Genomic DNA, 144179 nt, shown 5'->3' on the forward strand with positions numbered 1-144179 from the left:
TTTTTGAGTGGAGACAGCACGTCTAAAGATTTGTTTGTGGAACTGCATTTCCAATTAGTTTTATGAGCCTTGAAGTGGAGATCTATGTTTCAATCCAGGGGGTGGTGGTTTAGGAAAGCTAAGACAAGTGTAAGAAAATAACTATGGTGTAGCCGAGCAACAGGAGGCCCACAGAGATAGAAGGGTAGTTTCAGTTCAGTAGAAAGCAGTTTGAGTTTTTTTGGATGCAGTTACAGCATAGGAGGGACAGAGAGCAAGCCCCAAACTAAAGTTGAAGTCAGCTGCTAGGGGAAGCTGAAAGGAGAGGAAACTGCAGAAGCAGGTTCCAGAACCTAAAGAAGAAAGTCCCCAAATCGAGGGGAGCGGAATATGAAAGGCCCCAAGATGACAGTTAAATCAAAGGAAAATGACGAATCTGGAAAAGATCCTGTTAAGTGAAGTTAAGAGTGAGGAGCCAGGAGATCTAAAGGACTGTAACTCTTTATTATAGGCATGTGAAGCAGTGGTCTGTTGGTACTGCTAAGTCAGTGAGAGTACGTGGAAGAAAGCTTAAATGCACATGTTGATGCAGGGGAAAGGAACATCAGAAGGGAAGTTCAAAACAGTGGAGGTGGTCCCTTGTGGAAGGGGCCTGAGAGAAAGTGTCGGTTTGGGAGAAGATTCCAAAGCGAGTTCTTTGAGAGTGGAGATTGGAAACCCCCATGTGACATATAGAGTTCAGTGAGACTAGTTAGCTCACGGTGTGACAGACAAGCGTCTCGGGAGAGTTGAGGAGAGATCTATAGCATCTGTTTGGGGTGGTACCTGTCACTTGGTTTCAGAGAGTAGTGTGTGTGACCACAGGTTGCCTATTGGTTTACATGGACTACGTTCTCACTGTGAACATTAGAGTTTAAGATAGCTTTTGTAACTTGTGTTATCCTTACAAATATGTATATATCTGTAAAGCTATAGTTGTGGTGAAGGAGTATTGTAATATAGTTCACTTTTTCTTGTTTAATAAATGTTTTATTGTTTTGTAAAAAGCTCATCAGCTGACTCCTATGACTTTGTTCAGTAGACACTCTCCACATATCTAAAACAAATAAAAGTTAGGATCTATCAAGCTGGGTTCCACCCTGAGATCAGGCTTGTAGTAACATTAGCTGGGATCATAACAATACTTACCCTGAAAATGTTGAACAGTTTAATACTTGGACTAACTCAGTGATTAGCCAGCGTCACTCAACTGAAAATCGCAACCAATTCCTCTCGCAAACATACACCAATCAGCCATCCAAGCTGACCTGATTACCGATTTGATCCAAATAACGCACCCCCCAGACCACCCGATCATCCCTCAACCCGACGAGACCTCTCAACCTCCCACCAAACGCCCTCTACCCCCGCGACTACACCCCACTACCACTAGACTCCGCCAATGACCTGACTACCCCTCGGAGCAGCTGAATAACCCCCAAAACACCTCCTGACTGCCCACCCCCATTCACTTACTCAGTTATTGAAAGACTTAGGCCTTTAAAAACTGAACTGAAAATGGCAGCTACTGTTTTGAAAAAGGTCCTCCTTTCAATTTCTTCTTAGACCAAATGACTTTCCCCTCGAGAGGCTTCAGTTGGATCAGAACTCTCGGCTGAAAAGCTGTAAAAGTGTTGAGGTGCAGAAATCTTCACTGGCAGTGTCAATGTGCTCAGCAGTGACACTTATTGGAAGATGTGGGCCAATGTATTTAATGCAGATCCTGCCCTGTTTATATTCCTTTCACTTGCACACTGAAGAGGGATTTTTTAAACCGCTGGAACGACATGTGGACTGGAGAGTATTGAATAAAGACGTTGATATGTGAAATTCTTCTGCCTTCTTTAAAAGTGACAAGTAATGAAAGTGAACCATGGAAACTACACTGTAATAAATGGATAGAAGCTGCATAGGGAGCTGCAATCTGAACCACTGCAGGTCTAGTGAATAGATTGTGAGCAGGATTGTCAGCGTTTAAGCAGAAGGAAGATCGATTGTTGTTTCGTTTACTTTGCTTGTGATTCAACTATCTTGTATTGAAGCTATTTTATAGATATTGCTGGACCTGGGTATATGTTTACATTGCTTCTGTTTTATTTTGCATTCATTCTGCCTCCTTTTCTTCACAGTTTGGTATAATAAGCAGCAAAGTTTCACTATTGGACATTAAACATTGAGGAATGTGTACCAAGAACCCATTGCAGTGTTAGCCATGGCTCAGTTGGTAGCCCTCTGGCTTTGAGTCAGAAAGTTTCGAGTTCAAGTCCCATTCCAGGGCTTTAGCACAAAAATCAAGGCTGGCACTCAAAGCTGATTCAAGAAGGCTGGTAGGGATAAAAGAGGGAAGTATTGGCCATTGAGTCTAACATCAGTGGTAGGAAACAATTCTGAGAGACAGAATTAATCTCCACTTGGAGAGGCAAGTATTAATCAAGGATAGTCAGCATGGTTTTGTCAGAGGGAAGATCATGTCTAACAAATTGGATTGAATTTTCCAAAGAGGTGACTAGGTGTGTAGATGAGGGTAGTGCAGTTGATGTAGTTTACATGCACTTCAGTAAGGCATTTGACAAGGTCTTGTATGGGAGACTGGTCAAGAAGCTAAGAGCCCATGGGAACCAGGGCAATTTGGCAAATTGTATGCAAAATTGGCTTAGCGGCAGGTGGCAGAGGGGGATGTCGTAACGTTGTTTTTGTGACTGGAAGCCTGTGTCCACTGGCATACCGCAGGGTTCAGTGCTGGGTTCTTTCATGTTTGTAGTGTACATTAATGATCTAGACATGAATGTAGGAGGTATGATCCGTCAGTTCACAGATGACATGGAAATTGGTGGTGTGGTAAATAGCGAGTGATAAAGCCCTAGACTACAGGACGATGTAGACGGCTGGTCAGATGGGCAGAACAGTGACAAATGGAATTTAATCCTGAAAATTGTGAGATGCTGCATTTTGGGAGGATTAATAAGCAAAGGGAGTACACGATGAATGGTAGGATCCTAGGAAGCATAGAGGATCAGAGGGACTTTGGTGTGCATGTCCATAGATCCATGAAGGCAGCAGAACAGGTAGATGAGGTCATTAAGAAGGCATATGGGATACTGGCCTTTATTAGTCGAGGCATTGAATACAGGAGCAGGAATGTTATGATGGAGCTGTGTAAAACGTTAGTTAGGCTACATCTGGAGTACTGTGTGCAGTTCAGGTCTCTGTACTGTAGGAAGGATGTGATTGCAGAAGAGAAGGTGCAGTGGAGATTCACCAGGATGTTGCCTGGGCTGGGGCGTTTCAACTATGAAGAGAGACTGTATAGGCAAAGGCTGTTTTCCTTCAAGCAGAGAAGACTGAGGGGGGACCTGTTCAAAATTATGAGGGGCGTAGATAGTGTCGATAGGAAGAAACTTTTCCCTTTAGCGGAGGGGTCAGTAACCATAGGCGCATAGATTTAAGTTAAGGGGCAGGAGATTTAGAGGGTTTTTAAAAAATACTTCATTCATAAAATATCTGGAAGAACATTACAAAACATTTCTAAATCGCCATCACAAAAAGTACTATCAGATTCAACTTTTACACAAGGATCACCAGGTGCTTCAATATATTCAATGACACACCCACTCTAACCCGGCAGCGGGGACAGTTCGTGTTCACGTGATTCGACAGTTAAAACGACTTTGCACGCGACGAGGCGTTAAAGCCCGTCCACAGCTCGTGTCGGCGCCACCTGACCGCATAGAAGAGCCAGAAAAGAGCAACATTTTCTCCCAGTGCGCCTGCGCCAATCTCCGATTCGTTCCCATGACCACAAGGGCCGCACTGTTACCGACTTCACACGCTGCGCAGGCGCGGTGCTGATCCCTGCTGTTAATCAGTGCATTTTCAGTGACGTCCACCCAGTGCTTCTGAATAAGAATGAGAAAGTCAGATCTTCAATATTTAGTATTAAAATCAATATAGATAACTTACAATATTCTTATGGTATGAATATATTGTATTTTTCTGATATATTAATCGAGAGGTTGATCCGGGTTCAATCTGCAATTCGGAAAGAAAATGGCTAACTTTAGCTTTCAGTAGTGAAAATGGAGAAAACAGCCCGGGGGAGGAGGGCACCATCGGGACGTCGAGTGCACAACCCGGGGGAGAGCGGGGCCAGCGGGACCGGGCAGCAAGCAACCCGGGGGAGGGCGATGAGCAGAGAGCATTCCACCGATGGATTTATGAAAGAGAAATCATGTTTGACAAACCTGCTGGAGTTTTGTTGAAGACGTTACTATCAGAATAGACAAGGAAAATCCAGTGGATGTGGTGTATTTGGATTTTCAGAATGCTTTTGATGAAGTCCCATGTAAGAGGTTAGTGTGCAAAATTAAAGCAGATTGGACTGGGGGTAAAATATTGGCATGGATTGAGGATTGGTTAACAGAGAGTAGGAATAAATTGGCCTTTTTCAGAATGGCAGGCCGTGACTAGTGGGGCACTGCTGGGATCGGTGCTTGGGCCCCAGCTATGCACACTATATATAAATGATTTGAATGAGGGAACCAAACCTACCATTTCCAAGTTTGCTGACGACACTAAACTAGGAGGGAATGTGAGTAGTGAGGAGGATGTTAAGAGGCTTCAAGACGATTTATACAAGTTGAGTGAGTGGACAAGTACATGACAGGTGCAATATACTGTGGCTAAGTGTGAAGTTATCCACGTAGGGAAAACAGAATAGCAGAGTATTATATAAATGGTGATAGATTGGAAGTGCTGATGTACAAGGGAACCTGGGTGTCCTTGTACACCAAGCAAGAATGCAGGTGCAGCAAGCAGTTCAGGCAGCAAATGGTATGTGGACCTTCATTGCAAGAAGACTTCCGTACAGGAGCAAGGGTGTCTTAATGCAGCTATATAGGGCCTTGGTGAGACCACACCTGGAGCATTGTGTACAGTTTTGCTCTCCTTACCTAAGAAAACATATACTTGCAACAGAGGGAGTGCAACAGAAGTTCACCAGACTGATTTCTGGGATAGCAGGATTGTAGTATGAGGAAAGATTGGGTTGACAAGGCTTGTATTCACTGGAGTTTAGAAGAATGAGAGGGCATGTCATTGAAACGTATAAAACTCTGACAGGGCTGGACAGACTGCATGCAGGGATGATGTTTCCTCTAGCTGCGATGTCTAGAACAAAGGGTCACAATCTCAGGCTATTTAGGACTGAGATGAGGAGAAACTTCTTCAATCAGAGGGTGGTGAACCTGTGGAATTCTCTACCACAGAGGGGGTGGAGGCCAAGTGACTGAATATAGTGAAGAAGGAAATAGATAGATTTCTAGACTCTAAAAGCCTCAAGGGGCCAGGGGAGAGAGGGGGATTATGGCGTTAAGATAGAGGATCATCCATAATCATATTCAATAATGGAGCAGGTTCGAAGGGCTGAATCATGACCTACTCCTCCTATTTTCTGTTTTTAATAGATGGGGCCACTGAAGCAGCCCTTTCTTGTGTGTTGAAACTAATTATTTTATCTGTGTCAATGTTTATGAGTCTTTTCCACTGGTAGTGCATCAGTAAATCACTGTATTTAGTTTCCGAGGTTAATGGTCAGAAAACCCCGGGGCTGAGAATCCACCCATCCATTTGCAGTGTCTACGTTGGCTGCAGCAACTCAAATTAACAGCCTTTACAATCCAGATTTGGCGAGGCGGTGGCATTGTGGCATTGTCACTGTATTTGGATTCTAGAGACCCAGGATCATGCTCTGGGGAACCAATTCGAATCCTACCATGGCAGATGGTGAAATTTGAATTCAAGAAAAATCTGGAATGTCTGATGATGACGACCGAAACCATTGCCAATTGTTCTAAAAATCCACCTGGTTCACTAATGTCCTTTAGGGAAGGAAATCTTCCATCCTTACATGGTCTGGCCTACATGTGGTAGAGACTTAAATGCCCTCTGAACATGGGCAATTGGGGATGGGCAATAAATCCTGGCCTAGGCAGTGATGCACACATCCCATGAACGAATAAAAAAAAACAAGTTATTGTCTTTATTATGCTGCTATTTTAGCGCCAGCCATTGTCACTGAATTAATTAATACCTTTTTCATATTCAACCATTAAAAATTAAGGTTCTGACAGGTCTGAGCCAAAATCTAGATTTTCTTATTAATTTCACATTGTTGTTCACATTTAACATTTGCAGTTGGATTCAAAGGTTATTTATTATTTTAACACTCGTTTTTATTTAATGACAAATTATGTTACATTTTCAAAATGGCTTTTAAACACGAGTAAAGTTTTTCTTTAACGGAGTATCAGAATAAAGGTTCTTGGTGATCACCTGATCCAGTTCCCTGACTCAGCCGAGAGTTGTTCTTATTAAACTGAGGGGTGTATTTGTCCCAAGACATTCTAGGCACCCTTGTTTAACACAATCACCTGATTATGGTGGTGCTTGTTTACAGCAGGAAATAAAAAGAGCATGTTACAGCCCTTTGAATACTTAGATTGCTTAAGTCAGATTTTGGATGTGACAATGTCTGTTTCTAAAATTGTGACTATTTTTTGATGTACTTCTGTAGATGTTTTGCTGCCTACTGTCTTGTACAGTGGGTACTGACAGTACATTCAATCAATCTACAGGGTCAGGTCTTGGAGTAAAATATCAATTATTGGAATCGCAGCTTCATTGTAATATAAAAATAATTGGCTGAATTTCCAGGGTTAATCTTCTTCTTCTTAACTGGACACAACACAAGGACAGCATGGTTTTGTTGTTTCTGTTTTCAGCCATTTTCACTGAATGGTTTCCTCTGTTGAGAGGCTAACAGTCTAATAGATCTCATTACCTGAGGTGGGGAGACCAACTGGTGAAAGGAAATCCAGGAGGTGGGGCTGGTTTACAATAGTCTTACAAAGACAAATGGGCACATAGATGGGGAACGTAGAAAGAGTACAGGGGCAAGCCAAGGAGAGACAGGAGCAAACTGACAAGCAGACAGATGGGGGTGAGACAGAGAAGGGAAAAACAAAAATAAGAGGTACACAGAATGTGTAGGCATGCAGGACAATTAGAATATAAGATGGGGTGGACAGAGCAGCGGAAATAAATGGTGGGGAGATAATACGCAGTAGTAAGGGAGGGAGACAGAGAGAGAGAGAGAGAACGGGGAATCAGGAGGGGAAGACAGAAGGAGACACACATATGGGATTAAATAGAAAAGTGAGAAACAGAAAGAGGCAGAAACATGGAGACAGACTGGGTAGACAAAAATGGAAAACTGCCAGAGAGACAGGCATGGGTAGACAGATGGCAGGATAATAGATGGGGACAAAGAGAGAAGCAGACTCGGAGTCAACTGGGGAGAGCAGACTGGAGGTGAAATCAGATTGGGGAGACAAAATGAGGTATGTGGAGATGTGGTGAGACATAACCAAGGTGGGAGCATGCAGGTGGAGAGACAGAGAGGCGAGAGCTGCTGAATAGAGAAATATATAAGGTTAGGCATATAATAAGGGGACAGATGTAGGGGGTGGTGAGGGAGCTGAGAGATGGAGACAAGGGCCGAGAGCGAGGGATGAATGGGGGTTTAAGCAAGGAGTGACAGATTGGGAAAGGGCAGAGAGAGCTGCATGGGTACAGAGAAAGGCAGATGTGGACAGACCCCTCCTCCTTTTCCCCCTACCTGCAATGATAACAAATGAAAAAAGGATGTCAATGTATTTTTTTTTTGAAAAGTATATTTTATTCATAAAATATCTAAAAGAACATTACAAAACATTTCTAAATCACCATCATAAAAAATACTATCATTTTCAACTTAAACACATGGATCACCAGGTGCTTCAATATAATCAATGAATACTACAGTCATTTCAATATGGTCATTACAGACAGTGCAATGGTATTGGAGTTATCGACACAGATCATGTTGCACTCTGAGGTGCTTCAATACAATTATAATGCAATTAGTATTAAATGCATACATTCATTGTGAGCTGTACAGCTCGAAAGGTCTCTAAAATTACCAGCCCCTCGGTTCATAATGGCAAAATGGTCTTAGACAGTGACCTTTCCCCATTGCGCCTTTGCGGTGGCAGCCCCAAGCTTTAGTGCATCCCTCAGTACATAGCCCTGGACATTGGAATGTGCCAGCCTGCAACACTCGGTCGGGGACAACTCTTTGCTCTGGAAGACCAACAAGTTTCGGGCAGACCAAAGGGCGTCTTTCACCGAGTTGATGATCCTCCAGCTACAGTTGATGTTTGTTTCGGTGTGTGTTCGTGGGAACAGCCGGTAGAGCACAGAGTCCTGTGTCACTGCACTGCTCGGGATGAACCTCGACAAAAACCACTGCATCTCTCTCCAGACCTTCTTTGCAAAGGGACATTCCACAAGGAGGTGAACAAGGCTCTCATCCCCACCACAGCCACCTCGAAGGCAACGTACGGAGGGAATGAGACTCCTGGTGTGTTGGAAAGATCTGACGCGGAAGGCCTTTCTCACCACCAGTCAAGCTACATCTTGGTGCTTGTTGGAAAGTACTGGCGATGAGGCATTCTGCCAAATGACTTTGACAGTCTGCTTGGGGAACCACCTGACAGGATCCACCATCTCTTTTTCCAGCAGGGCCTCTAAGACGTTACATGCCGACCATGGCCTGATGGACTTGTGGTCAAAGGTGTTTCTCTACATAAATTTTTCCATGAGGGGCAGGTGGCACAGCATGGTCTAACTACGAGGAGCATTCTGCGGCAGCATGGCCAGACCCATTCTTTGCAACCCTGGGGAGAGGTAGAACCTCAGCACATAGTGACACTTGGTGCTTGTGTACCGAGGATCGAAACAAAGCTTTATGCAGCCGCACACAAGAGTGGCCATCAGGATCAGGGCGATGTTTGGCACGTTTTTTCCCCCTTTATCTTGAGGCTTGTACATCGCATCCCTGCGGACATGATTCATTTACGACCTCCAGATAACGCGAAAGATGGCTCGGGTGATCGCCATCACGCAGGAGTGAGGAATGGGCCAGACCTGGGTACAGCAGCAGCGAGAGGGCCTCACATCTGATGACCAGGTTCTTACCCGCAATGATGACATTTTTGAGGATCAGCAAATACTTTTATGCCAGATTGTATGACATGAAGCCCACAGATAGTGCGGCCTCCCAGTCCTTCCTGTCCTCTATAATGGAGGTCTTATATGACAGTACATGGGAGATTCTGGACAAACCGCTAACTCCTGATGAACTGACTAAGGCCCTGGAGTCCTTCGAGAAGAGTAAGACTCCCAGAAGCGATGGCATTCTGGCTGAGTTGAATTTGGCTCTGTGGGACTGAATCAGCCCATTCCTGCTAGAAGTGCACGAGAGTATGCTTCTTGCCGGCAGAATGGCAGAATCCATGAGTAAAGGCATCATGACCCTCATCTACCAGCAACAGGTAGAAAGGGAGGAAATTAGAAGTAGAATGTGGTCTTTAAGATTCTGTCCATGCCATCGCCAATTGGGTCAAGTCTGCTCTGAAGTTGGTAATCCACCCTGACCAGACCTGTGCTGCACCCGGCATCGCTGACAGCCTTGCACTACTCAAGGATAAGATTGCCTATGTGCAGGACAGCAGTGTGGACACCTGCCTCTTCAGCCTGTATCAGGAAAAGGTCTTTGACAGAATATCGCACACCTACATGGTGGATGTGCTCTCCAAAATGGGGTTTGAGGAGGTAATCTGCAAGTGGATCCAACTGCTCTATAGTAACATAAGTAGTGCAGTCTCAGAATACATTGACTTCCTTTTTTCCCGCAATGGCGAGGTAGTGTCGGTCCCAAATGCCCAGTTTTCATTCTACATAGCCTCACGCTCCATCTAGCTTCTAACTCATGCCCCCGTCCCTCCGAATGGTATCCCCAGCACCTTCAGGCTCTCTGGCCTGACGATGAAGGGGACAAAGATCGGTCAGCTCAGTTCCCAAAGAACATGGCCTCGCTCTTACCACGATTTACTTTGGCACCCGAGGCCAGTTCGAACTGGTTGCAGATCTTGATCAGTCTGCGCACCGACAGTGGATCCGAGCAGAAGACAGCGACATCGTCCATGTATCGGGAGGCTTTGACCTGAGTGCCTCCACTGCCTGGGATCATCACTCCTCTTATGCCCGGATCCTTCCTGATGGACTCAGCAAAATGTTCTACGCAACACCCAAACTGAACAGGGGAGAGAGGGCAGCCCTGCCTGACTCTAGATTTAATAGGAAAGCGATCTGATTCCAACCCATTGATTGAGACTGCTCTACTGATGGAGGCAGAAAGCAGGAAACCATAATGTAACCTCAATATTTGTCATTGGGAAAATGCTACAATCCATTATGGAGGAGGCAATAGCAGGACATTTGAAAAATCATAATACAATGGGGCAGAGTCAACATGGTTTTACGAAAGTGAAATCATATCTGACAAATTTATGAGAGGTCTTTGAGGATGTAACAAGCAGACTGGTTAAAGGGGAACTAGTAGATGTAGTGCATTTGGATTTCCAAAGGCAACCAATATGATGACACATAAAAGGCTCTTGCAGAACATAAGAGCCCATGGTTTTCGGGGTGATATTTTAGCATGGAAAGAGGATTGACTAACTAACAGGAAATAGAGTCGGGATAAATGGATCAGAATTAGGTTGGCCAATAGTATCTAGAGGAGTGCCACAGGGATTAGTGCTGTGGCTGCAACTATTTACAATCTATATTAATTACTTGGATGACGGGGCTAACTGTGCTGTTGCCAAATTTGCTGACAATACGAAGGTAGTTGGGAAAGCACGTTACAAAGGAGGTTACAAGGAGTCTGCAAAGAGTTATAGATAGGAAAAGTGGGTGGGAAAAAATTTTCGAGGATGGTGTATAATGTGGGAATGTGTGTGGAGGTCCACTTTGGCAGGAAGAATAGAAAAGCAGAGTGTTATTTAAATGAAGGGAGACTGAAGAATGCTGTGATATAGAGGAATATGGATGTCTCTGTAAATGAATGACAAAAACTCAACATGTAGGTACAGCAATTAATTTGGAAGGCAGGTGGAATGTTGGCTTTTATTGCAAAGGGATGGACTATAAAAGTAGGGAAGCCTTGCTACAACTACAGGACATTGGTCAAATCACAGCTGCAGTTTTGCTCTCCTTACCTACGAAATGATAACTTGCATTAGAAGCAGTTCAGAGAAGGTTCACTAGGCGAATTCGTGGGATGAAAAGCTAAGCCTTATGAGGAAAGGTTGAGTAGCTTGGGTCAATGCTCATTGGAGTTTAGAAGAATGATAGGTGATCTTATAGAAGCTTAAAAGTTCCTGAGGGAGCTTGATAGGGTAGATATTGAGTGGATGGTTACCTGATTTGGAACAAATCTAGCAACTCAAGACTGGGCACCCATGATGAGCTATCAGCAGCAGAATTTTACTCAGTCACAACCTGTAAGCTCATGGCCAGGCATATCTCCCACTCTACCATTACCACCAAGCCAAGGGATCAACCCTGGTTCAATGAAAAGTGCAGGAGGGCATGCCAGGAGCAAAACTAGGCATATCTAAAAATGAGGTGTCAACCTGGTGAAGCTACAACACAGGATCACTTGCATGCCAAACAGCATAAACAACAAGTGGTAGACAAAGCTAAGCGATCCCACAACCAACGGATCAGATCTCAGTTCTGAAGTTCTGCCACATCCAGTCGTGAATGGTGGTCAACAAACAAACAACTCACTGGAGGAGGAGGCTCCACAAATATCCCCATCTTATATCATGGAGGAGCCCAGCACATCGGTGCAAAAGATAAGGCTGAAGTATTCACAACAATCTTCAGCCAGAATTGCAGAGTGGATGATCCAACTCAGCCTCCTCCAGAGGTCTCCAGCATCACAGGTACCTGCCTTCAGCCAATTCAAATCAGTCCTCATCGCATCAAGAAATGGTTGAAGGCACTGGATACTGCAAAGGATATGGACTCTGACAATATTTAAGCAATGGCACTGAAGACTTGTGCTCCAGAATTTGCTTCGTCCCGAGGCAAGCTGTTCCAGCACAGCTACAACATTGGCATCTATCCAGCAATGTGGAAAATTGCGCAGTTATATCATGTACTCAAAAAGCAGGACAAAACCAACATGGCCAAATACCGCCCCAATATCTACTCTCAATCATCAGTACAATGTTGGAAGAGGTCATCAACAGTGCTATAAAGTGGCACTTGCTTAGCAATAATGTGCTCCCTGACGCTCAATTTGGCTTCCGCCAGGGTCATTCAGCTCCTGACCTCATTACAGCCTTGGTTGAAACATGGGTAAAAGAGCTGAATTGCCGAGGTGAAGTAAGAATGACTGCCCTTGACATCAAGGCCACATTTGACTGAGTGTGGCATCAAGGACCCCTGCAAAACTGGAGTCAGTGGGAATCAGGCGAAAAACTCTCCGCTGGTTGGAGTCATGCCTAGCACAAAGGAAGATGGTTCTGGTTGTTGGAGGTCAATTATTGCATTTCCGGGATTTCACTGCAAGAATTCCTCAGGATAGTGTCCTAGGCCCAAACATCTTCAGCTGCTTCATCAATGACCTTCCTTGCATCATATATTCAGAAGTGGGGATATTTCTGATGATTGCACATGTCCAGCACCTTCGTAACTTCTCAGGCGCTGAAGCAAATGCAGCAAGCAAATGTCCAAATACTGCAACACCTGGACAATATTGAGGCTTGGGCTGACAAGTGGCAAGTAACATTTGCGCCACACAAGTGTCAAGCAATGACCATCCCCAACAAGAGCGAATCTAACCGCCGCCCCTTGATATACAATGACATTACCATCGCTGAACCCCCCACTGTCTACATCCTGGGTTAAAGATTGACCAGAAACTGAACTGGACTAGACATATAAATACTGTGGTTACAAGAACAGGTCAGGCTAAGAATCCTGCGGCGAGTAACTCACTTCCTGACTCCCGAAAGACTGTCCACCATATACAAGGCACAAGTTAGGAGTGTGATGGAATACTCTCCACTTGCCTGGATGAATGCAGCTCCAACAAAACTCAGGAAGCTTGACAGCATCCTGGACAAAGCAGACCATTTGTTTGGCACCCTATCTACAAACAATCACTACATCCACCACCGACACACAGTAGCAGCAGTGTGTAACATCCTCAAGATGCACTGCAGACAAACACCAAGGCTCCTTAGGCAGCACCTTCCAAACCCACGACTGCTGCCATCTAGAAGGACAAGAGCAGCAGATAGTGGGAAGACCACCACCTGGAAGTTGCCCTCCAAGCCACTCACCACTCTGACTTGGAAATATATCACCTTCCCTTGACTGTCACTGGATCAATATCCTGTAACTCCCTCCCTAACAGCACTGTGGCTGTACCTACACCACAGGGGCTTCAGAAATTCTGGAAGGCAGCTCACCACCACCTGCTCAATGACAAATAGGGATGGACAATAAATGTTGGCCCAGCCAGCGATGCCCGGGTCCCGTAAAGGAAGAATTAAAAAAAACCTCTCATGGGTGAACCTGGAATTATGCTCCTGGAATTAGGGGGGCACCGTTTAAAAAATAATGGGTCTCCCATTTCAGATCCAGATGAGGAGGAATTTCTTCTCTTAGAGTAATGTTAGTATTTGGACTTCTCTTCCCAGCAAGCAGTGGAGGCTGAATCTTCGAATATATTCAAGGCTGAGTTAGACAGACTTTTGATTGACAAGGGAATCAAGGATTATGGGGAACAGGGAGGTAAATCGAGTTAAGGCCACAATCAGGTCAGCCATCACTTCATTGAACGGTGGAGCAGGCTCAGTTGGCTGAATGGCCTTCTCCTGTTCCTATTTATTATCTGATGATTGCTCAGTGTTCCTTTCGCAACTCCTCAAAAATAATGAAAGTCCATTCCTACATGATGGTAGACCTGGACACAGAAAGCATAGAAGGAGGCCATTCGACTCCATTGTGTCTGCACCGGCTCTCTGAGCATTTTAACTTCGTGCCAATCTCCTGCCTTTTCCCTATAACCCTGCGCATTGTTTCTATTTAGATATTCATCCAATGCCCTTTTTAATGCCTCAATTAAACCTGCAACCACACTTCCAGGCAGTGTATTGCAAACCCTAACTGCTCGCTGTGTTTAAAAAAAATGTTTTCTCACCTCGCATTTGCTTATTTAGCAAAACACTTCAAAACTGTGCCCTCTGGTTCCCGATCTGTTTATGAGTGGGCACAGTTTGTTCCTATCTACTCTGTCCAGACCCCTCATGATTTTGAAAACTTCTATCAAGCCTCCTCTTAGCCTTCTCTCCAAGGAAAACAGTCCCAACGTCTTCAACCTTTCCTCCTAACCTGGAGTGTCTCATCCCTGAAACCATCCTTGTAAACCTCTTCTGTACCCTCTCCAATGCGTTCACATCCTTCCTATAGTGTGGCGCCCAGAAATGTACACAATACTCCAGGTGATGTCTAACTAGTGTCTTACATAAGTTCATCGTAACCTCCCTGCTCTTATACACTACACCCTATTAATGAAGCCTAGAATACTGTATGCTTTAGAAACAGCTCTCTCTCCCTGTCCTGCCACCTTTAATGACTTATGTACATATGCACCCAGGCCTGTCTGCTCCTGCAAACCCTTTTGAATATTATCCTTTATTTTATACTGTTTCTCCATGTCCTTTGTACCAAAGTGTATCATCTTGCACTTCTCCGCATTGAACTTCATCTGCCACCTATCTGCCCACTCGAAAAATTTGTCAATGTCCTTCTGAAGTTCTACACTGTCCTCCTCACAGTTTACAATTCTCTTAAGTTTTGTGTCATCTGCATATTTTGAAATTGTCCCCTGCACACCAAGATCTAGATCATTTATATATATATATCAGGAAAAGCAAGGGTTACCAATACCTACCCCTGGGGAACTCCTCCACAAGGCTTCACAAACCGAAAAATACCCAAAAACTATTACTCTCTGTTTCCTATCCCTCAGCCAATTTTGTAGCCAAGTTACTACCGTCATTTTTATTCCACGACCTATAACTTTCCTCGCAGGTCTGTTGTGTGGCATTGTATCGAACAGCTTTTGAAAGCCCATATATACCACATCAATGGCCTAGCCCTCATCAACCATCTCTGCTACCTCTTCAACAAACTGCAGCAAATTAGTTAGAAATGATTTAACAAGTCAATGCTGACGCTTCCGAATGAATCCACATTTGTACATGTAACTATTCGCCCTATGCGAATAATGGTTCCTAGAAGTTTCTCGACCACTGAAGTTAAACTGACTAGTCTTTAATTGCAAGGCAGACATTTACAACCTTTTTTGAACAAGGGCTTAATGTTTGCAATTCTTCAGTCCTCTGGCACCTCTCCCGAATCCAGCGAAAATTGAAAGATTATTGCCAGTGCCTCTGCAATTTCCACTATCACTTCCTTCAATGTTATTGGATGCATCTCATCCGGTCCCCGGTGCCTTATCAATTTTGTACCGACAGCTTATCGAATACTTCCTCCTTATCAATTTTAAACCCTTCTAGTGACTGAGTTTCATCTTCTGTCATTATGGCCTGGGCAGCATCTGCCTTGTAAGTGAAGACAGATGCAAAGTATTCATTTAACACCTCAGCCATGCCTCTTGCCTCTTGTGTGACCCCTCTTTTTGGCCCCGAATGGCCCTACTCCTCCTTTGGCCACCTTTTTTCTATTTATATGCTTATAGAATACTTTGGAATTTCCTTTTCTGTTAGCTGCCAGTCTTTTTTTCATAATCCTTCTTTGCTTCTCGTATTTGCTTTTTCATATCCCTTCTGAAACTTCTGTATTCAACTTGGTTCACAATTGTAATTGCTACCTGACACTTTTTCTTCTTTAACCCAATTTGTATCTCTGCCACATTCATGCCTACAAGAGCCAAGCAATGACCATCTTCAAGAAGAAAAAGTCTAACCACCTCCCATTGACATTGAATAGCAATGCCATTGCTGAATCATCAATCAGCCACACCCTGCGGCTTAGCAAGAACTAGAAACTTACCTGGACCAGCTACCTTATTAATGTAGCTACAGCAGCCAGTTTAAGGCTGGTCATTCAGCATTGACTATATCACCTCGTGTCTCCAGGAATCTTGCCATCATCTAGAAAGCACAAGTCAGCAGTGTGCTGAGGGACTTGCCTGGCCAAATGAAGCTTCAACAACACTGGAGAAACTCAGCACACTCCCGGATAAAGTAACTTCCTTGATCGGCAACTGATCCCTGACAACTTGACTCTTTCCACCTCCAGTGCACTGTGGCCTTAGTGTGTACCACTTGCAAAAACAACCGCAGCAGACACTTGGGATCACTCTCACCTGCAATTTCCTTTCTCAGTCACACACATTCCTGACTTGGAAATATTTGTTGTTCCTTCACAGTCGCTGTGTCAAATACCTGGAATTCCCTCCCGAACAGCATTGTGGGTATTTCCTCAGCACAGGGACTTCACCTATGGCTCATTTGTCCATCCCAAGTTGCCCTTGAAAAGGTGATGCCGACATGTCTTTCATGCTGCCGGATGATGAAAGCAATCCAAAAACGCTGATAGTCAGTTCTAGGATTGATGATAAGGAATGGTGATCTATGTCTAAGTCAGGATAGTTTGTGTCTTGGATATGGTAATGTACGTGTGCATCTGCTGCAGTTACCCACATGGATGCTGTAGGTGTGGGTTTGCATGGTGCTGTCAAAGATTCTGTGGAATTTTACTGCAGTTCATTCTGTAGATGCACACGATGGCTGCACTCTGTGGTGGAGACAATGAATGGTTAAGCTGGTGGATAGGCTGTTCATGAAGTGGATTTGTTTTGTCATGGGTGATGTAGATTTTCTTCAGTGTCACTGCTGCAAGCTTCTATGCTACTAGAGAATATTCCATCACACACTGGGCAATGCTGTGGAGAAGCTTTGGGGAGTCAGGAGATGAGCCCTGAGCCCACAGAATACCCAGCCTCTGGTCTGCTCTTGTAACTCCAGCATTTATGCGGTTGCAGCAGCTAACTTTCTGGCTAATGATGGCTCCAAGAAGTTGATAGAAGGTGATATCATTGGAAGGAATTGCATTGAATTAAAAATGGAGCTGCAAAGACTCTTATTGGAGAAGATCATTGCCCAACATTTATGTGACTTGTGTGGTACGAGTATTAGATGGTGTCTGGGTCTTGTTGTAAGCTGGCCTGAATTGCTTCATTATCTGAGGATTTGTGGATGGAGCTGAAAACTGTGTAACAATCAGCAAATATCCCCACTTCTGACTTTATGGCGAAGGGAAAGTCATTGAAGAATCACGTGAAGATGGTTAGGCCTAAGTCACTGTCCTTGAGGAACTCCTGCAGCAATGTCCTGGAGCTGAGATTGCACACAGTGAAACCCATGCTGGATCTGATACACTGTGAAACCCTGTACACATCTGGCAGGATCCTGATGCACAGTGAAGGCACGTACACACCTGACAGGATCCTGATATATTGTGAAGCCAAGTACATACCTGGCATTATAGGGTTCAGGATCCTGTTTAATCTCCAGCAGACCTCTTAGGAGCTTTAAGCCAATAAAACTTGTTTGTGGAGCATGTTTGCTGGCCTAGGATTTCTGACAATATCTGTGTTGATTATTGAACTGCTGGAGTGTAATGATAATGTGAGGCTAGAAGTGAAGGAAACAAAATTTCAGAATTGAGCTTTGAGGTTTTAGTACTCTCCCGCATGATCAGATTAATGCAGAAGAAAAATTCTAGGCTTGGTTCTAAACAGTTGGATTTTTAACACTGCACAGCTAAAATGGTTGGAGCAGGAAGCCCATATCTTTTTTTTTGCGGTGGTTAAAGTTGCTCAGCTAGAATGACTGAACGGTGTCTGCTCACACACAGAATAACAACATTCCAAGCAAGTATTGTCTTGCCTACCAGCTAGGTGTGGGTAAATTGCTGTAAGTCACCTGACAGCGGAAGAGGTTCCGAAATGATGCCAGAAAGCACATTGCTCTGGCCTGTCTCCATATTCATTACAAAAAAACAACATAATTATTTCACCTCATAGATTCATTGGTACAACTTCTGGGAAGATCATAAATGCACGATTTCAGAATCTTTATGATTAAAATCTCCCAATGGAGAACCTTTTATTTAGAGTGTTTGATCAATTCTGAATTAAAACCACCATTTATTTTCAGAGATTTACTGTTTAACGTGACTAAACACAGGGTGGCGAATTTGGTGTGCTTTTACTAAACTATATTTTAGAAAGTTTTCTCCCTTGAAGTGATTAACTGACCTTCACTGTCCTGGAAGTCTGTGCAGTTCACAAAAGTTATTCCTCAGCCTTAAGTAAAAAACACCAATGACACCTGGTTAAAGGGTATTTTCATAACATACAGTGCTGAAGTGATTCTCCAGAAACTCCAGTTAAACTTCAGATATTCAAAATGCTGCAATTCATTATTTATTCCATGTTTAAAAGTAGGAACATATGAACAAGAAGTAGCCATTCAGGCCCTCAATACCATTCCTCCATTTAATAAAATTTTGCCTAATCTGTATATTCTCTCCAGCCACCAGCTACGTGACATAGAAAGGGAAACAGTTGACTCCCTGTAATCAAAGTTCAGGAGATTGGAGGTAAGTTAGAAAGCAGGGACTCAACACATTAATCTCTGCATTACTTACCGGGGTGGGGAGGTGGGGACATCGTGGTAATGTAACTGGACAAGTCATCTGCCCAAGTTAATGCTGTGGGAACAGGGGGTCAAATCCCACCACAACAGCTGGTGGAATGTAAGTTCACTCAATAAAATCTGGAATTAAAGGCTAGCTTAATGGAACCAATCTGGTACACAACTGCCCTTTAGATAATTAAATCTGCTGTCCTGACCCTACATGTCACTCACAGGCCCACTGCAATGCCCTTTGAAACAGCCCAGCAGCCACTCAGTTATTAAAAACCGCTACGAAGTCTATAAAGGAATGAAAATTGACGGACCACCCGGCATCTGCCTGAGTACTGGAAAGGACAATGGCAAACTCAGCCCTGTCGGTCCTACAAAGTTCTCCTTCGTAATATCTGGGGGCTTGGGCCAAAATTAGGAGAGCTGTTTCACAGACTAATCAAGCAACAGCCTGATGTAGTTTTACTGATGGAGTCAGACCATACAGACAATACACCAGGCACCACCATCACCGTCCTTGGGCCTGCTCTGATGGTGGGACAGAAGTGGCGGCACATTCAAACATACATATGGGGTATATAGTCGGGAGGGAATTACCTGGGCATCCGCAATATTACCTGGACCCCATGAAGGCTCATGGCATCAGGTAAAACGTGAGCAAGGAAACTTCGTGCTGATTACCACGCCCCCAACCACCCCCTCCCCACTTCCGCTGATGAATCACCTCTCCTATATCTTGAACGCCACTTGGAGGAAGTACTGAGGGTGGCAAGGGCACAGAATGCACTCTTGGTGGGGGACTTCAATGTTCCTCACCGAGAGTGGCTTGGTAGCTCAACTACAGACCGAGCTGCTTGAGTCCTAAAGAACACAGCTGTTAAACTGGTGCTAAATGGGATAGATTTCGAACACATCCAGCAACACAAGAGTGGGCAACCATGAGGCGCTGTGATCCATCACCAGCAGCAGAACTGTACTCAACTACAATCTGTAACTTCATGGCATGGCATATCTCCACTCTCACATTACTATTAAGCCAGGGGATCAACCCTGGTTCAATGAAGGGTGCAGGAGGGCATTCCAGGAGCACCACCAAGCATACCTAAAAATGAGGTGTCACCCTAGTGAAGGTACAACACAGGACTACTTGTCTAACAGCAGAAGTAGCATGTGATAGAGCTAAATGATCCAACAACCAATGGGTCAGCTCTAACCTCTGCAGTCCTGCCACATCCAGTCATGAATGGTGGACAATTAAACTAATAACTGAAGGAGCAAGCTCCACAAATATCCCCATTCTCAATGATGGGGGAGCCCAGCACAAAAAACAAGGCTAAAACATTTGCAGCCATCTTCAGCCAGAAGTGCTGAGTGGATGACCCATCCTGGCCTCTTCCAGAGGTCCTCAGCATCAGAGGTGCCAGTCCTAAGCAAATTTGATTCACTCCACTGATTTCAGGAAACAGCTAAAAGCACTGGATACTGCAAAGGCTTTAGGCCCTGACAACATTCCAGCAATAGTAACTGAAGACTTGTACTCCAGAACTAGCCACACCCCAAGCCAAGCTGTACCAGTGCTGTTACAACACTGATATCTACCTGGCAATGTGGAAAATTCCCCAGATATGGCCTGTTCACAAAAATCACAGTGTATCAGGATCCTGCCAGGCGTGTAAGGGGTTTCACAGTGTATCAGGATTGCGACAGGTGTGTATGCAGCTTTGCAGTGTGTCAGGATCCTGCCAGATATGCACGTGTTTCACAGCGTATCAGGACCCTACCAGATGTGTAGAGGGTTTAACAGAGTTTCAGGGTCCTTCCAGGTGTGCACGGGTTTCACAGTGCATAACTTCAGCCGCAGGAAATTGCTGCAGGAGTTCCTCAAGACCTAGGCCCATCTTCAGCTGCTACTTCAATGACATTCCCTTCCCTGTAAAGTGAGAAGTGGGTATGTTTGCTGATAGTTGCGCAGTGTTAATTTCTATCCACAAATCCTTAGTTTTTGAAGTTATTCATGTCAGCTTACAGCAAGACCCAGACAACATTTGTTACTCATACCACACAAGTCATGCACATGTTGGGCAATGATCTTGGCCAACAAGAGTCTTCACAGCTCCCTTTGTAATACAGTGGCATTACGGCCACAGATCTCCTCTTCCATCAGCATCCTGGAGGCTACCATTGGCCAGAAATTCAGCTGCTCCAGCCACATAAATCCTGTGGTTATGAGAGCAGGCCAGAGGAAGGACATTCTGTGGCTTTCATGGCTAATCTCCTGACTCCCCAAAGCCTCTACACTGCAAAGCCCAGTGTGTGATAGAATACTCTCCAGTATCATGGAAGCTTTCAGCAGTGACACTGTTGGAAATGTACATCATTCAGCACAAAACAAATCTACTTCTTCAACAGCCATCCACCAAATTAATAATTCATTCCCTCCATTACAGGTACACCATGACTGCAGTGTGTCCTTTCTACAGAATGCACTGCAGTAATATGCCACAGATTCTTTGACAGCACCACCCAAACCTGAAATCTCCGGCATCTTGAAGAATAATGGTAACGGACACACAGCTACATCACCAGGTCAGATGAGAGTGACTGCTCTTGACATCAAGGCAGCATTTAACCGCGTTTGACATCAAGGAGCCCTAGCAAAACGGAAGTCAACGGGAATTAGAGGAAATGTCTCCACTCCTTGGAGTCATGTCTAGCCCAAAGAAAAATGTGGTTGTTCGAGGTCAATCATCTCAGTCCCCATCATTGTTGCAGGAGTTCCTCAAGATATTGTCCTAGATCCAATCATCATCAGCTGTTTCATCAATGACCTTCCCGCCTCATAAAGTCAGAAGTGGGGATGTTTGTGGATGATTTTACAATGTTCAGCACCATTCGTAACTCCTGGATTGGAGGTCCGGGGTGGGGGTTCGGTGGTCGGGGGGTGGGACGGGTGGTGGGGTTGGGGGGTCGGAGGTTTAGGTGTGTTGGAGTTTAGGGTGGGGGTTTATATAGGTCGGCGCTGAGAGGGCTGGAGGGATCAGAGGCTAAGGGAGTGGGGGGCGTGTAGTGTTGCAGGCTGGTGGTTGTTGGAAGGCGGGGTCTGGGGGATCGGAGGTTAGGGAAGGTTTGGGGTGGGGTTATACGAGATCGGGGGAGTGGGGGCGTAACTGGATCCTGATACACTGTGAACCTCCATACATCCCTGGCAAGATCGTGATACGCTGTGAAACCCTGTACACACCTGGCAGGATCCTGATATACTGTGAAACCCCGTACACACCTGGCAAGATCCTGATACACTGTGAAACCCCGTGCACACCTGGCAGGACCATGATACACTGAAACCCCACACACACCTTTTGGGATCCTGATACACTGTGAAACACCGTATACACCTGACAAGATCCTGATACACTGTGAAACCATGTGCACATCTGGCGAGATCCTGATACACTTTGAAACTCAAAACATTTGGCAGGATCCTGATGCACTGTGAATCCCGACACACACCTTGTGGGATCCTGATACACTGGGAAATCCATATATCTGACAGGATCCCGATACACTGTGAAACCCAATACGCACCTGGAAAGACCCTGATACATTGTGAAACCCCATACAAACATTGCAGGAACAATCCTGTTTTAACATAATGGAGTTCCTGTATGGAACATATTTATACAGTTAATATTACCGATTGAGTTTTTGTTGATTATGAGCTTCAAAAGTGAATTATAAATTACAAACATAGGAATTTGGGACAGAAATACGCCATTTTGAAAGGTGCAGCACAACCCACTGAGAAAATAAATTCCTCCTCATTCCTGTCCTAAGAAAGCAACACTTAATTCTAATACAGTGGCCCTTAGTTCTGGACTCACCCACAAGAGGAAACAATCTTTTCCACATCCACTTGTGAAGACCATTCAGGATCTCCTATACCTAAATCAAGTCACCCCTCACTCTTCTAAACTCCAGTGGGAACTTGCCAAGCCTGCCAAACCTATCCTCGTAAGATGACCTGCTCATTTGATGTATCAATCCAGTAAATCTCCTCTGAAACACCTCCAATGCATTTACATGCTTCCTTAAATTAGAAGATCAAAAGTGCACAAAGTATTTTAGATGTGGTCTCACCAATAAGCATATCATCCTTACTTTTTTGTTCCCCTCATAATAAAGGATGGCATTCCATTAGCCTTCTTGATTATGAGCTGTACCTGCAGACTAACTTTTTGTGACTCATGTACAAGAACACCTAGATCTCTCTGCGATCCAGAATTCTGCAGTTGTTCTTCATTTAAGTAATATCCTGCTTTTGTATCCTTTCTGTCAAAGTGAACAACTTCACATTTTGCCACATTATTCTCCATCTGACAGATTTTTGCTGACTGATTCAACTTATCTATATCTGTCTTTGCACACTCCTTATATCTTTTTCACAACATAATTTCCTACCTATATTTGTGACATCTGCAAATTTAGCTACCATGCCTTCACTCCCCTCAACTAAGTCATTGATGTAAATTGTCAAAGTGAGAGGTCCGAGCACAGATTCTTGGAGGACTCCACTCATCACATCTGGCTAGACAAAGACCCATTTATGTACACGTTCTGTTTTCTGCCAGCTAGCCAGCCAATCTTCTGTCCATGCTAACATGTTACCATGTATACTATTAGTTTTTATGTTTTGCAATATCCTTTGATGTAGCACCTTATCAAATGCCTTCTAGAAATCCAAGTACAGCTCCCCTTTATCCACAGCACATGTTACTCCTTGAAAGAACTCTATGGTAAATTTGTTGAACATGATTTTACTTTCACAAAACCATGCTGACTCTCTCCGATTACCTTTACCTTTTCTAAGTGCCCAGCTATAAGCTCTTTAATGATTGATTCTAACACCTTCCCCAGGACAGACATCAAGCAACCTTCCCTATAGTTTCCTATTTTCTGCCTCCCTCCCTTCATGAATAGAGGTGTTATATTTGCTACTTTCCAGTCTGATGGAACCTTCCCACCAATACATCTACTACCTCATTAGCCATCTCTTTTAAGACTTTATGGTGAAGTCCATCAGGACCTGGGGACTTGTCAGCTCATGGCTCCATCAGTTTGTTCAGTACCACTTCCCTAGTAATTGTAATATCACCAGGTTCTCTTCTCCCTTCCACCTCCTGATTTACAGCTATTACTGGAATGTTATTTTTGTATCCTCTAAAGTGAAGACAAGCAAAATGTTTGCTCATTTCATCCGCCATTTCCTCACTAACTACTATTAACTCCCCATCCTCACTCGCTCTACGACAAACACTCACTACTTATTCTTTTCCTTTTAAAATATCTGTAGAAACTCTTCCCATCCGATTTTACATTTCTAGCTAGCAATTGATAAAGTGAAGTGAGAAATGAGAAATGTCAAGCAGAACACCTAGGTCGTGAAACTCTCCTGTAGAATCAAATTAATGTGCAGAAAATCTAGGCACAGGTTTGATAATCTCTGAAGAAGAGTCATACAGACTCGAAATAGTAACAGTTTCTCTCTCCACAGATGCTGCCGACCTGCTGAGTTTTTCCAGCATTTTCTGATTTCATTATTGATAATCTCCATCCCGAACACTACACAAATGAAATGGTTGGAGTGGCCTGGCCATATTTGTACATTGTGGTGAAAACGCAGATCAATAGAAAAGACTGAACCGTGTGTCTCACTCACACATAGAACAACATTCCATGTAAGCGTTGTCTTGCCCAGCAGGCGGGTGCAGGAGAACCGCTGAGACGTGCCTGAATCGATTTAACAGCAAGATTGTTATTTGTGTTTCCATGCTTCACTGTTTAACTCCAACTAAACAAATTACAGAGCGTTTTATATGTTTTTACTTAGCTATATTTTGCAAAATTCAGCCTCTCGAACGGATCACCTGATCTTTACCATCCTAGAATCCTGCAACTCAGCCTTCAATGTTTTAAAAAAACATCACCATCCTGTTTTGAAACAAGTGAGGAATGTTTTTTTACCTGAAATTTGAAACTGATTTCCATTCAAGTAGATGTTCTCAGTCCATTTTTGTCATGTCACATCTCAGCTGAGTAAAAATTGGCCTTACTTTTGGTTTGTCTTCATCCTTTTCCACAACTACGCTGAATCTAACCGAATTCTGATTGTTACCACTAAAATGTTCTCCTACATACCCCTTCCCAGCCTTGATCCCTGAAACTGAGCCGAGAACAGCTCAATCTCTTGTTGGGCTTGCTACAACATGAAAATATTTCTCTTGAATACATTTTAAGAATTCTCGGCACGCCCTTTACCTTTTACACTGAGTTAATGGTTAAAAGTGTTCATCTGTAAAGCTTCATTGAAACATCAGACATTGGCTGCTAGCTGTTTGTCTGAAAGTCCAAACATCAGTGAATTGGTGCAGTTTTTAACATAGTTTCAGATAAAAATGTAGCGATTCACTTGAAGAGATTTCCTCCAATTGAACTGGCTGTGAGACAGTAATTAATAACAAATCGTTATTAACTGTGTTCAAGGAGTTGTTAAACCGGTTTAATTTTGTGTTATTTAACAATGTCTTCCACTCAGCGGGTGGAGACTGAGCCAGAGTCATTTCGGCACAGCAAGATCTATCGAGGGGTGACACAAATCTCACATTACAAAGATCAGCTTCAATTACTAAACTGTGATTCGCTGAAAGGAAACCAGGAACAACTTCGGGATTCGGGGCAATGAGTTTACAAGGACAGCACTGACACGTTCCACACGAAAACAGAGAACCTGCAGATCAAGGTAAGGTTAATGTAACTCCTGTGTCTGTATTCTGTTTCTTTCCTTAATTTTAATTTTTAAAGGCATTTTCCCAGTAAGATTATGTTGCACAGTCTGTTGTAACCACATTTTCCCTGTGGTTATACCCAGCCACTGTCTGCACTGAGAGAGTAATGAAGTGTGATCTGTTTAACAGTGAAGTCCCAGAATCAGCCCACTCCTGTTCGACACCATTCTTGTCATTGTTAAGACAGATGGAGTGTGATGAATGAGAGTTTTCCCACATCCCAGACAGTTCAGACAGGGATGGCCCCTGGACCTTCCTCGATATGGGTTTTACCACAACACATACTGTGTCTTTTGGGGATATTTTCATTTTTGAAATTACAGGGAACCAGGTTGAAGAACTTTGGTGACCTCGACCTACAGAGTTTAGCTGCACGCAACCCCTGCCCCAGTCAATACTCAGCTAATGAAAGCATTCTCAGGTTTTGGCTAAAGGTCAAAACATCAGATGATCACTGTGACTTTTCGTGATCCAAATAGAAATCATATTCAACATTGTACCCGCATGGGCCCAGTTATGCCTGTCTCTTTATGGGGTATGTAGAACATTCCTTGTTCCAGTCCTACTCAGCCCCCTCCCATAACTCTTTCTCCGGTACAGGGATGACTGCTTTGGTGCCGCTTCATTCTCTCATCTGGACCTGGAAAAATTGATTAATTATGCTTCCAATTTCCACTGCTCCATCATTTTCACATGGCCCATCACTGACAATTCCCTCCCCTTCCTTGACCTCTGTCTCAATTTCTGGTGATAGACTGTCCACCAATAGTCATTACAAGCCGACCGACTCAGACAACTACCTCGACTACAGCTCCTCACACCCTGCTTCCTGTAAGGACTCAATGCTATTTTCTCAGTTCCTTCGCCTCCGTCACATCTGTTCTGATGATACCACTTTCTAAAACAGTTCCACAGACGTGTCTTCCTTCTTCCTTAACTGAGGTTTTCCACCCACGGTGGTTGACAGGGCCCTCAACCGTGTCCGGCCCATCTGCTGCGCATCCGCCCTCACACCTTCCTTTCCCTCCCAGAACCATGATAGTGTTCCCTTGTCCTCACTTATCACCCTACCAGCCTCCACATTCAAAGGATCTTCCTCCGCCATTTCTGCCAACTCCATCATGATGACACCACCAAACACAGCTTCCCTTCAACCCCGCCCCCCCTCCCCCCGGTGGTATTCTGCAGGGATCGTTCCCTCCGGGACACCCTGATCCACTCTTCCATTACTCCACACACATCAACCCCCTCCCAGCGTACCTTCCCATGCAACCGCAGAAGGTGCAACACCTGCCCCATTACTTACCCCCTCCTCACTATCCAAGGGCCAAAACACTCCTTTCAAGTGAAGCAGCATTTCACTTGCACTTCCCTCAATTTAGTCTACTGCATTCGCTGGTCCCAATGCAGTCTCCTCCACATTGGAGAGACCAAACACAGACTGGATGACCGCTTTGTGGAACACCTTCGGTCTGTCCACAAGCATGATCCAGACCTCCTTGTCGCTTGCCATTTCAATACACACCCCGGCTCTCATGCCCACATGTCTTTGGCCAGCTGCAATGTTCTAGTGAAGCTCAATGCAAACTGGTGGAACAGCACCTCATCTTCCGATTAGGCATCTTACAGCCTGCCAGACTTAATATTGAGCTCAACAACTTCAGATCCTGAACTCTCTCCTCCGTCCACACCCCCTTTCTGATCCAACCTTTTTCTAATTATTTATATTTTTAAAATATATTTTTTTATTTTCCCAAATATTTCCATTATTTTTAAATGTTTTCCAATCCATTGTTTTATCTCCACCATTTAGCCTATTTTGATCCCTTCCCCCCACCCCACCGCCACTACGGCTACCTGTCACTTGCTCGTCCTGCTTTCTACCCTTCATGTCACCACTAGCACATTTCTTAGCTAATATCACTACCCTCAACACCCCTTTGTCCATTTGTCTATGATATCTTTGGCAATCCATTCTTTGCATCCACCTATCACTGGCCCTCTATCCATCTCTACATTTCCCACCCCCCTCAAACAGCTTATATTTCACATCATTTCTATTTTTGCTCAGTCCTGATGAAGAGTCATACGGACTTGAAACGTTGACTTTATTCCTCTCCGCGGATGCTGTCAGACCTGCTGAGTCTTTCCAGCTACTTCTATTGTGGTTCAACATTGTCTCATTTACTGCATTTACTGAACAGGAAATTATAACCTTCCTCACTAGCCTTAAACTTTCTTTCCAGCTGAATGAGATAAGGACATGTCAAACTGATTCAATCAGTTTTACTGGAAACGCCATTTTTGGATGCAAAAAAATCTGAGCAAAAACCGTCTTTCGACAGATGGTGAAACTCAACCATATGTGTTATAAACAGGCTCAGCTCAGATGATCAGATTGTTATTTTCTCCAAGAAAACCAGGAATTAGCTGAAGTAAATTGACAAAGACAGAATGTTCACTGAGACAGTAAACAAGGGAAGGTGAAGGTAATGTGAATGTGGTTTCTGAACCTGATTATGAGTCTGCATTGATTTTCCCTGCTCCCACTTGAAGCTGTCTTCTCCCCGAGAATTATGTTCCTCAGGTTTCCTGTGGTAAATCCATCCTTTGCTGCTATAACCATTTTGTTTTTTTTTTGCTTTATTCATAAAATAGCTAAAAAAAATTACAAAATATGAAAATGGCCATTACAGAAGGTACAATTATGTTAAAAGTTTCTAAATGGACCATGTTGCGCTCTGAGATGCTTTAATACAATTGTGATACATGTAATATTTACTCTATGCATTTACTGTGAGCCATACAGCCCGAAGAGTTCTATATAATTGCCAGCCCTTTGCTGAACTGTGGCATAAAGGCCTTTGACAGTGCCATTTCCCTATTGCTCCTCCGCCGCGGCTGCGCCAAGCGTCAGTATAACCTGAGCCTTGGAATGCGGTAGTCTGCAACACTCGGTTCAGGACAATTCTTTGCACTGGAAAACCAGCAAGTTTCAGGCAGACAGAAGAGCATCTTTCACTGAGCTGATGATCCTCCAGCTGCAGTTGATGATGGTCTTGGTGTGCGTCACTGGGAACAGCCCGAAAAGCGCAGAGTCCTGTGGCACAGAGCTGCTCGAGGTGAACCTCGAGAGAAGCGACTACATCTCTCTACAAACCTTTTTTTTCCAAATAAACATTCCAGAAGGAGGTGAACAACGGTCTCTTCTCCAAAACAGCCACCCCAAAGACAATGTGCAGAGCGGTTCAGATTCCCAAGCGTATAGAAAAAATCTGAGGATATGGCCTTTCTCAACAGCAGCCTGCTTGTTCGAAAGTCCTGGCGATGAGGCATTCTGCCAAATGACTTTGATAGTCTGCTGAGCAAACCATTGACAGGATCCAACATCTGCTTTTTCCCCACGGCCTCAAAGACATTGCGTGCAGATCACTGCCTCATGAACTTATGGTCAAAGGTGTTTCTTAGCACTACTTTTTTTCTAAGAAGGTTAGGTGGTACAACATGGCCCAACTACTTGGAGTGTTGCGCAGCAGCGTGGCCAGAACCATCTTTCTTAACGCCAGGGACAGGTAGACTCTCAGCACGCAGTGACATTTGACACTGGCATTCTGAGGGTCTATGCGCAGCTTGATAAAGCCGCACAGAAAGGTGGCCATCAGGGTGTGGACGGCGTTGGGAAGGTTTATTCGCGGCTTATCTCGAGGTCTGTACATCATGTCAGTGTGAACACAGTCCATTTTCGATCTTCAGGTGAATTGGAAGATGGCTCAGGTGATCGCCATAGCGCAGTAGTGAGGAATGGGCCAGACTAGTGCCATGTACAGCAACACCGAGAGTGCTTCACCCCTGATGATCAGGTTCTTACACTCAGTGGAGAGGGAGCGTTGCTCCCACATGACCAGTTTTTTTTTGACCATAGCGACTCACTCCCCCTAGTTTCTAGTGCATGCCCCATCCCTCCGAACCATATCCTCAGCATCTTCAAGCAATCTGACCTGACTGTGAAGGGGGTCAAAGGATCGGCTGGCCCAATTCCCAATGAGCATGGTCACATCATTTCTATGATTTACCTTGGCTCCTAAGCCAGTTCGAACTGGTCTCAGACGTTCATCAGCATGCACACCAACAGCGGTTCCAAGCAGAAGGCGGCAACATCATCCATGTACACGGAGGCTTTGACATGAGTTTCTCCACTACCTGGGATTGTCACCCCTCTTATGCCTACATCCTTTCTGATGGATTCAGCAAAAGGTTCTTTGCAACATTCAAGCAGGACGGGGGAGAGGGGGTAGCTCGGCCTGACTCCAGATTTAATTGAAAAGCTTTCCTATTCCCATTCATTGATTGAAACTGTACTATTGATGTTTCTATAGAGCAGTTGGATCCTGTTGAAAATTCCCTCCCCAAACCCCATTTTGGGGAGCATATCCATCATAGCCATTGTCTAACTGTACTCTCGGATTGTGAGCGAGAAATGGTCTGTCCTGGGACACCACCCAGCTCAGCCTGTTTCTGTTCTCCACCATTCCTCTCATTTTGAATAAGAGGTAACAGATTAACCAAGGACAGGAATGCAGATTTCCACTAATCGTAGACAGTTTAGGCAGACAGTGATGAGATTGTCGAAGTAGTTTCGTGGAGCACAATGTGAGATAATACACTTTGGATTTAAAAGTTACAGGTTGGAATACAGTGAGTCGGGAATTAGTGGTAGACGGTCAAGCTGAGATTGATTGTTGAAACAGAATCAGTAAATGTTAGATTCAAGTTTGAAAAAGTTCTCACAGGCCGACTGCAATTAATTTAGTTGGAACTCAATGTGTGCAGCTTTGCATTCCTGTTCCAGGTACCCTAGTGGCTCCCGGAGGAGTCGAGCTGTAATTTATTAGGTGAACGGCTGAGCTGAAGGGACTGAGCCATGACACAAGACTAGCTTAACGTGTTATATTTCTGAGGATAAATCAGTATGGGGTCTAATTTAACATTCTCCCCCTTTTTCCCGATCTACTGTGATTGTTAATGCATTCTTTGTAAAATCCTATCAATTACGTTCATTAAAATGATAAAAACCCCGATTAAAATATGATGGAAACAAAGCTCTGTCAGTGTTATAAAGGATTGTGCGATTATAGAATTACTGCTCGCGCAGGATACATGACGCATTAATTCAGGTGTCGGAAAGAGGGAAAATTTTTTGGGTTCAGCAGCTCATGACACCGGGATGGGATGGGTGGGAGAGCTGCTTGAGAAAATACCCAGCAACTTCTAAGGGAAACTAGATAAACACTGGAAGATAAGGCTTGATGAGAGGAAAAGACAAAGTGAAATAATGCTAACCTTATTGATGCAAAGAATAAGTCCAGATATGATCGCCTGATGGTTGACATTCATGCCAGCAAAGAATATCTTGGATGAGGCAACAATGGGCCAGTGACGGTAGGAGCACCATTGTTCTAAGTCAGAATGTGATTATCTTCACGTTGAAATCAGAGAATGGAAAGTATGGTGCTTAGCACGCACTTCCTCATAGGAGGGTGCAGCCAGTGAGGTCAGGCAATGTATGTAACCCAGGGAATATGGAGCCAGTGAGATCAGATAATGTGCAACACAGGAAGGATACAGCCAGTTAGATCAGACAGTGTGTAACCTGCGAAGGAAGGAGCCAGTGAAATCAGACAGTGTGTAAACCAGGGTTGATGGAACCAGTTAGATCGGACCGTGTGCAACTGGAGGATAATTCATCCAGTGAGATCGGACAGTGTGCAATTCGGGGAGAATGGAGCCAGTGAGATCAGACAGTGTGTAATCCAGGGAGGATGGAGCCAGTGAGATCACACAGTGTGTAACCCGGGGAGGATGGAATCAGTGAGATGGCACAGTGTGTAATTAGGGGAGGATGGAGCCAGTTAGTTCAGACAGTGTGTAACCCGGGGAGGAGGGAGTCAGTGAGATCAAACAATGTATAATCCGGGGAGGATGGACCCAGTGAGATCAGACAGTGTGTAATCCGGGGAGGATGGAACCAATGACATCGGATTGTGCATAACGGGGGGAAGTCAATGCGGCAATTACCTTGTTAAAGACAATTGCTAGTTAAACAGATGACGGTCATTGGTTATCCCATCTGAATAGAATAAAAACATACATCTCGAACATTTTATGTGGAAGCTACTTGGAAGTCAGTCGTCCTGAGGAGTTGCCTTGAAAATAAACCACCTTGAACCAAAAGACCAGCCTGGATTCATTCTTCCATTACTACCTCTTATTGTGAGTAACGTGGTAGGAGATGATAAACTTAAAGCTTTGCTGATTGATTGCTGTATATGAAGATTTTTATCTCAATCCTCTGAGGAAAAAGAAGTGTACTGTTGCTGACAATTTAATTTGTGAAATGACATAAGGACGGTGCAAAATCGCAAGCTTTGACTATCCACCAGTTTTTCTGATTCTGAACCTTATTAGCAATGGAAGGCTGAAGTTGAAATGTGGACCTGGGTTACTTCCATACCACGGAATAAGCAAGGTATGGCTTTGGCGTTATCATTACCAGCCAAAAGTAAGATAAGGAGTAAGGTATTGTAAGAGCGGAAAGCGGATGTTTTGGACCATGAAGAGGGATTGAAACTTCTGTTGCAATTTTTGGATACGTTTTACAAAAAGGATGTGTTATTGGAAGCGTATGAAGCTTGGACGATCTTTGATAGGTTTAGAAAATCAGATAATCAGTCCATGGAAGAGCATATCACGGATTTTGATAAACGGTACAGGAGACTACAGAGATTTGAACTTAAAATTCCGGAATCGGTATTGGCATTTAAATTACAGTACTGTGCTCGCATTTCCCACGCTGATAGTGTTTTAGTACATACAGGGGCTCAATTCCTTGGCAAAAAACCTCTCCTAGATCAACCGGCTGCTGCCCTGAAAAAATTTCTGGGTAAACTGGCGTTCCATGCCACTTTCTTAACTGCGAACAACTGTGCTGTGAAAAAAAGGATAGAGGATTCAATGGTGGCTGAATTTCGAGGTCGACCAAATATTAGACGAAAATTTCAATACAAAGATGGCGTTAATGACAAGAGGCCTGAAAATTGTTGCAACCCTCGCCAATTTGCCTGGGACAGTGACCATAGGCATTTAAACCAAAAAAAAATGCTTGGGAATGGTTAATCAGTGTTTTTGGTGTGATTCCCAGTATCACTAAGCGATGAGCTGCCCACAGCTAAGGAATCATGTATTTTAGTGATCCACAGGACGGATTCATCTGAAACTGAAAACGATGATGGTGACTGCCATGATGGTATTGTATTAATCACTGAGAGTTTGAATCCGGTAATGAGTATCTTGCTGGTTGATTCCTTCAACTTCGCAGTTCTGGACAGTGGTTGCAATTCTACTTTGTGTGGCAAGGACTGGCTTGACTGCTATCTGGGGTCTCTCGATGGGGCAGACCGGCGGAAGGCCAATGAGTATGAATGTTAGACTTGCTTCACGTTTGGAGATGACAATACATTAACATCCTCCAAACGAGTGATCATCCCATGTAAGATAGCAGGGATCAATCTGTTTACCAGTTTCGAGTGAGATACCACTATTGTTGCGTCGATCCGCGATGAAGAAGGCTCAGATGATGCTAGATATGAAGAATAAAGAGCAATCGTGTTTGGAAAAAAACTTGAATCAACATTTTACTCGGTCAGGCCATTACTGCTGGCCACTAAGGAAGCCAGAGATTTCTCATTAAGAAGTTCATGAACTTGTTAACTGTTGAGAATAAGAATTTGGTGGACAAAAAGAAGATCATTTGGAAATTTAACATCCAGAACCACAGAAGCTGAAGACTCTAGTTTGAGATGCGAGAGTGGTCAATAAAAGATACGATGACCTTATTGAACAAATCACTGCTCAGTGTGAAATTTGCCTTAAGTATCGCAAGACGCCACCTTTTGTGAGCTTTCCACCAGCCAGGGTGTTTAACGATGCAGTGGCAGTGGACTTGAAAGTTTGGGACAAGGATAGGGGTACTTTTTTTACTACACTTCATAGATATGGCAACCAGATTTAGCCTATCCACTGTGATACATAGTAAAGACAAAAAAAACATTGTCGACAAGGTCATGGAGTAATGGTTAAGAACAGGATTAGGAACGCCAACTAAGCTCCTCACAGATAATGGCCGGGAAATCGCCCAGGATGAATTTCGAGATATGTGTGAAAACTTAAACATCATAGTTACGCACAATGCAGCTGAGCGCCCGTTGAGTAATGGTCTTTTCGAAAAAACCATGTGCTAATAGATGACATGTTACATAAAATATTGGCTGATGAACCAGATGGTAAAGTGCAAATGGCACTAGCATGGGTGGTGCACTCGAAGAACTCTCTGAAAATGGTTGGAGGGTATACTCCTTACCAGTTGGTGTACGGAAGAAATCCAAAGTTGCCGTCGGTGTTATTTGGTGCTCCCCTTGCTCTAGAAGGGACTAGCATTAGCTCCACCTTTTCTGCTCATCTGAATGCTTTGCATGCGGTCAGAAAAGCTTTCATTAAAGCTGAGGTTTCAGAGAAAATTCAGCGAGCCCTACGGCACTGCATAAGACCATCAGCAATACAGTTTAGACAAGGAGACTTGGTAAATTATAAAAGGGAAGGCCAGAAAAAGTGCAAAGGACCTGGCAAGATAATAGGGGGTGATGGGAAAGTGCTAATTGTCCAACACGGCAATCAACCTGTTAGGGTACATTCTTCACGGTTAATTGGTACTGACTATACCTCTACAGGTTCTGAACAGGACATAGAATGCGAGGAGGCACAAAGCACTTCAAATACAGGTACAGAGGGTAGTTATGAGGAGCAAACAACGGCAGATACTGGGTTGACTGACTATGAACAAAGTAACAATGAGGTACAGGACAAAGCTATTTATCCAAAAGATCAACTACCCAAAGTTGGAACAAAGGTAATATACATGCAAAAGGGGCCAGTGTGTGGCGGGAAGCTACTAGTATAGGGAGAGCAGGAAAGGCCACTGGTAAGTACAAACATTGGCTAAATGTGCAGGATAAAAGGCAGGAGACAAGACCAATCGATTGGCATACAGTGGTAAAGATGTAGAAACCCAGAAAGCTCAGTATGAGATCTGACAGTGAACCAGAAAGTTATTGTGACCTTAGAAAAAAATCTTGGACTTGCGAATTGCGTTCTGTTCGCGTGGGAGATCAATCAGTTGTAGCAGTGCAGAAAGGGAGAGGAATGTGAGTAGAGGCCATAGCTTAACGAGGAGGACTAGAGAGCAAGCCAGCAATCTCAATAGAAATTGAAGTCCTTCTGACTGAGGGATTCTCTAAGCTACTAATAAATTGGAAAGTAAGCTGAAGAAGGAAGCCAAATGGAAAGAGCTAGAAAGTTGGAAGGAATTTGGTGTATATTTTGAAATACCTGACAGAGGACAGCCAGCTTTATCTCGCAGATGGATCTGGACAGAAAAGTTAATCGCAGATGGCAAATATAATGACAAAGCAAGACTAGTAACTTGAGGCTTTGAAGAAAAACGTGGAGATCAGGATGTCAGAGTGGACTCGCCTAATGTGAGTTTGAACATATTTTTAGCCTTTTGGGATCCTATTTTTGGGAACGCAAATCGATGGATATAAAGGCTGTCCCTTTACAGGGGGTAGACGTTTCAATGGGAAGTTTTTGTTTTGAAATCACCCAAAAAAGCCGGAAATGTAGAACAAAAGCTATGGAAATTGAATAAGTGTGTTTACTGGTTGAATGATGCATCAAGAGTATGGTATTTTTCTGTGAGGCCTGTTCTGTTGAAAACAGGTTGCATTTCATTTAAGGCAGATCCCACGATGTTCTACGGGTACCATAAGGAGAAACTCGCTGGACTCTTTTTAATGCATGTTGATGATTTCCTGTGGGGAGGCTCTGTAGAATTTGAACAATGGGTAATTGAGAAGATAAAGAAGGAGTTCCAGGCCGGAAGTCAGGCTTCAGGGGCCTTTAAATGCATAGTTTTAGACATTAAACAGAGAAAGTTAAGGGTGAAATTAAATCAACATTCTTATCTAGAAAAAGTTAATCATATCCCAATAGCTCTGGGTACATCCTCACAAAAAGAGAATCCCACTACCAAGGAAGAAACGGAAATGGAACACTTGAGAGGCTTGATTGGGCAGTTGAATTGGTTGTGCACTCAAACTAGGCCTGACGCTCGTTATGATCTGTTGGAGTTGAGTACCATGATGAAACATGATACAGTTGAGCAAGTGCTGAAAGTGTTTTACACTTGAAAGGTTAAATTTTTGAGAGATGTGTGCTCAAGTTTGCCTTGCGTGATCCAGAAGATATGGGGTTGGAGCCAATGAGATCGGACAGTGTGTGACCCGGAGAGGATGGAGAAGGTTAGATCAGACAGTGTGTAACCCGGGGAGGGTGGGGCCAGTGAGATCGGATAGTGTGTAATCCGGAGAGGATAGAGCCAGTGAGATCACACAATGTGTAACCCTGGGAGGATGAAGCAAGTGTGATCAGACAGTATTTAACCCGTGGAGGATGGAGCCAGTGAAATCGGACCATGTGCAACCCGGGGATGATGGAGTCAGGGAGATCGCACAGTGCCCGGAGAGGATGGAGCCAGTGAGATCGGACAGTGTGTAACACGGGTAGGCTGAAGTCAGTTAGATTGGACAGTGTGCGATCCGGATGCAGGATGGTTGCAGTGACATTGGACATTGCGTAACCCGGGGAGAATGGAGCCATTGAGATTGGACAGTGTGTTACCTGGGGAGGATGGAGCCAGGGAGATCGCACAGTGCCCGGAGAGGATGGAGCCAGTGAGATCGGACAGTGTGTAACACGGGGAGGCTGAAGCCAGTTAGATTGGACAGTGTGCGATCCGGGTGCAGGATGGTTGCAGTGACATTGGACATTGCGTAACCCGGGGAGAATGGAGCCATTGAGATTGGACAGTGTGTCACCCGGGGAGGATAGAGTCAGTGAGGTCGGATAGTGTGCAACCTGGGGAGGATGGAGCCATTGAGTTCAGACAGTGTGCAACATGGGGAGGATGGAGCCATTGAGTTCAGACAGTGTACAACATGGGGAGGATGGAGCCAATGATATCAGACAATGTGTAACCTGGGGACTCTGAAGACAGTGAATCAGTGTGTAACCCGGGTAGGATGGAGCCAGTGAGATCGGACAGTGTGTAACTCGGGGAGGGTGGAGCCAGTCAGATCAGACAGTGTGTAACCCTGGGAGAATGGAGCCAGTGAAATCGGACAGTCTGTAACCAGGGGAGAATGGAGCCAATGATATCAGACAACGTGGAACGCGAAGAGGCTGGAGCAAGAGTGTCAGTGTGTAGCCTGAAGAGCATGGAACCTGTGAGATCAGACAGTGTGTAACCCGGGGAGGATGGAGCCTGTGAGATCGGACAGGTGTGTAATCCGGGGCGGATGGAGCAAGTAAGACCAGGTTGTGTGCAACCCGTGGAGTGTTGTGTCAGTGAGACCAGACAGTACCAGTTTGAAGTGGTCGGTGGATTTGATTGTTTTCTGCGCTGTGCACTAGGCTTCTCAGGAATTACTGGCTAGCACACTGGGACCTGAGTAAATGACCAAAATGGAACAGAAACACACAGCTTAGGTACTTTATTTTGAATATTTTGAGGCAGAGCAAGATAGATCCATGATTAACAGGGCGGTGAATCGTTATTGGGGTTAGGCAGGAATGTGGCGTTGAGATCAGCCATGATGTTATTGAATGGAGCAGGCTCGACGGGCCGAGAGGCCTACTCCGGCTCCATGTTTGTAAGTTTGTATTTTGACAGATGAAGCAAAACATCTACATTACATTTACATCACATTAGTAGTTGTCTCATTTTCTACCCTGCCATAATTAGATCTCGCAGTGAATGATAGAGTGAGGAGAAAGGTCCACAGATGAAAATAAACAGGGATTGTCGACTGAGGATCAACAGCAGGTGAACCAGCACATGATTGTGGGAGCACCAACCAGGGAGAACCCTTCCAATTCAAAGAGCTTCCATAGATTGACTGGAGAGGAAGGTAAGAGAAAGTTCCATTTACTCTGCTGACGCTGATCCTGTAGACAGTGCACAAAGGTGACACGGTAAGGCAGGAAACGGCGAGGGTGAAACTGAGAGTGTCTGACTGCCGAATACAATTATCCAGCATGAGGCTATGTGCTTCAATATGAAGCAAGATCAGTTTCTGTATTGAAACACAAAGCCACAAGTGAATCTTCAGTATATTTTGGAGTAACAGAATTTGATCTAAGAGGTGACTCCAGTCTGAGGCACAACCCTGCAGAGGGATATGCGTTTGTTTGTTAGATGAGACTTAACTCACACCAACTTCTTCAGATTTCAATGTTAAATTGGCTTTGATCTGGTGGCAAAACGAGTGGGAGATTGAGCTGAGAAACGAATTTTTCTACCTTCAGGAAATGTGCCTTAAAATCAACGTCAAATAGAAAGCCAACATTAACTTCCCAGTGTATTTGAAAATTATAAAAACCCAAACCAACTAAAACTTGAATGCTTGAAAATAGAGGTAAAAGGGAGGGAGGAACTTAAACCAATCACAATCGCGAGGAAAAAGGTACTTGGAAAACTATTAGAACTAAATACTGGCATGTCCTCTGGAACTGATGGCCTGCATCCTAGGGTATTAAAATAAATGGCTGCAGTGATAGATGCTGCATTGGTTATGATATTTCAATATCCCCAGATTCTGAAATGCCCCAGGGAATTGGAAAATCAGAAATGTAACATCTCGATTCAAAAAGGAGGGAGACAGAAAGCAGGAAACTATAGGTCAATTAGCATAATATCTGCCATAGGGAAGATGCACAAATCCATTATTAATGAGGTAATAAAATGATTTTTAAAAATCATAATACAACACGAGTCAACATGGTTTTGTGCAAGGGAAATTGTGTTTGACAAATTTATTAGAATTCATTCATGAAGTTAAATGGGCCGGGTAGTTGATAGCGAAGACGATAGTTGTTGTCTCCAGGTTGATGTCAATGGTTTGGTTGAGTGGGCAGAGGTGATAGATGGAATTCAGTCCAGAATGTTGTGAGGTAATAAATTTGGGGAGAACAAACAAGGCATGGAATACACAATATATGGGAGGATAATGAGAGGGGTAGAGGAAGTGAGAGACCTTGGGTCACATGTCCATAGGCCCTTGAAGGTGGCAGGACATGTGGGCAAGTTGGTGAAGAAAGCATGTGGAATGTGTTCCTTTATTGGACGAGGTATAGAATACAAAAGCAGGAATGTAATGCTAGAACTGTATAAAATGCTGGTTAGGCCACAGCTGGAATTTTGTATACAATTTTGATCACCATATTACAGGAAGGACATAATTGCTCTGAGATTTACAAGTATGTTGCAAGAGCTTGAAAATTGCAATTATGAGGAAAGACTGGATAGGCTGGGATTGAATTACGTGGAACTGAGGAGGCTGGGGTGGAGTGACTTAATTGAGGTGTACCATATTATGTGGGGCCTAGATATGGTATACAGGAAAGACCTGTTTTCCGCCTAGCTGAGTGGTCAAATACCAGGGGGTACAGATTTAATGTTATTGGTAGAAGGATCAGAGGGGACATGAGGAAAAACTTCCTCACCCAGAGGGTGGTGTGTGTCTGGAATTCACTGCCTAGTTTGGTGGAGGCAGAAACCTTCAACCCATTTAAAAGGTAAATTGATCTGCACCTAAAGTGCTGTAACCTGCAAGGCTTTGGATCGGGTGCTAGAAGGTGGTATTAGAATTGGCAGCTAGTTTTTTAAATTTTTTTCTTTCTCAGCCAGCGCAGCCATGACGTTCTCAATTGCCTTCCCCTGTGCTGTAACCTTTCTATGGTTCAAAGTTACAAGCAAGGTTGATAAGGTGGAGTCTGTAGATGTGGTGCACTTGGATTTCCAAAAGACATTTGGTAAGGTGCCACGTTAAAAGTTACAGCACAAAACAGGATCTCATGATGTAGGGGGTAACATATTAACATGGTAGAGGATTGGTTAGCTAACAAGAAGCAGAGAGTCAGAATAAGTGGTTCAATTTTAGGCTGGCAAGTTGCAACTAGTGGAGGGCCACAGGGATCAGTGCTGGGGCCTTCATTATATGCAATTTAAATCAATAACTTGGATGAAAGAACAAAATTCATGGTAGCTTAAGTTTGCTGATGACAGAAAAATAGGTAGGAAAATAAGTTCTTAAGATAACATAAGAGTTTACGAAGGGATTTAGATAGGTTAAGTGAATAGGCAAAAATTTGGCAGATGGCGTACAATATAGAAAAACAATGAACTTGTCCATTTTGACAGGAAGAATAGAAAAGCAGAATATTATTTAAATTAAGAGAGAATGCAGGGCTCTATTGTACAGAGGGATTTGAGTGCGCTGGTAGATGCGTCACTAAAGGTTAGCATGTAAGTTCAGCCCTTGATTAGGAAGGCAAATGGAATGTTCTAAGCATAGATAGAATAAAGCTGGGTCAGTGGGATGCGGGGCTGGGTTAGTGGGAGGCGGGTGAGGGCTGGGTCAGTTGGGGGAGAGGGGCAGGGTCAGTGGGGCGGGGCTCGGGCAGTGCAGGGTGGGTGCAATGTGAGTTAAACAGCGGATAACTAAATTTTACATTGTCTTAAACTTCTTTATAAATTAATGCTGGAGGATAATTTAATTTGTAATTTGGAGAAATGACTGATCCAAGACTGAATCATTTTTATACTTCTACAGTGAAGAAATGATAGGACACTGGCTGATAGTTTGATTGGGCACAAAGGCACGGGGATACATGCAGTGAGACACACAAGTCGAGAAAATGCAACAGATTGCATTTGTATAGCATCTTTCATTGGCAAAGCATCCCATGATGCTTTAGAAAAGCAGTATAATTTATTATGAAAAAATCACTGAGATACTGAAGGAGCACCAGAGCACGTAACCAACAACCTTAGTCAGAGAGTCAGTGTTTTTAAGGAGAATTTTAAAGGAGGAGAGATAAGTAACAGAGGCTGAGAGGCTTAGAAATGGAATTCCAGAGCTCAGAAATTGGTCCCCAGTTTTGGACGATTATCATCAGGATTTGAAACATGACAGACTTGGAGAGATGGAGGGCAGAGATGTCGATAGCTTCCAAAGCTGTTAGAAGTTACATAGATAGGAAGAGAGGGGCAGTGGAGAAATTTGAAAAGCTAGGTTGGGGATTTTAAAATGAGATGTTGTAAGACTAGGAGCCAGTGTGGACCAGTAGGCACAGGTGATGGGTAAAATAGACTTGTTTAGAGTCAGGATACACGAAGCCGTGATGAAGTTGAGCTGGGTGTCCTCAGCTTACACGTGGAACGTGATACCAGGTTGCCGAGGGACAGCATGTTGATGAGAAATAGAAAAGGGCCAACGATTCATCACTGGGGGACTGCAGAGATAATGGTGTGGGAGTGGGAAGAGATTCCTTGGCTGCAATTTAATAGATAAGAATTGAACTGGGAACTTATGCCGCATTTTCACCCAGCTGGATGACAGCAGAGAGGAGTTGGAGAAGGATAATGTGGTCAACCATGTCAAAGGCTGTAGACAGGACGAGAAGGATGAACATGCTTCATTTACTACTGTCAGAGCCAGGAGGGGTGTTATTTGTGACTTCAATAAGAACCATTTTGATACTGTGGAATGCAAGCATGGATTTCCAAGAATGATGGGCATGGATTTTGGAGATAATAAGATGTTCAGGCATTTGAAGAGGGAAAAGGAGATTGGAGGGCAGTTGGTTGCAATGACAAAGGGGTCAAGGGTGGATTTTTTAAGGAGAAGGATGAGAGCAGACCATACATTGTTGAGCATCCAAAAATTCTACAATTTAGATCAATGTGGCATTTGTGAGATTGTAAAATCCTGAAAGATATCCTGCAAATAAATAGTGTGCATTGCCTCCCTGTTTCAAGCTGTCAATGTTCTTCTGATTTTGAAATATCCATCTAATCCTTGTATTAATATAATATTTATTAGAGAACACCCTAATCTGGGAACATCTGCCATCACCATGGCCTAAGGTCCAAACAAGACAGAATATCCAACAGCTACAAAAAGAATGAGAATGGACACTGGTAGGTTCACAAAATACTACAGAATAAAATTTCTATCCTAATAGATTCACCATATCTTGTGCAGCTCACATTGGAAGAGGGAACAGGACAGGGGCCGAGTAGAAAGTGCGAAATCAGTAACCCTCTAAAGGGACATCACAGTTACAGGTTGAGGGAGCCCCTGAGTACTGGAACTGTTCAGTAGATACCTGGCATTGGTGCCATGCATGTTCAAATGCTGCCATGATGGCAGGGGTAGTCACCTCACCTCAGATCTAGAATCAATTGCCTGCTTACAGAAGAGAGTTCATGTGTATTGAAGTTTTTATTAATAATTTCACTCCTGAAAGGTCTCGCTCCAATTTTTTTTTACTATACTCCCTAGTCATAGAGCCATGGGGGGAATTCCACACCAAGGCAGTGACCCGCCCCACCTCCCTGGTTTAAAATTAAGCCGCACCTAGATCCATGTGACTGGGAGTTTCCAAGCCAAATTAACAGCCATAGGGCCATTAATTGGCTCAGAACAAGACTTAAGCTGCTATCAGAAATGATGTCCCACCTCCCAGAGCTAATAAAATGGCAAGTAGCTTTCATGCAATACGAGTGCCGAACAATGATGATCTCCAACAAGGTAGAATATAACCATCTCCACTTGACATTTAATGGCATCACCATCATTGGATCGTACACTATCAACATTCTGAGGGTTACCATTGACCAGTAACTAAACTGGATTATCCATATACATACTGTAGCTACAGGAGCATGTCAGAAGCTGGGAATTATGAGGAGAGTAACTCATTCCTGTCTTCTCAAAGTCTGCCTGCCATCTGCAAAGCACAACTTAGGAGTGCAATGGAATATTCGCCCCTTGCCTAGATGTCTGCAGCTCCAACAAAACTCAAGAAAAACTATACCATCCAGAACAAAGAGCCCACTTGATTGGAAACCCATCCACCACTTAAACCATTTTAAAAATTATTCTTTCATGGGTTGTGGGCTTCACTGGATAGGCCAGCATTTATTGCCCATCCTGAATTCTAAATTGCCCTTGAGATGATGGTGGTGAGCTGCCGCCCTGAACTTCTGCAGTCCATATGGCGCAGGTATATCCACAGTGCTTTTAGGGAGGGAGTTCCAGCGACAGTGAAGGAATGGTGTTATACTTCCAAGCCAAGATGCTGAGTGGTTTGGAGGAGAACTTCCACGTGGTCATATTCCCATCTATTGCTGCCCTTGCAATTCTAGATGGTGGCGGCCGTGGGTGGGAAGGTGCTGTCTAAGGTGATATCCTGCAGTGCATCTTATAGATCGTACACACTGCTGCTACTGTGTGTCGGTGGTGGAGGGAGTGACTGTTTGTGGATGGGGTGCCAATCAACCGGGTTGCTTTGTCCTGAATGCTGTGAAGCTTCATGAGTATCCATGGAGCTGCACTCATCCAGGCAAGTGGAGAGTATTCTACCACACTGCTGACTTCTGCCTTGTCGATGGTGGACAAGCTTTGGGGAGTCAGTCACTGTAGCATTCCTAGCCGCTGACCTGCTCTTCTCGCCACAGTATTTATGTGGCTAGTTCAGTTCACTTTCTGGCCAATGGTAACCCCCATGATGTTGATGTTGGAGAATTCAGCAATGGTAATGCCATGAATGTTAAGGGGCGATGGTTAGATTATCTCCTGTTGGAGATGGTCATTGCCTGGTACTTGTGTGGCACAAATGCTACTTGCCTCTTATTAGCCCAAGCCTGGATATCATCCAGGTCTTGTTTCATGCGCACATGGACTGCTTCAGTATTTGAGGAGTTGCGAATGATGCTGAACATTGCACAATCATCAGTGAACATCTCCACTTCAGACCTTATGAGGAATGAAGGTCATTGATGAAGCAGCTGGAGATGGTTGGGCCTAGGACACTACCCTGAGGAACTCCTGCAATGATGTCCTAGAACTGAGATGATTGACCTCCAACAATCACAACCATTTACATTTGTGCTTGGTCTAACTCCAACCAGCGGAGAGTTTTCCCACTGATTCCCATTGACTACAGTTTTGCTAAGGCTCCCTGATGCCACACCCAGTCAAATGCTGCCTTGATTTCAACGGCAGTCACTTTCATCCCACCTCTGGAGCTCAGCTCTTTTGTCCATGTTTGAAACAAGGCTGTAATGAAGTAAGGTGCTGAGTGACACTGTTCGGAACGCAAATGAGTGTCAGTGAGCAGGTTATTCTTAAGCAAATGCCGCTTGAAAACACTGTTGATGACCCCTTCCTTCCCTTTGCTGTTGGTCGAGAGTAGACTGATGAGTAATTGACCGGGTTGGATCTGCCCTGCTTATTGCGTACAGGACATACCTGGGCAGGTTTTCACATTGTCAGGTAGATGCCAGTATTTTAGCTGCACTGAAACAGCTTGGCTAGGGGCGCGGCAACCCTGGAGCACACGTCTTCGGTACTATTTCTGGAATATTGTCAGGGCCCATAGCCTTTGCAGTATCCAGTGCCTTCAGCTGTTTCTTGATATCATGTGGAGTGAATTGAATTGGCTGAAGACTGGCATCTGTGATGCTGGGGGCATCTGGAGGACACCGAGGTGGATCATCCACTTGGTACTTCTGGCTGAAGATTGTAGCAAATGCTTCCGCCATATCTTTTGCACTGATATACTGGACTCCCTCATCATTGAGGATAGGGATATTTGTGGAGCCTCCTCGTCCAGTGAGTAGTTTAATTGTCCGCCATTGTCCGACTGGACATGGCATGATTGCAGAGCTTAGGTGTGATCCAATGGTTGCGGAATGACTTAGCTCTGTCTGTTACTTGCTGCTTATGCTGTTTGGCACACAAGTAGCCCTGTGTTATAGCTTCACCAAGTTGACACCTTATTTTTTGGCATGCCTGGTGCTGCTCCAGGCATGCCATCCTGCACTTTTCATTGAACCAGGGTTAATCCCCTGGCTTGGTGGTAATGGTAGAGTGTGGGAAATACCGGGCCATGAGGTTACAGATTGTGGTTGAGTACAGTTCTGCTGCTGCTGATCGCTCACAGCGCCTCATGGTTGCCCTGTCTTGACTTGCTAGATCTGTTTGAAATCTATCCGAATTAGCACGATGATAGAGAGTATCCTCAATGTGAAGACATTAGCTCTTTCCACCACTTATGCACAGTGGCAGAAATGTGTAGTGTCTACAATATGCACCGCAGCAACTCACCAAGGCTCCTTTGATTGCACCTTCCGAGTCCATGACCTTTACCACCTAAAGGAACAAGGGCAACAGATACATACACCATGCAAGTTATACACACTATCCAGATCTGGAAGAATATCAATATTCCTTTACTGTCACTGGGTCAAAATCCTGGGACACCCTTCCCAGAAGCGCTGTGGGCATACATGCACCAGATATATTGCAGTGGTTCAAGAAGGTGTCTCAGCACCACCTTCTCTGGGGCAATTTGGGATAGACAACAAACGCTGGCCTTGCCAACGACTCCCACATCCAGCAAACAATAAAGATAATTGTTGGTTTTTAATTTGAGATTGATATCTTCTTGTTAACCATGGGTATTAAGGGATTTGGGGCAAGGTTAGGAATTAGGTCACAAATCAGCTATGCTATCACTTAATGTTTCTGGATTTTCACACTTTGATTGATAATATGGCTCAGAGGAGGATTCAGTCACTTCCTGTGAAAGGAAGTATAACAACGTGGCTAGAAATTCAATGATATTTGTTTTTTTCCATTTTGTGTTCACAGATCCAAGCTCCAGAATCACTGAGTTCTTGACAAAGTGGGATGATTTCCACCTATTCCAGTTGACAAAATTTTACTGGGGCAGACTAGAACAGGCGATTGAAGAAGTGGCGGATGGCGTCAGCTCATTGTTAACATACGAGAGGATTTTCAATGGACATGAACATCGGGTATGTGGGAGGGTTGCAATGAGTTTGGATTAGTTGAACATTACAGAACTTGCAGAATGTAAGGATGATAGAAGGCCAAGATTTATCTAGATCACCTTCTAACATCCGGGCAGTCACATGCTGATAATGTTGATAAATCAATCTCCCATAATTAATCTATACTAGAACCAAGCATGAGGCGAGGAAAGCCTCAGAGGCGGAGAGCTTTGGGAACCGTAGATGCAAAGTGACTTGTTCCTCCCAAGCAGACAACACTTACCACATACTGATACAGCAGCATTGTGGTTATGTTAAGTGACCTTAGATCTCACTGTGGCAGGTTGTGAATTTGATCAAAGGTAATTAGATAATATTGAGTTGTCGTCAAAAGCCATCTGGTTCACTCATGTCCTTTAGGGAAGGAAACCTGCCGTTCTTACTCATCCTGGCCTGTATGTGGCTCCAGACACCCAGAAACATGGTTGACTCTTTACTGCCTTTGAAATGGTCTAGAAATCCATGCAACACAGCTGCAATAAGGTGTAAGAAGAGCACCAGCATTAGATTCAGTCACAGCTCTTTTGACCATGCAAAGTCCCCACTAACATTTAAGGACTTTTAACAAATGTGACTAGCAAAACAACAGCCTGACATAAAATAATCCTGTCAATATGAACATCAAACAACTTCCCAGACTCTTCAGCTACTATTCCTGGGAATGCTCATTCCCACTAGATGGATCCACCAGAGATGGCAGCCTAGGGTTACGCAGTAACCAGGGAGATTCCTCAATATAGACTCATAACCCCAGGAAATCTCATGGCATGAGGCCAAATATAGACAAGAAAACCACCTGCTGATTATTGCCCTCCTTCAGTTCATGATTATGGACTCGTCCAGGTTAATTATAAAAAGCAAGGGCAGCGAATTCACTATGGGTGGGGACCTAATTTCTCCCATCAAGAATATGCTTGGTAGCACTACTAATGATAGAGCTTTGTGAGTCTTGAATGACATATCTGCCAGACTGGGCTTCAAGCAGTTGACCAGAGAACCAACATGAAGTGAAATCTATTTGTCCTCACCCATCTACCGATTGCAGATGCATCTGTCTATGACACTATAGGAGTGACCGCCGCACAGTCCTTTAGGAAATGAAGTACCATATTCAGACTGAAGACACCTCTCATTGTGTTATGCGATAGTATCACCGTGCTAAATGTGATGGATACACAATAGATCTACTGTCCTAAACTGACTATCCGCAAAGCGCTGTGGACCATCAGCTGCAGAATTGTGGTAAGGCATATTCATCACTGCACCATTTCAGTCAAACCAGGGGCACAACTCTGGTTCAATTAATGTGTAGGAGAGCATTGCAGGATCAGCATCAGGGGTATATAAATAAGTGATGCCAAACTGGTGAGTCTACAACACATAGCCATGCTATATATACTTCAGCTCCGTCTTCACGCAAGAGAATGAGGATGAAGGTATCTAACTCGGGGAGAGAGACTGCGAGGTTCTTCAGCAAATTGATATAGGGAGTGACAAGGTATTGGCGGTGTGGGCAGGCTTAAAAGGGGACAAATCTCCAGGTCTGGATGATTTGTGTCCCAGACTGCTGAGGGATGCAAGGGGGGAGATCGCAGGGGCTCTGACCCAAATTTTTAATTCCTCTCTGGCCATGGGGGAGGTGCCAGAGGTCTGCAGATCAGCTAATGTGGTTCTGATATTTAAGAAGGGTTGTAGAGGGAAGACAGGGAACTAAAGGCCAGGCAGCATCACATCAGTGGTAGGGAAAATATTGGAGAAAATGCTGAAGGAGAGTATCGATCTCCACTTGGAGAGGCAAGGTTTGATCAGGGATAATCAGCATGGATTTGTCAGAGTGAGGTAATGCCTAACAAATTTAACTTACTTTTTTGAGGAGGTGACCAGGTGTGTAGATGAGGGTAGTGCAGTTGATGCAGTTAATATGGATTTCAGCAAAGCCTATGACAAGGTCGCACATGGGAGACATTTAAAGAAAGCAAATGCACATGGGGTACAGGGTAATTTTGATGAGGTGGATTCAAAATTGGCTTAGTTGTCAGGGACCGAGGGTGATGACTGAAGGATGCTTTAGTGACTGGAAGCCAGTGTCCAATGGCGTACTACAGGGATCTGTGCTGGGTCCCCTATTATTCGTCATTTATATAAACGACATAGATGACTATGTAGGGGGGAGGATTAGTAAGTTTGCGGATGACACAAAGATTGGCCGGGTGGTTAACGGTGAGGTTGAGTGTCTTGGCCTACAGGAAGATATAGCCGGGATGGTCAAATGGGCAGATAAGTGGCAGATGGAATTTGACCCTGAAAAGTGTGAGGTGATGCACTTTGGAAGGGGTAATTTGACAAGGAAGTATTCAATGGACGGCATGACACTAGGAAGTTCTGAGGAACAAAGGGACCTTGACGTGTGTGACCATAGATCTCTGAAGGAGGAGGGGCACGTTTGTGGAGTGGTGAAAAAGGCATATGGGACATTTGCCTTTACCAATCGAGGCATAGATTACAAAAGTAGGGAGGTCATGTTGGAGTTGTATAGAACTATGGTGAGGCCACAGCTGGAGTACTGTGTGCAGTTCTGGTCGCTACATTATACAAAGGATGTGATTGCACTGGAGGGGGTGCAGAGGAGATTCACCAGGATGTTGCCTGGGATCAAAGATTTTAGTTATGAAGAGAGGTTGGATAGGCTTGGTTTGTTTTCGTTGGAGCAGAGAAAACCTGAGGGGTGACCTGATCAATGTGTACCAGATTATGAAGGGCATGGACAGGGTGGATAGGGAACAGCTGTGCGCTTTAGTTGAAGGGTCAGTCACGAGGGGACACAAGTTCAAGGTGAGGGGCAGGAGGTTTCGGGGGGATGTAAGGAAAAACTTTACCCAGAGGGTGGTAACGGCCTGGAACGCGCTGCCTGGGAGGGTGGTGGAGGCGGGTTGCCTCAGATCCTTTAAAATGTACCTAGATGAACACTTGGCACATCATAACATTCAAAGCTATGGGCGAAGTGCTGGTAAATGGGATTAGGTATGTAGGTCAGGTGTTTCTGACCTTTCAATGCAGACTCGATGGGCCAAAGGGCCTCTTCTGCACTGTGTGATTATGTGATATTCAGAAGCAAGTGATCCCAAAACCAACTGAGCCTAAAGCTTTGCATTCCTGCCAGACCTGTAACATTGTGGTGACCAGCTAAACAACTAACTGGAGGAGAAGATTCAACAAACATTCATATAATCAATGATGGGAAGCCCAGCACATGAGTGCAAAAGATGAGGCTGAAGCATTTGCATCTATCTTCAGTCTGAAGTATTTAGCGGATGATTCATCCACTAGATTCTATTCCCATCATCACTGAAACAAGTCTTCAGCCAAATTAAATCCCTACCCATGATATAAAGGAGCAACCGAGCTCACTGGATGCAAGGCCCCCAACAACATCCCGACTGTAATACGTGAGACTAGTGCTCCAGGACTAGCCGCAATTCTAGCCCAGTTGTTTCACTGCATCACTGGCATCTGCTTGACAAGATGGAAAATTGTACGGTAATGTCCTATACATGAAAAACAGGACAAATCCAAGCCAGCAATTGCAATTCCATCAGCCTACTCTCAATCATCAGCAAAGCAATGTAAGCTATCATCGACAGTGCTTTGGACTGACCCTTACTCAGCAATAACCTGCTCACCAATGCTCAGTTTGGGTTCTGCCAGGACCACTCTGCTCCAGACCTAATTGCAGCCTTGACTCAAACATGGCCAAAACAATTCCAGAGGAGAGGTGATGGTGATTTCCCTTCGCATCAAGGCAGCATTTGAACTAACGTGGCATCAAGCTGTCCTAACAGAATGGAAGTCAATTGGAAATAGCAATCATATTATTTCTCAATCTTTATTTTTTCCAATGAGGACTCGCCCAGTTTACACAATGGTTCCTCGCCCAATCCCTCCATCCTCTCAATCGTTCTAGTTCTTCTCTTCAATTGCTCTCATAACCTTGCTATACTGAGACAATCAGAACTATACTCAGTATTCCAAGTATGGTCACACCAATGCTTTTAGGAAGTTGCAAATTACCTCACTCTCTTGGTTCAATATTGCCCTCTTAATACACCCCAGCACCAATTTGCTTTCCAGGCTGCCAATGAGAATTGTTCCCGTATTAGATAACAGAATCAACAAATCTTACAGAATAGAAATGGGAAAATGGATAGAACTGCAAATATTGTGAATCTGACACAATGATATGAAACTGTTTAAATCCCAGAAGGTCCATTATTATCTGTAGAAGGATAGGGGAATGATTCAGGTTTATCTCTAGTGTGGACTGACAATAAAATGAAACATATTGATGAGGCTGGCAAAAGGAGAGAACAGGGAGGGTATAGCGGGAAAGCAATGAACTACCAGGAAACTACTTAACAGTACATTGAGAAACTGTAGATGACAAAAATAAGCCTTTGGGTTAAACAAAAGACATTTGAAAAGAGGGGAGAGCTGAAAATGTACAAAACCCAAACTAGGAAAGAAAGCCAAATGAAAAATCTGTGGGTCAGAAAAAAACAAGCGTTTCCCCCTTCGATGGTGTGATTTTATCTCATGCTTCAGAGGCTTGAAGACTTCGATCAATTCATCCTTTAGTCTGCTCCCCATGAGCAGAATGATCTCTAAATTCTCAAATACCCACATTAACAATAATTCCTCATCCCTGGTAACATCCTGATGAATCTGCAGGACAGTTCCTTCAGTGTTTATATTTCGTTCAATAATGGAGTGTCCAAAGCTCCATCCAATTGGAATCAATTATTTTCCCTGCCCTATTGGTGTGCCCCATCAATTCCTCATGGGAGCATCAGCAAACTTAGCTCATTCAATCTGCAGCTTCCCCTCCAATCATTCTGACTTGGAACTATATCGTTATTCCCTCACTGTCACTAGATCAAAACGTGAATATCCTTTCCAGCAGCACTGTGGGTGTACTGGTACCTAATGGAATGCAGCAGTTCAAGAAGGTCTCTCACCAATGCCTTCTCTAGGGTAATTAAGAATGAGTAACAGATGCTGACTTAGCCAGTGATGCCCACATCTCGTCAAAGAATATTTTAAAAATCCTGTCCCTGTTTCTCGCTCTGCCAGTCACCCCTCATGAGTGACCATCAGGTAATTGAGTTCATTCAAGGTGTAATTTTCTGCCTCTATACTCATGATGTGGAATGTAACTCCCTTTTCCTACTGTTAGACATTGGAAGGAATGACACCATTGTCTGCTATCCCTGCCACAAACTCCATATTCTCACCACTTGATTTTATTTCTCCCCCTGGTCACTGACTAAAGCTTAGCCAGGCTATCTGTGATTTCAGTGTCCAGTTTCAAACTGAACTCAATTTGCTGCAAACTTGCCAGCACAAAAAAATCCTACTTCTATTCACTTAACACTGCAAGTCTCTACACCTATCTCAACACATCTCCTGCTGAATCTTAATCGATGGCTTTGAAACATTTGAGTGTGGAGGTAACCAAGTTGCTGGGCCTCCCAACTTGCAACCTCTGGAATGTTAAACTACTCAGATTCTGCCGCCTTTACCCTGCCTCGCTCCAGGTCCCAGATAACATTTGTGTGCTCACAAACTTATAATATCCCCCGGACCTCAGATGACTTCAATATAACATTCCCATTCTTCTATTTAAATAACTTAATGACCTTGACCCTTTAAATCTTTTTAAATGCTCGAGTCCTGAAAACTCCCATTGGAATTCTCCATTGTTCTGATGCTGGCCTTATGAGCAACCTCTCCTTCACACCACCACTGGTAACAGCGTTCAGTTATCTTGGTTCCCACTCACTCTCAAAACCTATCCACTTCCCACTCCTTACCAAATTTTCATACTCGTAGCAAATTTGCAAAAATATCAAGCTTCTGACCTTTCAATTACTGAGGAGGAAAATGCTCGGAGTGATTGGATTTTTCACCATTATTATTGGTCCGTTCTCCTGACAGATGAATCAACAGTGGTTGTTTGATTCAGTCAGTGGCGATTTCTCTGTTAGTTTTCATTTTAAGATTTCCATTCTTCTATTAAAATAACTTAATGACCAGAATCGCCCTTCCATGCCACCAGAGTTCTGATTTGCTGCTGTTTCCTTCCTGAGTAAATTATAAAGTGTGACAGCAAGAAGTTATAAGGAAACCAGTGGATCATATTGTGAATCAATAATTTGACAAAGAAAGCTCATCACACTGATCACATTAAAATGCTGCAGATTGTCAATGATTCCTCACTCTCCCCAAAATGTATTTCCGACTTCTGGTTTAGTTTATTCACATTTATTTGACGTTTAATGACTGAAATGAGATATGAAGACAATTTTTAGTTAATGTTCATTGTGCATCAGTACTTGGCGCAGTGACTGTTTTCTGTGCTCAAAACAGCTGGAAAATGCCATCCCCGAGTAGATCATTTCCTTCTCATTCTTGGTGCTTATCTTTCACTCTGGTCCTCAATATATTCATTATTATTCTTTGCAGAAAGTCACTGAGCTTACGGATAAGGGAAACCGGGTGGACAGTTCCAAGCTTCTCCTAAGTCTGGTGATGGAGAAAGGCTCTCGGGCGTGAAGGGTGATGTGGGAATCCTTTGTCAAAATGCATCATAGCGTACCAAAGTTGTATAAAATAATAAAAGAAATACAGGAACTTGATACGGTAAAATCACACAGTGAATTCAATTTCAGATTCAAACATTGCAGATTATGCTATAATATTACACAGATCTGATTTCATGAATGTTAATTGCTTTAAACAGGTTCTGATCCATTTGATTACATGAACAATGCAAGAGGTTTATTTGAAGTATCCAGTCAGCTGAAAGGTAAGAGATGAAATGGACATTTCAAACCATTTCACTTTTTTTTTTATTCATTCACAGGATGTGGGCTTCGCTGGCTGGGCCAACATTTATTGCCTATCCCTAGATGCCCTTGAGATGGTAGTGGTGACCTGCCTTCTTGAACCACTGCAGTCCATGTGGTGTAGGTACACCCACAGTGCTGTTAGGAAGGGAGTGCCAGGATTTTGACCCAGCAGCAGTGAAAGTCAGGATGGTGAGCGATTGGAGGGGAACCCTCAGGTGGTGGTGTCCTCATCTATTTTGTGCCATGATCCTTATAGGTGGTAGTGGTCTTGGGTTTGGAATGTGCTGTCTAAGGAGCCTTGGTGAAATCCTGCAGTGCACCTTGAAAATGGTACACACTGCTGCTACTGTGCATCAGTGGTGGAGGGAATAAATGTTTGTCGATGTGGTGCCAATCAAGCGAACTGCTTTGTCCTGGACGGTGTTCAGCTTCTGGAGTGTTGTGGGAGATGCACTAATCCAGGCAAGTGAGGATTGTTCCATCACACTCCTGACTTGTGCCTTGTAGATGGTGGACAGTCTTTGGGGAGTCAGGAGGTGAGTCACTCATTGTACTATTCCTAGCCTCTGACCTGAATTTGTAACCATAGTATTTATATGGCCAGTCCAGTTCAGTTCCTGGTCAACGGTAACCCCCAGGATGTTGATAATAACATTGAACATCAAGGGGCAATAGTTGGATTCTGTCTTGTTGGACATCGTCATTGCCTGGCACTTGTGTGGCGTGAATGTTACTTGCCACTTTTTAGCCATGCCCTCCTGCACTCTTCATTGAAACCCTGTCTTAATGGTATTTTTAGAGTATGGGATACGCCAGTTCATAAGGTTACAGATTGTGTTCGAGTACAATTCTGCTGCTGCTGATGGCCCACATGGATGCCAAGTCTTGAGTGGCTGGATCTGTTCGAAATCTGTCCCATTTAGCACTGTTGTAGTGCCACACAACACAATGGAGGATATCCTCAATGTGAAGGCAGGACTTCGTCTGCATAATGACTGTGCGGTGGTCGCTCCTACCGATACTGTCATGGACAGATGCATCAGCGGCAGGCAGGTGGAGGTCAAATATGCTTTTCCCCCCACCAACTGCTGCAGACTCAGTTTAGCAGCTATGTCATTTAGGGTTCGGCCAGCTCAGTCAGTAGTGCTGCCACCTTGGTGTGGTGTTGGTGAAGTCCCCCACACAGAGTACTGCACCGTTGCCACCCTCAGTGCTTCCTTTGTTCAACATGGAGGAGCACTGAATCAGCTGAGGGAGGGCTTCCCGTGGTAATCAGCAGGAGGTTTCCTTGTCCACGTTTGACATGATGCCATGAGATTTCATGGGGTCTGGAGTCGATGTTGAGGACACATGTATTATCCCCGGGAATTATTCCATACCCAGGGATAATGGTGGTGGAGCCTGGGCCATTATCTATAAAGCGCTATCTGCAATCCGTGAGGATTGACTACGTGAGACAGCTCTCCCAATTTTGGGAGATGTTTGCAGGGTCAACGTTTCTGTGACTTCCATTGTTGGTTCCTAGGTTGTTTTATTTTTATGTCTTTGTAATGGTTTTTTAAGTGGCCTGCCATTTCAGAGCTAACTGCAAAGAGCTAATTGCTGTGGGTCTGGAGTCACTTGTAGGCCAGACCAGGTAAGGATGCAAGATGGGTTTTGAACCAGATGGGTTTTCACAACAGTCGACAATGGTTTCACAGTCATCATTAAACTTTTAGTTCCAGATTTTTAATGAATTCAAATTCTACCATCCATCATGGCGGGTTTCAAACCTGGGCCCGAAGCGCATTACCCTGGGTCTCTGGATTACTAGTTCAGCGACAATGCCACTAAGCCATCACCTCCCTCCCTTCTGAGAATCCGAATGATTGGAACCTTTGTTTGTGAAATTCTCAGATTCTTAAAATCAGAAAATCAAGGACTGGGTAACAGGGTTGAACACGATAAGGATTTGTCATTGATCCTCAACTACGCACATATTCAATTTACAATTCATATGATATGATTTCTGTTGTATTCTGTAAATATGTGGGCATTGCATTTTTTTGACTTAATCCAGCTGCTGTTCGCTATTCTGATATTTTATACACAACTGCCAGAATCCCGCTAAGCTGTGAATCATAATGCAAACCTGTGTGTGCACTGATTCTCTGGGCTCACAGTGAAGAGCTAGGCCTTGAGCCAGATGTTAAGGGTTCCCTGCACTCAAGATATCATTCCCCTCATTAACAAATCAAATTCTGAGCACGAAGATCGCGGAAGGTCCATCAAGCCAACTCCAAATTACAATGGCTCAACCATGATGGCTAAATAGTTCTTCCCACTGCTGCCTTCCAACCCCGCCCCCGCCTCCCCCCTCCTTCCCCGCCCCCCCCCCCCACCCCCCACCACCCCACCCCCCACCACCCCACCACTGCTACTCTCAAGGATCATGCAATCTCCTGGCAGAGATAATAATAGAAAAGCCCAGAGCCATTACGATAAAATGTTCTTTCGTATTCTTCTCTGACCTCCTCAGTTGATCGAAACCAATTCAGGAATTAACATTGTCCAGTTGTTACCTATAAGCCAATTACTTTCGACATGAAGCGATCTCTTTCCCAGTCAGGCACTGGTCCAGCTCCCTCCTCAGAGTCAGCACAGACCATAGCAACTGGAAACTCATTCCAAAGACTCACAATTCTCTGGGGAGAGAAAATAAACACTGAACATGCTGTCTGTTCCAACACGTACATAGTTTAAACTAATCCTCCCCAATTTGATAAACTAGCATAATTTATCAATAAGGACTCTGTCCAGGCATTCACGTATTTACTAGGCCTTTGTAAGTTAGTGTACATCTGTGCTGCTTGAAAGTAAATAAATTAAAATACTTGAGCCTGCCTGTTTGGCTGAGCTTCTCTAATCTGGGAATCATTACTGCAGCTCTCCTTTGGAACTTTTCCAATGGCACTATATTATCCAACACGTAGGGGTAACCAAATCTGTGCAGACTATTGAGATGTGGTCTGACCAGGAACCTGTACAGCCAATATGATAGCCTTTGTTTTATACTGATTGGCTCCATTAATATAAACTCAATACTTTGTTAGCTTTAGCTACAGTTTTTCTACATTTATCATGAACGTTCAGTGATCTGTATGCAATAGCACCAATATCTTTTTTATCTCTCACCCTGTCTCAGTATTGTTCTCTGAAAATGATGCTGGTATTCAATAATGGCACAATCAATATGTATGAGGTACAGTTATCTGAATGGAACACTGTTTGCCAATGTGTGCCCACAGTTGTAGCATATCTAAATGTTTTATTGGATTTGATTGCCCTCTACTATCTTAATCTTCAATCGATGTTTTTGTCATCTTAAATCTTATATATTGTACTCCAGCACCCTACTACTTGTGCTCCTAATTCATTTTTTCACCCTTGTCCAGCTCATGAATACGGATTGTCAAAAGTCATGGCTGTAGGACCAACCTGTGGGAGAGATCACTTGTAACATATCTTCCAATTAAATTTTAGGTTCTGGATTGAAGAGACTTTCTAATCCAGAGTTTCAAATTTCAAACCTCACTCCACCAAATGAAGTAAACTTGTGTGAGAATGCTTATTGAAGGCTTTCTGAAAGTCTAGAGTGACAATGTCCATCAGATTTCTCTCATAATCACAGGTTTGACTGGCACTGTCAAGGAGCCTTGGCAAGTTGCTGCAGTGGATCTCATGTATGGTGCACACAGCTGCCACTCTGCACCACTGGTGGAGGGAGAGAATGTTTAAGGTTGTAAGTGGGGTGCCAATCAAGAGACATTCTTTGTTCTGGTTGGTATCAAGCTTCCTGAGTGTTGTTCAAGCTGCACTCATCCAGGCAAGTTGGGGTATTCCACCACATTCCTGACTTATGCCTTGTAGATGGTGGAAAGGCTCTATTTAATATTTAGCTTAGTGACAACTATTTGACTGTTTTGCATTTTTCAGATTAAATTTACTATTGCCAATAATAGAAGCTGAACAGTTAACACATTTATATGATATTACTTTCTTAATTTAATGACACTACTGATTCATTATCACTGGTGGTTAAAATGCCAGTGTAGAATACTGCATAATGCATTAAACATTCAAACGCTATTATCAGCAACAATACATTTCTAGCTTAAAAAATATAAAGTAGTCAAATAGTTTAAATTTCAATCTCAGTCAGAGAACAGCTGAGAATGTGAAACACAAAAAACTTGCCATACAAAACCATGACAGAAAACAAATAAAATCTACAAGGTGTAGCTTCTAAATGGATTAGTATTGGAAGTTTGTTTCTATGTAGAATCTATATGGCACAGGAAAATTCTGCAAAGAGCTTCCACGCAGACTTGCCATGTACAATGTCAGGTTTCTCTGCAGCCCTATTTGGAGGCGCACCTTGTGAGGACGCTATATAAAGCAACTATTAATGCAGGTACGCATTGGGTCTGTGATATAAAGGTCTGTGTCGAGCAGCAAGGATGGGAGGCCCTATGGTGAAATGGTAGTGTACCTACCTCTGAGCCAGAAGCTCTGGGTTCAGAACTTGATGGCCATGGAATGTGCATGCATAATGTGGCTAAACAGGTTGATTATCAGCCTGTAAATCCTTCCAGTATGCCTAACGGCAGAGCGGGAGAGGACCTGGTCAGCCACACTGCAGAAGGCAACAGCATTCCACTGTAGTATTTTGCCAAGCTTTATCATGGACCAATCCAATGAAAGTCCATGGTCACCATGAACCTCTTAGGGCATGGTATCTGAAGGAGGAGGAGAGTAGCAGGGCCAATTGTGCCCTGTTGCTGCTGGCCTGTGGTGACAACATGTTACTGATTGAGACTGAAGGAGAAACATCTAGAGAACTGGGATAGAAAAACGTTTAGAGGGAACATTTTATTTGGAATGACCACTGTAGGTTACTGGAAAGCTTATATGTGGGCATCAGGTATGAATAATCTCTGTTTCAAATATGATGCCCTTCGCCCCGGTACAGTAATGTGTTAACTATTGCTGTCTAACTTCTTACATGAAGTTGAGCCACTGGATTGAATTGTACCCCAATGAATCATCACTAGTGTTGGGAAAATTGTAGGTAGGACACAGAGAGACTTTAAGGGCAGAACTTTGCCCTTGGTGGGCGTGCGGGACCCACCGGCTCGGCGGCGGGCGGACAGCCGACCCCCGCCACCGAAACAGCCGCCAATTTGAGTAGGGCCAATTAAGGCCTGCCCAGCGGTCTGCCCGACAGGAAGCGCTATGCGCTTCCTATGCGGGGGAGGGAATCCCCAGCTGTCAAAGCGCGCACTGCTCCCTGAGACAAAGTATTGTCTCAGGGAGATTACTTACAGTCCAGAAAACTTTCAAACTATAAAAAATTAAAAATTAGTAAAATGCCCCCCTCATGTGACAATGTCATACGAGATGGGACATGTTAATAAATATCACATAAAATGTATTAAGGTTTTTAAAAACGGACATGAAACCTGATCCCGCCTTTGGATGAGGTTTCATGTGTTATCAGAAGCCCGCTGGCACTCCTGGACTGCCCGCCAGCCTATTACAAAACAAGGATAAAATCCTCACAATATACAGAACCTGAATCCAAAACAGAATGGCCTGGAGAATCTATTCTAGGGATTTGGACTCTATACTACCCACAGATTAAGAAAATCTTGTCAAGGAATAAACTTATTGGCAAAAAGCTCGATCACTAATTTAGAATGCAAATTAACAAGGATTTTTGGACAACAAAAGATTAATACTTAACATTCCACTAGTTGATGTATGGCACAATACACTGCCTTTCCAATTAATCTTGGGTCTTGTGAGCTCTCCTCTTCTTCTTAGTTCCTCCAGCCTGGTCTCTTGACTCACAATGTCCTTTGAGATTTTAACTTAGCGAAATTAACTCTATAACTTACATACAAACCCCTTGCAGCTTTAAGACTTCAACTCTAATGGATCCTTTTCTCTCACTCTCTCTTTCTCTCTCTAGTGGAGACAGTTTTCTAATAAAGACTATTAACTTTCTCTGAAGGCAATTACCTTTTGGCCCAATACTTATCTCTATACTGGATCCCTATTGCAACTCTCAACCTGTGAAAATTACTTTAGTGACTTCTGGGTTCTGATGGCAACCCCTACTCCATGACAATTACCCGTCGACTGGATATGTCCCACACAAGTGCTAACTTCCTATCAAGTGCTCTACTACTTACTCCTAGCTCTTTCTCCCAACAAATGCCCCCAGCAAGTGTCCTCTGAAAAATCTTTTCCCCTGGCAAGTGCAAAGATCTAAGTGCTGCTCTCCTAGATTTATATCATTTTTACAGACAGCTTTTGCAACATTTAGCCAAATTCTATGCACGTGTGTCAACACAACTAACTTCTAACCAATTGGAAGAGTGCTCCTAGCTTTCCTACAACAAACTAACCTTAACTTATACCCTTTTCTTAATTTCTGTCCCTCAGGCCATCCATCTAGCCAATCATTATCACAGCTGTGGCTTCTGTATATTGCTAATGCTAGACTCACTGGAGCCCAAATGTCTCCTAGCTATAAGTCCATATATCCTTTCTTAAAGCTACAGTGCAGTATTTGGCACTTAAAGAGATGCCAACCTAACGACTTCTTAACGACATTCCAATAATACATACAAATTAAGGCGTATTATCACTGAGCTTATGTACAGTACAATTTGATAGGTAAAAACTTATTAATTACACAAATGTGTCAATGAGGTGAAGTCTAACACCATGGTGGGGCATTCCTTGACATATGTACTGAGCTGCACCATCAACACATTTGCATTGGGAAAATTCTAGGTGTGAACTATTTTTGAAATATCTTAGTCACTAGTCAATCAAACATACATACACAGGTGTGCCACCAGTACCAAAACCAAATTTCTGTCTTCAGCACGGTTGCCATCATGCGGATGATTGGCCGGAATAGCTCAGAATCTGAAAGATAAACTTTATGGTAATTTGTAAAAGACATTGAAATTACAATTTTGTGTTTAGAGGTTTCCTCAAGTTATTTCAATGTATGTGAGAAATTAAAAGTAGGAAAAATGCCACTAAGCATGGCATTTGATGGTTGCAACTGAAGTTGCATATAATTATACAGCGTTGATGTCTCTCCAGGTCTCTGCTAATCTTCTGTTATTAAGCCAGCATGGATTTTAATTTCCTTGGCTTCTAAGCTATCCTTTAGAAGTATTTGGCAGTGCCCTTGTGATGGCATTGCATTCAAGGATATGGGCCTAGTGCTGGATAATGTTATTAGAATAGTTAGGTACTTGTTTGATCGACGCAGGATCGATGGGCTGAAGGGCCTTTTTCTGTGCTGTAGACCTCTATAACTATGACGCTATGCCCTATCCTAGTGACTTCCTCAATAAACTCTACCAAATTTGTTCGACACAAGCTAATTTTTTGGAAATTGTGCTCTGACTTTCTAATGGCCTCTTCCCTTTCCCAGTGATCATAAAGAACATCCCTTATTATCCCTTCCACCATTTGTCCCATTTTAAATTGTACGGATAATTCATTATTTCACGGAACAGAAGGAGAGGCCAGAAAGTCTTTGATCCGAAATGAGAATATCTACAGATATTCACACAACAGAACGTTAACGGGGAGAAATGTGAGGAAAAGGGAATATTCAGGGTGATTGGGAAACTACTGGCTCATTCCCTCATGGTGGTGAAAGAGAGCACACTATTCTACTCAAAGAATAATCCTACAATTCACGGGTTGTGTTTGAACCCAATGTAATAATTAAAATAAATATATTTTCAATTTCCCAAAACTACATTGTGGGAAACTAGGAGCAAAATTAATTATTTACTGTTCACTGCTCTAATGTTACATGGAGTGAAGCAGGTAGTTGTTCTATTTCTAGTTCTAATCAGTAAGATGAAAGGACTATTATAAAAACACAATCAATGCATGCACGTGTAAAACTCCTGAAATTTCTTTTAGCGATTTCTGAAACGCAGTACAACAGAAAAAGGATTACTCTTTTTGAATTATCTGCCCAAAGGCAGATCCAACTCACAACTAAACCATGGTAGGGCAAGGAGGCAGGTCCAGGATCCACCCTAGCCGGAATGGAGATTGAACCCCATGCTGTTGGCACCAATCTGATCCACACTGGCCGCCCTGTCAACTGAACCAACCAGCCCTAATATCTCAGATAATATGCCCACAGCCTGATAGAATACCAGAAGGACACTTGCTCTCCAAATGCACAGTGATATCAAAGATAACTTGCTGAAGACAGGTTAAAATAACAGTGGGACCCCTGAACAATTACAGCCACTCCCTCTCCCACTCATATCCAATGTCCTATTTACTTTTGCTGCAGAAGATTGGCTTCGCTGAGGATTTCATAAACGGATTGGCAAGAACATCTACAGCCATATAACCAGGATATTTATGGATTTGTGATGAGGTGTCTAGAGTAAGGGCAGGTCAGAAAGTGTTAACCATCAGAGAGAAAATATCACCTTTATAAAATCTGACGACTTTAAATTTTTCTTAGTTATTGCTCACTTTCAAGCGAGGTTTCCCATAATTGAGCTATAATTCCTGCACAAATATCGATTGAAACTGTAAAACGAATCTATCTATTTAGCAAGATCACATTGAGAAGCCTTTAATGTTACAACAACTAACATTTTCTGTCTATTCTAATTGAAGATGTTCAACAGAAACACAAGGAGACCCTCCGCGTTCAAACTGAATTACTGAGAGTGAACACTATCCTAATAAAGGAGAAGGTTAAGATTCTCCACCTAGTTGATCGATACGCTGAGCTAACAGTCATTTCTAATGTTCGAGATCGGACACTTGTAGAACATGAGCTGCTGGCAAGAGGCCAAGACCATGAAGAGTGGAGAAAGAAACATCTCCGGAGAGAACTGGAAAAAAATCCTAACTGATCAATTGTTCCAGAGCAGTTTTTCCCTGAGAAAACCCGAATCTGGGAGTTCCGCAGCAGTGAGCGGAGTCCCGGGGATCGGAAAAACAACAATGGTACAAAAAATTACTTATGATTGGGCCATTGGGAAAATATTTCCACACTTTCAATTTGTTTTCAGTTTTAAGTTACGGGATTTGAATAATATTAACAGTAGAATAAATTTGAGAAATTTGATACTTGATCAGTATCCTTACTTTCAGAATTTTCTGGGAGAGATCTGGATGAACACAGAGGGATTGCTGTTTATATTCGATGGTTTGGATGAATTCAAGGACAGGATTGATTTTGCTGACAATCTGAGAAATACAGAACCTCAGTCCATGTGCACAGACCCTGAATGCTGGTGTGAAGTGTCCGACATCGTGTACAGTTTAATACAACACAAGCTGCTCCCAGGATGTTCAGTGCTAGTGACCAGCCACCCCACTGCATTACATTTATTGGAAAAGGCTGAGATCAGTGTCTGGGCTGAAATCCTGGGATTTGTTGGTGATGAACGGAAGGAATATTTCAACAAGTTTTTTGAAGATCAGGCGGTGGCAGCAGCTGTTTTCAAAGACGTGGAGGAGAACACGATCCTGTACACCATGTGCTATAACCCGTCCTACTGCTGGATCCTTGGTCTGTCACTGGGTCCCTTCTTTACACAAAGAGACAGGAAACACCAGCAAGTTCCCAAGACGATCACCCAACTATATTCCTACTATATTTACAACATTCTGAAAAACCATGGTCGAGAGATTGAAAGCCCCCGTGATGTGTTACTGAAGCTTGGTGAGATGGTCTTCACAGGGGTCTCAGAGAAGAAGATTGTGTTTAGAAATGGAGATTTGATCAAGTACAATCTGCAACCTTCCCAGTTCCTCTCTGGGTTCCTGATGGAACTTTTGGAGAGAGATGATTCTATCCAGAGTGTGGTTTACACGTTCCCACACCTCACCGTCCAAGAGTTTGTAGCTGCACTCGCACAGTTCTTGACTCCAGATCCCAAGGACATCCAGAAACTCCTCAGTGAAGCGGATGGAGAAAAAGATGGGAGATTTAATATATTTCTCCGTTTTGTTGTTGGTCTCTCCTCCCCACAGTCAGCTCGGCCCCTGGAGTAGTTTGTGGGTCCATTTATTCATCAAAGAACCTGTCAAGTGATTGACTGGGTGAAGAAGGTTGAAGGACGGATTCGAAACACAGCGACTGAAACTGGTACAAGGAACCTCCTGAATACATTCCACTACCTCTTCGAGTCTCAGAATAAATCACTGGCTCAGGCAATAGTGGGCCCTGTGGAAACACTTGCATTTAGTGGATTGCAAATGACCCCGATTGACTGTGCGGTCCTGTCTCATGTCCTTGGACCCTGTGATACAACAAAACACCTCGATCTACACCAGTGCTACATTCAGTGTGAAGGACTCCAGCGGCTGGAATATGTTCTGTACAAATGCCAGAAGTTGAGGTAATTGCTTGTTTGGTCCTGTTGTGCGTATTTTCATTACTGAAGTAAAATTTACTATCTTTTAAACGAAAAAAATAAATAACTTTCCGTTCAAGAAAAAAGAGGCAGAGTCAGAAAAAACTTTACAAAATAAGATGAGTGTAAATTTCCAAATCGGAAAATAAGAATAGTACCTTTGTGAACAAATTGTTGTATACTTAATGGTGAATCAAATATTTTAAGCATCGGATTTTGATGATAAGAAATAGTGCTAATTATTTACAAAAGGAACAGAATATACATAGTCTAAGGATAATAAACACCAGTGGAGATAAAAAATAACTTAAATAATAATAATTATTATTATTATTATAAACCATATCAACTGCAAGCTGTACTGATCACAAGGGAAAAAGGTCCGATATATCATCATAATTAATCAAATTGTTTCCGACGGGAAGGTGAAATATCTGAAATTTGGATAATTACTTAAGAAGATGTTTCGAATTCTAATTACTGACATTTGCTCCCAATTCTGTTCATTTAATGAAAAAAACCTGCTGCTGATCTAAACGTTCGAATTCCCCCATTGCATGTTTATGCCTAGAATTCAGACACACGCTGGGCAACCGGGAGGGATTTTCAGGGATCTGTACCATTGACTGGTTCTTACACAGAGTGGACATTCTCTGGTAGAATTGACAGTTGGTATATAACAGGATTTTCTGATAATCCACCCCATAAATGTGAAACTTCCGCGAGCCGGGATCTCCCGGAAATTCCCGGAAATATAATACAAACTGCACCTGCAGTAAATGTAGAGGTTATTTAATGGGGAGTAACGTGGGAAACACCCCTCCCATATCAATTAGGGGAACAGGGACATGTCAACTTTGTAACAGGACAGAATAAACTTTCTTTTCTGCATAAAGAGAGGAACCTGGTGAAATTCGAATCACTAGGGAAGCAGTGCTGAGCGAACTGATGGAGCTGCAGGCTGACAAGAATCCGCACCCTGATGGGCTTCATCTAAGGGCCGTAAAAGAGGTGACTAATGAGGTAGCTGATGCGCTGGTATTAATTTGTCAATATTCGTTAGATTCCGGAAAGGCTCCATCAGATTGGAAAGTAGCAAATATAACCCCTCTATTCCAGAAGGGAGGGAGGCAGATAGCAGGAAACCAAAAGCCATTTAGCTTGACGTCTGAAGTGGGGAAGATGTTAGAATCGATCGTTAAGGGCGTCAAAGCTTGGCACTTGGAGAAACTCAAGGTAATTGGGAAGAGTAAACATGGTTTTGTGAAAGGTCAATCATGTATAACCAATTTAATGAAGTCATTTGAAGGATTGACATGTGCAGTGGATAGAGGGGAGCCTGTAGACATGCTGTGCTTGGATTTCCAGAGGCATTTGATAAAGTGCCACATCAAAGGTTATTGCGTAAAATAAAGACCATGGTGTAGGGATTAACATATTAGCATGGATAGAAAATTGGCTGGCTTTCAGAAAACAGAGGCTATGCATAATTGGGTATTTTTTCTGATTGGCAGGATGTGACGAGTAACTGCTGGGAGTGCTAAATTTAAGGAGCACAGGTTCCATTTCAAACCCATATAAATTAGAATTATTTTTTCCATCTGCTTAGTGTTCTGCTGAGTGTTGTATGCATTTGCTGTCCATCATATAGGGCTATAAAATGGGCATTTTTGGCTCGCACCTCCTGAATGTGTATTATCCACTTTTTACCAATTTCAGATTACTGAATGGCATGTGGGACCCTCCATTAGTAAAGTGCATGGCAGCCTGGATACTATGCAAATCTCTCACCATCACATTCTACCAAACACCCACCCTCGAACTGGACCAAAGCTATAAATATACTCAGACATTGTCACAGACTCACAGAATCACAGTGCAGAAGAGGCCCTTCTGTCCATCGAGTCTGTACGACACGTGAGAAACACCTGACCTACCTACCTAATCCCATTTGCCAGAACTTGGCCCATCGCCTTGAATGTTGTGACGTGCCAGGTGCTCATCCAGGTACTTTTTAGAGGATGTGAGGCAACCCGTCTCCACCACCCTCCCAGACAGAGCATTCCAGACCGTCACTACCCTCTGGGTAAAAAGGCTTTTCGTCACATACCCCTAAACCTCCTGGTCCTCACCTTGAACTTATGCCCCCTTGTGACTGACCATTCAACTAAGGGGAACAGCTGCTCCCTATCCACCCTGTCCATGCCCCTCATAATCTTATACAGCTCGATCAGGTCGCCTCTCAGTCTTCTCTGCTCCAAAGAAAACAACCCAAGTCTATCCAACCTCTCTTCATAACTTAAATTTTTCATCCCAGTCAACATCCCAGTGAATCTCCTCTGCACCCCCTCCAGTGCAATCACATCCTTCCTATAATGTGGCGACCAGAACTGCACACAGTACTCCAGCTGTGGCCTCACCAAAGTTCAATACAGCTCGCACATGACCTCCCTATTCTTGTAATCTATGCCTCCTATGTCACTGGCAGTGAAGCCTTTGTTCATCATATTTTCTTGAAGGCCCAGCCAAACCTCTTTCCTCCTGCCTTCGTGACTGTGCCCAGTAGCACACTGGCACAAGATTGTGCATACTGAGGTCTGACTCACCCTGGTCACCTTCATGAGGTCAGTGAGGCCCTTCTGGCATTGAGGCCATGTTCTCCTGACAAGCCCAACATTGCTGACCTCTTCAACTCCTGCTCCCAGGCAGCAAATGTTTGGCTTGGCTTCTTCTTCTTCCCACCAGTTGGCATCATCTGCTCATGTTGGTTGGACACTGCATGTAGGATGGCTCTGAGTGACTCCTCGTGAAATCGACGGGCTGTTTTGGCCCTTCTCCCGTGCCACTCCCCTGGCTCCAATGGCGCAGACATCTGTGAAGGAAAACATGCAACAACTAGACAACTCCTCCATGCAATGGTACAAAAAGAATGCCAGCTCTGCTCAGTGGAAAAGTTTGGAGACAGCAGAACTCAAAAATAAACACTCAGCTTAATGGCCTAGAAATAGTTGAAGTCCAAGTGACCCTCCAACCTGTGAAGAAAGCCAGCATTTGTTGCGTCCCCTGACATTGCCCCATTCCAGCGGGCCCATTAAATTACTAACTTTGCCTTTGCTTCGGGTGAAGGCCAATTACCTCAAAGGCTGGATATGCCGCTTTCCAATACTGATTGGGCAAATGCTTGCCCCCTGTTGGCCTGAAACCCGCCGTCCGTTCACAATTGAATCAATTAACAGATCATACACCAAGTTTGAATGGCGGGTTCGGAGATCCGCCCACTTTCGGGTAAAGTTGCCGCCCCCTCCTGCCCCCGCACCCCCTCTGCACCCCCGTACAGTAGTGTATTAATCTGCCCCTTGTGTGGGGATTCAGTGGGATTAGGAAACCCCCGGAAATTTCTCTGAACTAAAGCGATAGTCTCACCTGCAGTAATGGCCTGTTTAATGCTAAATGAAGTGGGGCACACCCTTTCCCTGTCAACTAGGAAAACAGGGACATTTCAACTTTGTTAAGGGGAGAGAATAAAATTTCCTTGCTGTATAAAATCCAGGGCGATGGATTTTAAAGCAACAGTTAGCAGAGTTTCACCATATAATTCACTCCGAGGTATAATACAGAGTAATTTAATGCACAGAGTTATGAAGGACATGGAATCACTCCTTTAATTCTTGGAAAATTGGGCCGTTCTCATTACTCACAGAAATGAGACAAGTTTTGTAAAACTTGGCGGGCCAGTCACTGAGATTCAGGAGAGTAATTCTGATCATCAGGGATCGAAGCCAAACTGGGGGACATTTAGTGGCTGCACACAGACAACTCTCTATCTAATAAACATTGAGAGGGCAGAAAGTGGTATTCGCCAATCGTCAAATTAGTGATCGTGAATCGTTCACCAGTTTCCACTGCTCCCTGTTCCCTTTTCCGTTCAATTGAATGGAAAATCGGGTGAACTGTTTTGTGGGCGGGTGGTCCAATATCACTTATCACACACTATCGACAAAAGATCAAATTACCCCCAATCGATTTAATTTTCAGTAACAGTAAAATCTCTGCATTGATTCCAGATGGTGCTTCCATGTTTCCTGTGATATTTGGCAAAACAGCTGAATCTGACCTGAGTTTTTATTCAATGTTATTACATTTTTGGGCTCCGCGAAGGAGGGAAACAGAGACAGCGGAGAGAGGAGGCATGATTGCCAAGAATACTAACACCGGCAGTGTGTCAATTTCAAGATTGCTTCAACATGAATTACCAAGAGTATGCGGGTTGGGACAGGAGTCTCAATTAAGACAGTTGAGAACGTTGTTAAGCAGATAATAAGGTTTGAGATTTAAAGTTCTAAAAGAGCGGACAGTTTACCATCTGAAGGAGAGTGGGCACAGAGTGGGAGCCAGCCATGGCTGCCACAGCCCGATAAGAAAGTTAGTGGGGCAGGCACTTAGCAAGGGGGTGCCTTGGTGCTGTGGAGGTGGCAGGGAGAGTGGAAACTCAGGATTTGAATGGGGTTGGCACTCCCAGCAGTGTGGAGGTAAACGAGGAGGGAGAAAGGTTGCCAAGAACAATTGAGAGGCCACCTTCGCAGAAGGAAGGCTCCAGATGTCGGATGAGGGGCATCACCCTTCGCAGGAAGGGCAGATCCCCGGGCATCAGAAGGGCACGGGAGAGGAAAGAGGGGCAGGAAGACAACAGAGGCCAAACATTCATTGCAGGAACTATTGCTGAAGGCAGAGCTACCAGGACATGATCAAAGCACAGTGCTTGTGGATATTGTGACCCTTCAGGCAGTGGTCACATACATCTGTGCCCTCAATGCTGAATACCTCGCAGCGCTGGTCACAGTTATTGTGGCATTGAACGCCTTCAATTCTGGCTCCTTCCAAGGATCAGCTGTGGACCTTAGAGGCATGTCGCACGTGGCTGCTCACCAGTCCATCTCACAGGTCATGGATTCACTTTTTGCCAGAGTTGGACAGCGCATTCATTTAATAACAGAGATGCCTTGCAGGCACTCAGGGATTCCCCCAGGAGCAGGGTATCGCTGATTGTACCCATTGGACATCAAGGCACCCAGTGACTGGCCAGGGAGATCCATACAAGATGGGCTTCCATTCCCTCAATGGCTCACCTGTGACCACAACAAAATCTTCCTCCATGTGTGCACTTACTTTTCTAGCAGCTGCCAGCACTTCAACCTCCAAAGTGTGTGTCCTAGAGGACAACGGATATTCCTCAAAGTGATGTTACTGAGCTCTCTGTGGGAGTCCCAGAAAGAGGCACAATGGCTGGACAACCATTGAACAGGACATCAGGCTTCTGACGATGTGATTTCAGTGCCTGGGCCAGACGGGTGGTGACCTCCAATAACCTCTTGCAAGTGTCTCCGTCAGTATGGAAATCTGCTGCACTATCCATACCATGGCTCTCCAGAGAGGGCCTTGAGGACAATAAGGCACTGGGATGAAGCAGCTCATCAAGAGAACAGCAGGCTGTAAGAGAGGAGGTGGAAGAGGAGATGAAGGGAGAGGACGCTGAAAAAAGTAGAGCCACTGCTGCATGATGAGGTGGCTTGCCCTTCCCACCCTCGACGAAGAGGAGCTTTCCCCCGCCCACTCCCTCATGGCCTCCAGTTTGGCAGAGATAAAGTGAGGGGATTCCCTGACCTGAGTGCCAAACCTCGAGTTTCCCTGTGACATCTCGCTTCCCTCTGGTGCTGTGGAAAGCTTTGGTAGAAACTCCTGATCTCCCCCTCAGGACAACTAGCAGCCTCAGTGATGGCTGCCAAGTGAACAGGAAATCTTTCTCCATGACAAATAATGACGTCCCCATGCAAAAATCATAACTTTAATCACTTTCCCACCGGTTGTGGGTTTCTGTCCCAAAATAACCCCAGCTCTTGTTTCTTGCTTCCATTGTGAAAATTCCGCACGTTTTAATGTGTTTCTCACTTCTCTGTTTAGACTGAGTTATAATAATCTGGGAGATTCAGGAGTGAAACTACTGTCTGCGGCCCTGAGGAATCCAGACTGTAAAATACAGGAACTGGAGTAAGTGCCAAACTGTGTGAGTTTGTGTTTATAATAACCAGATGTCTAACACTGTCTATTCTTCTTCTTATTATTATTAGTATCAGGAATTAGGTTATTAACAGCACTATGTACGTTATTATGAATGTCAGTAACAGGTTTAATTTTAATCAGTGGGGTGAAAATAGACATGGCGATACAATCACATTTTCTGGTATCAATAGGAACACCTGATATTGAGGTCTATTGAAGTACATCCATATCGCAGATGACTGATGCATTACTGGCTATTCTGCAACTCCATACATGTCCACTTTCACCCCTTCCAGTATTTTGTCCAGATTTCAACTGTTTTCTCTCCCTCTGATCTCCAGACTGTGTAACAACGCTCTCACAGGTTCTTGTGCTAAAGATCTTGCCTCCGCTCTCGGTACAAACCGGTCACTGACGAAACTGGACCTAAATTACAATAAACTGAGAGATTCTGGAGTGAAGCTACTGTTTGCAGCTCTGGGGAATCCGGATAGTAAAATACAGAAACTGAGGTAAGTACATAAGAGCATAAGAGATAGGAGTGGGAGTAGGTCATTTGGCCCCTTGAGCCTGCTCTGCTATTGAATAAGATCATGGCTGACCCGCTTGTGTTTCGAATTTCACATTCCTATCTACTACTGATAATCTTTGATTCCCTTGCCTAACAAGAATCTATCCTGCACTGCCTTAAAAATATCTAATAACCCCGCCTCCACCACCTTCTGAGGCAGCGAGTTCCAAAGTCTCACAACTGTCTGAGAGAAAAAAAATTCTCATATCAGTGCTTAAATGGAAAACCTTAATTTTAAAAACAGTGACCCCGAGTTCTAGACTCACCCACAAGAGGAAAAATATTTTCCATGTCCACCTCATCAAGACCGTTCAGCATCTTATATACTTAAATCAAATCCAGAATCTAGTGAATTTTGGAAAATTGGCAACAACACACCATCTACCTCATTAGCCACCTCTTTTAAGACGCGAGGGTGTCGTTCATCAGGGCGAGGAGAATTGTCATCCCGCAGCTCCATCAGTTTGCTCAGTATCGCTTCCTTAGTGATTGAATTTTCACCAAGTTCCTCTCTCTCTTTCACCTTCTGATTTGCAGCTATTACTGGAATGTTTTTTGTATCATCTATAGTGAACACAGAAATAAAATATTTGTTACTTTCATTTTCCATTTCCCTGTTATCTACAAATTACTCCACACTGTCACTCTCTAGAGGACCAACACTCACTGTACTCACTCTTTTCCTTTTTAAGTACCTGTTGAAACTCTTGCTGTCCGTTTTTTACATTTCTAGCTACCTTCCTCTCATGCGCAAATTTATTTCTTCTCATAAACCTTTTAGTCATTCTTTACCATTATTTATATTCTGACCAATCATCTGTCCTGCCCTCATATTTGCACCGTTATATGCATTTTCCTTAAGTTTGATGTTTTCCTTAACTTCATTAGTTAAACACGGATGGTTAACTAAATAAGTTAATGTTTTTTTTTTCTTTATCATAGGAATATACTTATTCTGAATATTCTGAAATATCCCCTTAAATCTTTCTGTATTGACATATCCTACAGCTCAATAACCCAGTTCACTTCTGCTAGCTCAGCTTTCATGCCCACATAGTTCCCTTTATTTAAATTTAAGGTACAATCTCAGACCCACTCTCCACCCTTTCAAACTGGATGTAAAATTCAATCATATTGTGGTCGCTGCTACCTAGTGGTGCCTTCACTTTCAGGAAGCTAATTAATCTTGTCATATAACACAATACTAAGTCTAATATATCCTGCTCCCTGGTTGGTTACAGAACATGCTACTCTTAGAAACTACCTCAAAAGCATTCTAAGGACTCCTCGTCTAGGCTATTACTGCCAATCTGATTTTTCCAGTTTATATGTAGATTAAAATCACTCATAATTATTGACGTCCCTTTATCACAGCAAACCAATATTTCTTTTTGCATACTTTCTCCTACTTTGTGGTTACTTTTAGGAGGTCTGTAGAACACTCCCACGAGTGACTTTTCCCCCCACTCTTTCTCATCTCCACTCAAACCGATTCTATACCCTGATCTCCTGTAGCCAGGTCATCTCTCACTGTTGCACCAATGCCCTGTTTGATTACCAGTGCTGCCCCTCCAGCTTTAGCTAGCTTCCTGTTCTTCTTGAATGTCATGCACCTCTCACTATTCAGGACCGAATCCTTGTCATCCTGCAGCCACGTCTCCAAAATGGCTATCAGGTCATATTGATTTACTTCAGTGTGCTATATTAATTCATTTAATTTGTTATGAATGCTCCATGCATTCAGATAAAAAGCTTATAGTTTTGCCTTCGTGATCTTTGTAACAACTAGTCTTGACTGTTGGTGTATTCTCTGTCCTTTCCCTTTGGCCTTTCCTGCCATTCTTTATCCCTCATTTCTCATATTACTATTTTGTTTTCCTGCCTTGACTCTACCCCTTGATTTGCTACAGCTAGCGAAGTTTGATCCCTCACTCACCGCCCCCTCCCCTGCCCTTCCCTGTGCACCCCATTTAGTTCAAAACCCTCTCTACTTCCCTAGTTACGCAATTCACAAGAACACTCATCCAGGCGTGGTTCAGGTGTGGACCTTTCCATGGTACAGCCACTACTTTCCCCAGGACTGGTGCGGTGCCCCACAACCCGGAATCCATTTCTCCCACACCAACCTTTGACCCATGCATTCGTCTCTCTAATTTCATTTGCCCTATGCCAATTTTCACGTTGCTCAGGTAATAACACAGAACGCATTGCCTCTGAAGCTCTGCTTCTTAATTCGGTACTTAGCTCTTCACACTGACTTTTCAGAACCCCTTTCCTTTTCCTGCCTATGTCGTAGGAACTTACATGTTCTAAGACAATTGGGTCCTCCCCCTCCCACTGCAAATTCCTCTACAGCCCTGAACAGATGTACCAACCCCTGGCACCATGCAGGTAGCACAACTGTCTGGACCCACACTCCTTGCTACATAGAGTGTCATTTCTCCTCACTATACTAGGCCCTATCATCAGTACATGCCTGTTTGCTCCCCCACACATGAACGGCTTCCTGTACCATGAAGCCATGGCGAGCCTGCTCATCCACCGTGCAGGCCTTGCTTTCGTTCAATCAGGTTGTGAGCACCTCAAACCTGTTTCATAAATGTAAGTCTGAGGCTCCTCCACTGCTTTATGCTTGGTCCCTTTACCTGTTTCGCCAATAGTCACATCATCCTGTCCCTCACTTTTGACCAAAACAGGTGACCCTATTCTAAGGGGTGTGACCATCTTTTGGAACAAAGTGCCCAGTCATTTCTCCCCCTCCCTTTTGTTGAGCAGAGCCTGCAGTTTGGCTTCCAGGCCAATAATCCTGGTCCGGAATTCCTCTAGCTGCTTACAGTTTCTGCAGGCATGTTTGTCATGGATCGCCTTGGCGTCCAAGCGTTCTCACATCCCACAACTGCAAGGTAACACCTGTCCTGCCATTCTAACTTATGTTATTTAGTTAACTTAACTGAATGACTTTATTCCTATGTATGCTACAATTTACTGTGCTTATTGAATGCGAGTACACTGACAATTAAAAGTTATAAGTTTCTTGAATACACAGGTATGTGTTTTAGGTGTTTGTTTTAATTATTTTATTTTTAATGCATGTTTAAGTTTTAATTTTTGAGGTTTTAATGTTTCGGGTTTTTAAATTTCAAAGCCTTAGCTCTTTTTATTTATAGAGATACCTTAACTCCCACACCAGTCTAAGCTGTCCCTTCCACTGGGCACTTACTGGTCTATCAACGTACTGGCTTCCTGTGACGTCACACTTTCCTCCCCCCACCCACTACTGCCTTACAGCAGCTGAAACGGTGCACTTCTCAGCTCCCGACTGTCTCCCGCAGCTCTGCTATGAATGCTATTAAAGTAGGCCACTCTGCTTTCCCTGGCCTTTATTTGCAGGCGCTTCTCAGATCCTAACTGTCTTCCGCAGCTCCGCTCTGACTCCTAGCAAGATACCAGACTGTGAGATTGTTTTTATAATAACTGTATGTCTGATGTTGTAAATTGTTACGAGTCTCAGTAATAGTGTCACGAATAAACACTGCACATTATCGTTACTACAAGTATTAGTTATATTAATAAACACCACGAATTTACCCTGATTCATGAAATGTTTCTCTGTCTGACCTCCAGCCAGATAGTAACAGCCCAACATATTCCTACCTCCCCTAGCATTAGGGCACAGATGAGTCTGGACCTGAGTTACAACAAACTGTGAGATTCATGAATAATACCTTTAAAAATAATTTAAAGTCATTCTCAAATACATGAATCAGAATTTAAAAATGGACAAAACTATTACTGCTTCTACAATTACCATGGTGGAATTTTATGGCCCCCCACCCAGCGGGATTTTCGAGGCCCCGCCGAAGTCAATGGATTTTGAACGGCCCATCGTATTTTACGGCCCCTCACGTGCCGTACAATTCTGCCCCATATTGTATTCTTACTTTTTAGCTTAGGTTAATTGATCATTCACATTAAAAAACTTTAAACTTCAAATCTTCCCAGTTTGAATAAAAGTGGAAAACTTCCATAAATACATTGGTAAGGCTGCTAATAAACTGTTAAAATGAATAAGCTATCAAAGTCTGTGGCTCCCAATAACCGAACAGTAAAATTGAGAAACTGAGTGAGATTTTGTTTCTGATAACGGGATGTCGAACACTGTACAGCATCAGTAATATCTATTATGGCGTCATCAATAACAACATAAACTTTCATTCATATAGCAGCTTTAATATAGTTGATTGTCTCAAGACACTTCACAGGAGTGTTATCGAACGGACTTGGGCAGCAAGGAAAATAAGATATTAGGACAGGTAACTAAAAGCCAAGTCAGGGGGTAAATTTTAACGAGAGAGTTGGAGAAGAGAGGGATAGAGATGGAAGGAATAAGTAAGGGAAATCCAAAGCTTGGGGCTGAAGCGTTCAAGGCACAGCTGCCAATGACAATAATTTATATATTTATTAATCTGATTCATAAACACTCTATATTATTATAAGTATTGGGAATAGTGTTATTTAAAATAAAACTTATTAATAGGCACATAATTAGCTTGGCAGCAAAGTTAAAGCCCAAGTAATAAAAGGGACTATGGCAGCATGGATATAAAGTTGCGTGAATGACAGGAAGCAGAAAATAATTGTTAATGGCTATTTTTTCAGTTCGAGGAAGAATACAATGGAGTTCTCCATCGGTTGCTTCAGAACGAGCAGTATTACAGTTCTTGATATATGCTAATGACTTAGAACTATGTGCACCTAAAGATGAGGTGCCAAACTGGTGAAGCTAAAACACAGGACAACTTGCATGTCAACTAATGGGAGAAGCACCAAATAGTAACAGCCCAACATATTCCTATCTTCCCTACAAAGAGGTCACCGATGAGTCTGGACCTGAGTTACAACAAACTGTGAGATTCATGAATAATAAATTTAAAAATCATTTAAAGTCATTCTCAAATACATGAATCAGAATTTAAAAATGGACAAAACTATTACTGCTTCTACAATTACCATGGTGGAATTTTATGGCTCCCCACCCAGCGGGATTTTCGAGGCCCCGCCGAAGTCAATGGACTTTGAACGGCCCATCCTATTTTACGGCCCCATATTGTATTCTTACTTTTTACCTTAGGTTAATTGAACATTCACATTATAAAACTTTAAACTTGAAAGCTTCCCAGTTTGAATAAAAGTGGAAAACTTCCATAAATATATTATGATCCTACAACCAACCAATAAAATCAAAGTTTTGTACACCTGTCACATCCATTTGTGAATGGCGACAGGGGATTAAACTACACACTGGCGGAAAAGGATCCACAAATATTTCCATCCCTATTGGGGCAGGCGAGCCACGTCTGACGATTATTGGCTCAAACAGACCATTTTAACTGGGTCAGACCCATTCTTAGACCATTAAAGTTGGCTTTCCCCATATTAATTATTCTTACTCTCGACTGTTCTTTGTTCTTTCCCATAGTCAGCCTAAACCTTATGATACAGTGATCACTCCTTTACACTTGATCCAATTGGCCCATCTCATTCCAAAGAATCAGGTCTAGTTGTGCATCCTTTCTCACACTGAAAACACGCTGCTGTAGAAAATTTTCCTGGCCACTCTAGGAATTCTTTCCCCTCTCCTCCTGTCACATCAATATTATCCCAGTCTATATTTGGATTATTAAAGTTCCCCATTATAACTACGCTATAATTGTTGCACCTCTCTGGAATTTCATTGCGAATTTGTTCTTTTACATCTTTCCCCTGGTTGGTAGCCTATAGACTAGCAAGGTAAATGCATCTTTTTTGTTCCATAGATCTAGCCATATAAATTCTGTCCTTGACGCCTTTGGATCATCCCCTTTCTCCAGCACCGAAATATTCTGCTTAATCACTCCAACCAGCCCATTCCCTTTTCTTCATTTCCTATCTTTCCTGAACACCCTATATTCAGGAATAGTTACTAGCCAGCCCTGCCATTCGCTCAGTGAGTCCTCTGTTACTGCTACAGCACCATATTTCCAGATGGCAAGTGCACCTCGAACTCACCAATCTTATATACCACACTCCATGCATTCACAAACATGCTCTGTAACCCTGATTTAGACGTTATTGTCTTGTTCATTATTCTATACAGAATAAATAACTTATTATTTCCTAATCTAGTGCTATATATTTCTCCCAGTATTCCTTGGTATTCCTCTCTGATATTACCTCTTGGTTCCCACACTCCTGCCAAGTTAGTTTAAACCCTTCTCAGTAGCAGTAGCAAATCACCAGAAACTCAGCCCAGATCTGTTTAGGTGCAATCCATCTGGCCTGTAGATGTCCCACCTCCCTAGGAGCTGGTTACATATTACCAGCAATTCTAAATCTCTTTCCCCTGCACGATCTTTCCATACACTAATTCGTCTGCTTATCCTCCTATTTCTATGTTCACTTGTGCGCGATACGAGGACTTATCCAGATAGTGCTGCTTTTCAGGCCACACTTGCTAATTTCTTACCTAGCTTCCTAACTTCTGTCTGCAGGGGAACAGACTCAGTATATGCTACTGAACTTTAAAGATTGATATGAGGAGAAATTGCTTCACTTAAGGGGTTATGTATCTTTGGAATTCTCTACCCCAGAGGGTTGTGGATCCCCATCGTTGAATAAATAATTCTAAGGCTGAGATATACAGGTTTTTGGTCCCTCATGGGATTGAGCAACATGGGGAGTGGGTGCGAAAGTGGAGTTGAAGCCCTAGGTCATCCATGATCATATTGTCTGAGCAGGATACTCCAGCTCCTTTTCCTTTGTTCTTGTGCAGCAACACCTGGAGAATTTGTAGGCTTGGCCTAATAAGTGGCAAGCAACAAACGCACCACACAAGAGATAGGCAATTACCATCTTCAACAAGAGAGAATCTAACCTCACCACCACTCCACTACCCCCTCCAGAGGCTGGGAATTCTGCAGTGAGTAACTCATCTCCTGACACCCCAAAATCTCTTAACTATCTAGAAGGCCACAAGTCAGGAATGTGAAGGAGTGCTCTTCACTTGCCAGGATCAGTGCAGCTCCAACAACAATCAAGAAAATCGACACCATCCAGGGCAAATGAGCATGCCTGAACAGCATCTCATTTACGAACTTAACATCCACTCCCTCCAACTCACACCAACCCACATTGGTGGCAGCATCACACAAAGACTCCTTCAACAGCAACTTCCAAAATCGTGGCCTCGACCACCTGGAAGGCCAAGGTCAGCAGATGCATCAGAAATGCAAGTGCCCCTCGAAGTCACACACCATCCTGACTTGGAACTAGATCACCATCCCCGCACTGTCACCTGGTCAAAATGTACAAGTGAAGCTTGAGATTCAACATGCAGACGTGTTCCATATGAGTCTTTACTTAGACGCCCATTTAATATAACTAATCTTCCACCATGTGCAGCTCTGTTGCTGTTTCTTTTAATGTCCTTTTCATTTCCCTGGAACCGTTACCACATGAGGCAAAAACGTTGGAAATGAATTGAACTCATTCTGTGTTGTTCTTCCATTGTCACCTTTTGCAGGAGCCAGTGAACTGTTAAATGCCCAGTAGTGTTCTTAAAAATAATGGTGAAAAATTATTTTCGTGATGCATCATCTTAAAATTAATTGAAGAAACATACACAGCAAGGTGATATGTCACAACAAAATGACAACAAAATATAACCCTGTGAAACCCAAGTGCAATGAGATGAACCTTTAAAAGTGATGAAAGGGGCTCCTACTTTGCGCTCCCCCTGCGCTGTCAGCTTAGAGCTGAGGTGGAGACAGGGTGCAGACCTTTCTCCTCTGGGGATTTCGATGACCATGGTGGTTGTCCTCTGGTTCCCTGAGGCCTGGAGGGCCCCAGAATACTGAGGGCCTCCTGCACATATTCTGGAATGGGCTCTGTTATCGTTGGTTTGTGAGGTGCTGGTGTTACGGTCAGAGCAGTAGAGGACCCGCTGCCAAATCCAGGAGCCCCCAGATGCTGCAGGCAGTCACTCCTATCCGATTTCAGGGCACTCTGGATCCTCCCTGCTCACCTGAGAAGTCAGATGACTTGGTGGTGACTGCAGTAACTCACCCCCTCTCATCCAGCCATTGCTCATGGAGGTGGTGATGACATGCAGGTCAGTGCATATCTCCAATCGTTGGTGTGCTCGATTTTACTGTCCATGAAGGTCACCAATCTCTCAGTAGAGGTTGCCTAGGGCACCCATGCCAGGGACACAACAATACTGATAGCTTGGATTAACTCCTACATCCTTTGTGTGGTTACACAAAGCTTATTTAAGCTCTGCCAGTTGTTCACATACCTCATGCTGCAGTTCCAACATCTGCTGCCTTGTTGAAGATGCTAGTGACATGTCATCAGCCTGAAGCTTGACATTGCCTTTCCCTCCCATAGCCCTCCGAGTGTGAGTGGCTTTGGCTATTACTGTCTCCATCAGCTGCTCGGGCGTGTCTGTACTGCTCGCCAGATTGTAACTCCTTTGCTAATGGAATATGACTACCTCCCAACGTGATAGCACCTGCACTGGTGAAGGGTGCGAGGGGAATAATATGATGGTGCACCCACTGAGGACCCCTTCTCGTACTCAGAGGTGGGTGGCTGTCACGCAGTCACAACCCTTGATCTGTGAAAGAAAAAGTACTGTTTATAGAGAAATGTTTGTTTTGTGCTCACCAGATGGTCTCCTGTGTCCATCCATTAGGGCACTCATTAACTCAGCTCCACAAACCACCCTGCCTACAGATCTCCCATTTGATGTGTCGGAATTTCCATGGGTGTAAGGATGAGAAGATCTGGGACACAGTGACCCATCTTGGCTCATGCCCTCTCGTCAGCTGTTTCCATCTTCAAGCATGGAAATCTTCATGTAACTCGCCCATCAAAGACACACACTAGCCTATACTGGTGGCAGCCTTACCGCCTGGCATGGCACCACATGGATGTCTCCTGCATGCAGCACCCATTAGCGTGCAACCCTTGATCTGCCTTCTGCCATTTCAGCTCTTCAATCAGTAACCAGGACTCCCTCGGTAGTCCCTCCAGAGCTGCTGTGTTTGAGAGTACTGCTGGCTGCCTTTACAGATAGCGCCAGCATTGCCTGAACCGGGACGTCCCTTGTCTGCACCGCCGAAGTGTACGGCTCCCCCCACCTGTCAGCTCTGATAACATCACATTCATAACTCTGACTAACCTGACTCTACATCCAAACGCCCACTTACAATCGGATGAGGCTTTCTCAGCCTCCGGTAAAATTACAATCATTGTCTTCAGTCCCAACACAAAATCCATTCCCGAGCCATTGACCATACCATGCCCCTGCCTAGCAACCCGGGTAAGGACATGGGAATCCTGTGCTTTTCCTGTATCGTTATCCTTTTTGGCATTTTGTTCTTTCCTTGCAACCATCCCATCACCATTTCCCTGTCGATTAAAACCTGTTGATTTACTGATTTCTTTTCTCAATTCTAATGAAAATGCATTGACAGAAACATTTAACTCTTTTTCTCTCTGAACAGATATTGCTTGACCTGCTGAGTATTTGCAGCATATTATATTTAGATTTCAGATTTACACCAACGATAGTATTTTGTCTTCTCGATAAATGGAAGTTGTTTCTTGAATTTCTCACACTATACATTATTATTGTCATTAATGGCCCTTAAAGTACTGACTTTACCCTGATCCCTGTTATCTTTCTCCCTCTGACATTCAGCCTGTATGGTAACGATCTCACAGAATCTTGTGCCGAGCATTTCGCCTCTGCTCTCAGTACAAACCGGTCACTGACGGATCTGAACCTTGATAATAATAAACTGGGAGATTCAGGAGTGAAACTACTGTCTGTGGCTCTGAGGGATCCGGACTGTAAAATACAGAAACTGCGGTAAGTACAAACTGTGTGATATTGTGTTTATAATAGCAGGTTATATAACAAAGCAATTTCAGCACTTTTGTTGGTATAATAAATACTGTCCAATTTCACTAGTGCCAGTGATAAAGTTATTAATAAAAGCATCTACTCTGATTCATGTTATTTCTGTCACTTATCCAGTCAATGGTATGCCAGTCCCACATAATGTTGTGCTGAGAGTGCGGGGAAATAAAGTGATGGTGCACTCTCTGAGGGCCCATCATCCTCCTCAGAGGTGGATGGCTGGCCCACGGTTACAGAATTCCTTGATTTGCGAGAGAGGAGAGTGATTAGAGGGAAATGCACATTAAAACACATGCTTCAGACTATTGTTTGTGACCAGTGATGGACACATGAACACTATGTTTTGTGGTCACCAGAGGCTCTCCTGTCTCCATCCATTAGACCACTCACTCCCTCAGCTGCACAACCCATCGCACCATCAGTGATTGCCGCCCAGCCTCTAGGCTTCCCAGCTCCAGCGCTTTAATCAATGTCCAGAATTAGCCTAAGCTGGTGCAGCCTACTGTCTATCCTGACACCACATGGATGACTCCTGCATGGAGCCATTTGTCTGTCACAAATCTACTCTGACCGGGCCCTCCAGAGAGGCTGACATGTATCTAACAGCCAATGCTTTTGCCTGTGCATTGCCAGTGGCTGGGTGGGGATGAACTTTCTAACAATTTCACTTTCATCATAATTGAAGATGTAAGCTTCACTTGTGTGCTGCACTCACGGTCATTATCCTCGTCCCCATCATAAACTCCATTCCCTGATCACTGATGCTCCATGCCCTCTAGTGACCCCGAGCAAGGACTTGGGGATGCTGTGGTTTTGCCTTGCAAGCAGGGAAATTATCCCTTTGAGGCCGTGACCATATAATTACAGTGAGTATGACGTGGTTCAATGGCCAACAGAACAACACAAATGTGTGATTCAGAATCAACTCTCAATCTGTACTGAAATGTTCCCACTTTACTTCCGTTTACAGTAAGCTTACACTTAGTCGCACATGTGATGTATATGAGACATAAAGTCCCTAGACTATCCCTTTCCAAGCTAGCTATTCCCAAAGCTGCTAGTATGACACTTACAATTACCCCTCGGCTGGTCTTCTGATGAGGATGTCGATCCCGCTTTCGGTGACTGGCTCTGGCTGCAAGTGTGTGTATTATACTGCAGATCACTGTTAATACGTATACAGCCCTATGCACAAACTGGTGATTGCTCTTTCTCTGGTGGCCAACTTGGCTGATCTTGTTAGCTTATGTTCTCACTCACTTTAAACAGTTTTTGATCTTTAATCAAAAGGCACAACGGCCAGCTAGTTCCTGCTGATGGTTGACACATACAGGCTTATCTGTGCTATTGTCTGATTATAATGATAGCCGACGCCGAAACAGTTTTTCTACTCAGGTGTTAATAGTCACCTGAAACAGATGCTTGACCACATTTCATGCTGCAACTTGGCTCTCAAAAAGCAAAGTCTCACACCAGGAGTTAATGATTGCTGCCCTTCATGCCCCATCATCCCTTTGTCATTTAATCACTTCTGCACTTCGATTTTGTTCCTTTCTTACCTCCCTATCCCCCATTTTCCTGTCAGTTAAAACCTGTCAAGTTCTTGCTTTTTCCAAGTTCTGATGAATGCTCAACAAACGAAAACATTGGCTAGGATTTTTTGGATGGTGGTGTTTCCCGTCCCGCCATCCGAAGATTCGGCGGGGAACACATCCACTGTCTGTCCCACTGCAATTTCACGCTCTAATGAGTGTTAATTGGCTGCAGGCAGGACTTCCACTCCTCACTTTGGAGGAAGTCCTGTCTTTGAGAACTGCCAGACTATCAGATTGGCCGGCAGTTCTCTAGCTCATGCAGTGCCAGAAGCTGCTGTGGACAGGACTGAGACTGCATGCACTCCCCAGAGCCTAGGTCCTGGGAATCCAGGAATAGGTCAGTTATGTGGGTCTCAGAATGGATAGGCTAGGAAAAGCCTGGGGGCTGGACAGTAGGCGATTGGAGTGTCAGGGAGGAGGCGGACTGAGGGTTGGAGGGATGCCCTGCGGTTAATGGAAATTTGTGGCGCAGATGGGGGAGGGGGGATGCGGGATACCCGAAGTAAAAAGGGTGCTTCTGATGGAGACACCTCAACGCCCTCGTTCCCTTCCGCCAAAGGCCTGAATCCGGTTATTTTTGGGTTTCCTCCAGACCAGGATCTCCTTCCTCCAACCTCAAAATTGAGGCTGGGTGGGAAACGGCCCTCAGGTGATCAATAATTGGACACTTAAGGGCCTCAACTGGGGAAAGGGCTAATGTCCCGTCTGAGGCCCCGCCCACCCCAGCGTCAATCGCTGAGAGGTCTCGGCTGGTGGGAAGCCCAGCCGCAAAATTTTACTCTCACCCATTGCTCAAAATCGCACTGACAGGTGAGCTTAAAATTCAAACTTTTATCTCTATTTCTTTCTTCACATATATTATCTGAGTTGCTGAGTATTTCCAGCATTTTCTATTTATTTTTCAGATTTTCATCAATAGTATTTTCCCTCTATATAATGGAATGTCTCATACTGTACATTACTATTGTCATCAATAGTGTTCCCTCGGACACCGGAGATTTATCTTGATTCCTGTTGGTTTTCTCTCCCTTATCTACAGTCTGCAGAATAACAATCTCACAGATTCTTGTGCCAACGATCTTGCCTCTGCTTTCAGTCCAAACCAGTCACTGACAGATCTTGACCTGGGTGCTAATCAACTGGGAGACTCAGGAGTGAAACTGCTCTCTGTGGCTCTGCGGAACTTGTACTGTAAAATACAGAGACTGAGGTAAATATCAAACTGTGTGAGATTATGTTCACAATAACTGAATGTAAGACAGTACATTTTCAGCAGTGTTATTAGAATAATGAATAAACACTGTCCACTATTATTAATTTCAGTGATAATAGTATTTATGAAAATGCAATTGCTTTTCCTCTGCCAATTCCCCCAGTCTATGCAATGTCAGTCCAACAGATTTTTGTGTCGAGGGTGTGGGTGAATAATGTGATGATGCACCAAGAGAAGTCCTCTCCTCCTCACCAGAGGTGGACGGCTGCCCCCCAATCACAGCAGCCCTTTATTTGTGAGAGGGAGAAGAGTGATTATAGGGCAATGCGCATTCGTAGATTTACTTCATACTACTCCATGTGAATACGAACGAATACTTGATCACTATGTTTTGTGGTCTCCATAGGCTCTCCTGTGTCCATCCATTAGGCCATTCACTCTCTCAGCTCCACAACCATCTCACCGTCAGTGATTGCCCGCCCTGCTTCCAATCTCCCGGCTCCAGCATTTCATCTTCCACTGGTTTAAGGATGACAAGATCTGGATGTAGCCACACATCTTCAATCATTCCCCGGCATGGTGTGCTCTCTTCTACAAGTAGATAAATTTCCATTGTTACTCACCCATCAAAGACATACACGAGCCTATGCTGGTGACAGGCTGACTGTCCACCAGGGAGCTACAGGGATGCTTCCTGCTTGCACCCAGTGAGTCACGGCGGCACAGGAGTCAACATTGACTGACCGATGCTCTCCACAGAGAGGCTGACATGCTTCTGACAGCCAATGCTGCTGCTTGGGCATTGCCAGTGGCTGGGTGGGAAAGACATTTTGTCCAAGTTCACTTGTATCCTTAGTCACATGTAAGCCAAACACTGTGTACTGCACTTATCTTTATCACCACCACAAACACTTTTCCTTTACCATCATCCCTCCATGCCCACACACGAGTGACACAGGTTTAAGGTGTGGAGTACCGTGATTTGTTTTGTACCCTCAACAGCTTTGTCACGTTGATCACCCATGTACTTCCATTTTGTACTTCTCCACCCCCGCCCCCCCCCCCCCCCCCCACAATTTCACAGTCACTTAAAACCAGTCAATACACTACTTTTCCCACTTCTAATGTAAGCTCATCAAATTGAAACATTAACTTTGGCCTGAATTTTCCCCTCTTCGGGCGGACGATCGGAGAGCATGTAAGCGGATGCGAAATGCGTTCTGCCCGATCAGCCCTGCGACCATGATCTTACGCTGCTTGGCCAATTGACAGCCAGCCAGCATGAAGCGTGCCTGAGGAAAGGCTCAGCACTGCCGCTGGGGGAGGGAAGAGGGCGGCACCGACATCACTGCAATTGCTGGTGAGCACTTCCAGTGTGCTGCCTCAGAGAGATGCCTCAGAGAGCTGCAGACCTACAAATAATAAAAGAAAGCACCAAAATGCTGCAAAAATGTCAGTGCAGCACAATCAAGCACCTGAAATCAGACCTCACAAAAATAACAGTCCCCAGATATTTATTTTTATTTTAAATCCTAACGGAGATTTCATCCCTCCAATGGATGACGTTTCATTAAAAATGTAAAGGTCGCCCGGTCGATTGGCTGGTCCGCCAACGTAAGGTTCGAAGGGCCACGAAAAATCGTTGACAGTTTGGAGGTTAATGGGTTTAATTGCCTGCTTTAATTGTCCACGGGTGCTCTTCAAAGTTTTCCCGTGCCCGCCAAGTGAAATATCACACGACTGCACGATGACGCTCGTACGACATCATCTCGCACGATTTGACGCCTGCTTGGGTCAGGCATGCGCCCGCCTGCGGGACTCTGGGCTCCGTTTCTCCCTTCACAGATACTATCTCACAGGCTGATTATTTACAGAATATTCCTTTATATTTCACGTCGATAACATTAATTTTCGATTGCTTTTATGTTTTGAAGTTGTGTTTCTTGAATGTTTCAAACTGTATATTATTGTTTCAATTAGTTACGTGTTTTTGAAAAAAAATGGAAATTTATTCTGATTCATCTTATTTTTTCTGTCTCGAATCCTTCCCCTCCCTCCACCGACCAGTCTATGGAATACCACTCTGCCAGATTCTTGTGCTGAGGATCTTGCCTCTGTTTTTAATCCCTCACTGACAGATCTGAACCTGGCTCATAACAAACTCGGAGATTCAGGAGTGAAACGACTGTCCGTAGCTCTGAGGAGACCGCACTGTAAAAAATAGAAACTGGTGCTCGACAGTGTGAGATTGTGTTTACAATAACTTAATATTTAACAATATATTTTGAGCACTGTTACTAGTAACAAAAACACTGTCCATTATCATTAGTGTTAGCTATGAATAAAAAGAAACAATTATTTTGATTAATGTTATTTCTCTCTCTGACCCCTAGGCTTTGTGATGCCAGACCCAAAGATATTTGTGGCTAGGGTGTAGGGGAATAATGTGAGGTACACCCTCCCCCTCAGAGTTGGGTTGCTGTCCCCGGTCACTATGGCCATTGATTTGGGAAAAAGAGGAAAGTGATTAGATGGTAGAAGCTAGGAAAAGGTGGTGGGGTCGCTCTGTTAATAACTGATGACATTAGCACAGTAGTCAGAGATGAACTTAGTTCAGAAGATCAGGATGTAGAATTAGCTTGAGCAGAAATAAGAATTAGGAACGGTAAAATGTTACCCGTCTGAGGCTTCGCCCACCACAGCGTCAATTGCTTAGAGGTCTCGGCTGGTGGGAAGCCCAGATGAAAACGTTTACTCTCACTCATTGCTTAAAACCCCACTGGCGGGTAAGCTTAAAATTCAAACTGCTATCTCTAATTCTTTCTTCACTATAGTGCCTGAATTGATGAGTATTTCCAGCATTTTCTATTTATATTTCAGATTTTCATTATCAATAGTATTTTCCCTCTATATAATGGAGTGTCTCACACTGTACATTACCATTGTCATTAATAGTGTTCCCTCGGACACCGGAGATTTACCCTGATTCCTGTTGGTTTTCTCTCCCTTATCTCCAGCCTGATGAATAACAATCTCACAGATTCTTGTGCCAACGATCTTGCCTCTGCTTTCAGTACAAACCAGTCACTGACAGATCTGGACCTCGGGCTTAATCGACTGGGAGACTCAGGAGTGAAACTACTGTCTGTGGCTCTGAGGAACGTGGGATGTAAAATACAGAGACTGGGGTAAGTACCAAACTGTAAGATTATGTTGATAATAACTGCATGTCTAACAGTACATTTTCAGCAGTGTTATTAGAAAAATAAATAAACACTGTCCATTATTATTAAAGTCAGTGATAATGTTATTAATGAAAATGAAACTGCATTTACTCTGCCTTTTGTTATTTCTCTCTCTCCAAACCCAAGTCTATGGGATGTCAGTCCAACAGATATTTGTGCCGAGGGTGTGGAGGAATAAGGTGACAGTGCACACAGATGTCCTCTCCTCCTCCTCAGAAGTGGACCGCTGTCCCCCAATAACAGCAGTCTTTGATTTGAGAGGGGGAGAAGAGTGATTATAAGGCAATGCATATTCGAACATTTCCTTCATTCTACTCCAAGTGACTAGGGACTGATACATGGTCAATAAGTTTTGTGGTATCCATAGGCTCGCATGTGCCCATCCATTCACACTCTCAGCTCCACAACCATCGCACTGTCAGTGATTTCCCGCCCTGCTTCAAATCTCCCAGCTCCAGCATTTCATCTTCCATTGATTTAAGGATGACAAGATCTGGATGTAGCCGCCCATCTTTGATCGTTCCCCGACATTGTGTTCTCTCTTCTACAAGCATGTAAATTTCCATTGTTACTCACCCATCAAAGACATACATGAGCCTACGCTGGTGACAGCCTGGCTATCCTTCATGGAGCCACAGGGATGCTTCCTGGTTGCACTATTTGAGTCACGGAAGCTCAGGAGTCAACTCAGATTGACTGGGGCTCTCCACAGAGAGGCTGACATACTTCTGACAGCCAGTGCTGCTGCCTGGGCATTGCCAGTGGCTGGGTGGACAAGACATTTTGTCCAAGTTCACTTTTATCCTTAGTCACATATAAGGCTGTAAGCCAAACACTTTGTATTGCACTTACAGCCATTGTCATTCCCACAACCACAAACACCTTTACCATCACCCCTCCATGCCCACACACGAGTGACACGGGTTTAAGGTGTGGAGTACCGTGATTTGTTTTGTACCCTCACCAATTTTGTCACGTTAATCATCCGTGCACTTACATTTTGCACTCCCCAACCCCCCCAGAATTACACTGTCACTTAAAACCAGCCAAGTCACTACTTTTCCCAGTTCTAATGTAAGCTCATCAAACTGAAACACGAACTCTGGCCTGAATTTTTCCCTTGTCGGGAGCACGATCGGGAGCCTGGGAGCGGGTGCGAAATACGCTTCTGCCTGATCTGCCTCGCGAGCATGATCTTACACTGCTTGGCCAATTGACAGCCAGCCGTCGTGAAAGTCACCTGGGGAAAGGCTCAGCACTGCCGCTGGGGGAGGGAAGAAGGCGGCCCCGACATCACTGCAATTGCTGGTGAGCGCTTCCAATGAGCTCCCTGAAGGCAGACAGATGCCTCAGAGAGCGGCAGACCTCCAAATAATAAAATAAAGCACAAAAGGGCTGCAAAAATCTCCATGCAGCACAATCAAGCACCTGAAAGCAGGCCTCACAAAAAAAAAGTCCCAGATATTTATTTTAATTTTAAATCCTAACGGAGATTTCATCACTCCCTTGGATGAGGTTTCAATAACAATGTAAAGGTCGCCTGGTCGATTGGCTGGTCCGCCAAAGTATGGTTCGACGGGCCACGAAAACTCGCTGACAATAGGGACGTTAATGGGTTTAATTGTCCGCTTGATTGTCCGTGGGTGCTCTGCAACATTTGCGCGTGCCCGCCTAGCAAAATATCGCACGAGTGCGCGATGATGTCAGGACGTTCATCCGACATCATCTTGCGCGATTTCACGCCTGCTTGGGTCAGGCACGCGCCCGCCTGCGGGACTCTGGACTCCGTTTCTCCCTTCACAGATACTGTCTCACAGGCTGACTATTTACAGAGTAAACCTTTATATTTCATGTTAATAGCATCAATTATAGTATGATTTTTTTTTGCTTTGAAGTTTTGTTTATTGAATGTTTCACACCTTATGTTATCATTTTAATTAGTTATGTTTTTTGAAAAAAAAACTGTACATTTCATTTATTCTGATTCCTGTTATTTTTTTCTCTCACAAACCTTCCCCCCTCCACCCCCCAATTCTATGGAATACCGCTCTGACAGATTCTTGTGCTGAGGATCTTGCCTCTGTTTTTAATCGCTCACTGACAGAACTGAACCTGAATCACAACGAACTGGGAGATTCAGGAGTGAAACGACTGTTTGTAGCTCTGAGGAGACCGGACTGTAAAATACAGAAACTGGAGTAAGTTCTAGACAGTGTAGGATTGTGTTTAGAATAATTTAATATTTAATAATATATTTTGAGCACTGTTACTAGTAACAAAAAGCACTGTCCATTATCATTAGTGTTAGCTATGAATAAAAAAAAAACATTTATTTTGATTAATGTTATTTCTCTCTCTGAACCCTAGGGTATGGGATTCCAGTCCCAAAGATCTTTGTGTCTAGGGTGTAGGGGAATAATGTGAGGATCGCGCCCTCCCCACCCCCGCATCAGAGTTGGGTGGCTGTTCCGGTCACCGTGGCAACTGATTTGCGAAAAAGATAAAAATGATTAGATGACAGATGGTAGGAAAAGGTGGTGGGACCGCTCTGTTAATAACTGATGACATGAGTACAGTAGCCAGAAATGACCTTAGGTCAGAAGATCAATATGTATAATTAGTTTGAGTAGAAAGAAGAATTATCAAAGGTAAAATGACACTTTTTTATTCATTCATGGGATCCAGGCATCACAGGCCAGGCCAACATTAGTTGCCCATCCCTAATTGTCCTTGGGAAAGTTGTGGTGAGCTGCCTTCTTGAGCCGCCGCAGTCCAAGTGGGAGTAGCTGATAGGCCCTTAATACATTCACACTTTCGGACAGAAATTAGGAAAAACAATAATGGGCGCCTGTAAGAAAGGTGCTACAGTAATTGCGGGCTATTTTAATCTTCATACATATTGGATGAAGTAGAATGGCAAAGATTGCCTGGAAGATGAGTTCGTAGAGTGTATTCAAGACAATTTCTTAGTGAGCATGTTCTTATGCCAACCACAGAACAGTTATTTTAGACCAGGGAATGTTCAATGAGACTGGATTAATTAATGACATCATAGTAAATGTGCCCATAATCAGCAGAATATTATAGAAAGGCAGTTAGAAGGATAAAAGCTGATAGAGGTTGTCCAAATATTTATTTCGTAAATGAGAACTAAAGTGTGCATAGGGCCCTTAGAGGGTGAGGCTGGGAACTTAATAATGAGAAATGAGGAAATGGCAGAAGCGTTGAACAGGTATTTTGTGTCTCTGTTCACTGTAGAAGACACAAGAATCATCCCAGGAATAGTTGAAAATTAAGAGGTAAAAAGGAAGGAGAAACTTATAACAATCAGAGTTACTATGGAAATGGTATTCGGGAAACTATTAGAACCAAAGTTTGACAAGTCGATTGACTTGATGGCTTTCATCATAGGGTCTTAAAGGAAGTGGCTGCAGAAATCGTAGATGCATTGGTTGTGATCTTCAAAAATTCCCTAGATTCATGGAAGGCCCAGCGGATTGAAAAATCATATGGGGCGAATGTATTAGATTTCTTTGAGGAAGTAACACGAACATTGATAAAGGAGAATCTGTATATTTGGTGCACTTGGATTTCCAAAAGCTATTTCACAAGGCGTCACATCGAAGGTTACTATACAATATAAGAATTTGTTATGCAGGTGGTAGCATATTAATATGCATAGAAGATTGATTATCTAACAGCAAACAGAGAATCGGGGTAAAGGGTCATTTTCGGTTTGGGAAACTGGTGCTAGTGGAGTGACACAGGGGTCAGTGCTGGGGCCTCAAATAACTGTGTAAATTACTTGGGTGAAGGAACTGAATGCATGGAAGCTAAATTTGCCGATGGCAAAATGGTAGGAAAGTAACTTATCAAGTGGACATAAAGAGTCTATTAAGGGATTTAGATAGGTTAAGTGAATGGGAAAAACATTGGCGGATGTAGTTTAAGGTGAGAAAATGTGAATTTGTCATCTTTGGCTGGAAGAATAGAAAAGCAATATACTACCTGCATGGAGAAAGACTGCAGACTGTACGGTACTGAGGAATCTGTGCGTCCCAGTCCATGAATCATTAAAACTCGGCATACAATGGAGCAAATGATCAGGAAGACAAATGGTATGCTGGCGTTCATGTGGATGCTGTTGCTTAAGCAGTTGCAATGACTGCCTAGTTAACTGAATATCTTGATTGTCAATTTCAGAGGTGCCTTTACCCCCAGCTTCCATTCAAGGCTTTGAAATGTGACGTGTTTACAACAAAAATACGTTCCTTTGATGCACAAAAACCCAGCAACCAAAGTGTCCCAACGAAAGAAATCAAGAACTGTAATAGATCAAGGGAAGAGATCTATAGGGTTGCCAAAAAAAGACAAGCCTGAGAATTGGGAGCATTTTAGAAATCTGCAGAGGACATAGAAATTGATTAAGAAAGAAGAGATAGAATATGAGAGTAAACTTGCAAGAAACACAAAAACTGATTGTTAATGCTTCTATAGGTATGTAAAAAGGAAAATATTAGCAAAGAAATAAATGTGGGTCCATTTCAAGCAAAGTCAGGAAATTTTTACAATGCGGAATAAGGAAATGGCAGAGAAATTAAACAAATACTTTCTGTCTGTCTTCACTGAGATAGATACTATTTATTACTCGCTCAGAAATAAAGGAGAATGAAGGGACAAGTTTAAACGAGGACCTGCAAGATGTTATTTTTTTTCTAAAACGTATTAGAGAAATTAATAGGACTTAAAGGAGATAAATCCCCAGAATCTAATTATCTACGTCCCAGAGTGTTGAAAGAAGTGGCTGCAGAGATAGTAGATACGTTGATGATCATATTTGAAAATTCTATTGGCTCTGGAATGGTTTCTGCAGATTGGAAGTTGGAAAATCTAACCCCATTTTTTATGAAAGGAGGGAGAGAGTTACCTGGGAACTAGAGATCTGTCAGCCTGGCAAGTAGTAGGGAAAATGCTAGATTATACAATAAAGGATGAGATAATTGAACACTTAAAAAATAATGGTAGCATTGGGCAGATTCAACATGGATTTATGAAAGGGAAATCATGTTTAACATACCTGTTGGGGTTTTTTTGAGGATGCAGTCAGCAGAATAGATAAGGTGAGACTCGTGGATGTGGTACAGTGAGGCAGTGCAAGGACCACTTCCGCAACTATTCACATTCTATATCAATGATTTGGATGTGGGGATTAAATGTCATATTAGCAAGTTTGCAGGCGACAGAAAATTAGGCAGAATTGTGAGTTATGAGGGGGATGCAAAGATGCTTCACGGGGATCTGGAGAGGATAAGAGAGTGGCCAGAATTTGGCAGATGGAATACAATATGGAGAAATGTGAAGTTATCCACTTTGGCAGTAAATAATAAATACAGTCCATTTTTTAAATGGTGATAGACTGGGAAGCGTTTATATTCAAAGGTATTTCAATGTCCTTGGTCGTGAGTCACTTAAAGCTAACAGGCAGGTACAGCAAACAGTTAAAACAAAATGGTATGTTGCCTTTTATTACAAATGGATTTGAGTACAGGAGTAAAGATGTCTTACTGCCTTGGTGAAACCAGAACAGTAACATTCTATGCAGTTTTGGTCCTCTTACCTAAGGAAAGATATACTTGTCTTAGACTGAGTGCAATGAAGGTTCCACTAAAATAATTCCTGGAGCAATGAGTGCTGAGGAAAAATTAAATAGACAGGGCCTCTATTCTCTGGAGTTTAGGAGACTGAGAGGTAATCTCATTCAGGCATAAATTTTTTTAACAGGGATTGAAAGTGTTGATGCAGGTAGGAGGTTGCCCCAGGCTGGGGTTGCCTAGAACCAGGGGATACAGTCTCAGAATAAGGGGCAGGCCATAAAGGACTGAGATGGGGAGGAATTTCTTCACTCAGAGGGTGGTGAATCTTTAAAATCCACTGCCCCAGAGGGCTGTGGAGGCTCAGTCATTTAGTATGGCCAAGATTGAGATTTACAGATTTCTACATCTTGAAAACATCAAGGGGTATGGGGTTAATGCAAGGAAATGTTGTTGAAGTGGAAGATCAACCATGATCTCAGCGAATGGCGGAGGGGGCTCGAAGGGCTTAATGGCTGGTTCCTGCTCCTATTTAATATGTTTTTATTGCAAGGGGAACACATTGTAAATGTAGAGAAGTTTTGCTGCAGCTATACAGGTTGATGGATTTGGTGCAGATCAAGTGGCTTGTGTTATCCTGGATGACACTGAGTTTCCTGAGTGATTTTGAGGCTCCACTCTTCCAGGCAAGTGGAGGAACTTCACCACACTCCTGACTTGTACTTTGTAGATGGTGGGAAGATTCAGGGGAGTCAGGGGGTGATTTACTCACGTCTGAACAACGAGCCTCTGACTGGGAGTAAATGGTGGCTGTTCAAGTTTCTGGTTAATGGGAAGCCCCAGGGTGTTGATGATTGATGATTCAACAAAAGCATTGCTCTTCTGTGTCTAGGGGAGGTGGTTATATTCTCTCTTCTTGAAGGTGGAACTTGTGTGGCATGAATGTTTCTTGCCACTTATCAGATCAAGCTTGAATTAGATATTCCTTCATGCAGCCATGGGTTCCTTCATTATTTTTGAGGAGTAGCAAAAGGAACTTAACGCTAAGAAATCATAAGAAATAGGAACAGAAGTAGGCCATTCGGCCCGTCAAGCAAGCTCCACCATTCAATAAGGTCATGGCTGATCTGATTATGGCCTCCATTTCATTTCATTAGCCCCCATAATCCATGGATCCCTTGTCAATCAAAAATCAAACTGAGCCTTGAATATATTCTTTGACCCATCCTCCACTGCACTCTGCGAAAGAGAATTGAGAAGATTAATGACCCGTTGAGAAAAGAAATTCCTCTTCATCTCAGTCTTAAATGGGCGACCCGTTATTTTTAAACTGTGCCTCCTTGTTCTAGTTTCCTCCACAAGGGGAACCATGCTCTTAGCTTCGATCCTGTGGAGCCCTCTCAGAACCTTATATCCTTCAATAAGATCATTTCTCATTCTTCTAAACTACAATACGTGAAGGTCCAACCTATATACCCCCCTTAAATAGGCAGACTAAAACGACGGTACCTTGGTGAGATAACACCTGGGATAGTGTGTGCAGTTTTGGTCTGCTTACCTGTGAAAGGATGTTCTCGCTATAAAAGGAGTGCAGTGAAGGTTTACCAGACTAATTCCTGGGAAGGTGGGTCAGATATATGAAGAGAGATTGAGTCGGTTAGGATTATATTCACTGGAGTTCAGAAGAATGAGGGGGGATCTCATAGAAACCTATAAAATTCTAACACTACTAGACAGGATAGGTGCAGGAAGTATGTTTCCGATAATGGGGGAGACCACAACCAGGAGTAGCACTCTGAGCATACGGGGTAGACCATTTAGTACTGAGACAAGGAGACATTTCTTCACCCAGAAAGTGGTGAGCCTGTGGAATTCGCTAACACAGAATGTAGTAAAGGCCAAAGCATTGCTTGTTTTCAAGAAGGAGTTAGATATAGTTCTTGGGGTTAAGGGATCAAAGGATATGGTAGAAAGTGGGGGCAGGCTATTCAGCTGGATGACCAGCCATGATCATAATTAATGGCGTAGCAGGCTCAAGGGGCCGAATGGCCTACACCTGCTCCTATTTTCTATGTCTCTATGTTTAACTCTGTTTCTCTCTTCACAAATAGTTCCCTGATCTGTTGAGCATTTCCAGTATATTTTATTTATCTTTCATTTGTAGATTAATATTTTTTTTCCTTTATAAATGGATGTTGTGCTTTTGGAATGTCTCATACTGTACATTATTATCAATAGTATTCGTTAAAACACTTTGGAATTACTCTGATTCCTGTTAATTTTTTCCTCCTGTTCCTTAGTCTTCATGTTAACAGTCTCACGGATTCTTGTGCCAAGGATCTCGCCTCCGCTCTCAGTCCAAATCAGTCACTGACGGATCTGAACCTGGGATTAAACACCTTCACAGACCAATCTGTCGCCGCTCTCCGCCGCCTCATCATGACCTGCAGGACTCTGAATCTGATCAGGTGAGTGTTTATGTTAATTTTTAGTGTAATAATTAAAATATAAATGGGATTTAAAAATATAAATTGGCCTTAAACTATCAAACAGCGACAATGATAAGCGGATTGCCGCTGCACGACAAGATTCTCCCAAACAGAAACTGCTTCATTTTTCTCCAGGAACATTCAGCAGTGATCCCCGGGAAGCTCCATCCGAGCAGAGTCTAGTCGCATCAGGGGAGAGTGGTTGGGTCGGTGGGGTCGGGGGATAATGCGGTCAGGTTGAAGGCTAATGGGGTTGGGTCAGCGGCGTTGTTGGGTCAGGCTGTAAAGTCGGGTGGTTTAGTCAGATTTGGTCAAGGCGAGAGCTGGGAGGGTCAGGACGTAGTCGGGATGGTAGGGTGGTTGGATGGGGTTAATCGGGTAGTGTGGGTATAGTATGATGGTCAATGGGGCGGTGGGGGCGGGGTGCGGGGGTGTGGTGATTGTGGGAGTGGGACTCGGTTGTGGAGTTCGCCAGGTATTTGTCCAGGTATAACAGTCTAACATTTCCTGGGTAACGATCCAGGTAAGTCCTGTGGATTTGTCCCAAGTCCCCGATTCTAACTCAGATTCAGAGACATTCACACAGGGTCCCGGGCAGTAGGGGTATTGCCCAGTGGTAGTTTCAACTTCTGGGACAATTCCCATGTGGGTCCACGAGTCAGGACATCCACAGGGTCCAGCTGCCCATCTTCAGCCATATGTCTGGTCTCTGACGACCCAGTGAGCAAGACACTTGGCCCATTAACTCCAGTCTCCTGTTATTTATACTGTTGTTCAATCTGTTTATTTCTGTTTGATATTTAATCTGTTTCAGGCTGTGGGACAATCAGTTTAGTCAAAATGGAAAAAATCAGCTGAAATCGCTGCATGGAATCAGACCTGGACTGAGTGTGGAAGTGTGAACATTTGAATTGATAAACATTCCCGTTCTCATTATATGAATATTTTTGTTTGATTTTCCGCCCCTCCCCTTTAACCGGGGGCTCCTAGAGGGATAAGACTCTATGGTTTAATGTAATAATCAACTCATAAATGTCAACAGAATCACCATACAGGTGATATAGTGGAAAGAACAGGTAACAGTGGGGAAAAACACACTTTATAAACGTTTTTACATGCTTTTATGATGTTCTCACCGACACTCAATTAACGCTCATATCCCACAAATTGCAGTGAGATAAATGACCCATTTAATGGAATAGATTTCAACTATCAGGGGAGGATTTTGTATTGGTTATGTTGCTGGACTCATAATCCAGGGGTTATGTTAATAACCCAGAGGACATGAGTTCAGATGACTTGAGTCACTTGAGTTTGAGAATTTGAATTCAGTTTAACATAAACTGGACTTTAAAAATAAACTGTTGTCAGTGATCATTAATCTGCCCGAGGTTTCGCAAAGGACCTTATCTGGTCTGTTCTGTCTCTGACTCTAGACTCTCTCCAATGTGATTGAATATTATGTTAATTGCCACTGAAATGTCCGAGCATTCTGCTTAGTTGTATCAAACAGTTACATCGATGATTCAAGAAGATGCCCCAACAGCGGCATATCAGGGTAATTTGAGTTGACAATTATAGTGACTTCACCAGCAACACCCACAGCTGGGAAGTGGGTTGATAATAAACTTGTCACTTGGGTGTTAAACTGGTGTTTAAGATCCTTGAAATGGAAATTGAAAGTTTTCTGTGAGGCCGCTGATTTCTAATGCCAGTTTCTCACCAAAGGAGCAAGTTGGGGGATCAGTTTCCATGCTGACACCGGGGAGCTCCCCATGTCTTCTTTTATTAGAGCCGCTGGGTTCTGTTGTATCCAGTTGAACAGACAGAGGTCGCCAGGGATTAACACGTCGGCAGTGAAAGCAACAAACAGTGGAAAAGAAATCGGGCTGAGTACAAAATGCCCGGCCGATTTACTATCCCCGTTATGGGCAAAACCCCAAGAAAAACCTATTCTCCAATCAACAGTATTAGATAGACCCACTACGGAATTGATGAATTAGATTCCTGAATGGTTCATAATAAATGAATCTCCCCAAACGGCAGTAATCTTAGACACTGATCTGAACTATAATTTGATAATCAGTGATCTAGTGAATACTTTTTGATGGTGATAGACTGGGCTGGCAGCCTCTCATTCATTGTTTTACTTACCTGCCTATTAATTGTGTAATTAATGTTCCTGGGTGACCCTGTCTGCAACGATCCGGAATAGGTCCTTCCGATCCACTCCAGATATACCCTCATAATTGTAAACACCTCAAATAAATGGTCCCTTAGTCTCCTGTGTTCCAAAGAAAACAACTCCAGCCTATCTTGTCTTTCCTCATAGGAAATGGGTGAGTGCCAGTCTGTCAAGGAGGACAAGGTCAGTAGTGCACGCACTAATCCCCTCAGTGCATTTCGCTCTTCAATATGTATTCAGCACTGAAAAATGGTGAGAATGACCGGTCAACTGGGGAGTGCAGCCAGAGCTAAACCCACGGTACCACGGATTGCTCAGCTGTACGGGTGTGAGGAGGAGCAATAATTGGGGATCCTGTAGTTCACGGAGGCTGCCGGCGTTTCTCCGGTTGCAGGCATGAAGTTGATGAGTTGTTGCCAGACCAACCATCTCCCCCAGTCCCCATGGTGGGCCAAAGCCATGCCTAATCGGCAAAGCCAAAGAAAGCAATGCTCAAAAAGAAGTATATAAAAATATGTAACTTATTAAATTCTGAGCTTGGAGGCTCTTCTTAGCGTCACCACATCTCTCTTAAAAGAGCTGAGACCGCAAGAAAATTGCACTGCAGCCAAGCTCCTTCTCAATAGAGATGAGTAAGAAACATGTGCTACACCCGCGCTTTCTCTTTGTCAGATTTGAACAATTATTGTGTGTTTCGTCTCCTGTTTAATGGACCTAGAGCTAGTCTTCTTCACTATTATTCCCAATTTCCCCTGTCCAATACAATGTGAACAATTATTGTGTGGTGTTCTTCTCTAATCTGTAAACTCCAGAGTGTTGGGAAATCTATTGGCCGAAACTGAGAACTGTAACAGATCGGCTCAAATTCAGATTTACTGTCAGTGTTACAAAATCGAGACAATGTGCAATGTAAGCAAATAGTTTATGTCTCTTAATTCTGTTGTATTGTTCTACATTTTATAGTGAGAAGTGAGAACAATCGAGACATAATAACGATATTGCTTCACTCATTGGGTTATTGTAAATTTGCCATGTTATCCTTTACTAGACATTAAGTACCATTTCTGTCTGATTTCTCAGGTTTACATTAAAATAAACACATATAAAGAAAAAACTGGGTTGATAACTTCACAGAGAATAAAATCAAAAGAGATAGGTGGGCGTGGCATGGCCTTGCAGCTACCTGACATAAGGGGTGGGGGCAAAGCTTTTACTTATTCGTTCATGGGATGTGGATGTTGCCAGAACGAAATAATTTATTGCCCAACTTTAATTACCCCTGAACAGAATAGATATCTTGGCCACTTCCGAGGGCATTTAAGAGTCAACCACTTTACTCTTGATTAATGTAGGACTTTGGAGTTGCATGTAGGCCAGACCAGGTAAGGATGATGGATTAGAGATTTCCTTCCCCGAAGAACATTTGTGCACCAGATGGGTCTTTACAACAATTGACAATGGTTTCGTAGTCACCATTACTTAGACTAGTTTCTATTCCAGAATTTGTTTAAGTAAATTCAAACTCCACCAGTTGCTGTGGTGGGATCTGAACACGTATCCCCAGAGCATTAGCCTAGGAATAGGGATTACTAGTCCAGCAACAATACCACTACAGCACCATACCCACCCCTGTTGGAGGTGCCTTCACTCCGCCCCCACCCCTCGCCGGTAGCCTGAACTGGATCATTTCCCGGCTTCCTCCATACTCGAGAAGTCCTCTCGCCAGCTTAAAACTTGAGGCTGGGCAGGAAAGGATCCTTAGGTGAATATATTTAAGAAGGAAATTGATAGATTTCTCGGCTCTAAAGGTGTCAAGTGGTATGGGAGAGAGCGGGAGTATGGCATTGAGGTAGTGGATCATCCATGATCATACTGAGTGGCGGAGCAGGCTCGAAGGGCCGAATGACCAAATCCTGCTCCTATTTCCTATGTTTCTCAATTGGGGCAGAGGTGGGCAGCCCATCTGAGACCTCGTTCATCCCAGCATTAAATTGCTGAGAGACCGGGCAGGCGTTAACGCAGTGGGAAGCCGATCTGTGATATTTCATGCTCACCACCACCTCCCCCCCACTCCCCCAACCCCTTCCCCCTTCCTCCATCCCTCTTCCCCCCTTCTCCCCTTCCCCTGCCCGGCCAACCACCTACAAACCAGCCAGCTAGGGAGCATGAAATTCAGGCCTCTTTTTTTGCAGCTCACAAGCTGTTGGAAACTCCACCTGCTTTTATTGGTCTAACAACGTTTAGGTTTTCTCCACCAGTTAAAGCTAACGGATTTAGTTCTATTTTCAGCAATTTGGAAGGCATTTGGAAGGTGTCTGATGAAAGAGCAAAAATAACTTTTGGGCAAAGCTGAGAAAAATACCAAAAGGATTGGGGAAAAAAAAGATTTAAATTGTTTTGGTTTGTCTTTTACCTGATTAAGGAAAGTTGACACAGTTGTGCACATTTGAGAATGTTTGCTCCACCCTTTTCAAAAGAAGCAGAGAAGTTAACCCTTTCCACTAACAGCACAGTGATTATTGAACTAAAAACTTTCTCTTTTAAAGATTTTGCATCATTCCATTTGTTATCTTTCAAGACAAAGTGCTAGGAACAGGAGATATGGGGGTTATCTCTAGTCTGATTGCAAAAACTTATGTCTTTGATGTAAATCACCATAATCTCTCCATATTATTGGACGATAACTTCCTCCAGGGCTCATGCATGAGATAGAAGAGTAATTAATGGGTTGTTTCATTCAGAATATAAGAGCAAAATAACACCAATAAATGGAAATAAATAACTCTTCCTGGCTATAGTTGAACAGAATATATCAATCCATATGTATATTTGTGCATTTTAATGAAAGTCAGGAAAGTGTAGATGAAACTAGTACATTGAGAGCTCTATATTAAGATGTGTGTGTCCTTGCCTCTGAATGATTAAAGGAAACTCCTTTTGATAGTCTGACCATAATAACTTAAGACATAGGCCATTTGGCCCATCGAATCTGCTCCGTCATTCAATCATGGCTGATGAGTTTCTCAACCCCATTCTCCCACCTTCTCCCGTAACCTTTGATCCCCTTACCAATCAGGATCCTATCTATCTCCGTCTTAAATACACTCAATGACCTGGCCTCCACAGCGCCTCGGGCACTGCAGCACACGGGAGAGATAAGCAATGATCTACAGGCAGATGCCACCTCCTGCTCCCATCACCACCTTGCCCCTGATCTTCTTCTGGTAAGATTACCTAAGTGTCAAGAGTGGCGTGTATTAGATGGCATGATATTGGCATACCGGTATGAGTGTGCAGATATGATTTGTTAATGTGCAGTAACTAACATGTGGAAATGCATGATGCTTCTGCAATGAAGAATGAATCCCAGATTTGCTCCGATACTTGGCAACAGAACCACACGAATTGATTCAGGTGATCAGTGGCGTGATAAAACATTTTAAATCGCCAAGGCATAAAACAGATATTCCACAGAAAAAGTGACAACTTTAGAAGAATCAGGGTACAATTAAACACACTAGTATCTATTAGAAGGAGTGAAATTAAAAGAAAAATGGATTTTCATTTACAAAATATCCACAAGATGGATACAGGTGAAGTGGGTTGGAGAATCTTTAAAGTCCATGCATAAACCTTTGTTTGAACTGTATGTACTTACGACATGCCAATAACTTAGAATTGTGTGAGGTGATCTGCATGTAGGCAGGATGAAAGTTAATAGTTACTAGGTTTTACTGGAAAAGGTTTTAAATGTATTCTTCGGGTGCAGCTCAATTGTTGATTCTGATAATTTTAATACCTTTACTATGTTATTTCCAATTTGTAATCAAGTAATTAGGAAAAAGATGCTTGCAGCTTAGAAATAGATGGATTAACCAGAAACCTGTTTGTGAGAAGTCATTAAGGATATTTTACTCGAGGTGGGGTAATCTGTAAGAAATCCCCATCAACTAACATTATAAAACCTTCAAAAAATATTGAATGTTATAGGAATAGTTCTCTCTTTCACTCACTTAGGAAGAAATCTTCCTGGTTTCACAATCTTGATAGGGTGTGAGGATCCCATCGCCCATAGAGAAAACCAACTACCTGAGTAAAGGATAAATAGGATGTCCAAGCAAGCGATTAACAGGACGAGTTAATGGATTTCCGATGGAAACGGGAGGGATAAACTACAATATCTTTCCCCTACTAATGGACAGTTAAATGTGTGATTGATGAAAGATACCCAAAAAACGAGCTTTCGAGAGGCAAAATCAATTCAGAAAAGAAAGATATTCTCACTGTGATCTTTGTTGCCTCTGGGTGAACACTTTGGCTCAAGAAGACTGAGAAAAGACTGAGACTGCCATGTCCAGCCACGAAGATCAGCATGCCCCGGTTCGGGATCAGAAAATCATTGCGAGGAGATTGCCACCTCCATCTGATCCGGGACTAGTAAACCATTCCAAGGAGACTTCCATCTGCAGTCACAAAGATGAGCTTCCCTCTGATCCAGCACCAGTAAACCATTCCGGGAAGACTGCCACCTCCTGCCACGGAGATTAGTTTCCTCCTGATCCGGGACCTGTAAACCATTCCTAGGAGGCTGCCAACTCCAGCCAAGGTGATCAGCATCCCCCTGATCAGTGACTAGTAAACCATCCCGTGGAGGCTGCCACCTACAGTCACGGAGATCATCTTCCCCCTGTTGCCGGACAAATAAACCATTCCAACTCGCTGGTGCCTCTGCAGGGTGAAAGAACGAGTGAATCCCTTCCTACACACAGAGCAGGTGAACGGCCTCTCGCCAGTGTGAACTCGCTGGTGCCTAAGCGGACTGGGTGACTGACCGAATCCTTCCTGCACTTGGCACAAGTGTACAGCCTCTTCCCAATGGGAGTGCACTGGTGAATCAGCAGGTCTATTTTGCTTTAAAAGCTCTTCTCACAGTCGGATTCTTAAGAGGTCTCATATCAGAGTGGACTTGTTGGTATGAGGTGAGGTGGTTTAACAGAGTAAATCCCTTCCCACGCTCAGTGCAGGTGAACGGTCTCTTCCCAGTTTGAAGTCGCTCGTGCGTTAGTAGGTTGGATGACTGAGTGAATCTCTTCCCAAGCTCGGAGCAGTTGAATGGTCCCTTCGGGATATGAATTCTCCTGTGTTTATGTAAACTGGATAAATGAGTGAATCTTTTCTCACACTCTGAGCCAGTGAACAATTTCTCCCCTGTATGAACTCGTAAATGATCCAACAGTTTGCATAACTGAGTGAAACCCTTCCCAATTTCAGGGCAGGTGAACGGTTTCTCCACTATATGGACTCGCTCGTGTGTCACTAAGTGGGATAACTGAGTGAATTCCCTCCCATATTCGGAGCAGATGAAAGGTATCTCTCTTGTGCGAATTCGTTGGCATTTCAGCGGATTCATTTTGCTCTTAAAACTCTTCTCACAGTTAGAACACTTAAATTGACGCTTATCAGAGTGAACAAGCTGTTGGGTAGTGAGGTGGGACAGTTGAATTAATCCCTTCCCAAACTCAGAGCAGGTGAACGGTATCTCCCCAGTGTTCAACTGTGTTGAAGAACTTCCAGTTGTGGTGAGATTCAGAATCCCTTCCCTCAGTCCCTACATATTGTCCATGGTGCCGGTGTCCTTGTGTCTCTACAGGCTGGGCGATCAGTTGAAGTCTTGTCCACACACACAACGCAAGTACTGCTTCTGCTCGCTGTGAATGGTGCGATTATTTATCAGGTTGTGTACATGGTTAAAATACTTTCCACAGCCAGCGTATTGGAACACTCTTACCCGGGTGTGTGTGTGTCTCAGAGTTTGATTGATGATATCCAGGTCCTGTTGTGTCGAGTGACTCTGCACTATTTATTGCCCATCACTACTAGTCCTTGTTCAGAGGTCATTTAAGAGCAAGAATTCCTGTGGCCTAGAGTCACATGTAGGAGATTAGAGACCCAGATGTGTTTTACAACAATCCATAGTGTTTTCATCGTCATCATTAGTCTTTTAATTCCAGACTGATTTCAAATTTAATCATCTGCCATGGCAAGATTCGAACTCAGTTCCCTGGGTCCACAGGTGCAGCATTAACCTGGCCCTCCGGATTAGTAGTCCAGCGGCAACACCAACTCCCCATGTGGCTGAATTGAGTTAAAATAAGCCAAAATTAGCAATAAAATGTCATCAAAAGCTCCATCTCCAGGGCCACCTGTGCACAGACAAGAACACTGAAGAGCAGCAGCAGCGAGAGTGACTCTCCTTCAGGCCTACCCATTCTGGATCTACACATTGCTGTTTTAACCAGGCCCAACAACAGGTCCAGGAGAAGATCCTCCGACTACCCACCCCCGCCACACTTTATAGCCTTCTTGACTAAACATTGAGTTCAACACTTTAAGGGCATAAACTCTGTCCCTCATTTTGTTTTTTGTTTCTTTGATTGTTTCATTTTCATTTTTCTTCTTTCATTCGGCAGCGCACCTGCTCTCAACACAATTTTTGTTTCTTTGTTTCTTTTCTTGCCCCTTCTTAATTCTCTTTGGCCCTGGAAGACTAAAGTTCCTGTCATTCAGTCTCCCCTCTCTTCCTCCCTATTATTGATCTTCCCTTTGACCCTCTCCCATCTACCCCTTGCTCAAAACCTGTTAATTTTCTAACTCTTCCCAGTTCTGATGAAAGGTTATATACATGAAATGTTAACTCTGTTTCTCCTTCTACCCAGTTTCCGCCTGACCCGCTGAGTTTATTTTTCCAGCATTTTCTATTGTTAATAATTGCACAGAATCACAGAATTGTTACAGCACAGGAGGAGGCCATTCGGCCCACCATATCTCCACCAGCTCTCCGACCGAGCAACTCACCTAGTTCCATTCCCTTCCTTCTCCTCATAACCTTGCACATTCTTCCTTTTCAAATAACAGTCTTATTTCCTTCTGAATGTTTCAGTTGAACATGCCTCCACCACACGCTCAGACAATTTATTCCAACCCCTGTCCTGTGTGTGTGGGAAGAGATTCACTCAGACATCCTGCCTCACTGAATATCAAACTGTTCACGTTGAAAAAATGTCCTTTTAAAAGTTCTCAATATGAGGCCTTTAAAAACCGATGCAAAGTTCTGGAAGTTCAATTCATTCACACTGGAGAGAGGCCATTGACATGCTGCATGTGTGAGAACAGATTCACTCATTCACCCAAGCTGCTGAGTTCACACGAGGGAGAAATTGTTCACCTACTGTGAATGTGGAAAGCTGATTAGACACCAGCGATCTCACAAGAGATTGCAACGGTTGGCATCTCCTCTTGTTGTTGCTGTTAACCACACCCAGGACTGCACCATGTTCATTATGAGAGCCGGGGATTTGTTTCTAATAGTAATAACAATTATAACTAGGTAGGAGTTTATTATTCTGCACATATGTGAAATCAATCAGTTTTGCTTTTAACCTATTATGCTGGATCCCACCCTGAGTGTTTAACATCACTGGCGAGAGCTAAGAAAAGATAAACTGAGGGAACATGGGAACAAGAGGAGGCCATTCAGCCCATTGAGCCTGCTCTGCCATTCATTAGGATCAAAGCTGATCAGCCACTTCAATTTTTCTTATACTGCCTCCATATCCCTTTATGTCATTGATATTTAGAAATCTGTAAATCTCTTCTTTTAACGTAATGAATGACTGAGCTTCCACAGCCCTCTGGGTTAGAGAATTCCAAAGATCCACAACCCTCTGAGGGGTGGGCCCTACGGCAGGGACAGAACCTCAATCTGGACACAGTCCAGGAGCATGGTGACCACTCACATCTTCTCCCTGTTGGATAAAATAGAACACAGTGTTTATTCTCCAGCAAGTTACCTTACCTTTTGAATTTGTACACTTTGCACTCTTGGTATTACATTTCTTGTGTTTCCTTCCATGATGTCCAATTTGAAAATATAAGATTTGTTTCTCCCAATCTATCTAGAATATTATGAGGATCTTCCCAAATGGCCTCCCAGCCCCACTCCTTTCAACAATGCTTTATCTCCCATTGAACAGTTAATATAACGGGTGGGTAGTTCTTCCTGGAGGCGTTGAGGTGGGCAACACACTTATTCCTCACTGCTTGTATCAGGGAGGATGCTGAGGTTAGATGGAGCTTCAGAAAAACTGGTCATGAATCTGTCGAGTAGCAAGGGTGAATGGGACCCCAGGGTGATACCCAATCTGTATTGGCTGACCTGTCCTGAGCTGAAATGGGCTGTTAGCAGTTGAGTAAGCAGGAGGGGAGCAAATGGTCATTAAAACGCCAGGCAAGGCAGTGACCCAGTCACTGGCCTTGTCCAGATCAATAGCTCCCTTCATGACAACTTCTATCAGTGTCATTTCTCCAGAGTGATTATCTATCTCGACATCCACAGTACTCTGTGTGGTAGAGGATTTGGAATTGTTGTGGATCTGGAACAACATGACAGAGCTGTCACATTATGTTGGCTGTGAAATGAAAACCATTATCGCTCTCTATCCCTTTCAGAAAACCCGATCTGTTAAAGACATGTTCCCTTAAGATTGTGGCTGTATTTAGTGCCTCCTTTTTTTTACCGACCAAGAAGGCTTCAATCCACCAGGCAAACACATCTTTAACTAACAGGATACACCTGACCCACCATTTTACAGTGGATAGTGGGCCTGTATAATAAATATGCAATGTTTCCCAGGGGACATCATTAATATGGAATAGCGTATGGGGACCTTTCACTTCCCAGCACAGCCTGAAAAAGCATCACAACATTCTCAGCAGGGAGAAAACGTGGTCTGCAGCGATTGAAGGAGATGGCTCGCCATCGCCTCCTCAAGGGCAATCAGCCATGGGATTCAAAAATGCTGGGCCAAATCAGAAACACCCACGTCCCGTGAAAGAATTAAAACAAACAGGTGGGACACAGGTTCAGGTGGTAATGGACATCCAATATATGGACATACGAATTAGGAGCAGGAGTAGGCCACTCGACTGATCTGATTGTAATCTCACCTCCACATTCCCACTTACCCTCGACAACCTTTCACACCCTCGTTGATCTAGTCTGTATAGCTCTGCCTTCAAATTATTCAACGGCTCAGATTCTACTACTTTTAAATTAACAGAATCCCAAAGACTCATGACCATCTGAGAGAATAAAATCATGTCTGCTTTAAATGGGCAATACATTATTTTAAACATTGGTCACTAGTTCTAGGTTCTCCCACAAGAGGAAACATCCTCTCCGCATCCACCCTGTCAATACTCCTCAGGAGCTTATATGTTCCAATCATGTCGCCTCTTACTCTTCTAAACTTCAATGGATACAAGCCTAGCCTGTCCAAACATTCCTCATAAGCAACCTTCCAATTACAGGTAGTAATCTTGTAAACCTTCCCTAAATTGCTTCGAAATATTTATATCCTGCCATAAATAATGAGACAAATACCTACTGTCCACAATACTCCAGATGTGGTCTCACTAAAGCCCTGTATGACTGAAGCATAAACTCCCTACTTCTGTATTAAATTCCACTTGCAATAACATTCTATTAGCTTTCCTAACTACTTTTTGTACCTGCATACTAGTCTTTTGCAATTCATGCACTATGACACTCAGGACCTTCTGCTTCTCAGAGATCTGCATTTCTCACTATTTAGATAATATGCTTATTTTTTATTCTCCCTGCCAAAATGGTCAATTTCACATTTTTCCACGTTAGTTCCATTTGCCAGATCTGTGCCCGCTCACTTCACTTATCCATATCCTTTGTAGCCTCCTTTGGCCCTGTTCACAACTTACTTTCCTACCTCTCTTTGTGTTGTCAGCAAATATAGCAACCATCACACACACCCCTTCATCCAAGCCATTTGTATAAACTGTCAATAGTTGAGGTACCAGCATTGATCCCCATGACACACACTAACTATATCCCCTCAACCAGCAAACTACCCATTTATACCTACTCTGTTTCCTGATAGCTATCCTATTTGCTACCCATGCAAATCTGTTACCCCCTACACAGTAACCTTTCATGTGGCACCTTATCAAATGCTTTCTGTAAATCTAAGTGTAGTACATCCAACAGTTCCCCTTTGTCCACAGCACACGTGGCTTCTTCAAAGAACTCCAATCAATTGGTTTAACGTGTCCATGAGCACCTGAATCTGTGTCCCATCTGCTTTGTTTTAATACTTTCACAAAACCATGCTGACTGTGTCCTGTTATAACATCTTTAATAATAGCTTCTAACATTTTCCCTATGGCAGATGATAAGCAAACTGACCTGTAGTTTCCTGTCTCCCTCCCTTTTAGAATAAAGGAGTTACATTCTGTATTTCCCAATCTATAGAACCTTCCCCGAATCTAGTGAAATTTGGAAAAATAAAACAACGCATCAATTACCTCATTAGCCATTTTTTTTAAGAACCTAGGATGAAGTCCATCAGGAACCAGGCACTTGTCAGCCCGCAGCTCCAACTATTTTATCAGTACCACTTCTCGGGTGATTGTGATTTTCTTGAGTTCCTCCCCCTCTTCAGCCGATGACACCAACATACGTGGGAAAGTAAGTTGCAATGAAGAAATAAGAAATTTACAAATGGATGTGGACAGGTTAGGTGAATGGGCCAAAATTTTGCAGATGGAGTTTAGCCTGGATAAGTGAGAGTTTACCCCATTTTGTTCGGAAGAATAAAAAGGTGACATTATTTAAATTGAGAGAAACTTCAGAATGCTTCAGTGCAGAGGGATCTGGGCGTCCTTGTACATGAGTCGCTGAAAGCTAGTATGCAAATATAGCAGGTAATAAGGAAGCCAAATGGAATTGCGGCATTAATTGCTAAAGGAATAGGTTATAAAAACAGGGAAGTGTTGTTGCAACTGTACAAAGCATTGGTGAGACCGCACCTGGAGTACTGCACACAATTTTGGTCCCTTACTTGAGGAAGGATGTTGTTTCATTGGAGGCGATTCAGAGGGGGTTCACTAGATTAATTCCAGAGATGCAGGACTTGCCTTAGGAGGCGAGATTGAGCAGTTTGGGCCTATACTCACTAGAGTTCAGAAGGATGAGAGGAGATCTAATTGAGGTGAATAGGACGCTAAAGTGGATTGACATAGTAGATGTGGAGCGGATGTTTCCCCTTTTGGGGCATTCTAGAACGAGAGGCCTTAGTTTTAGGCTAAGGGGTGGTCGAATTAAATCAGAGATGAGGAAGAATTGCTTTTTTCAAAGGGTCGTGAATCTCTAATTCACTACCTCAGAGTGCAGAGGATGCCGGGTCACTGGATAAATTTAAGGAAGAGATAGAAAGATTTTAATTAGTAATGGGTTGGAAGGTTATGTGGAGAGGGCGGAAAATTGGAGTTGAGGCCGAAATGAGATCAGTCATGATCATATTAAATGGCGGGGCAGGCTTGTGGGGCTGAATTGCCAACTCCTGCTCCTAGTTCTTATGTTCTTATGTTCCATTTTCTATTTTACAGCTATTTACGGGATGTTACTTGTATCCTCTATAGTGAAGACTGATGTAAAATACATGTTCAATTCATCTGCCATCTCCTAATTTTCTATTAATAATTCCCCGGAATCGCTTTCTACAGGACCAACACTTACTTTGATAACTCTTTTTTAAAAAAAAATATGGTGTATCTTCAGAAACCAACAACAATTATGTAATATATCGAGGACTTGGAAAAGGGAAACCTGCCCGAATTTGTTCCATAAACCAAAGTAATTCTATTCTAAGACATCGAGATGTGACTCAAGTCAAATTAGAGCCATCCTTTTGATGGAAAACTTCATCCTGTATAAGTGAGAGTCCTTACTTACTGCAAGAGATGTGGGCAAGTCTTTGATATGGTGTTCAGCCTACTTGACAATAGTCACATTCTGGGCCAGGGCCCTGACAATTTTTAAAAATCAAGTTTAACTGGATTCTCACGTACCAGTGCCAGTGATTGTGTTTTGTATGGATCCCATGGAATCTGCTCTGGAGCAGCTTTTGTGGTGAGCCAGTCTGCCTGGTTATGACCATCACCCACTTCACTAACTCCTGCTGCTGATGTACCCTCACCTTATAAATAACCATCAATATTCCAAATCAGTCGGAGTTCAGAGTGGACGGGGGTGAGTGGTGTCCTTCCTGCTGTGGAAATTCACTCTGTTTCTTTCCAACTCTGATGTTTTGGTGACTGGTGGATTAATTCTGCACCTGACAGAGACTCTACTGCCTGTAAACGTGGATTGCAGAGTTTAGTTGTCAGTCGCTGGTACTGTGTATGGGTGTGGGATTCATTCTGTACCTGGGTCTCTTGTATTATTTGTATGTTTGATCGGTTCCTTACCTTTATTTAATTTGTATCTCCTTTTATAAGATGCTGTTTGCAGTGTTATTTTTAATATTGTAATTTCCAAACAGTTTTCCATCTTGTATATAAAATTGAACACTTGAGACTGTACGTTTTAAACAGACACCGTGTGTGACTTCTGATCAAGTACTAAACCTACATGAAGTAAAAACTGAAAATGCTGGAAACACTCAGCATGTCAGGAAGCACCTGTGAAGAGTGAAACAGAGCTAACATTTCAGGTCGTTTCACCTGATGAAAGTTCATCGACCTGAAACGTCAATCCTGTTTCTCTCTCCACAGATGCTGCCTGATCTGCTGAGGATTTCCAGCATTTTCTATTTTTATTTCAGGTTTCCAGCATCGGCAGTATTCTGCTTTTCGATTAGAAGCTCTAAATAACTGTGAGCAGGATTGTGAATAAATTTGCAACTTTAAATTGGATATGCTGACATAATTGGGATTCAATTTGTATCTTTCGACCTGCTATTCAATTAGTTTCTGTGTGTTACTATTGTCAGATTGACTCAGTTCATTTCAACCTTATAGTAGATGTGATTTGGGGAGTGTGATTTACGTACATATCCTTCAGTGGGACTGAGTTGGAGTGAAATGGAAACTTCTTTCACTCTTGCTCTGTTTGAATGTTAGATTAAAAATATATCCCTGTAACATGGGATCAGAGTGGGCTGAATACTTCTGCTTTCTGAGCCTGTAGAACTGATGACCTGTCTGTGACTCAGTGAGTGATAATGTATCTACTTTTTGTGAGAAGGAGGTGCCTGCATTGTTCCTTGTATCTCAGGCAGAGGGTGGAATAAAGAAGAAAGGGGAATGTTTGTGATGGGTGGAGGGCAGGAGAGACTAAAGGACAGAAGTGACAAAAATGACAAAAGTGGTGCAAGGCCAGAGGGAGAAGTAATTGGATCAGTAAAGAAACAGAAGGAATTGCTGCCATCCGAAAAGAAAGAAATGGAAATAAGAGGGGAGAAAACAATTAAAAACAAAATGGTGAAAGAGATTACAATGCAAGTTACTCTGTAATGTTGCAGTCACTGTTTACAAGATGCATGTTTACTCTCAGATTATTAATGAATTCTGCCTTGTTACTCATTACTAAATCGAGTATGGCTGGTTCCTCTTGGTTTTAAAGTGTCTTGTTTCAGCAATCTGTCCTGGGTTCAAGCAACTAATTCACTGGTTTTACAGAAATTCCGATTCAGCCTAATTTAGGTGAATGAGCCAGTTGCTGTGTTAAACCGTAAAATGTGGCGAGCCATCCAAAAGTCTATTGACTTCAGCGGGACGATCAAATTGCGCCAGCACACGGAAATGTCGCCTGGCTGCTGGTGCGAAGGGCACCAGGGGACTCTTGTTTCCCATGATCTCGGAAACAAAACTGCTGTTCCTGACATATAATATTTACCTGTACTCACTGTCTGCTACATATCAAAAAATTTCAAATTCTAAACTCCAAATCCAATTCCATGTATTCTATTTTTTAATTTGAATGAAGTCGTTACCCATTAGGGAATTGAACCCCGGTGACCCGCGTAATAAACAAGGAAACTAACAACTATATAAACGAGAAATGCTTCAACTACCAAACGGAGTAGTTAAATCCAGATTTCACTTCAGGCATTAAAAAATCCATTTGATAATGAGAGGGTATCTCAATACTATCAGGAATTAACCACTAGAAGGATGGCAGAATACTTTCTATAAATGGACTGACTTTGTTTTCTGCTATTTATGATGTTTATTAATACAAAAATTGACAGATTTGTTGAATTGTAGAAATAGAATTGTCCCACAAGCAGTCGAGTCACATCGTCAAGGACTTCCTCGATGTTATAGTGGTTTGTATCCCCCGCCTATCACACCGAAGACGGAGGTTCAATTCCCCAAAGGGGGAAGCTTTGCCATATTAGCAGAACCACAAAATTGAAAGGAGTAATTTAAAAAAACACAGCAGATTATGCTGAAAATCAGAAAATGCTGTAATCTCTTCTGGCAGTATCTGTGGAAAGAAAAACAGAGTTCATGCTTTCAGTAGAATATGATTCTTCAATAGAACTAAATTTGAGAGAGTCCTAATCCAAAGATACATTAGACAATAATGACTGACACTGTATTCATTTCACCCTCAATATCTCTGACGAAACTACATGATATTGGACAAGATGACAGAATGTTATCAGATGAATACAATGTTCTTCCACATCCTAAACATAGCCCAACTCGGCCCTCCCTCAGCTAATCTGCTGCTGAAACCCCCATCCATGCCTTTGTTCACTCTAGGTTTGACTATTCCAGTGTTCCCCTTGCCAGCCACCCATATTCCACCCTGAGCCTTTGCTCATTCAAAATTCTGCTGCCCGGATCTTCACCTGAACCAAGTCCAGTTCACCAATCACCCGGTGTTTGCTGACCTACACTGGCTCCTAACCCGGCAACACCTCAACTTTCAAATTCTCACCCTTACTTTCAAATCCCTCCATGACCTCGCCCCTCCCTTTCTCTGGAACCTCCTCCAGCCCAACAAATCTTCTAGATTTCGTTCACAACAGCTGGAAAAATGTAGCCTGGCTGTGTCCATGAACTGGTTGGTACAGAACATCAGGTAATTGTCCGGGACCATTGTTCCATCACCTTCACGACTTCAGCCGTTTGTGAATCCCCAGTCCATGTGGAAATGAAACTCGTGGAATCATAAAACCCTACCATTCAGAAGGAGGAATGTCTGCCCCTCGGCTTGTGCCGAATCTTGGAAAAGGTTGTTAGTTTTGACCCACAATTCAGCTTTTCCCCATCACCCCGTGCATCAGTTCTCTTTAATACCATGTTGAATCTGATTCCTCCTTCCTGCCAAATAGAAAAACAAAATAGGGTGCACGTTGGAAATCTTAAATGGACTTAAAATGCTGGAACTTCTCATAATGTCAACGAACATCTGTGGAGATAAACAGAGCCAACTGCTCAGCCGATCACGATTCATCAAAACTGAAGAAAGACATAAATGTAACAATTAGAAATTATAAGGCACAGGTCTGTGAGGATGGTGGGTATGACACAAATGTTTCATAGTCCAATGGCCAATGAGAGTTATAACGGATATAGCACAGAAACAAATTGCCTCCTCGCTCACATGGTCCAATGTTTTAGTGAGATTGGTGAAGGAAAGATATAGTGGTGTTCTTCGTTTATGGCATTTTGCTTGCAGCTGCCGGGCTGAGAAGGTGATATGCTTCGAAGATCTTTCAGTTATGAAACCAAACTTAGGTTCTCGGTAGATGCGTTCAACCAAGATCTGCAGTCTGACAAGGGCAACATGGGCAAATATCCTTCCCATGATGCTCAGCAGGGTGATGCCTCGGTAGTTGTTGCAATCACTGTAGTCGCCCTTGTTATTGTACAAGGTCACAATATTTGCATTGTGTATTTCCTTGGCCACTGCCCCCCCTCTCTCTAGTAGAGCCAAATAACTTCGGGCAGCTGCAGCAGGAATGCCAATGTCCTGTGTTTGTTGAGTTCAGGCGGGATAGTATCAACATCTGGAGCTTTGTCCACGCCAAGTGACTGAACACCTTTGCTAAACTCCTCTACTTTGGCTTCGACATCCAGCTCTGCTAAGACCGGCATGGTTTCTATGGTGTCTAGATCTTCCTAGGTGACAATGTAACCCCTAACATGTCCCTCAAGGATGAGTTCCATCATCTGTCCAGCTATTTATTGCTGTCAGTGATGGCTTTCCCTGGCGTTGATTTCATTTGAGTTATTTTTGTATTGCTGATGAATCTGTTGCCTTTTTGATCCCTTAATCCACCCCCTTCCCCACCACACCCCCTCACACCCCTGTGTGGAAAGATATCTCAATATTCTGGCAGAGCTGTAACCAGTTGTCATTGGTGCACCGCCTCGCAGCAGTTTGGACTTTACCTCAAATGGCTCCCACGGCATTCAGAGTTTTGTCATTCGGATCTTTCTTGTAAATAATGAGTGGACCGCTTGGCTTCAATGGCAGGTTCGGTCACAGTGATGTTAGCCTCGAATCAATCAGCGCTTTCCCGCTATTGCTTCTCATATGTTTAGAGTGCGGCATTGCAGATGGTGTCTCGAAGTATGTTCCATTTCGCTTCTGCTCTCGGTGTGTGGAAATAAACAGCTGTAGTATCTTATTATCAGCTTATCGGTTTGGCCTCTATCTCCTTCAGCTTTCCCTGGTTGCACCACGTGACTCATCAACATCTACTGTCCAGCTTGGATGGCTCTGCATCCCTTTATATCGGCACAGCAATTTTCAGCACAGATGCTTTGGTTTACAAATTTCAGTTACACTTTTTGCTTCCTTAGAAACTGGGAGGGCCAATACCCTTCCCCGTTTCCATTTTCAGTTTGGATCTGCCTCAAAAAATAAAACACGCTTTGTAAGCATATATTCGAAAACAAGGACGAATCGAGAGAATACGCTGTGCCGCATTTGTGGAGGAGGTGGGGTTCAATCATCGAGAGTAGCAAGTTCCATACAGCAAATTTAAGCTCCTTGCTAATACGTTTGCACAGAACAGTTCCGCTATCAGTTGACCCTGTAATGATTTCATTTCAGTGGCCCACTCTCCGTGAGCATCCCTCCTGTTGTATTTAATGTTGATGTTCAGCCTTTCAAGTTCCACGTCGCTCACAGATACCTTGAAAGTGTTATCGACCAACTCAGGTCCGTGCACATAGTCCTGACGTCTCAACTTACCAACCGAAGAGGTGGCATCTCCTACATTTTGGTTTGTTTCGTTTATTTACTGCTGTAATGGATTGTACCCACGTTTTGAGGAGATTATCTAATCTACAAAGGCCCTTTGAAGCAGATGGCCTATTGTCGGTCAGCCAGTTAGCATCTGCGTGCTGCCCAACGTGAGGTGGGCGGTGACTGACTAGAGAGATGCGATGGTCCATCCCACCGCTGACATTGCCTGTAGCACTCGTTCACTCTGGCAATCAACTTGTGCATATCACTCATAAGTGCTGTTTCCCGTGTTGTGTTAACAGTCTGCACTGGAAATAGAGTGTCCTCTCTCCATAATTCAAGGCTTGGCAAAATATATGTAGTTCCCGTGCTCCCCAAACGGCATGGAGCCACTCTGACCCTCCCCAGTTGTGTCAAACGCAATGAAATACAGTAGGTTTGGCATCAGCTTGGTGGCAGAAGTTGCCAGAAATATGATATATTTATGCATCAGCCTGCCTTTGGGCCCCAAACCAGATATTTTGACAGTGTCTACTGCCATAGGCTTCAGCTCTCGCGAGGTATCTACTTAGGAGCAGAGGTATTTGTCCATAGGTGGGAGATCGGTTCATGAGTCCACATGCCAGTGGGCCTGCGCACTGAATGTCGGGCGGAGGAATGGGTGGGGGGGTGGGTGGGGGGGGGGGGCGGCGGTGGTGGTTGGCAACCTTGCTGCGTTCCTCTGAAACAGCAGCCTCGGGCGATGAGGGACCCAGTGTTCATGTTCCCCGTAATGAGGCACAGCTGAGAACTTGCTGATGGAGCGGCTGTGCACTGACAAGCTGAGATTGACACTTTTGGCTCTCTCTTCCTCATTCCTGTCAATCAGTAGCGTGGGCTGAAAATGAGAAGCAATGTAGCACACAAAAGCAGAAAGCATGCTAACTCTCTTCAGCCACATATCGCATCGACCAGTTGAACACACTCATTTCAAATAAAAGGAGAAAAAAAAAACAGCTGTACCATGAACCTACATCAAAGCCATTAGAAATCTATTAAGTTATTGGATACAAAGTAAGTAAAATAAATTGTCCATCACTACATAGACAGAACTGGAATATGCCATCGCGCTGTATGAAGCTTCATTTGCTGTGGATACTTTGCAGGTGGTATTAGTGAAGACATGCGCTTTTGATTTTGTGCATTGGATGCAAATTCATTTCAGAAATCTGCTGATTACAGATTTGTTTACATGTATCTCTATTCTTAGTTAATTGGTTCGGCTGCACCTGAATTCAATCGGAAAGTTTTTTCTTTCATGCCTATTTAATTCCTCCTCCTTGAGGTGTCATCTGTGGCTCAGTCCATAGCACCCTTGCCTTTGAATCAGAAGGTTGTGGGTTCATGTCCCACTCCTGGAAACCAAGAACTGTGATTGTACTCAAAAGAGTTCCAATCTGTGACTGTTGATAACTCGAAAGAATTTTTTTTTTAAATTCCTCCTTAGATTACAATACTCCTTAAAACACAAGTACATTGAGAAATAACACAGATATACACATACGTAAAAAAACTTTCGGGATCAAATCCGATTCGGCTGAAATGAGGAAAACAACAGATCCATGTAACCAGCAGAGTGATGAAGCGGATTTAGTTCCAGCAGAAGAAGTCAAAATCACATCGAAGCTCATCCTGAGAATTATTTTGAGCAGAAGTTTGAGTGATTTCAGCGCTATTTTAACGTAGTCGTTGTCTAGCGGTTAAGGCAATGGATGAAAAAATCCATTGGGGTTTCCCGTGCAAGTTCGAATCCTGCCGACTATGTGTCTTCTTCTACACCTTCAGTTTCTAAGTTTGAACAAGTTGCTTCAGAATGAATTATGCCTTACATAGAAAGATGTCCCACATCTCCAAATAAAGTGAGTTTTTTTTTTCTCATTCTTGTTGATCTGCATATAGCCATGAGATTTCTGCCATGAATACAGCAAAAATCAACCAAATTAGTGAGAGGCTCCCTTCTGGCCCTCTCTCCCTTTGTCCAGTCACGCTGTGTCTGATTGTATTGGTGTCTGCGTGTATACCTGGGCGCGTTTGTGTGTGAGTTTGTGTTTGTACCGCTGTGTGTTGTTTTTGTTTATTGCTGCTGCATTGATATTGTTTGTTGTGTGTCCGTAAGGTGCTCGTCTTTGAATATCTTTCCGATTCCCATTTAAAATTACTCTTGCAGAGCACCCGCCGTCTTGACCCTCTGACAGTGCAGGGCCACGTCGGGCCTAATGCCACCAGTGTTGGTCCACAGACAACAGAGCGTTCCCTCTATCCTGACTTCTGACATGGCAGCGCTCCCTCAGTCCTGACCCTCTGACACTGCAGCTTTCTATGATTTCTGACACCCTGAAAAAGCAGCGCTCCCTCATGCCTAAACCTCTGTCAATGCTGCATTCTATCAGTCCAGATTCTCTGACAGTGCACCGCCCTCACCCACCCCCCCCTTCCTGAACCACTGACAGTGCACTGTTCCATCAGCCCTGACCCGATTACACTGCAGTTCTTCCCCAGGCCTAACCTCTGACAGTGCAGTGCTCCCTCAATCCTAGCCACTCGATAGTGCAGCGCTCCCTTAATCCTCAACATCTGACATTGCAGCCCTCCCTCAGCCCTGAATATCTGAGAGTTCAGTGGCCCTCAGCCCTGAACATCTGACATTGAACAGCTCCCTCAGCCCTCAAAACTGACAGTGCAGCGCTCTCTCAGTCAAAATCCTCTGTCAGTGTAGCAATCCCTCAGTCCTGGTCCTCAGACTATTTAGTGCTCCCTCAGTCCTGTCCCTCTGAAGGTGCAGCGTTTCTGCAGCCCTGAACCGCTGACAATGCAGCCCTGCCTCAGACCTGACCCTCCGACAGTGCAGCGTTCCTCCAGTCATGACCCTCTAAGAGCGGAGCACTCCCTCCGTCCAGGCTCACTGGCGTTGCAGATCTCCCTCAGTCCTGACCCTCGTCATGTGCAGTGCTCACATTCCTGACCCTCCAACGGTGCGACAGGCCCTCAATCATGACATCTGACATGGCAGCGCTCCCCACAGTCCTGCCCTTCTGACAGTGCAGTGCTCCGTCAGCCCTGACCCTCTGGCTGTGCTGCGCTCCATCAGTCTGACCCTCGGAAAGTGCAGCACTCCCTGATTTCTGGTCGCGTGACAAAGCAGCGCTCCCTCATGCCAAAACCTCTGACAGTGCAACACCCTATCAGTGCAGACCCTCTGACAGTGCAGCGCTCCTCTATTCCTAAGCGCCTGACAGTGCACAGCTCCACCAAACCTGACTCCATGACACTACAGTGCTACTTCCGACTTGGCCTCTGACAGTGCAGTGCTCCCTCAATCCTAACCTCCTGAAAGTGCAGCGCTCCCTCGCCCCTGATCATCAGACAGTGCAGCGATCTCTCAGTCCTGAACATCTGACAGTTCAGTGCTCCCATAGCCCTGAACATCTGACATTGAACAGATCCCTCAGTCCTGAACCACTGACAGCGCAGCCCTCCATCAGTCCTGAACATCTTACAGTTCAGTGTTCCCTCAGTAATTACCATCTAACATTGAACGGCTCCCTCAGTCCTCGCCCACTGACAGTGAAGGGCTCTCTCAGTATTGACCATTTGGCAGTGCAGCGCTCCTTCAATCCTCACACACTGACAGTATAGCCTTCGCTCAGTCCTCCTGATTAGAGCAGAAATCAATCAAATTAGTGACAGGTTCCTTTCCGGCCCTCTCTCCCTTTGTCTCAGTCAGTGTGTCTGATTATATCAGTGTCTGTGTGGGCGCGTTTGTGTGTGAATTTGTGCTTGTACCGCTGTGTTGTTTTGGTTTATTGCTACTGTGTTGTTTTTGATTATTGTGTGTCCGCAAGATGCTCGTCTTTAAATAACTTTCCAATTCCCTTTTAAAATTGTTAATGGAATTATCGTCTTCCATCTTTTCAGGTAGAACGTTCCACATCCCAACAACTCTCAGTGAAATTGATGTCTCTGCTCCCGTCCTCTCTACATCTTTTGCCAATGACTTTGAATCCACGGCCCCTAGTTATTGACACACAATCAAAGGTACTGTTTTCCCTCTTTACTCTCTCCAAACGTCGCACCATCTGGAAAATCCCTTTGAGAACATCTTCTATTCTTTGATGTTCCAGGTAACACAGCCTGAACTTCCCTGCCAACTCCTCATAACTAAGTATTTCATCATTGAAAACTTCCCACTGAGCGCTCTCTGCCCCCTTTCTAATACCTTCGCTGAAGAATGGTGGCCATCATTAAACAAAATTCATCTCGAATGCTGAACTGCAAATATTAAAGCTCTAGCGTGATGCCGGTGCTTTTATATACTATACTATTTCTCGAATTATAAACAAAATAATGATTCTCTAACTACATTATGAACTTTGTGTCTATGGAGATCAATGTCTTTCTGCCTATCCATACTTTACAAAATTCCCGCATTCACTGTGTTCTGATTTTCCATGTTAGTCCTCCCAAAGTTCACAATTTCACTTCTAACTTCCTCTTATTGGATTTTGTCTATTTTATAAAATTATTATTATGTACGCGTCTTACTTTCTGAAATCCTTTCTGAGTGGGCATTTGTGTCTCTGGAAGCCTTTCCCTTTGCCTCTTTCAGCTAATGAAAACATGGAATTGTGACGCGTATCTCTGCCCTTCATTCTCTATCTGACACGTTGTGAATGCCTATCTGTTTGTTTATGTTTGCCTCTCGTTGATCTCTCTGTGCAACAAATGATTCTACTAATTGGGCTGGTGAATTAACCCAGGGATACTGCCATATCCCGTGACCTCCTCAGTATTCAATAATCTACGGACATCAGTTTTGATTATATTGAGCGCTCCCAACCCATCTGGGGTAGAGATTTCCAAGATTCACAAATCTCTGACTGAAGAAATTTCTCCTTGTCACACATTATTCTAAACTCCAGAGTGAGAGACTCATTTTACTCAATCGCCCCTCTGAACCAAGGAAGGAATAGGTAGGTAGGGTTTTAAATTAATACTTTCTGTCAGTGCTCATAAGCGAGAGGGGCAGCGTGGATATGGAAATCAGGCAGATGGACTGTGTTATAATTATAGAAATTAGCCCAGAAATGAGTAGGCTTAAGAATCGATAAATCTCCAAGCCCAGATGAAATGTATCCCAGACTGTTTAGCGAGGCAAGGGAGGAGATAGCAGGGGTGTTGGCAATAATTTTCAGCAGCTCCCTGCCACAGGGGAGGTGCAGAGGGCTGGAGGACAGCAAATGTGGTACCGTTATTCAATAATGGAGGAAGGAAAAACCCGGGGATCTTCAAACCAGTCAGTCTAACCTCAGTGGAGAGGAAACTATTGGACACAATTCTGAGGGACAGAATTAATCTACACTTGGAGATGCAGGGACTAATCAAGGACAGCAGCATGATTTTGTTAAGGGGAGTTCATGTCTGACCAATTTGATTGAATTTTTCGAAGAGGTAACCAGGTGTGTAGATGAATCATTGACATAGGTATGACAGGTATTACTAACTATTAGCATATTACTATTCACTATACATTCAACATTCATTCCAAATACACGGATTAAACCCCTGAGCTGGCAATCGGTCAAGTCATGATTCTTGTGTCGTGAGAGTTTCAATAAATGCTCATTAGTTACCCAAACAGGGACGATCCCTTCTTTGGTCTGTCTTAAATTTTCCCGGGCTTGTTCTAGTGCCCAAGATCCATAGGTGTTACATACATCATTTCTGCTCCCTTCATCTGAAATATTTTTCCCTATTTCAGTTAATTTATTGATAGTCCCCGCATGACTTTCGAGCACGGTAGCCAGACTTTGGATTAGCCAATGATGTCCATATATTGAATATCATAGTGGCATCATTTATCAGGCTGCGCTTAACGCGGTTCCCTCCCAAGCCTGATCACAACTCGCCATTGAACTGAACTACTTCAGTCATCAGTTGGCGGTCGCAGCTGAATAGAGTGCTTGGGTATGGGTTGAGCACCATTGGGGCAGGACGACACCGGATACATTCAAGACTATGGGTACCAGCTCATGGTGTACATTATCATAAAAAAACTTCTGATTAACCATTACCAAACCATTTGTCAGTCCTGAATGCATAGTCGGACAAGATGGATCAGTCGGTGTGGTTTGAGAGGCTTCAATTATCTCTACTCTAACTGTGAAAGTAGAGGTGGGAGGTGGCTGGGTAATGGCGGACCTCCCATGTTCGATCTGAAGCAAACCATTACTACAATTTGAAAGCACTTGTTCTCCTACTGTTACATTTATCATTCCCCGTTGCGTGTCGCATTTGGCACTGTCCATGCTGTACCAAAGTTCCTACTGCGGTGCAAGATGAGCAGTGATGATCCCCGACCTTGTTGCCAGTACTGAAAGGCCCATGACCAGGATCGTAGATCTGTGGAGACATTAACATTGGCTCCCGTTCTCTGGGTTACCGCTTGGTCAATTGTCATGTATATTTAACGGTGTGTAATGCCTCCATTTACTTCCCGTCAATTTATCTACAAGTGCACATGTATCACTTGTCATAATTACCTGGTATGGTCCATTGTTGCTCTTTGGATTTGCCTGTTTCCATATCCTTAATCATCTGTCAGTCTTTAACTTCCTCTCTCAACTCATGTAATTGCCTACTTAATTTCCTTACATTGTCCTGTATTTTTCCTTCCTGTGGCCCTACACCTCCTACTATAATATCTTCAGGTAATTGCATGGCCCTTACCTGTTATCATTTCAAATGGGGTGAACCTGGCGGTCCTGCTTGGGGTAGCCCACCGTGCATTAGAATATTGGGCTGTTCCCTGTCTCTTGATTGATGTTTTTTTTTAAAGTTCAGTTCATCCTTTCCACCATCCCTGGACTCTGGGGGTGGTAAGGAATATGGAATTTCTGTTTAATCTCCATAATGTTACACACTTCTTTAATGACTCTCCCTGTGAAATTAGTTCCCTGATCTGAATCCATTTGGCTAGGCACCCCCACTCCTTCCAGTTTACTCCCTCCTGCTGCTGTCTCATGTCAGACCTCAATTCCTTAAACAACTCTGCAATGCACCTTCTTATCCTATCTTTCAATGGCTCAGTATTTTGACTTCCAGTGATGGTTCTCTCTGGGAACCACTTAACTCTGCCTGTCATCAAGGTGTTAATCCTGTGGTTTTACTTTTTGTAGCTCACAGTCAATTAATATAATCAGTAATACATCTATTTGGCCTTTTTCCAGCTTTTCCTTTACATGTATCCATTCTGTGGTAAATTGTTGTTCAGTATTATTTCTCCTTACATTTCAATTCCTGAAGTACAGATTCCACATAGTTTTACCTCCATGTTTTCTTTCCTGACCATGATCATCCTAAGGTTCTCTTGAGTTCAGTTTCTCTATTGTCTTGATTGTTTAAAATGTTTCCTTACTCTTTAGGCCATATTAACTATTCCATTTCAAAGGGGATCTCTGTCTCTAGATCTTTGCTTATCTCCCCCTGTGCAGTTCCTATGCCTCAGTTGATGGCCATATTATCAAATTCATGTCCCCTAAAACAGTTTGTACATTATGTCCTCTTTCCCTGACTCATTCTCCTACTTTCCTCATACCAGTTTACACATGCAACAGCTACCATCTTATATTGTTCAGGTTGCCTGGAGAGACTTTACAATCCAATAAAGTATTCTCATATCAGTTTTAAAACAAAAATCAGTTATTGACATGTTTTGCTTCCTTTTCTTCTTCTCAAAGATTTTATTGCCTTAAAAGTAACCCACTAAATTGTGTCTGACCCTTTTCTTTTAGAATTATCCCAGATTCATTAACTCGGCCAAAAATTGGATTTCTGCCAAACTTTGCCAAGGTCTTGGGCTTAGCTCCATATTTTGGGAACAGACTTACAAACACAAAAGCTTGCAGCGTTTGAATTAGTGCCAATTGTTGTCAGATCTTTTAAAATGAAAATTCCCTTTTGATAACTTTATCAAGAACCAAACCTCAAATTTTTAAACTTTGTAGGAATTGTAATTTACACTACCAAAATTCAAACAACCTCTTTTTCATGTGTAATGATTTGTATCCAAGTTATAATTTCCGTATGTTTATCGACACATTCTTTATCTTAGATAGCATCCCAGTGATTCAAAAGTAACCTGTTAAATTACACTGCACTTTACATCTCATGATTGTCCCCAATTCAAATTCCAGTGCTTTTGGAAAGCAGATTTCCTTTAATATTTAATTCGTCTCTTCATAAGAAACCCATTTTTATCCATTGGAACCATCTAGACCTTGTGTTTATGTCTTTTCGTTTTCCTAGAAACCTTCTGAATTTCAAGTAATTTATTTAAAAAAAAATGTTAGAATACTAACTCGTATGTATTAATCCCAAACAGCTTGGAAGCTAATGATAAGGGTTATTCCCTCCTAGTCTGCAAGGGGGTGGTACAAGGGTTGGTTCATCTCAAACAAAGGCAAGCCCTGTTTTATCTTTACACTACCTTCAAATTACGATTTTTGACAGAGATCTCAACTCAAACCTTATACTCAAAACTTTGGAATATTTGAATAAACTTTTCCTTTAATCTAATATGGGGCTTTCGACTCTAAAGTGCTCAACTACACACACAAAAGAGATTTCAGGGAAGAAAACACATTAAAGCTCACATACAAATGCTTCATTGCACACAAACAAACACATAGATAAAGATATGTATCGATACTCCTATAATATTGAGCTTAATTCTAAACGAAGCTTCGAGTAGCAGTGGGGAATAAAGGGATCTTGAAGGCTCCACCTATAGGGACCTTCAAACTGACGAAAGCTGACATTTTCTCTGCTGCTGCTTGTCAATTGCTCAGTAACCCACTAGGGAAACCCTTTCTCTCTCTCTCTCTCTCTCTTCAGCACAAACAGCTCTTGTAACTTAGATAAATTCATTTTTTTTTAAGTTACAGAAAATTCAGTAGCGGAATATCTACCTCCCTTAAAACATATTATAAGAGCTCAAATCTGTCCCGATTAAAAGTTCCAGCTGGTGGGAAGCTCTCTCCTTTACTTTGAGTCTATTTAACCCAATCAGAAACATATTGGACAGTTTCAAGACCGTAATGGACATGCATATACGCATTTGGGGTTCCCTTCAAAGGGGGAACCTGGGGTTTCTTTGATGTCATATTTCCCATTTTACTTAATAATATAGACAAAAGAAAAAAACAGAAATTACTTACTTTTCATCTCCAGGGGGCTCGAACCCCTGGGTATACTACTACTACTTTTTTTTTTACCCATCTTCAAACTTCCTGAGTTAAGCTCCGGTTTCGCCGGTTTCGGTTTGTTCTTAGTACTTTCCGAAGCGGGAGGAGTGGCAGAGCCCGCTCTGCTATTGAGACCTCCATTTTTCTGAAAGAAAACAAAATTAACAGGGCGGCGCTTTTCCTATCCTATGCGCTCACCGGTGTTTAAGAGTTCCTGAACGAGTCCTCCAGTTCCTTGGGGCTTTTGAGTCTGGTCGGTGGCTACCCTTTTTCAAGCACTCCCCCTTTCAGCTAGGATGCTTTTCGTCCCCCTTTCACCTGTCCAACTTAAGAGGCCACCTCTTTAAATTAAGAGGTAGCTGGGACGCTATTTAACTGCACTCCCCCTTTCAGATAGGATGTAGTTCGTACTCTCCCCAACTTGGGAGAATAGTTCAACCCTGTTTCTGCGAGGCTTCTTTTTTAGAGATCCGACGACCCAGAATTTCTTTTAGTCCCCCTTTCACATCTCCAACTTAAGAGGCCACCTCTTCAACTTAAGAGGTAGCTGGGACGCTAATTATCACCTCTACAACTTAAGAGGTAGCTAGACTTCAGTTGGATCCCATTCTCGTCGCCAATTTGTCGCAGAAAATGGAGTGAACACTCAGGCCCAGGAGGTTTGTCTCGGAAGCATTTATTGAATCGTGATATCACGGAGAGCCCAGCAGCATACAACAGAGCTAGCCAGCACTCTACAGAAGCATCAGAGTACACACATAGATATAGTAAAAATGTGTGTAACAGAGGTCATGCAAATTACAAAAGCTGCTTGACCCTTAGTAATTAATAACATTGAAATTTTATCTTTGGCAGGCATACAATTGTTCTGTCTTAGTTCATAATTATGCAAAAACCTTAAGTAGTTACACAAAACCTTGAGTAGCCCATCTGGCGACTAGTCATCTGGACAGACAACAGATAGCATGACTAGGCCCTGTCTCATGTGCTGATAACAGACATCCTAACTTTGTTTCAAGGACTTTGGTAGTTTGTCTATGATGCTTGTTTTTCTTCCTTCACAATAGCTGACAGCGCAGGTTTGTCTGCTACTGGTGTAAGGACACTTTGTTGTAGTATTCCACTATGGTTTAACCACTTAACCCTTTGATATCCTGTAGATGCATTTTATTCTCCCACAAGTGCCCCCTGGTTCCTAGTCCTCAGACAATGTAGTGCTCCCTCAGCCATGTCCCTCTGGCAGTGCAGCGCTCCTTCATCCCTGACCTGCTGAGAATGCAGCCCTCCAACAGACGTGACCCTCTGACAATGCAGCGCTCCTCCAGTTGTGACCCCCTAAGACTGCAGCACTAACTCGGCCCTGACCCACTGACTTTGCGGAGCTCGCACAGTCCTTACATCTGATATGGCAGCTCAACATCAGTCCTGTCCCTCTGACAGTGCAGAGCTTGCTCAGTCCCGACCCACTCTGTAATGCCTAACCCTCTGACAATGCAGCGCTCGTCCTGAACCTCTCATACTGCAGCACTCCCTGATCCCTGGACCTTTCATACTGCAGCACTCCCTGATCCCTGACCCTCTGACAAAGCAGCGATCCCTCATGCGTAAGCCTCTGAAATTGCAGTACTCAATCAGTCCAGGCCCTCTGGCCGTGAAGCGCTCCCCGATTCCTTATCCCCTAACAGTGCATTGCTCCATCAGGCCTGACCCCATGAGACTGCAGTCCCACCTCAGGCCTTGCCTCTGACTCTGCAGCGCTCCCTCAATGCTAACTTACTGAAAGTGCGGCGCTCCCTCAGTCCTGAATATCTGATAGTGCAGCGCTCTCTCAGTCCTGACCATCTAACAGTGCAGCACTCCCTCAATCCTCACACACTGACAGTGCAGCGCTCCCTCCGTCCAACTCCTCTGACAGTGCAGTAATCCCTCAGTCCAGATTTTCAGACAAGGTAGCGCTCCCTCAGACTGTCCCTCCAAAAGTGCAGCGCTCCTTCAGTCCTTAGACGCTGACAATGCAGCCTACCATCAGAACTGACTCTCCGACAGTGCAGCGCTCCTGCAGTCGTTACCCTCTAAGAGTGCAGCATTCCCTCCGTCCTGACCCACTGAATTTGCGGAGCTGCCTCAGTCATGACCCTCTGACAGTGCTGCACTCCTTCCGTCCTGACTCAGACTTTGTGGAACTCCCTCAGTTCTGACCCACTGACTGTGCGGTGCTCCCTCATTTTCGAAGCTCTGATAGCGAAGCAATCCCTCAAACCTGCCGCTTTGACAGTGCAGCGGTGCTGCATTCCACATCTCTGACATTGTGACGCTCCAATTTTCCTGACCCTCTGACAATTGAGCACTACTGAAGTCCTGGCCCCCTGACAGTGCAGAGCTCCCGTTTTCCTGACACGTTTAAAGTGCAGCGCTCCCTCATTTCTGACCCACTGAGAATGCAGCACTCCCTCAGTTTTGACCATGTAGAACCAGAAATTTAGGAAATAGGAGCAGGAGTAGGCCTTTTGACCGTTTGTGCCTGCTCCGCCATTCATTATGATCATGGCTGATCATCTAACCTAACAGCCTGCTCCCGCTTTCTCCCCACGTCGTTTGATTCCTTACGTCCAAAGATCTATATCACAGAATCACAGAATCACACAGTGCAGAAGAGGCCCTTCGGCCCATCGAGTCTGCACCGACACGTGAGAAACACCTGACCTATCCACCTAATCCCATGTACCAGCACTCGGCCCATAGCCTTGAATGTTATGAAGTGCCAAGTGCTCATCCAACAACTTTTTAAAGGATGTGAGGCAACCCGCCTCCACTACCCTCCTTGGCAGAGCATTCCAGACCGTCACTACCCTCTGAATACAAAAGCTTTTCCTCACCTCCCCCTAAACCTCCAGCCCCTCATATTGAAGTATTTTCCGCTCGTGACTGACCTTCAACTAAGGGGAACAGCTGCTCCCTATCCAGCGTGTCCATGCCCCTCATAATCTAGTACAACTCGATCAGGTCCTTGTGGCCAATGGCATTACCATTACTGAATCTCTCACTATCAACACCCTGGAGTACCATTGAGCAGGAAGTGAACTGGACTAGCGATACAAATGCTGTGGCTGAAAGTGGAGGTCAGAGGTGTGGAACCCTGCGGTGAGTAACTTACCTCATGACTCCCCAAAGACAGACTGGCTGACCGTTTTTCGGAACCCCTTCGGTCCGTCCGCAAGCATGGCCCAGGCCTCCCTGTCACTTGCCATTTCAACACACCATCCTGCTCTCATGCCCACATGTCCATCCTTGGCCTGCTGCAATGTTCCAGTGAAGCTCAACGCAAACTGGAGGAACAGCACCTCATCTTCCGACTAGGCACTTTACATCCTTCCGGACGCAATATTGAGTTAAACAATTTCCGATCATGAACTGTCTCGTCCATCCCCACCCCCTTTCTGATCCCCCTTTTTCCAATAATTTATAATTTTAAAAATATATAATTTTTTCTTTCCCCATCTCTTTTAAAATTTATTTCAATCTATTGTTTTATCTCCACCTTTTATCCCTTTTCGATCACTTCCCTCCACCCCAACACGACTAGGGCCATCTGCCACTAGCTCCTCCTGCTTGCTACCCTTAATGTCCCCATTAGCACATTTCTTAGATAATATTACCACCGTCAACACCCTGTTGTCCTTTTGTCTATGACATCTTTGGCAATCTCTTCTTTGTGTCCAACTATCACTGGCCCTCTATCCAGCTCTACCTGCCCCACCCGCCTCTACCAGCTTATGTTTCACCTCATTTCTATATTCCCTCAGTTCTGCTGAAGAGTCATATGAAATCGACACGTTAACTGTATTCCTCTCCGCAGATTTTGTCAACCCTGTTGAATTTTTGTATTTTTGCTTTTGTCCAGAGATAATAGGCTCATTTGACTCAAATCTCCCCTCTGAATCTAGGGATGAATCTCGGGGCCATAATTTCAACATGTGCAGTTCGAACTTTAGAAAATGCTGCCTTTATTCAGCAGGTCAGACAGCACCTATGCGTTACCGGCTAGAAAGATTAATATTGTTTCTCTCCAAGGATGCTGCAGAGTCTGCAGAGTATTACAGGAATTTTCTGTTTTTACTTTGGATTCCCAATATCTGCGGTTGATACGAACACGCTAAATAGGGGCAGAAGTAGGCCAATTGGCCCCTCGAGTCTGATTCTCCGTTAACCAAGACCATGGTTGTTTTGTTTGTATTTCGAGTTCCACATCCCCATCTACTCGGTTAACCTTTGAATTCCGTGCCTTACAGGAATCTAGCTACCTCTATCTTTAAAAGATTAATTGAAACCGCCTCCACTGCTTTCTGAGCCATTACCGCCTGAGACAGAAGAAAAATCTCCTCATCTCTGTCTTACAAGGAACACACGTAATTTCTAAACAGTGCCGCCTCGTCCTGGACTCACCCACAGGAGAAAACATCTTTTCCACGTCCACCTTGTTAGGGCCATTAAAGATCTTATATGCTTCAACCAAATCACTCCTCACTCTTCTAAGCTCTATTGGAACCAAACCCAGGCTGTCCAACCTATGCTCAAAAGGCAACTGGCTCATTCCAGTTATCAATCCAGTAAACCCACTCTGAACCGTCTCCAACTCACTTACATCCTTCCTTAAGTAAAGGGACCTAAGCAGCACGCAGTATTCAAGATGTGGTGTATGGACAATTAATACCCCGTAAAACTGACGCATAACACTTGCTTTTGTGTTAAATCGCTCCCGTAAATAAGGATATAATTCCATTAGACGTCTGCATTATGTGCTGTATCTGCATGCTAATTTTTGCTGACTCATGAACTAGGGAACCTAGACTCCCCTGCACCTTGGAACTCTGCAGTCGTTCTTTGTTTGATTAATAATTTGTTTTTTTTTTTCATTCTCCCTGCCACGTTTTTTCAAACAACTTCACGATTTCCAACATTACAATCCACCTACTAGGTTTTGGCACATTCACTCAACCCATCTATTTCTACCTGCAAATTCCTGATGTTTTCCTCATAACTTTCCCACCTATCTTTGTGCCATCTTTAAATTTATCTACCATGCCTTAACTCTAATCATCGAAGCTGAGGATATAAATTGTAAAAGGCTGAGGCCCCAGCATATATTCCTGCAGGACCCCACTCGTGACATCCTGCCGAACAGACGAATACCCATTTAAGCACACTCTCAGTTTTGTTACAGACAGCTAGTCTTCTCTCCATGCAAATATGTTACCCCCTACACCATGAGCATTTAATTTATACAATAGCGTTTGACGTGGCAACTTATCAAATGCTTTTGTAAATCCTAACACTGTACATTCAAAGGCTCCCCTTCATCCAAAACACATGCTTCTTCTTCAAAGGACTCTAATAAATTGGTTAAACATGATTCCCCTTGCACAAAACCATGCTGAGTCTTGCTTTTGCATGAGCCTGGTGAACTATCGTTATATCATCTCGGACGGAAGTATTTCCTCCTTCAGTTAGGAACTCCATACTGACACTTATTCTTTTATTCCATGTTCCTTCCGACAAAAGCTGCCCAGTAGAAAGAGAAAGAGGCCGATGTCAACACCCTGGAACTCCATCCCTCACAGCGTTCTTGGTGTACCTACACCACATGGACTGTAGCGATTCAAGGCGGCAGAAAACCAGCAATTTCTCTAGCGCAATTAAACATGGGGAATAAATGCTGGCCGATCCAGCGATTCCCCCCATGTCATGAATGAATAAAAAATCACCCCGGCCTTCGGTATAAAATGGACAATATGGTTGTGGTTATTTATTTAACACGGGCTGTTGTAGGTGTGTGTATTGGAGCAGGAAATAAGGCAGTGGGGCTTTATTGTTGCACAAAATTCGAGAGAGTTGTTATAGCAGCGATGGGTGATGCCTTGGGTTTGAAAGCCTCGAAAGTGTGATTTTAAAGTTATTTTTGGTACATATCCCCCAGTACTTAGTGAGTTTTGCACTGGGAGGCATATTTGCCTTTGCTTCCCTGCTCCCTGCTCCCTTGTTTCTCACCACTGAGCAAACATTACGCCGGTTTGTCACCTGGTGACTGCAATATCTGCCCTTTGTGTAACTCCCAATATATTACTGACGGACTCTGCTTCCATTCTTCCCTTTCGCCCCCTGTGTCCTGCGCACACAGATCGAGTAGAGCATTTATTTCGATTCAACCTAACAAATCCTGCAGCCTTTTTATTTGGTAACCTCTGAAACACAAATGATAAAAGGAAAACGGAAATTTTTAGAGTGTGTAAATTGTAAATTGGTTCTCTTCGCATCTCTAGAAACACAATCTGGTATCTTTAGTAGAGCCGTTATGGTGTCTCCGGTGTGGGTTACTTCTGTTTCCAACGTTATATATTTGTGAATAATATTATGATGCTTGCAAACGGATGGTAGATGTATCAGTGTATTATTCGGGAGGTGTGTGTGAACCTGTGTTTTATTTCTTAATATGTTTATAATTTCAGGAGCATTGAAATGCAAGGGAGAAACAAATGGGCTGAAAAAAATCCAAATGAAGGCACATCCAGGCTAATTAATGAACAGAGAATAGAGACGCGTCTAATTAAACCTGTAAACAGCAGAGGCATGAAATCAATCACACAAAATCAAAAGGATATTAAAACGAACTCTCGAAGTTTCAATTATATTTGTAATTGTCGCTGAAGTTTGAGAATCGTTCCCTCATGGTCTAGTGGTTAGGATGGGCCGCGGCCCGGTCAGGAAAGCGCATTGTACAAAACACCATACGATCATACCAGTCGGCGAAGGTGAATTTCTGTCACACCATGAATAACCGCTGCGCGTAGAAGCAAGTATTTGTCAAGTGTCGTGTGCGTGTCGCGTGTCGTGAACATTGATAACATCCACATCTCAACTACTTTTGGGAGAGGAGTGTTGGCGGGAGCGGGGTGGAGGGGCACTAAGTGTTTGAAGGCGGTGGAGTGGGGCCGGTGTGCGGGGGGCGGTGCATAATTCCACAGATGAACGCCGCCATGGTGGAAAAAAATCCTCATGTCCACTTAAAATGGAGACCTCTCATGTTTCAACTGTGTCCCGCACATATATTCGCCACCCGATGAAGTTCCCTCAGGATCTGGTAGGATTCAATAAGATCACCTCGCTTTCTTCTAAACTTCAATGGGAACATGCCCAAACTGTCTTCATAAGATAAACCCTTCATCCTTGGAAGGAATTGAATGAACTTTCTCTGAAATGCTTCTTATGCATTTGTTGTGACATAGCATGTGGTATGTGCCAGGTGGACCAAATCCTCAAGGGAAGCTTGGCCACTATATCACAACGGTTTTGCAATTTGTATTTATTACAAAAAGGCAAATGCACTTAATTGAACACAAACAGTCCAAAACAGATTTGAAACTACAAAATCAACCGAGGAAGGTTACCACACCAACCACTCGACAGTGCATTTCCAAAGGCTTGTAAACCCAACATTTTTTTACTGGACACAGCAGGCTTCTTCTAAAGTGGCTAGAAGCTTTTCCCCAAGGGCTGTTTCACACATGTACCTTTCAGTCTCACACGTTCGTGGGATATGTGCGTCCCTTCTCTGGCTAGGCCTGCATTTATTGCACTTCCCTAATTACAGTTGCTCTGTTCAGAGGGCATTTTTAAATATCAGCCTTTGCTGTAAAGTCACATGTAGGCCAGACTAGGTGATGACAGCAGATTTCCTTCCCTGAAGGATGTTTTTTTATGACAAAAGTTGATGGTTTCGTGGTCATCATTAGAATTTTAATTCCAAATATTTATTTAATTCAAATTTGAATCCGGGTCCCCAGAAAATTACCTTGGATCTCTGGGTAACTAGCCCAGTGACAGTACCACTACGCCACCGCAGTCTTTCATCCCTCTGTATGTATGTTTTCTCTTTCACTTGAAACTGTAAATTCTATTGTTCAACGGATATTTTGGAAATTTACTTATCCCACAATGTAAAAAACTTTGATGTTGCCTCTTTCCTTTTTGTATAAATAAACACAATAACCTTGCCCTATTTATCTTGTTAGTTATAAACACCCGGCTATCCATTTGGAACCCAACCACCTTTCCAGTTATCTTAAAATGTAAATTTCCTTCAAACCCTACATGCTTCCTCGTCCATGTTTACTCATCAGCATTTCCAACGACTTTTTTTTTACACCTAACTTATTTTGAAATTTTCAACCTCGCAGTCTATCTGATTCTAATTTAATGAATTCAGTAACACAGACAGAAGCATCCACACACACATAAGCCGATAATAATCTGATGAAAACATTATCTGTTCATGACTAATTCATATCTTTTTCTACAAACACGGAGGCCAAAACTGTTCACATTATTTCAGATGTGTCCTCATAATCCTGCACAGCTTCAGTAAAACTTCACTACTTTTATATTCCATTCTCCCTCAATAAACGCCAACATTCCATTTGCCTTCCTACTCTTTTGCAGGACCTTCATACACTCCTTTTCAGTGATTCATGTGCTAGGAACACCCAGATCCTCCTGTACAGAAATGGTCAGTTGTAGAAACTCTTTCCGTTCGCTTGCAACCTGAGACTAAGTAGGACAGTTAAAAAAAAAGGCAAATTTCAACTTTGAAATTAGGAAACAATCCACACACCAAGGATGCTGGAAGTTCAGAGCTCCCTGACGTGCACGGTAATTGGTTATATTTTAAATCTGTGATCTATAGCGTTTTATTACACAATCTATTGATGTACATGGCAAAAGCGATTTGGTTCTCAATTGGCCACGATACCGCTGAATGACAGAACAGAACCTAGGGACTGAATGGTCTCACCAAAATCAAAGCTTGGGGAAAAGTGAAACATTTTCCGGGAGAGCACTCTGCAGCTTCCTGAAGTCAACGCTGAGTTCATGAATTTTAGGTCATAATATCCACCTTTATCATGTTTCCTTTTTTATTCCCATTGACGTCTTGGTTTGGTCCCGTTTATTTTATTATTCCTTCATGTTACCCTGTCCGGCTGCACCCATTCATAACCTCAGACACATATTTTGTTTATCTTAAGGCATTTGCATGTTACACTGTATTGCAAAGGGTATTGGAGTACAAGAATAAACACATCTTGCCAAAATAGCACGGGGCTTTGGTGACACCATATCTCTAATACTGTTTACAGCTTTAACCTCCATATGTAAAGAAGGATGTAATTGCATTGTAGGCGGCACAACGAATGATCATTGATTTGTCTCCAGGATGAGGAGGCTGTGCTATGATGAGAGCCTGAGTGAAATGGAGGAGCATTCCGGCTCCCCACGTGTTGGTTACATATGGTGGTATCCTGAACCATCAATGCACTGACTTGAATTGAATATACAATTTCCCACTCTACATTTTATTATTTTCCTTTGAATGCCAGGACAATAATGCACGAATATTAATCAAAAGGCAAACTGGAAATTCCGAAAATTGTGGAAAAATTCTGCACGTCCAGAAACATCGAGATAGAGGGGAACAAGAGGATAGGGATTCAGGTCGACGAACTCCCGTTAGAAGCGGAGTTTTACAGCAGTTTTAAAATGTTGTGAAGTTTTTTCTAAGCGTATTAACTTGTTCACATTCAGAAGGAAAATGTATCCCCTCCTTGCAGATTATCACATTGAATACTTGGGGCTGAGTGCAACCGCAACAATGCTTAAGAAGTTGACACACCCCAGTCTCAGAAAGATGGCTGCAGTGTGTACCATCTATAAACCGCACTTCAACGACTCGCCAAGGCTCCTTTGACAGCACCTTCCAGACACACGGCCTCAATCACCTTGAAGGACAATAGCAGCATATTCCTGGGAACACCACCGCCTGCAAGTTCCCCTCCAAGCCACACACTGCACTGATTTGGAACTGTATCACGGTACATCCACTGCCGCTGTTTCAAAAGCCTGGAAATTCAACTTAACATCACACTGGATGTGCCTGCACCACAGGGACAGCACCGGTTCCAGCAGGTGGTTCACCGCCAATTCCTCAATGACAATAAGGGATGGATAATAAATGTTGGCCTTTCCAGCGAAGTTCACACCCAACAACGATTGTTTTTAAAGGCTGACAATTTATTCCAATCCCAGCAGCAACCCTGGCTTCCGGCCATTTCTGAGTCTCAATTGTCACCAACTAAAAGAGACCGCAACCTCGTCACCGAAACACTGACAGATACAAGGTCACCCTCTGGTTCAGTGAGATTCATGTCGATAACAATTTAGTAGTGGAATGAAAGCGGAGAACAAAATTCATTGAAAGAAATGCGATTGATTGTGGAACCTTAAAAGTCTTGATTGTCTGCACTGAATCGCTTCCCGAATCCGTTGAAAGTTTCATGGAGTGATCCGTAATATCCTTTTTCGTGAACGGATGTGTGGCGAATCAAGGTGAAAGAGGAAGATAAAATAGGTTGCTTTCGCAATAATATAAGCTTTGTAACCCGCTATTTAATTGGGATGGACTCAAGAGGGAGCCGTAATTATTCTTCGCGATGCAGGCTCGGAGCCCAGCTCACGAAGGAGGAGGAGAAGGAAGAAAGGAAGAGCAGTAATGTTCGGAGACTTAACAGGGAGGGTACAGACAGGCGCTTCGGCGGCCGTAGACCTGACTCCAGAATGGTGTGTGGCTTCCCTCGGGCCAGGGTGAATGATGTCATTGAACGGCTGCACGCATTCTGAAGGGGGAGAGCAAACAGTCAGAGGTGTTTGTTCACATTAGTACCAACGACAAAGGTGGAAAGAAGGATAAGGTCCTGCCCCAATAATTTAGGGAACAAGGTAGCAGGTTGAAAATTAGGACTTCAAAGTTTGCAATCTCGGGATTACTCAATGTGGCACGTGCTAGCGAGAATAGGAATAGGTGGACAGAGAGGATGAATGCGGCGCCGAAGAGTTGGTGCATGGGGGAGGGCTTTAGTTTTCCGGATCACTGGGTTCGCTTCTGGGGTATGTGGAGCATGTACAAGTTCCGCGATTTACACCTGAACCGGAATGGGACCAAATTCTTTGCGGGAGTGGGGGTTGGGGTGTGGGGCTTTGCTAGTACTGTTGGCAGCGGTTTAAAATAATTTGGCTGGAGGATGGGATACGGAACGGAGATATAACAGTGGTTGATGCACAGGCAAGAACAGAAGTAAAACAAAGTCAGTCTGGAAGTAAGAGTGCCTATAGTCAATTTGAGGTATAAGGGATCATGGCAAGGCTGGATGGCATTTATTTTAATGCAAAGGGGTTTTGTGAGTAAGGCAGATGAGTTGAGGTGTTCATTAACCCATGGGGGTATGATACCGTTGCTATCATGGTGACATGGTTGTGGGAGGGGCCGGACTGGCAGCTAAATGTTCTGGGGTATATAAACCAATATTAAAGAGGAGATGGGGTTACAATATTGATCAAGGAGTCAATTACTGCAAAAAGGAGGGATGATACTTCAGAATGTTCCTGAAATTAGGCCATATGGGTAGAAGGTACAAACAAAAAGGGGGCAATCACATTGCTGGGAGTGTACTGCAGACAGCCAAGCAGTCGGGGAGAGATAGAATGACAGATATGTAGGCAAATCTGAGAGAAGTGTAAAAATAATAAAGTGATAATAGGATTTCAACTTCCCCAGTATTTACTGGGTCAGACAAAGTGTGAAAGGCTTAGAGGGAAAGATTTTTAAAAAAAATGAATCCAGGAGGGCTTTTTAAGCCAGCACGTAAAAATCCCTTCAAGAGAGGGGGTGGTGTTGGACATAACTTTGGGGAATAAAGCTGGGCAACTGGTAGAAGCGTCAGTGGGTGAGTATATCGGTGAAAGTGATCATAACTCAGTAAGATTTAAGGTCGTTATGGAAAAGGATATAGGTGGACCAGAAATAAATTTTCTGAATTGGGAGAAGAACGATTTAAATGTGAGAAGGCAAGACCTGGTGAAGTTGGGCTGTCAGCACCTACATGGAGGAAAATCTGCATCAGAGCAGTGGGAGTCATTCAAAAAGGAAATAGTGAGAGTGCAGGGCCAGCATGTTCGCATAAAGGTGAAAGGTGGGACCAACAAGTCCGACGATTACTGAATGCCGAATAATGTTCAGGATAGGGTGAGGAAGAAAAAAAATGAAGCATTTGGTAGAATCCGAGGGCTGAAAACAGCAGAAGGCCTAGAGGAGAATAGAAAGTGCAGGGGGTACATAAAAAAATAAATTAAGAGAGCGAAGAGAGGGCATGAAATATATACATAATCAGAATCTGTTGTAATTCAAGCCCGAGATGCCACAATATCTACGTTAAAGGAAGACGTTTTATTTGACAGAAACACAAAGATAATCCATTTATATTCTGCCGTCATTTTCCGTATTCGTTCCGCAATTTAGATTTGAGAAAGTACCAAGTTAAGTGAAAATAAAAATACCTGTAAAAACTCAGCAGGTCTGACAGCATCTGCGGACAGCAACACAGTTAACGTTTCGATTCCGTACGACTGTTCAACAGGACTAAGGTAAAAGAGAAAAGAGGTGAAATATAAGCTGGTTCAAGGGGGGGTGGAGGGGGATGGTAAAGAGAGAAACGGGAATCCTGTCGGAGAGAAGAGCAATACTTCTTCAAGGTACGCATTCCTTGAAGAGAAGTGGCAGTCAATTAAACACTAAGACCGTTGTTGATGCCAGTAAAACCGTTTTCACAGTGCAAAACTTTATTTTAAACTTCTGCGGACATATAGATACAAAACGGTCAGAAGTGAAGGAGACTGTAAACCACACGGACATACTGAGATTATTATTATTCATTTGCATATTTAACTTGCTAACGACAGTGTCTGAGAGAATTGAAAGTGAGTAGAGTTTGCTGAAAATTTGATTTACTATCACTTTGCATAACATGAGCAGTCGATCTGCTATCCATATTGACCGGGATTAATGTGGAAAGGCCGCAATTTATCCCGGCGAGAATCAATATCGTCAATATCTGTTGGCCTCGGTCTCCCGCCCACGGAGCCGAAGCGGCCACAATCATCACCCGGGCCCTGCCCTTTGCTAAGGGAACGCGGCTCAGTGGCTTCATGGTGCAGGCACGATGACGTCACCGCGTCAAAAGGTGGTGACGCTAAAGTGGGTGACGTGAAGAGGGAGCTCTCAGTCAAATGAGCTGCAGCGGACATTCACTGCTCACAAGGTGGAGTCCGGCATTGAACTTTCAGTTCCTGAGAATTTTCGGAGCTCTGAACCCGACTTTCCTTTCTCCACAGATTCAGCATGCTCTGCCGAAATTCCCTTTTTTCTGTGTGACCTCTTTCCCGTTTTCTTATTTTCTGTGAAACTTGCAGCACTGCACTCAGTTTTTATTGGTGTTTGTATTTTTTTTATTCATTCATAGAGTGAAGGCTTCGCTGTCTGGGCCAGCATTTATTGCCCATTCCCAGTTGCTCTTGAGAAGGTGGTGGTGAGCTGCCTTCTTGTACTGCTGCAGCCCTTGCGGTGTAGATACACACACAGTGTTGCTAGGAAGGGAGTTCTAGGATTTTGATCCAGAGAAGGTGAAGGAACGGCGAGGCATTTCCAAGTCAAGATGGTGAATGTCTTGGGGGGAACTTTCAGATAGTGGTATTCCCATGTGCCTGCTGCCCTTGCCCATCGAAATGGTAGTGGCCGTAGATTTAGAAGTAGTTGTCTAAGGAGCCTTGGTGAGTTCTGAGAGTGCATGTTCTAAATGGCACACACTGATGCCACTTTTTATCAATGGCGGAGGGCATGAATGTTGTGGATGTGGTGCCAATCAAACGGGATGGTTTCACCTGAATGGCTTCGAGACTTTTGTGCTACACTCATCCAGGAAAGTGGTGAATATTCAAACACATTGCTAACTTGTGCCTCGTCGACGGTAGACAGGCTTTTGGGAGCCAGGAAGTGAGATACTCGCCGCAGGATTCCTAGCCTTTGAACTGCTCTTGTCGCTGCAGTATTTATCTAGCTAGTCCAGTTCAGTTCCTGGTCAATGGTAACCTCCCAGCTGTCGACTGCAGGGGATTCAGCGATGGTAATACCATTGAATGTACAGGGACGATGGTTAGATTCTCTGCTGTTGGAGATGGTAAATTCATGGCACTTGTGTGGTGCGAATGTCACTTACTATTTATCATTCCAAGCCTGGATATTGTCCTGGCCTTGCTGCATTTGGACATTTTCTGCTTCAGAATCTGTAGAGAAGCGGATGGTGATGAACATTGTGCAAAAATGAAAGAAGATCTCCACATCTGAACTAATGATGGAAGGGAGGTCATTGATGAATCTACTCAAGTTGGCTTGGCATAGGATACTTGTGAGAAGTGAATAAGGAATTGCTAGAGTAATGTCCTGGAAATGAGATGATTGACTTTCAAAAACCACAAGTTCTTTGTGCTAGGTGAAACTCCAACCAGTAAAGTTTTCCACCTGATTCCCATTGACTCCAGATTTGCTTGGGCTCCTCGATACCGCACTCTGTCATATATCCCCTTGAAGTCAGGGACAGTCACTGTCACCTCAGGCCTGGAGTTCAGCTCTTTTGTCCATGTCTGAACCAAGACTGTAAAGATGTCAGGCACTGAGTGGTCCTGGCGGAGCACTAACTCAGCATCAGTGAACAGACTATTGCTAAGCAAGTGCTGCTTGATAGAAATATTGATTACGCCTTCCATCACTTTACTGATGATCGAGAGTAAGACTGATGTGGCGGTAAGTGGCCGGCTTGCAGTGGCCCTCCTATTTTTGCACAGGGAACACCTGGGCAATTCTTCACATTGCCGGCTAGCCACTAGTGTTAGAGCTTGAACAGGGATTTCCGTATTCAACAATGGGCATCGTGTTTTGAGTTTTGCAAGCCCGGCTGCTTGGGCACAGTCTGTACTTTGCCCGTTGCAAACAGCAGAAGCGACATGCTGTTTGATATGATCTGCCAGTTTTTGGGATGTATGGCCTACACACCTACGTCCCAAAGGCTGTAAGATCGTATCAAACTGCATGTTCCTTCCGCTGCTCGCAACGGGCAAGGTACAGGCCGTACCCAACCAAGCTGTGCTTACAAAACTCAAAACACAGTGTTCAACATTAGATGTGATTCCACGATTGGAATACATTTGATAAATAATGTTCAGTATGCTAAGAAGAACGTTGTCAACCAATTTAAGATTGTCAGCTGACTCGCAGTGTGGGACATTGGCATGTAATGGAAGCTACATATATTAATACACAGAGCCTCCTTCTTTACAGGCAGAAAGACCATGTACACACATTGCGCTTGTTTCAGCTGAGCAAAATAAATTACTGTCATTCGTTGGTTCTTTCCTCATGGCAATGCCTCAACCAATCATGGCCAAGCTGCCTGGATTAAATTTCAAACAATGCTTGGCAGTTAACTGTCAGTCACCATTAACTGGTGCATTTTCCATGACAAAGCCTCGAACAATCAGTGTCCACTTGCCACCCAATCAGCACTTTCTTCTTATACAGCATAAGTTGTTGCTTCCTTTGACATTGATATTCTTGCGATTGTCCTGATGATTGTAAGGCGAAAAGCTTCGCCAATATGTCCATTTTCAGCAATTCACTGGCTCTGTACCAATAAATGATACAACTCTCAATCCTGTGGACTTTTATGTAACTTCCTCTTATTGTTCCCGCGAGATGAGTATTTGATTGACAATTGTAGATTTTAAGCATTGAGGAAGCATCAAGCATTGTTGGAATGTTGAGGACCTGAGAGCCTTTGGTCTGTGGGGACCAGCTGAACATATTAGATTGTGTGAGGAAGACGGGGGGTGGGGGTATCTTGTTATGTGTGTGCAGCCAACGAACTAGGGAATCAGGAGTTGTGGCGATTGCCTGGGATTTTTCTTTCAGAGTTGTGAGGTGCTGAGGCTATGAGTAGGGATGGGAACAGCTCAGGAAATTAGGTGAGCGCAGAAGACCTGAGGATATTCTGTCAGAGTTGGGAAGAACATTGATTATTAGATGGGGCTGCCAGTGAACGGAGCAAATTAGCTGTGGGTGCGCATGAGCTGGGAGCATTGGGAGGGCAGGGCAAAAGTTGAGGATATCGGGTCTAGATGGTGAGGGGCTGAGCAATATAGGTGGGATGGAAGGTAGCGTGGATTTTAGGTAGATTGAGAAGGGAGTGGGGATAATATGGAGTAGCTGCAGATATTAAGTAATGGCTGGAATATTTAGTAGAGTTGAGGCATGGCGGAGGATGTTGGACAAAAAAGAGATAACTTGGGGATATTCGATGCACAAACAGGGAAGGAAATACATAGAGGAGCTGAAGCAAATAGGCTGTTGGTCCTCTTAGTTAAAATAAATTATAACTTCACCAACTTCTTTAAAAAATGGCAGTGTAGAGAAATTGTACAGAACAGCAGCACAAAGACATGGCACGAAACTGGTACCAAGAAGTACCAAAGAAGCAGCGCGAAGCAGAAGTAACAAGCGAGGGTAAAACGCGGCTGTAAAGACGGACAAATGACCTGACTCTGTTCCTATGTACATTTTATTTGGCGGAGGTTGTGACCTGGGACCTCTTCCATTTGAGGTTTATCATGGTGGAAGTAGATTGAACGACTTCATTCTGTTTTTATTTAACCGGCTGGGGTTTGAAAGGACTGTTTCAGTTTTTATGTTCCCATTTGGAGGGCCGAATAGAAACTCCCCTGCTCTCATATAAGCAGAAAGGGGACGTTAACCTCCTGCTCCTGTACTCATGTCTCAGGTTCAGATTGCAGAATTATCCTTCATGTTCTCATGAAATAATGTCAGAACGTCTGAATGACCTGATCCCACCGTTATTTAACGGGACCCAGGGGCTGACTAGCCATCTCCCCGTTCCTTGAGACACATTCAGGAGACTAAATGAACTGATCCTGTTCCAATATAGCAAGTTGAAAGGGCTTAATGGCCTGTTCCTTTTCGCATCCGAGAAACTCAAGGAGCAGAATAGTCGAATTGTCTTCCTATGGAAAGGCAGAAGGTACTGAATGACCTGTTCAATTTCCTGTTTAAAGGATGCGAAGGGAAAAAGACAGACTATCCTCATCATATGAGGGGCTTAAAGGAGGAAATGGCCTGCCTGTGTTTCTGTGAATTATTGCTGACCAGTAAACTCTCATAGATTTTTGTAACCACTCGTCTAGTTCACTAATGCTCTTTAGGGAAGAAAATCTGCCACCCTTACCTGGTCTGGCCTATATGTGATTCCAGGCACACAGCAACGTCGTTGACTCTTAACTATCCTCTAAATTTTCACAGGAAGCCATTCAGTTCAAGGGCAAACTGGGTATGGGCAACAGATTTTGGCCTCCCCATAGATGCCTACATCCAATTAAAGAGTATTTTAAAAAAAATTCAACGTGCTGCAGGGGCTGAATGCCCAACTCCTTTTCCCATAGAACAGACGTGAAATGATGATTATTAATTATAGTCCTATGAAATAGGATGGTGTTGCAGAAGAAACAACTCATTGAAAGTTTTGCTGGGTTGAATGAGCTCGTCCGGTTCCCATTTCAGAAATTGAATGGATTTAATGGCACAATCCTTGTGGAACAGGCCTTAGCTGGACACCCATCCCCGTGTGACTGCATGGCTCAATGGCTTAATGGAACTGAAGGGCTGAATGGCTAAATGTTGTTTTGCTGTAAGGATTCCGAAGGAATAAATGGACAAAATTTCTTCTGTGGTAATAGGTTTGAGGACCCAAAGGAAATGACAACCGTTCCCATGCAGCAGGGCTCTGGAGAGGGACATTCCCTCCCTGGCCCTCCTACCCGGATTGAGGAGCTGAATTGTCTCCCCGTTATTTATCAAGCTGCAGTGTCTGAATAGCCACTGCACTTCCGAAGTTGGAAGAGCTAAATATTCTAGTATTTTTAGTATTACTAATAATGGAATACTGCTACTTCATTGCAGTAAGTATCTAACTACTGTCCCTATCTGAGAAGATCGAGGTGCTGATTTGTGTAACAGTCTACAGGCGCTGCATGGCCTGCTCCAATTCATGTTAAAAAAGGCGCGGTACGCAGAATTGTTTAAACCTGTTCCTATGTAACAGTCTGGAGCAGCTGAAAAAGAAACATTCCATAAAAGATTCAATAACAGACCAAAGCAAGGCCTGATCCTACAGGAAAACCGGAAGTGGTACATCATGGCTCCCACATTCGATATGCCCCATTTCACATGCTCACCCAAACTTTGCCTCCTGCTATTGCAATGTCTGAAGATAGCAGACTCTGAATAGCCCGCTGCTGTTCCTACTTAACTGAAACGAAAAACTGAATAACAAAACCCTGGTCCTATGAAAGGGGATCGAGGCTCTAAATGACCTACAACTCTTCCTATGTAACTGGCACCAGTGGCTGTACAACAACTACTCTGGTTCCCGTCCGACAGTTTGGAGAAGCTGAATGGCTTCCTTCCGTTACTAGAAAACGGGTTCGAGCAGCTCACTGGCAAGCTCTTGTCACATGTAACAGGTTTGAGGAGTTCACTGGCAAGTTCCTTGTCATACGTAACAGGTTTGAGGGGCGGTACCTTCTTCTTCTGCTCCTATGCTTCAATCTCAAGGGACAGTATGGTCTGCTCATCTTTCTATGTAATAGATTAATGTAGCTGAATTGTCTAAGCCTTTTCGTATTTTTGTTTGTTGAGGCTGCATTGCCTATTGCTGTTACCCTATATTAGTGTTGAAGGAGTAAATATCCGCGTTATGCTCCTATGTGACAAGCTCGAGGGGCTGAATTCCCTCCCCCGGTTCCCATCTTACAGCATCAAGGGACTGAATTAATTACTTCTGGTTCTGGAGCTCCTTGTCCTTAGAGCTGAGTGACTTGACCCTGATACAATGTAAGAGATGCAATGACCTATATAACACAATCATGTTCCCATGTACGGTGCTGGCTGGGCTAAAAGGTTTCAATCTGTTCCTATGTAACATGCACAGCAACCTGGACTGTCCTCCTTTTCAGCAGGAATTTAAATAGCCTTCCTTTTCCTATGTGTCCTACCCGAAAGATTGAATGGCCTAGCCATGTTCCTAAAAACAGCCGTGAGTAGTTTTTGACTGTCTTTTTACAGTTCCTATGTAAAGAATGTATTAGGTTGAGTTATTTAATCCTGTTCCCATAAAGCAGGTTGAAAAAGCTGTACGACCTACTCCTATTTAGAGGACAGGCTCAATGGTCCACACTTGTCCTGGTGTAACAGACAAATGGTAGCGAAACCAGGAAACAAATAAACAAGCAAAACAATGATTACAGTTAAAATAAACTTTCCTTGTTGAATGCAGTACAGTCCAATAAAATAAACCTTGTATCAGCATAATCCTGATTACTTAATGACAAAGTTTTATCCACAGTACAGCTGTAGGAACCTGATGAATTGATTACAATCGTCATTCGGGATAACTTAGTGCTACCATCGGATAGCTGTACTGCAGCCACATATATTCCAACGACTGTGTTTATTTTTACTGAACATAATAGAGGAATGTGGAGGCTAATTATAAGTTTGGGTGTTCATGTGAAATGAGACATATCGAATTTGGTCAACATTGAACACCACGCCCAATTTTGCTTTAGGGTTAGAATTTGTTGTTCTCTATTATTGAATTTGTAACCCTGGATTGACAACTCAGAGAAGGTCAATTGAAATCCCATCTTGGCAGTTTGATAGCATGAAATGAGGTTTATAACCTGCATGATAATTAACATAAGTGATCATGGAGCTGTTGGATTATGTTGAAACCCAAACTAATTCATTCAGGCCTGTGGACAGAGGGAAGTCTACCGTCCTTAACCGGCCTGAGTGCTTATATGTGACTCTTGACCAGATCTACATAGTTGACTCTAAACCAAGCTCTCAGGTCGGCCTAGGAAATCATTATTCTTTTTTTTAAATCAAAACAGCTCGCAACATTTCAAAAGGAAGGTCCGTCTGTGCAATCCTTCTTCGGCACAACAAGGGAAAGACAGTACGCGTCTGCCTTGATAGCGACGGTCACATTCACGGAACAAAAAAAAATGTACTTATCAGATGAGTTTCCCTTAGGTACCTGTGATAAGAAGCTAAACTTTGACCAGGGTGTGGAGCGGGGTTACTGCAATGAATAGCGGGAAACATCTCAATCAATGGACTTTGCTCAGGGTGTGTTTATTAACAAGACATACATTGAACGAAGTCGCTTTGACGGAGCTGCTTGACAAGGTAGGATCAAACCAATTTGAACATGGCTCTAAATGGTTTAAGTCCTGCGAAACTTTGTATGTATTTCATTAATTTTAGTGAGAGATACAGTGTTTTTGTCATTAATCTGATTACGGTGTCATTCCTTTCGTAAAATTCAAACAATAAAAAAAAAACCTGTTTATGGTATTTTGGATGATCATAGACTTTGATAGGGTAATGCAACAGATTTGCACACCCCCGGGTCCGTCAATCGAGAACACGGTGGCAGCACTTTCAGATTAGAGCTAGACTGTTTCGCCTAATGGCACCAAGTACTTTTTCTCAGAAGAAACATTTATAATTTTGACCCACAAATTTAGTTGCGCTTGGAGCTCAGTTTAAAATTTCAAAATTGCGATTGATTGATTTGTGCGGCTGTTAAAGTGTATGGAACGAAGGGGATAAATACGTTCACGGCTTTGATAGAATTCAGACACAGATAATCGCTATTCTAATTAATTGGCGGAACAGCCGTCGGAGGGTCGGGGGCGGTGGGGGGGGAAGGGGGGGGCGGTGGGTGGTGGGGAAGTGGGGGGCGGTGGTGGGTTGGGGGTTGGTCTCCTGTCCCTATGCTCTTGTATCCATGCTGCGAATACCCTGTTTCTCTTTGTTCCTCTGTCACCCGATTCCTATTTCCCTCTTCCCTATTTTCCTGTTTTGTTATGTCCGATTTCACAATGTCCATGCCCATCGGTCAATGCTTCATTTCTACGTTAATATTGAGGCCCCAATCTTCCCTCGCTCCTGGATTGTCAAATTCAAGTTTTGCTTTGTAAATGACAGGGCAGAAAAAGATCGTGCCACTTTGATTTGCTCCTTGAAGTTTCAGGCCAAATACTGTTGCTGGAGGAAACGAGGAATTGGCGAAGTAAGATAACCACCCCCCCACCCCACCCTCCCCGCCTCCGCCCCCCAACCCCCGCAGCTTATTCCCATGCTCTATATTCATATCGTTGCTCCTATGCAGGTTATTTGAAGTCTTTGAACAGGAAGCTTTCTCCAAAGTGATAACTTCAATTACCTGTGAGCCATCCTGCACTTGTGGAAAACACAGCGATAGGCTTCAATTGGTGGACAGCCAAAAACAATTCAAATTCTACAAAGTGCACTCAAGGATTCGCGACCTCAGTAAGCGCTTTGCATCCAGCTAAGTATTTTTTTTAATCAGTGTAATATACGGAAAATCGACAACTATGTTCAGCAGAACCAGCTTCCATCAACAGCAGCGTGCTAATGACCATGGTTTTAATGAGAGTGTAGAGGAATTGGCCAGAGGACTCAGTGTAAAACTCTAATGATATTCTCCTGCTAGGCAATACGAAAGCGGCATAGTGGTATTGTAATCCGAAGACCCACGGTAACATTCTGGGGACCTGGTTTCCAATCCCACCATGGCAGATGGTGAAACTTGAATTCAATGAAAATCAAGAATTAAAAGTCTCGTGAAAAGCACGCAACCATTGCCAATGTAAAAACTCAACTGGTTCACTCATGCCCTTTTGGAAGGAAACTGCCGTTCTTTCCTGGTCCGGCCTTCATGTGAATAAAGGCCCACATCACTGTGGTTGATTCTTAAATGGCTGGCTTA

The 144179-nt window shown here is 43.6% G+C and overlaps 2 protein-coding genes and 1 long non-coding RNA gene across 3 annotated transcripts in view; all 3 read left to right on the top strand.

Moving 5' to 3' along the window:
• Nucleotides 1-3848: 3848 nt before the first annotated feature.
• On the top strand, nucleotides 3849-41702 carry LOC144672022 (uncharacterized). The gene is made up of 4 exons (XR_013574057.1): nucleotides 3849-4367; nucleotides 25315-25518; nucleotides 37479-37644; nucleotides 41622-41702. It is a non-coding gene; the product is annotated as an uncharacterized LOC144672022 (long non-coding RNA).
• Nucleotides 41703-42275: 573 nt separating this feature from the next.
• LOC144671983 (NACHT, LRR and PYD domains-containing protein 3-like) lies at nucleotides 42276-94687 on the top strand. Its single transcript, XM_078533921.1, is given in 13 exon segments — nucleotides 42276-42330; nucleotides 45457-45623; nucleotides 49222-49282; nucleotides 52456-52521; nucleotides 61289-61515; nucleotides 61517-63024; nucleotides 68998-69084; nucleotides 79413-79583; nucleotides 82269-82439; nucleotides 85460-85630; nucleotides 87721-87885; nucleotides 93579-93746; nucleotides 94582-94687. Coding segments are annotated over 13 exon segments (3105 nt in total). The 3' UTR covers nucleotides 94670-94687.
• Nucleotides 94688-142085: 47398 nt separating this feature from the next.
• Nucleotides 142086-144179, top strand: part of LOC144671998 (NACHT, LRR and PYD domains-containing protein 12-like) — a 20485-nt gene continuing 18391 nt past the window's right edge. The window contains 1 exon segment of the mRNA XM_078533933.1: nucleotides 142086-142229. Coding sequence (XP_078390059.1) covers nucleotides 142086-142229 — 144 coding nt within the window.

Source organism: Cetorhinus maximus, chromosome 35, assembly GCF_964194155.1.
Source record: "Cetorhinus maximus chromosome 35, sCetMax3.hap1.1, whole genome shotgun sequence".
In the NCBI taxonomy this organism is placed as follows: Eukaryota; Metazoa; Chordata; class Chondrichthyes; order Lamniformes; family Cetorhinidae; genus Cetorhinus; species Cetorhinus maximus.